General features: G+C 39.7%; 1 protein-coding gene and 1 non-coding gene across 3 annotated transcripts; one reads left to right on the top strand and one right to left on the bottom strand.

Annotated features, from left to right (window-relative positions):
- Positions 1-32,860: 32,860 nt before the first annotated feature.
- Positions 32,861-124,977, top strand: KPNA3 (karyopherin subunit alpha 3). Of its 2 annotated transcripts, none has more exons than XM_065902023.1 (17): positions 32,861-32,996; positions 74,263-74,307; positions 98,832-98,921; positions 99,111-99,140; positions 99,228-99,280; positions 99,403-99,498; positions 102,486-102,571; positions 103,429-103,515; positions 103,876-104,045; positions 105,139-105,183; positions 114,606-114,737; positions 115,675-115,803; positions 119,108-119,212; positions 119,311-119,382; positions 119,542-119,704; positions 121,612-121,706; positions 122,400-124,977. In XM_065902023.1, exons 1-17 carry the CDS (start codon positions 32,928-32,930, stop codon positions 122,496-122,498), a joined length of 1,566 nt encoding a protein of 521 aa, XP_065758095.1. In that variant the 5' UTR covers positions 32,861-32,927; the 3' UTR covers positions 122,499-124,977. The 2 variants fall into 2 exon arrangements, with proteins under 2 accessions (XP_065758095.1, XP_065758096.1); XM_065902024.1 differs by lacking the exon at positions 32,861-32,996 and adding an exon at positions 48,954-49,052.
- On the bottom strand, positions 82,341-82,485 carry LOC136144571 (U4 spliceosomal RNA). Its single transcript, XR_010658590.1, has one exon. It is a non-coding gene; the product is annotated as a U4 spliceosomal RNA (small nuclear RNA).
- Positions 124,978-133,353: the final 8,376 nt, after the last annotated feature.

Below are 133,353 nucleotides of genomic sequence, written 5' to 3'. Positions count from 1 at the left end.
GAATAAATAAATATGTCCTTTTTAAAAAAATAGACTTCCCTGGTGGCTCAGACGGTAAAATCATCTGCCTGCAATGCAGGAGACCCGGCTTCGATCCCTGGGTTGGGAAGATCCTCTGGAAAAGGAAATGGCAACCCATGCCAGTATTCTTGCCTGGAAAATCCCATGGATGGAGGAGCCTGGCAGGCTACAGTTCATGAGGTAGCAAAGAGTCGGACACGACTGAGTGACTTCACTCACTAATGGCCAAAATTGGAGCATTTGAGCAACAAAATAAAGTGGCAGTGGATTATAACCCAAAGTATAAAGTAAATATCCAGGAGTCTATACTGATGTAAATAAGTGATTGAGTAAATAAACACGGGAGTGAACAGACACATCTCCCATGCGGAAGAATTCCAAAAACATTAAGTGGATACACAGCCCTCCAGGAGGTGGAGCATAACTCCCACTCCTTCAAAGTGTGCTGCAACTCTGACTTTCTTCCGAAGGGTACAGTGTGAGAAGGGTGGGGGTTGGGGGGATGAGCATCTTTAGAATGGAGAAACCTAACAAACACTGCCTTCACCAGGTGGTCAAGGTCAACATCAGCGGGGATAAATCCCACTGAGAGTCTGTATGCTTGGTATGGTGTGATGAGAAGGGCACTTTATCTCTCAGTCTTCCCCCAAACCCTCAACTCCTGTCTAATCAGGAAAAAAAAAAAAAAAACATCAAATGAATCACAACTGAGGGACATCCTGCAAGAGCTGACCAGCACTCCTTAACATTCAAGGTCATTCAGTTCAAACAAAGTATGGGAAACTGTCACAGCCAAGAGAAGCCCAAAGAAATGTGGCAACTACATGTAATGTCAGATCTTGGAATAGACGAAAGGACATAAGGTAAAAACAAAGAAAAATTGGAATTCCATATGGACTTTAATTAATGATAATGAGTCAGTATTGGTTGATTAGTTGTGACAAAATACCATATTAATGTTGGACGTGAATAGTCAGGAACACTGAGCACAGGTCATGTGGGAGCACTTTGTACTATCTTTAGATGTTTCTGTAAATCAGAAACAGTTCCAAAATTTAAAAATTAAAAATAAAGCCTGACTAAGTGTAAAACTGTGTATCGGTTGGTTGTCCAGGCATTAACTGAATGCCTTGTCTCGGCAGACCTGAGCTATAGGATCTGATAACATAACAGATTCTTTCCCTCAATAAACACACAGTCTGGTATGATGCAGGTGGTTGTTGTTCAGCAGCTAAGTCCTGTCTTTGCAACCCCATGGACAGCAGCACACCAGGCTTCCCTGTCCTTCACCATCTCCCGGAGTTTGCTCAAGCTCATGTCCATTGAGTCAGTGATGCCATCCAACCATCTCATCTTCTGTTGCCCCCTTCTCCTCCTACCCTCAGTCTTTCTGAGCATTTCTCAATCTTCCCTTATGCATTTCAAAAATCCTATTTGGGTAATAACTTTTTCTTCTTCTGATTCAATCTCTCCTTCCTCTAAATTGTTTTATATTTCTATTATTGCATATTTCTATTATTTTATGCCTTCTATATATTTCTGTATTGTTTTATGCCTTCTATGCATTTCTATTATTATTCGATATATACCAAATTTCAGTTCAGTTCAGTTGCTCAGTCGTGTCTGACTCTTTGCAACTCCATGAATCGCAGCACGCCAGACCTCCCTGTCCATCACCAACTCCCGGAGTTCACCCAAACCCACGTCCATTGAGTCGGTGATGCCATCCAACCATCTCATCCTCTGTCGTCCACTTCTCCTCCTGCCCTCAGTATTTCCCAGCATCAGGGTCTTTCCCAAAGAGTCAGTTATTCGCATCAGGTGGCCAAAGTATTGGAGTTTCAGCTTCAGCATCAGTCCTTCCAATGAATATTCAGGATTGATTTCCTTTAGGATGGACTGGCTGGATCTCCTTGCAGTCCAAGGGACTCTCAAGAGTCTTCTCCAACACCACAGTTCAAAAGCATCAATTCTTCAGCACTCAGCTTTCTTTATAGTCCAACTCTCACATCCATACATGACCACTGGAAAAACCATAGCCTTGACTAGACGGACCTTTGTTGACAAAGTAATGTCTCTGATTTTTAATATGCTGTCTAGGTTGGTCATAACTTTCCTTCCAAAGAGTAAGTGTTTTTTAATTTCATGGCTGCAATCACCATCTGCAGTGATTTTGGAACCCAGAAAAATAAAGTCAGCCACTGTTTCCACTTTTCCCCATCTATTTGCCAGGAAGTGATGGGACCAGATGCCATGATCTTAGTTTTCTGAATGTTGAGCTTTAAGCCAACTTTTTCACTCTCCACTTTCACCTTCATCAAGAGGCTCTTTAGTTCTTCTTCACTTTCTGCCATAAGAGTGGTGTCATCTGCATATCTGAGGTTATTGGTATTTCTCCCGGCAATCTTGACTCCAGCCTGTGCTTCCTCCAGCCCAGCGTTTCTCATGATGTACTCTGCATATAAGTTAAATGAGCAGGGTGACAATATACAGCCTTGACGTACTCCTTTTCCTATTTGGAACCAGTCTGTTGTTCCATGTCCAGTTCTAACTGTTGCTTCCTGAGCTGCATACAGATCTCTCAGGAGGCAGGTCAGGTGGTCCGGTATTCCCATCTCTTTAAGAATTTTCCACAGTTTGTTGTGATCTACACAGTCAAAGACTTTGGTATAGTCAATAAAGCAGAAGCAGATGTTTTTCTGGAACTCTTTTGCTTTTTCAGTGGTCCAGCAGATGTTGGCAATTTGACCTCTGGTTCCTCTGCCTTTTCTAAATCCAGCTTGAACATCTGGAAGTTCATGGTTCATGTACTTTTGAAGCCTGGCTTGGGGAATTTTGAGCATTACTTTACTAGTGTGTGAGATGAGTGCAATTGTGCAGTAGTTTGAGCATTCTTTGGCATTGCCTTTCTTTGGGATTGGAATGAAAACTGACCTTTTCCAGTCCTGTGGCCACTGCTGAGTTTTCCAGATTTGCTACCATATTGAGTGCAGCACTTTAATAGCATCATCTTTCAGGATTTGAAATAGCTCAACTGGAATGCCATCACCTCCACCAGCCTTGTTCATAGTGATGCTTCCTAAGGCCCATTTCACTTCACATTCCAGGATGTCTGGCTCTAGATGAGTGATCACACCATCATGATTATCTGGGTCATGAAGATCTTTTTTGTACAGTACTTCTGTGTATTCTTGCCACCTCTTCTTAATATCTTCTGCTTCTGTTAGGTCCATACCATTTCTGTCCTTTATTGAACCCATCTTTGCATGAAATGTTCCCTTGGTATCTCTAATTTTCTTGAAGGGATCTCTAGTCTTTCCCATTCTATTGTTTTCCTCTATTTCTTTGCATTGATCGCTGAGAAAGGGTTTCTTATCTCTCCTTGCTATCCTTTGGAACTCTACATTCAAATGGGAATATATTTCCTTTTCTCTTTTGCTTTTCGCTTCCCTTCTTTTCACAGCTATTTGTAAGGCCTCCTCAGACAGTCATTTTGCTTTTTTGCATTTCTTTTTCTTGGGGATGGTCTTGATTCTTGTCTCCTGTACAGTGTCACAAACCTCCGTCCATAATTCATCGGGCACTCTATCAGATCTAGTCCCTTAAATCTATTTCTCACTTCCACTGTATAGTTATAAGGGATTTGATTTAGGTCATACCTGAATGGTCTAGTGGTTTTCTCCACTTTCTTAAATTTCAGTCTGAATTTGGCAATAAGGAGTTCATGATCTGAGCCATAGTCAGCTCCCAGATTTAATATATACAAAATTTGATTATATATATATATACACACATATATATATAGTTTGGTATATACCAAACAATATATCTATTATTTGGCATATTGTATATATTGGTATATATCCCAAACAGTATATCTATTATTTGGTGCACGTGTGCATGCTCAGTTGATTCAGTTGTGTCTGACTTTTTGTGACCCCACTGACTGTAACCTGTCAGCCTCCTCTGTCTATGGGATTCTCCAGGCAGGAATACTGGACTGGGTTGCCATGCCCTCCTTCAGGGGATCTTCCCCACCCAGGGATTGAATCCTAGTCTCCTGCATTGCAGGCAGATTCTTTACTGCTGAGGCATCAGGAAGTCCCTATTATTTGGTTTATATGTATTATTGGTATACACCAATGTTTACCTATTATTATTTGGTATATACCACATTTGATATATACACTCTAGATATGGACTTTCCAAGCATGAGGAAACTCCCCACAGCATAGGAAGGGAGCAGGAAGGGACGCAAAGAAGCAGTGGCAAACCAAAAACAGAAACAATACTCAGTTATGCCAGCTGCTGCCAAGGAGAAAAAATCAGTGATTAGTGGATATAATTTGGACAGATTGCAAAATAGCACAAGACTGGGAGGCAGAGGCTTTAAAGATTTGGGTGAGGACTTAGTCTCCTTAACACTAAATTCAAATAATGATGATGGTGAAGTTGATGATGTGAGACTTAGCTTTTGGGTTATAACTATTTGAATCGCCATCTTTATTTTTCTCCTCATTAGTTTTCAGTTTAGATTATTGGAAACTCACTTTCCATTGAAAAGTGTCCCTTTTGCCAGGGCGGTGGGTGGGTGGGGGGAGATACCCAAAAAGGGACAGAATATGAAGCCCCATGAGGCTTGGCATATCTGTGTATCTGCAGTACCTGGCATGATACTCAGCTCTCTTGGTTCAACCCTAATTGTTTTGACCCTTTTTCCTCAATCATATTTGTTTTGACCCTTTTTCCTCAATCATATTTTGCTGCCTGCTCTTCCATCCACTCAGTTAGGAGTCAGAATTGATATGGAAGAGATACACAGAACCTTAAGAAAATCTATACAACACTCCGGTGATATATTTGAAAATGTAGAGGAAATCCATGACTTCCTAGTAAAATATAACTTACCAAAAATGATCAAAAAAAAAAAAGAAAGAAAATCTAAACCAGTCAATACTCACAGAAGAGAGTAAAAGAGTGATTTCAATCTAACCTTTGAAAAAGCCGTGGGCTCAGGAGATCTGGGTCCTATCTACCCTTTAATACAGTGTTATTGCAGAGTAGCCAGTGATGTTACTGGCCTGCAGTTACTGGAACCAGTTACCGGAAGAGTCCTTTGAGGAAACCCAGGGATGACTGTATTTCAGGCCGCAGAGAAAAAAACTAAAAGTCTCAAACATTTTATGAACTTATCATAATCTTAAAATACAATCAAGATACCCACCCCTTCCTCCTCCAAAAAAAAAGAAGAAGAGGAAAGGGAAGGAAGAGGAGAATTCTAGGTGCAAGAGGCCTGGCAGGAAACAAGGCAGAGACTGTATAGTAGATTGTGTTCTAGAAGAGGGGGATGGACTGTAGCACAGAAACAAAACACTGGCAAACACTAAGAAGGTTAACTAGAGCAATGTGGTGGAGAGTTCCAGGGGTGAGGGCGAATCTGCTTCAACTGCTATTGATACCTTTTTTAAAATTCTTTGCAAATCTGCACCCTTTTTCCCTCAATCAACCCACAGGTTAGCACTTACCTCTCTGATTGTCTCTGAAGCCCTTTTGTTACCAGAAAGTTGGGTTTACCTCTTGATGGTTGCTGAGCCGATAGACACAACCAAGCCAAAGAGTGGGAGAAGGAAGGACTTATTGTTACCTGCAGCAAATAAAGCTTCCCAGGTGGTGCTAGTGGTAAACAGCCCGCCTGCTAATGCAGGAGACAGAAGAGATTCAGGTTTGATCCCTGGCTCTGGAAGATCCCCTGGAATTAGAAATGGCAACCTGCTCTAGTATTCTTGCCTGGAGAATCCCATGGACAGAGCCTGGCAGGCTACACCCCATAACGTTGCAAAGAGTCAGACACGACTGAAGTGACTTAGCAAATAAGAACCCTTTCCCAAAGCGATGTCTCCCCAACAGCAAAACTGAGGAGGTTTTAAACTAAGGGTATATGCATATTCATAAGTGGGCTTGAGCAGAGAACTTCACCTGGTGGCTTAGATGGTAAGGAATCCGTCTGCCAATGCAGGAGACCTGGGTTTGATCCCTGGGTTAGGAAGATCCCCTAGAGAAAAGAATGGAACCCCACTCCAGTATTCTTGCCTGGAGAATCCCATGGACAGAGGAGCCTTTGTGTCCATGGAACTGCAAAGAGTAGGACATGACTGAGTGACTAAGCAGGCAGGCAGACACATGCATATTCATCACAGGGCTTGAGCAAAGGAGAATTCAGCACAGAATTGGAGCAAAAAGGTTGACAGGGTCTACGCGTGAGTTGATTGAAGTCCAAAGGGTCAGCAGCATCATTCTGTCTTCCTTCTGGGTGGGGGGCCTTAAATCCTGCAGAATTTAAAGATGCATTGTTATGCATATTCCTTGAGGAAGAGGACACTGCCCCAAGGCTGCCCTGTTGTTTCTTGACTGCTTCTCCCTTATTTGTACAGCCCCTCTCAAGATTATTAGTTACTGAGACATGTTCAAGGACAAGCATTGTGGCCAGGCTTAGATCACAAAATGGCTTTATGTCAAGAAAGCCATTCCTGGTTGTCTTTCTTCAAGGATCCTCTAATCTATTTCTTACACTAGAGCACAAGGACTGCTTTAGCCCTCTTCGTATCACATGATAATTGCACAAAAATTGCTGACTAAGTTCCACAAAGGCTCTCATCTGATCCTAACTATAGCACTGAAGCAGCCGTTAGTGTTTCCTTTTACCAAGGAAGACACCAGTTCAATTTGCCGAGGGTCATTGAACTAAATAATGGTGGAGATGAGATGCTAACCTGGGTCTTTCCTACTCAGTAACTCCAGGTCAGTAGAAATGCTGTTGATAGGAGGGGTAAAGTGAAGAACAAGCCATGAGCCACCAGTGATTTGGCTTCAACTGGGGTCGCACAGAGTCAGACACGACTGACATGACTTAGCAGCAGCAGCAGCAGCAGTATCTTTCCCGCCTTTTCCCTTGATCTTTCACCATTCAAAGCTAATGGCCAGTTTGGTTTTAACATGATTAAAGCTGTTCTAGAATGAACTACCAGAAAGTAGCAATTGAGAGAGGTTGCTTTCCAGAGTAAGATTTTATTAGGATTAAATCCCAAATTCAGGCTGCCCTGACACTGTGATTTATTCATTTCCCAGAGAAGAGACCAAGCTCCTCTCTGTTTCCTGCTCCTCACCAAAAAGGCAAGATTTGGAAATGTATGTATTATTGGGGACCCACAACCTCTAGCTTCTCGCTTTGCTGGGCTCTGAGCCTCTGTGCTGTCCCCCCAGCCCCCTCCAGGGGAAGACAAGCAGCCTTTGTTGAAGATTTGCATGGTGATGACACAGCCCTTCAAGACTGCAGAGGAGACTCTTTGGACAGTCTCCAGAACTGGAGGTAAGTGCTCTGGGCGTTCTAAACCAGCACATTCTCACTTCCATAATGGTGTCACAGCTAGGATGTAATTCCCAAGTGTCAGGGAACTTAAGTACTTCACAAGTTCTTTCAAGCGTGATTGTCTCTTGGTGTCTATTGACACTTTTTCCAGTCTGCTTCTCCCAAGCCCGGCCCTGGCTTTAAAACATTCCCTAGACCAATGTATCCCTCTGAAAGCCTTCCTACCCTCAATTCTCATCTGTAAGTCCTCCTAGGAAGGCCAAGATCAGTCAATCAATTGGATAGCATTGATTTTCTAAGTGCTTTCTTTATTTTTTTTTTTTTAATTAATTTTTGAATAGATGATTCATGTACATTCCAATAACTGCAAAACAACAAGGTATGTAGGGAAATACATGTTTCTTTTCTCTCTCTGTACCAATCTGTTACAGATTCAGAAACGTTCTGTACCCTGCTTTTTCTTCCTTTTTTTTTCTGCTGTTGTTTAGTTGTTCAGACGTGTCCTTTACCACCCCATGGACTCAGCACGCCAGGCTTCCCTGTCCTTTACCACCTCCTGGAGCTTGCTCAAATTCCTGTCCATTGAGTCAGTGATGCCATCCAACCACCTAGTCCTCTGTTGTCCCTTTCTCCTCTTGCCCTCAATCCTTCCAGCATCAGGGTCTTTTCCAATGAGTAGGCTCTTCCCATCAAGTGGCCAAAGTATTGGAGCTTCAGCTTCAGCATCAGTCCTTCCAATGAATATTTAGGGTTGATTTCCTTTAGGATTGAAGTGGTAACATAATGAATACTCTGTTTTTCACCTAAAATGCCCAGGGGACAGGTCCAAATCCATTCAGGTAGATTTGTCTAAAGGAATTTGTGGCTGGAAAGCATTGTATTTTATGGATGTACTTGTTACCAAACAAAGTTCATGGGCCCAGGAGAACGAGTGGCTCATGCTCAAAAACCTTGAACTCCCTGATGGTTTGCGGGGAAAGGTTTTTATCAGCAGATTTTGGGGTGAGGGCTGCAGGGTGTGTGGCTTTGTTCTGATTGGCTAGTGGTGACATAAGAGGGTGGTGCACTTTTTTTGATGGTAAGAGGCTCAAGGAGATAGCTCTGGTGAAGGGATAGGTTCTCCTTTATTTGACATGAAGCTTCATTAGGCTTGAAAGCAGAGACATTACTTTGCCAACAAAGCTATGGTTTTTCAAGTAGTCATGTATGGATGTGAGAGTTGGACCATAAAGAAAACCGAGCAATGAAGAATTGATGCTTTTGAATTGTGGTGTTGGAAAAGACTCTTGAGAGTCCCTTGAACTGCAAGGAGATCCAACCAGTCCATCCTAAAGGAAATCAGTCCTGAATATTTATTGCAAGGACTGATGCTGAAGCTGAAACTCCAATACTTTGGCCACCTGATGTGAAGAACTGACTCATTGGTAAAGACCCTGATTCTGGGAAAGATTGAAGGTGGGAGGAGAAGAGGACAACAGAGAATGAGATGGTTGGATGGTGTCAGCGACTCAATGGACATGAGTTTAAGTAAACTCAGGGAGTTGGTGATGGACAGGGAGGCCTGTTGCAGTCCATGGGATCACAAAGAGTCAGACACACCTGAGTGACTGAACTGAACTGAACTGAATGATCCCCTTTCCCCTTGCCCACTTCTTTAGTTCTGGAGCCTATAGGCACTTAGGCCCAAGAGAACAGGCCAGGTGGGGATTTGGAGGTGTTCCACTAAAGGAGAGATTTGTCTCAATCTTTCCCTTATAGGTCAGTTAGTAAAGAATCTGCCTGCAATTCAGGAGATCCTGGTTTGACTCCTGGGCTGGGAAGATCCCCTGGAGAAGGGATAGGCTACCCACTCCAGTATTCTGGTCTAAAGAATTCCATGGACTGTATAGTCCATGGGGTTGCAAAGAGTCAGACACGACTGAGCAACTTTCATCCTCACCCTCACCTGTATCAAAGTGATCATTGTTTTCAATTATCATGAATTCGCTTTAATTGACCTTTTTGTGCCCTGAGGAGAAGCTGAGGCAGTCAAAGTTGGGGAAAAGTGAGATCGAATGAAGATGCGCATGGGAAGTCTCCTAGGTAGGAAGGCTGCCGGTTCTGATATGAAGGGCAATGAGAAAGTGGGAAGAAGTGGATATGAGGTAGATTCCACCTAGGATGACTAGGGCCCCACCACACCCCACCCCCGAAGTTACTGCCACACCCCCACTTTAAGGCAGCCCATTCCACTGCACCTGTCAGCTCTGAAGCCACCCTTCCTCCCCTTAACACCCAAGTGAGGGGGCTGCCCCGCAGTGATATTTCCTAGGAATAAAAAAACACTTCCCTAACCCTGCCTAAGGGAATGCTCTGGTTTCCACACTGAGATGGCCTGAGTGTTGCCCTGAAGATCAGAGACACAAAGCTGCATGCCCCCCATTCTGGCCCAAGGAACACTGGGGCCATATTGTTTGCCCCCCATCCAGTAAAATGCACCTGGGAAAACCTTTATTGTTTATGATTTACTTCAAGATAAATCTCCCTGGGGACTGGTGTGTGTGTGTGTGTGTGTGTGTGTGTGTGTGTGTGGTGGTTTTGATTTCTCCTCTAGGGATGGCTAGTTACTGGTCGTCCTCCTTGGAGCTTTCTCAGTGGCTCAGTGGTAAAGAATCCACCCGCAATGCAGGAGACACGGATTCGATCCCTGGGTCGGGAAGATACCCTGGAGTAGGAAATGGCAACCACTCCAGTATTCTTGCCTGGAGAATCCCATGGACAGAGGAGCCTGGTGGCTACAGCCCATGGAGTGGCAGAGTCAGCCATGACTGAAGTGACTGAGCACGCTCACGCACATCTTACTGGACCTGTCCTACTTCCTTTTAAGGCAGTTACTCACTCTGTCCTCCTTGAAACACTTTCTTTTCTGTTTTTAAGTTTATTGAAGGAAATCCAGGTTATGTTTGGAGCTCTTTTCTTCATAGTTTTATTTATCTAATTGTTTTTGGCTGTGTTGGGTCTTTGTTGCTGCTCTGGGCTTTTCTCTAGCTGCGGCAAGGCGGGGAGCTGCTCTCTAGTTGTGGTGCTCTCAGGCTTCTCCCTGTGCTGGCTTCTCTTGTTGCAGAGTACAGGCTCTAGGGTGCATGGGCTTCAGTAGTTGTGGCTTCCGGGCTCTAGAGCACTGGCTTCATAGATGTGGTGCACGAGCTTGGTTGCTCCACAGCTTGTGGGGTCTTCCCAGAGCAAGGATCGAACTCCTGTCTTCCTGCATTGGCAGGTGGATTCTTTACCACTGAGCCACTAGCGAAGCCCTGGAACACTTTCAGGACAACATGCTCTCCACGGTTTCTGGCCGTCTGCCAGGGCACTCCTGGACCTTAAAGCATCGAAGGATCAGTCCTCAATCTTCATCCCCATTCTGCCTCTTCTCTTTGTGTTGTCTCATGGCTTTAAGTACTGTCTCTGTACCGATGACCCCCACATTTATCTGCTCAAGCAGGACCTCTCCTCTGAACTTGAAACCCTTCTGTCTAATTGCCCACTTGGCAGCTCCAGTATCTTACTGGCTGTCAACACCAACAGGATTTGTTCCTCAACGCTTGCTTCTCTGGTTTTCTCCCCCATTTTAGTAAATGGCAATGCCGATCTAAAAGTTTTGGTTTGTACCAAAAAAAAAAAAAAAAACCACCCAAACAAACAAAAACAAAAATGATACAACCCTGGAGAGTCATCCTTGACTCCTGTCTTTCGTATAACCTGTCTTACTCAGCGTATAAACCACAGTCCTTGCAGTGGCCCATGAGTCTGACAAGTGTGTGACTAAATTATCCCTGTTTCCAGACTTGATGGAGAAATAATAGGGTAGGGTAAGCTTACATTCCCCACAAAAATCTAATTTTTGGAGTCTACAGATGTTTGCCAGAGGCTTCCAATAATTGAAAGACTGGATGGGCTTAGGTCAGTCACAATAGGCTTATTTCCTCTCAGTTCGTTTCTTCAACAACTATTTACTAAGCAGCTACTCTGTGGAAAACCCTGCTCTTGATGCCACGGATGCATCTCTGAACAAAATAGGACTCTGTAATCCAAAATAGACAAAACTCTCTAATCCATTTTGAGTTTATTTTTGTGTTTGGTGTTAAGGAGTGCTCTAGTTTCATTCTTTTCATGCAACTATCCAGTTTTCCCAGTACCTCTTTTTGAAGAAACTGTATACTCTTGTATAGTGTATATTCTTGCCTCCTGTGTCATAGATTAGGGTGATCATAGGTGTGTGGGTTTATCTCTGGGCCTTCTTTTCTGTTCCATTGGTCCATATTTCTGTTTTTGTGCTAGTACCATACTTCCAAAAGATACATGTACCCCAATATTCATTGCAGCACTATTGACCATAGCCAGGACATGGAAGTAACCTAAATGGGAATGGGTATGGATAAAGAAAAATGTGGATAAAGAAATGGATAAAGAAGATGTGGTACATATATACAATAGAATATTACTCAGCCATAAAAAGGAATGAAACTGTGCCATTTGCAGAGACATGGATGGACCTAGACGCTGTCATACAGAGTGAAGTATGTAAGTCAGAAAGTATGTAAGTCAGAAAGAAAAATGTCTTATTTTAACCCATATATGTGGAATCTAGAAAAATGGTGCAGATGAACCTATCTGTAAAGCAGAAACAGAGACACAGATGTAGAGAATAAGTGAACGGACACTGAGGTGGAGAAAGTGAGTGGGATGAACTGGACGATTGGGACTGACGTATATACACTACTATGTATAAAATAGGTAACAATTGCAAACCTACAAAAAATAGACAAAGGTCTCTGCCCTCTTGAAACATGCATTCTAGTGAGTAAACAGACAGCAGATAAAATACCAACTAAATTACATAGAATTAGCCAGCATGTCCTGGGAGAAAACTCAGGCAGGGAGAGGCATGGAGAATATTGGGGAGGGCAGGGGTTCCGGGTCCCATGTTGGATGAGGTGTTCAGAGATGGCCTCATTGAGCAGGTGGCATTTGAATAAAGGCCTGAAGGACATGAGGAGTGGGCAGCGGTGTTTGGAAGAGTGAGTGACAAGCATGGGAAACACCAAAGGGCAAGAAGTGGTCCTCCATAGGAGGTTCTCAGTTCTTTTTAGCGGCACCTTGAGTATGGAGGCAGGTGTGCCAGGAGTGAAGTGAACGAGGGCAGTAAGAGGAGATGAGAGCAGAAGTGGGGCCCGTCTGGCTCTGGCCATGAAAAGACCCGCTCACTCGGCAATCCCAGGAGCAGGGAGCACCCCATCACCCGGCATGTGGCCACTCACTAAAGGGAACCAGGGCTTCTGTGGGTCATCACTGATTCCGGAGCTGGGGCAAGCAATGAGCATTTGTCCTTCTAGAAAGCAAGCAGGCTTTCGGAGATTACAGTTTGCTGTTCTTCAGCCTCTCAGTCATGCCCGACTCTGGACCCCATGGCGCGGTGGACTCCTCTGTCTATGTGATTCTCTGGGCAAGAATACTGGAGTGGGTTGCCATTTCCTTTTCCAGGGGGTCTTCCTGACCCAGGGATTGAACCCTGAGTCTCCTGCATTGCAGACAGATGCTTTACTGCTGAGCCACTGGGGAAGCCCTTAGAGATGACTGGGGTTGTATCCAAAAGACTCAGGTCAGGAACCAGTGAGGTTAAAGAGACTCTCAGCATTCAAAGATTTAATAATTTGAGCATCTCCAATGAATTGAGGTTCATCAAATATATTAAAATTTGCGAGTTTATAATTATACCAGGAGAAACAAAAAAACTCCTCATGGGTCACCTTTACGGTTGCTAAGGAACCAACTCATCACTCTGAATACTGGTTTAAAAAGGGAAAGAGCTGAGCATTTGTCTTGTCTTTTCTATATCTCATAGAACCATATCTCAGGATAGCTGAATTGTTGTTGAGGAAAAGTTATTGTTTCAGAAGCTTTCCAGCTAGTAGATGAAGGAGGAATGCTGGGATTAGAATACCGTACGTTTCTAATCGCTAATGAAATAACAGATCTAAGCAATGATCATCAGTGCCTGTTAAAAACTCTCAGGGGAAAAGCTTATGGGGCACTTTTAAATGGACGGATCAAGCTGGCAGTGCCTGGATTCACTCGTCAATCCTAGCATCACAAAAGAGGAGACAGGCAGACACCATGTGACGCTGATGCGATGCAGTCGGAGGTTCACGGCACCGGCTATGAAGTATCCTTGTCAAAAAATGGACCCTGAGATAGTTTCGGACTTTGGGAAGGTCATGTACACACTGCCGTATTTAAAATATGTAACCAGCAAGGACTTACCGTATAGCACACGGACCTCTGCTCAGTGTTATGTGCCAGTGGGAATGGGACGGGGGGGTTAGGGGAGAAAGCATACATGTGTTTGCATGGCTGAGTCTCTTCACTGTTCACCTGAAACCATGGCAGGGTTATTAACCGGCTCTACCCCAGTACAAAATAAACAGTTTAAAGTTTGGGGGGAAAAATGGACCCTGAACTAATCACAATGTAACCAATACTCTCCGGGAAATGCAGGGCTTAGGGAAACACGTTGAATGTTGCCACAGGGATGCAGTCAGCAAAATGCAGAATGTAGGTAACTGCAAAGTATCCCTGTTTTTCCAACAAATGAAAGAAGAAAAGGAAGCAGCACAGTTTATTTAAGTGAACAGAGATGTAGAAGATATTTAAACTGACTGCAATGTATGGACCATAAAATACTAATTTTAAAAAGTTGTTAAAAAATAATGAGAAATTTGGAGTATCTGAATACTGATTGAATATTTGATGACATTAAGACTTTTTAAGGTATGATGATGACATTACTGCTATGATTTTTTTTTAACATTTATGTATTTACTTGGCTGCGCCAGGTCTGTTCTGTCTTCATTGTGGTATGCGGGATCTTTAACTGCAACATGTGGAGTCTATTCCCTGACCAGGGATCAAACCCCAGCCTCTTGCACTGAGACTGTGGAGTCTTAGCCATTGGACCACCAAGGAAATCCTAATGGTTATGATTTTTTTTTTGAGTCCTTATCTTTTAGAGACACACTACTAAAATATGTGTGAATAATATGATGTGAAATCTGGGACTAATTTAAAAATAATCCATTTAGATAGAGGAAAGCTGGATTTCCACATGTAAATAATTGTTGAGGCTTGGCAGTGATCCATTACATTATTTTCTCTGTTTTGTATTGTTTGAAAAAGTTCCATAATACAAAGTAGAAAAGGAAGAGGGGGGATCATGTACTGAGGAGTCATAAAGAAAGACTTTCCATGACACATGGGGATAATAATCCCTATTTTCTAACTGCAGTGCCAGCACATAAGTCATCCTTCAGTATTTGTTATTGTTTAGCCACTCAGTCGTGTCCGACTCTTTGCAACCCCATGGACTATTGCCCACCAGGCTCCTCTGTCCATGGGATTCTCCAGGCAAGAACACTGGAGTGGGTTGCCATTTCCTTCTCCAGGGGATCTTCCCGACCCAGGGATCGAACCCAGGTCTCTTATGTCTGCTGCATTGGCAGGCAGGTTCTTTACCACTAGCACCACCTGGGAAGCCCTCCTGAGTATGTCAATAATAGCATTTATGATCAGCTGCAGTATAGATCTTTAATGCTTTTATCTTACACCCCTGCTTCCAACCATTTGTCTTGAATAAATCCTGCAGCAAAATGAAGTGCCTCAAAATCACAGATGATTTTTCATTCCCTTGCAAGTCTCTACACTGTTGAAATGCTACTGGCTCAGGCAGGACCACTGGTTCAGGCTGGTGTCGTCAGGTTCTGTTTTATTTGACTCCACTCATGTTAAACCACTAGCTGTGCTGTTCTCTGCTTAGTTGCTCAGTCATGTCCAACTCTTTGCTAGCCCTGCAATTAAAAATAGCCCAGATTTATCTTTTAGGATTATCACCTAACTTTGACATGTCTACTGTGCTTCACAGAAGGAGCTTCACATAAAGAAAAGTGAGGCAAGTTTGGGACAAGAATCGTGTTATTTTTCAGCTATCTTTTAGCATAGGTAAAGCATGGTGGTTTAATGAAGATACTCTCTCCAATAGGGCTTCTCAGGTGGTGCAGTGGTAAGGAATCCGCCTGCCAATGCAGGAGATGCTAGACATGAGGGTTCAATCACTGGGTCGAGACAATCCCCTGGAGGAGGAAATGGCAACCCTCTCCAGTTTTCTTGCCTGGGGAATTCCATGGATATAGGAGCCTGGTGGCCTACAGTCCATGGGGTCCCAAAGAGTCACGGCTTACCGGCACGCAGCCGTGTCTTCTCTTCAATTCTAGCTTAAATTTCGTCTGAAAGAGCCAAGTAGGTTCTGTCTGCAGGAAAAGGGCTCTTTCTGCTTCTGCTTCTGCAGCAGCCCCTACTCATGCTCTAGTCCAGAGTGGCTGAGACTTCTGTTCCTTGCCCTGGGAAAGAAAGGATGTTCTGTTTTGTAAAGTACTGAGGGACCTAGATGGGATGCTCTAATAATATAAAATGAGATTATTCACCAGCTGTTGTTTCACTGCTTTCATCAGAGCCATTGAAACGTTTGCAAAATAGCAGAGGGTTTCTGATGGGAGGGATCGTTGTTCAAAAGCCAGACCACCCAGCGGGCACATCAGGTAATGGGCGTTGCATGCAACCTTTGCAGAAATTCAGTAATGTATTAAAGAGTTTTTTATGATGGGTCTGTGCCATAGGGAAACCACAGCTCCCTCCTTTTTCTTCCCATTGACTTCTTTTTCCCTGTTATTTCCCCCTTTTTTCTTGTATGACCATGTGTGTGCATGTGTGATAAGTCATTTTCAGTTCAGTTCAATTCAGTCGCTCAGTTGTGTCCAACTCTTTGCGACCCCATGAATCGCAGCACACCAGGGCTCCCTGTCCGTCACCAACTCCCGGAGTTTACTCAAACTCATGCCCATCGAGTTGGTGATACCATTCAGCCATCTCATCCTCTGCCGTCCCCTTCTCCTCCTGCCCTCAATCCCTCCCAGCATCAGGGTCTTTTCCAACTAGTCAACTTTCTCACATGAGGTGGCCAAAGTATTGGAGTTTCAGTTTCAGCATCAGTCCTTCCAATGAACACCCAGGACTCATCTCCTTCAGGATGGACTGGTTCGATCTCCTTGCAGTCCAAGGGACTCTCAAGAGTCTTCTCAAACACCCTCTCGAACATCAATTTTTCAGTGCTCAGCTTTCTTCACAGTCCAACTCTCACATCCACACATGATCATTGGAAAAACCATAGCCATGACCAGACGGACCTTTGTTGGCAAAGTAATGTCTCTGCTTTTTAATATGCTATTTAGGTTGGTCATAACTTTCCTTCCAAGGAGTAAGCGTCTTTTAATTTCATGGCTGCAGTCACCATCTGCAGTGATTTTGGAGCCCCAAAAAATAAAGTCTGACACTGTTTCCACTGTCTCCCCATCTATTTCCCATGAGGTGATGGGACCAGATGCCGTGATCTTAAGTCACTTCAGTCGTGTCCAACTCTGTGAGACCCCATGGACTGTAGCCTGCCAAGTTTCTCTGTCCATGGCACTCTCCAGGCAAGAATACTGGAGTGAGTTGCCATGCTCTCCTCCAGAGGATCTTCCCAATCCAGGGATTGAACCCATGTCTCTTGCAACTCCTGTATTGGCAGACATGTTCATTACCACTAGTACCACCTAGGAAGCCCTGTATCGCCATAGGTCTCCCTAAAAATCTATGGAAAAGGAGTTACTAGATAAAGTTATAGTAAAAACAAGTCCAGTTAAAGAGATAGTAAATGTTTGGATATAAACTTTGTCTTTTTGAGTTTGTCACATGACCTACTGTATTTTTGATTTTCATAGACTCACAGAATGTTATCCAGGATGGGAGGGAGGAGGCCAGAGAAAGAGATCCACGTGGAGAAGCATGCTCCTCAGGCTCCGTGTGCCCTCGAACCACGTGGGCATCCTGGCTTCCCTGGTGGCTCAGTTGGTAAAGAATCCACCTGTAATGTAGGAGACTGGGATTTGATCCTTGGGTTGGGAAGACCACCTAGAGAAGGAAATGGCAACCCACTCCAGTATTCCTGCCTGGAAAATCCCATGGACAGAGGAGCCTGGCAGGCTACAGTCCCTGGGGTCACAAAGTCGGACACGACTTAGCAACTAAACCACCAACCACCTACCAGGTCTGGAGAGGGGCTTGAGAACCTGCATTTCTGAAAAGCAGTCAAGGGGATGGACAACTCTGACTAGAAGGGTCTCAGTTCAGTAGTGTTCCCATTCACATTTTTCAGTGTGTCTGTAAATTTGCCCAAGATTTAGAAAATATAGCCCAAACAGATAATCAGAGTGGCAAAACTATTCTCCCTAAAACTGAATTCCTGAATAAATACTTTGTTATAAAAATACATGTGAGAATACAGCATCGTTCAGTATCCATTTTAAAAAATGGTTCTCCTCTCCTTTCTGCTGATGGATCATTCAACCTCAATGGCCGTTTTTGTTGCTTTTCTGCTGAAGTATAAATACAGGACGCCTATTCTCTACTTGGATCTAGTGTACTAACCTATAACTACCTTTCCCTTGAAATAATATTTTCCAAGAATGAGTTTCCTAGACGCATCTTGATCACGTGACAGGGAATGTCAGAATCTGGGTCTGTTAATTAGGAACTGAATGACCTCGGACAAATTGCTTAAACTGTCTGATCCTTAGTTCCTACGCCTAAAAGAAGAAAGGAGAGTGGAAGAATTAAACATTTCAAAAGAACATTTTTTTTTTAACTGGAAAAATAGGACTACCTATCTCACAGGATTATTGTAAGCTTTAAACAAGATTGTGTATGCAAATTACTTGGTATATTATTTGAAGTAAGTACATAAGCCACATGAAGTGTTCCATAAGCCGAACTTCAAGACAAATGAAGCCCTGAAACTTACATTTAGAATTGCTAAAATGTTTTCCTGTAAACCATTCTGGAAGGAAATCTTTCCAAATCATTTCTCACCCCCCTACCTTGTGCTATGGGCTTCCCCTGGGGCTCAGTGGTAAAGACTTCTTTGCCTGCAGTTCAGGAGCCGCAGGAGATTTGGGTCTGATCCCTGGGTTGGGAAGATCCCCTGGAGGAGGTCATGGCAACGCACTCCAATGTTCTTGCCTGGAGAATCCCCATGGACAGAGGAGCCTGGTGGGCTACAGTCAATAGGGTCGCAAAGAGTCGGAGATGACTGAAGTGACATAGCGTGCATGCACGCACCTTGTGTTACGGCGTATTCCGAATCCAATTTAGCTCTGCCCTCATGACTCAGGGTCCTTGTTTTGAAAGTGAGTGACTGTCCTGTCCCGGAACACAGGCATGACCTCAGTCAGGGCGATGACAATCTTGGCCTTTCTCACATCCACCCTCCTGCCTCTCTCCCTTACTGGCACTCCTGCGCCCTTCTGTTCATACTTCCACAATAGCTCTGACCACATGGAGACCAAAATATCTGTCTATTCAGGTTTTTGGCCTCAGACCGCCTTGCTCAGGTCAAGGGCCAGGCCTTCAGTAAGTGTTTGCTGTTGAACGAAGAGCTCCCTAGGCCCCACTTAAAGGGTTGGATGTCAGGAACTCAGAAGCATGGCTTGTGTTCATTTATTCAGACACTTTAAAACGCCTCCATGTTCTCAGCCAAGAGCTGAAAGTGCTGCTCTATTTTATCTTTTAAAGATAGCCAGGCAGAGACAGAAATTGTATTCCTCCTTAGAACCTTGTGATAGTTTTTAATTATTGCAGGGCCAAGAAGTTATTTATACTTCTGGTAAATTTTAAACCCATTCTGTATTTTTTGGTTCTTTGAAGATGCTTCCCCAGGCACTCAGCAGTGAAGAATTTGCCTGCCAAGCAAGAGACGTGGGTTTGATCCCTGAGTCAGGAATTTTCCCTGGAGAAGGAAACGGACGAGTTACTCCAGTATTCTTGCCTGAGAAATTCCATACTCAGAGGACCTGGCGGACTATAGTCCATGGGGTTTCAAAGAGTCGGACACCATTGGGTTACTGGCGTGATGCTGCTGCTGCTGCTTTCATTGGCAGCAAGACCATTGAAGCCAGGCAGCCTGGGATTCAGATGCTGATCTGCAGTTTGACTCCTGTTTGACTCCAGGTTCAGTTTCCAAATCTGTTCAAGGTTATAAAAGTTTGCTGAATGGCTACATGTATGGAGATGGCAGTAAAGATATATTTCCAGAAGTCCTGTTAGGGAGGAGTTTTAACATTTTCTGCCTTGGTAATCCCACTAGAGTTAGGGGCAGGAGTGGGACTCTAAAGAGCCTCCCTGAGTAATATTAGACAACTGTGAACTAGAGTTGCAGGGAGCTTCACCTTTTAAACATTCAGTCATTTTAAAGCATGGAAGTAAGCAGGATACCAAGCTGCTTCGTATGGACAAGACTGGTGGATTATTTCTCAACAACAACTCTCCCTACCCTTTGTCCTTGCTGCCAGAACCCTCTTTCCAACTCTAGAGGCTAAAAACACCAGTATTAGTTACTACAAGCCTGTGACTCAACCCTGGTGGATGAGTTTAAAGATAAATCTTCTGAGATATTTCTGGGAAACGTTTTCTCTTCTGATTTAGGGTGGGAGGCAGGGGATGTGGTGAGAAATGCCACCTTTTTCTACGTGTAAGTGTAGTTATATGCAGGTATAATTCCTCAAGCTGTGGCAGCCATCTTGTGATCATGGGGAACAACTCTGAGGATGAAAACTTATATTCTGTGAATGGCAAAGGAAAAAGGCAGAAAGCACCTGGGTTGGGTGCTTGATGACATTGTTGTGCTTCTGTATTAACCAAACCTAGAAATGATGTTTCCAGTAATAGTAAACTTTATTGTTTAACCTGTGTTGTGTGTGTATATATATATATATATATATACACACACACACATATATGCATATTCTGTTACCTGTTACTTTATTCAGTATAAAACTGAGGCGGCTAAGCCTTGGAGATGGGAGAAGAAAAAGGAGACTTAATGGTAGCACAGCAGAAGAGGACCTCAGAGAAAAGCCACTTCTGCTGAGAATGTTGACATCTATTGGATGTGCAGTGTAGAACTCCGTTTCATGTCTTTGGGGAGGCATCAGTAAATGTATATTGCTTGCGAATACTTTTGGTGCTAATGGATTGTTATGGGGAACTTGAAGAAAGGTTGAAATCTACATCAAGAATGGTGCTTGATGGTAAATTCCCTAGTGGTTCAGTGCTTAGAACTAGTTGCTTTGAGGGAACTAGGTCTGGGAACTAGGATCCCACAAGCCCAGTGATGTGGCAAAAAAAGAAAAAAAAAAAAAAAACAGTGGTGCTTAATGAAAACAAAGACCTGGGAGTAGCCTTCCTACCTTACATAACTTCTAGGTTATGTAGGGATTAGAGATCCATCTGTCAAGCATCTAGAATGATGCCTAGAACTTGGACATATATGATAAATTATAGATGCTATTATTACCTTGTATTTTTAGTTTTAATTTTATTTTTTGGCTGAGTCACGTAGTTTATGGGATTTTAGTTCCCCCACTAAGGACTGAACCTGGGGCCCTTGGCAGTGGTTAGGGAGGTCTAACCACTGATTTGTCATTGTTATTTAGTTGCTAAGTCATGTCTGACTCTTTTGAGACCCCATGGACTGTAGCCTGCTGGGCTCCTCTGTTCATGGGATTGCCTAGACAAGAATACTGACATGAGTTGCCATTTCCTTCTCCAAGGGATCTTCCCTATCCAAGGATCAAACCACGTCTCCTGCTTGGCAGGCAGATTCTTTACAACTGAATCACCTGGGAAGCCCCTTGTGTAACCACTGGACAGCCAGGGAATTCCCACTAGTGTTATTATCTCAGCTCCTATATATGTATCCAGGAAGGAGGCAGAAATTAGATACTCTTGGGTGGGGCTGTACTGGAGGGCAGACCACGTGGTAGGCTTTGAGAAGAAGGTCTGTGAAAACAACAAGGAGCCAAGCATCACTGGCAGGAGCCCTGGCAGGTGGGCAGGGAAGTCCCACAGCGGAGCTACTGTGACCCTACAGATGGGGCAAAAGGCTGAATGCAGAGGCTAGAGGTAGAGGCAAATGGGGCGTTATTACTCAATGGGTATAAAGTTTCAGTTATGAGAGATGAAGACGTTTGGGAGATCTGTACACAGCAAGTGCATCTCACACTATTGTGCTGCACGCTTGAAAATGGCTAAGATGGTAAATTTCATGTTATGTATTTCTTACTACAGTTTTTAAAAAAAGGAGGGGAGGATCGCAGTTACTAGAACTAAAGCCTACAATCAGAACAGGCTCAACAGAAGCCTGACAATTGTTTGGAGAGAGGCTTCCTGGATTTCCCCTGATTAGAAAAGGACGGGTTCCAGAGCTTACCCTCAAACTGCCATGTAGAAGTCAAGTTTCCTCAAGAGTGGTATAATACTTTAAGACTCTCTGCTTCCACTCCAGGGGATGTGGGTTCCATCCCTGGTCCAGGAACTAAGGTCCCACATGCTGCCTGGCGTGGCCAAAAAAATACAAATTAAAAATAAAGGGTGGTATAATACTATATGGGCTTCCCAGGTGGTGCTGGTGGTAAAGGACGTGCCTGGCAGCGCAGGAGACACAAGCGACACGAGTTCAATCCCTGGGTCGGGAAGACCCCCTGGAGGGGGGCACGGCAACCCACTCCAGTATTCTTGCCTGGAGAATCCCAGGGACAGAGGAGCCTGGCGGACTACAGTATCCAGGGTTGCAAAGAGTTGGTTACGACTGAAGTGACTTAGCAAGCAAGCAAGGATAATACTATGCATGTTTGTGTGTGTGTATCTATACATGTAATATCTCCTTCTCTCTGTGCTTTTGTGTGTGTGCATGTATGTATCTCCTTACCTTATGTAACCTCTCAAGAGGGCCTTGGGTGTCAACCTAATTTATCTGGATAGCTGTGGGGAGCCTTCAAAGCTAGGGACTTGCTTTGGTCAATGTGTTGTGAAAGGACATAGCATAAACACCACTCGAACTGAGGCTTTAAAGGTTTTTGTGGACCTTTGCACCTATCTTCTTGCTCTTCTGTTCCGGCGCAGGACTGGCATGTCTCACACAGGAGCTACTCCTGCAACCTTGGTCCCAGATTGTGAAAAGACACGGAGCAGAAGCAGAACGTTTACCGATGTGGCGGCAGACATGATAGCAGAGTGAGGATCACTGGTTGTTACAAGCCACTGCGAGTCAGGGAGTCCTTTGTTACTATGGTAAAGCTGACTGATACATCTAGACAATCACCCTTTGCCATCACACAGAATTGAGAATAATAATGAATCATTGCTTTCAGCTGCTACATTTCAGGGTCATTGTAAAGCGAAAATAGATAATTGGAGCATCCTAAATGGCAACCCACTCCAGTGTTCTTGCCTGGAGAATCCCAGGGATGGGGGAGGCTGGTGGGCTGCCATCTATGGGGTCGCATAGGGTCGGACACGACTGAAGCGACTTAGCAGCAGCAGCAGCAGCATAAGGAAGGAAAGGCTAGCTTGATCCTAAGCAGGGTAGAAAGAGAGAAGATAAATTTGAGGAATATTAAAAGAGTGTGTTTCAACTCTTGATCACTAGTGATATAACTTGAGCAAAAACTAGAATCTTATTGGCTAAAGTTACTGAAAAGGAGTGAGGACTCAAATGCGGTCACCGGGTCATTTCTTGACATCTCTTGACTACCTTCCCTCAGTTGGATGGGTACCCTGGACTCTGAACAGTGGATTCTAGCAACCCTGAGTAGGCTTCCGCAGCCTCATGTCTTTCAAGGTTCAAGTTCAGTTTTCTACCAACCTTCTTTTCTGGTCCTGCCCACAAAGGTCCTGAGATTCACTCTGAATAGACTGGCTGAGGTCAGAGTCCACCCCTGAGACAATCCCTATGACAGTGGCTGCAGAAAAGGATGTATTTGCTATGGGTCTTTCTGTTGAAACTCAAGCAGGTTCTTTTGAAAGGAGAATTTATTCAGTGATATAAGTAAAAAAAAGAGAGAGAGAGAAAATTTCACGAACTATTCCAATTTCAGGTGCAGTTTGATTTAGAGCCAAAAGAATGTGTCCAGGATTTTATTTCTTGACTTTTAAAAATTATGGCCAGCTGAGATACTCTTCCTACTGAGGATTTTGAAAACCAAGAAGTGGGTTTGATGACAATAAGAGGCTACCATCAGAGGTTTGGTTTTTCTTTTATTTTTTTGGTCTCACTGAGGGACGTTCAGGATCTTAGTTCACCAGGGATCAAACCCACACCCCCTGCAGTGGAAGCATGCAGTCCTAACCACTGGACCACCAGGGAAGGAAGTCCCTTGGAGTTCTTTCTAACTGATTTCTGCAAACAACCATAGCTGTATTAGTCTTGCTGTATGATCACAGGTTTGTGTATAGGAAGGAATTGTTCGTTAAGTTCATTAGTGTTCCAACTGCCCCCAGAGGCAAGATTGTAAAATGAATCTGGATTGCCTGAGTTTAGATCCTGGCTCTCACACTGATTTGCTGTGTGACCCAGGGAAAGTCTCTACTCTGTGCCTCAGTTGATCTGTCAGTAAAATGGGATCAACCAAAATTAACCCTGAATATTCATTGGAAGGGCTGATGCTGAAGCTGAAGCTCCGATAGTTTGGCCACCTGATGCAAAGAACTGACTCATTGAAAAAGACCTTGATGCTAGGAAACATTGAGGGCAGGAGGAGAAGTGGACAACAGAGAATGAGATGATTGGATGGGATAACTGACTCAATGGACTTGAGTTTGAGCAAACTCTAGGAGACGGTGAAGGACAGGGAAGCCTGGCATGCTGCAGTCCAAGGGGTCACAAAGAGTCAGACATGACTGAGCGACTGAACAATAAAAATGGGAAATGGTATTATCTGCTTACCTTGTAGGCTTGTTAATAATGTATGCAAATCACTTAGGACAGTGCTTAGAACGTGTTAAATGTAAATGTTAGTTGCTCAGTCGTGTCTGACTCTTCCAGACCCTACGGACTGTAGCCCACCAGTCTCCTCTGTCCATGGGATACTTCAGGCAAGAATACTGGAATGGGTAGCCATTTTCTTCTCCAGGGAATCTTCCCGACCAAGGGATTGAACCCAGGTATCCTGCACTGCAGGCAGATTCTTTACTTGTTCTCATTTCCACAGTAAACAAATAATTACTAATGAAGACAGGTTTTCAGAATTATGACTATTTCAAATGGCAGGGCTTGCTTGGCTTGGTTCAGATTTTCCTTTGGTAGTGACTAGAATTATATCTGCTTGTACTGTGGGTCAGAAGACATTCTTATGGTATTTCTTTATGTATTATTAATGTATTCATCTGTCCCAGCCCTTTCCGCATTATTTGGGTTGTCTAATGTTACAAGAGAGAAACAACTCATTAGACTTCCCCGGTAGTTCACCTGTCAATCCAGGGGGTACAGGTTTGACCCCTGCTCCAGGGAGATCTCATGTGCTGCAGGGCCACAGAGTCAGTATACCACAACTGCTGAAGTCACGCTTTAGAGTCCCTGCTCTGCAAGGAGAAGCCCATGCCCCACAGCGAAGAGTAGATCCTGCTCACTGCAACTAGAGAAAGCTTGCTTGCAGCAACGAAGACCCAGCACAGCTGTAAATGAATAAACACATTTTTTTTAAAAAGAGAGAAATAACTCATTTCATTGTGCTTCTTTAATTTGAAAGAAAACCTAAACAAAGCTCGACTGAAGTCTAAGGAGAAACAAACTAAAGATTTCTTTAATTAGAATATTTTTCAGTCTAGCTTTGAGCAATAAGGACCGGTTATTGTCCTCTATCTTTTTATCTTCTCATTGCATAATCTCGCTTCTCCTTTTTCTTTTTCACTTTGAGAAGCTTAGAAAAACCGGAATTTCCAAATGAGTGTGACGTTAGCAATTCATATCACGATGAGTTGTAAGTTACTCATAGCTTCTCCTGGTTATTTTTGTTTGGGTCGTTCTGTGTAGTTGTGGTTGATAGAACAATTGTTCTGTGATTCTGGAATTATCTTGGCTCTAGCGGCTCACATTCCTATCTGTAGTGTGTCCCTCTGTGAGAGTGGCAGGGATTAAGTTCTATGGGCACATTATCCACAGCTCTCGGTTTTGGAGGCTCCATATTGATCTGAAAGTAGGGCAAGTGGATGGGGCTAGAAAGACGCTTAGATAAGTTGAAGTACTTTCAAAAGTCCTGGAGTGCACAATTTGCATGGGTTTTATCCCCAAGCTAGAGGGTGGTGGGGAGGGGGAAGTGTGAATTTTGTCTCATCACCCTGGAAGGCAGACTTGGATCACCAAGAGGATCCTGTTCAAATGCGAACATCTGCTGAACCTGTTCCTGAATTAAATTTTAGGGATGGTTTGGGAATCAGAAATCTCCTGGGTCAACTTATGGGTTTAAATAGCTACCCACATCTTAGGTTTCTCCAGGACAATTCAACTTGTTTTCTCTTACAAAAGTTTGATGTCATAAATGAAGAAACAAAAATATGTGTGTCTGAGGACTTCCCTGGTGGTCCAGTGGTTATGACTGCACTTTTACTGTAGGAGACGTGAGTTTGACCCCTGGTCAGGGAGCTAAAATCCCGAATGCCTTATAGCACAGCCAAAAATTAAAGAGAAAGAAAGTGTGTACTGTGATGTTTTTAATTTTTAAAATCTTTTTTAAATTGCATTTTTAATTGGAGAATAATTGCTTTACAGTATTGTGTTAGTTTCTGCTGTAAGCATGAATCAGCTCTGAGTGAGTGAATAAAGTCGCTGAGTCGTGTCCGACTCTTTGCGACCCCGTGGACTGTAGCCTACCAGGCTCCTCCGTCCATTGGATTCTCCAGGCAAGAATACTGGAGTGAATTGCCACTCTAAGTATACATATATTCCTTCCCTCTTAATTTTTAAAATCTTTTTGAATAGCCAGCAAGATTTATTGAATATTCTTGGCATGAAGAAAATATTGGTTGGTGTCAAATTAGAGCCTCAAAAAACTTGTATTTTTGATCCCTATGCATTAATAGTTTTATTAAGGAATTAAAATGTGCTGGGCATTAACTATGGGTGTAGCTATTAATATTTCTAGCTCTACTTTATAATGTAAATAACTGAAGCTTTGGAGGTTTAAGAACTTTCTTGCGATCACAAGTCTAGTAAAAGATGGGAATTTAACATGTTTGATGTGTGGTGCTAAGCCAGTTCAGTCACGTCCATCTCTTTGGAACCCTACAGGCTCCTCTGACTATGAGATTCTTTAGGCAAGAATACTGGAGTAACCTACCAGGGTCCTCTGTTCATGGGATTTCCCAGGCAAGAATACTGGAGTGGGTTGCCATTTCCTTCTCCAGGGATCTTCAGGGATCGAACCAACGTTCTCTGTGGCAGCAAGTGGTTCTTTACCACTAGCGCCACCTGGGAATCGCAAACAAAAGTCTTGTCTTGCTAAGTCTGTGTCCTTTCTAAGGCAGGGTTGTCTCATGGAATTTTCTGTGGTAATGTTCTATGTCTCTGTGTTCCAGTCTGGTAGCCACAGTATTGGTGGCTTTTGAGCACTTGAAATGACATTTGTGTAACCGAGGAAATCAGTTGTTTTTTTTTAAAAAAATTTATTTATTCATGGTTGTGCTGGATCTTGTTGCTGCGCTTTCTCTAGTTGTGGCAAGCAGGGGCTATTCTCTAGTTGCGGGGTGTGGCTTCTCATTGCAGTGGCTTATCTTGTTACAGAGCATTGCCTCTAGGTTGTGTGGGGTCAGTAGTTGTGGTGCATGGTCTTAGTTGCCAAGCAACTTGTGGAATCATCCCAGACCAGGGATCAAACCCTTGTTCCCTGTTTTGGCAGGCAGAATCTTAACCACTGAATCACTAGGGAAGTCCAGAAATCATTTTTTAACTTTAGTTAATTTTAATCAAACAATTAAATTTAAATTTAATAGCCACATGTGTCTAGTGGCTACACATAGCTGTAGGACATCACACTGTTTGGTCTATAAACACAGGCTACTATGGTCTCATGCATAGTAAATCTGGATATCCAAGACAGCAAGTGTGAGCAAGTAGACGGAGAAAAAAATAACCTTTTATGCAAATCAAAGTCATTTAAATTGCAGATTTTAAAGGAAGGTAGACCTCAAAGTTAAAAGACTCACAAAATGTACATAGGGAAAACTTTTTTTTTTTTAACTTCTTTTGGAAAGCTTTGATTGTATATTTTACTTTGTTGTTGTTGTTTAGGTGTTAAGTTGTGTCTGACTCTTTGTGACCTCTAGGACTGTAGCCCTCCAGGCTCCTCTGTCTATGGGATTTCCCAGGCAAGACTACTGGAATGTGCTGTGGTTGCCTTCTCCAAGGATCTTCCTGACCCAGGAATGGAACCTGCATCTCCTGTATTGGCAGGCAGATTCTTTACTGCTGAACCAACAGTTATTAATATATTGGCAGTGTTGATTATAAAGGATATCAGTTCAGTTCAGTTCAGTCACTCAATGGTGTCCGACTCTTTGCAACCTCATGGACTGCAGCCTGCCAGGCCTCCCTGTTCATCACCAACTCCCAGAGTTTACTCAGACTCATGTCCATTGAGTCAGTGATGCCATCCAACCATCTCATCCTCTGTCATCCCCTTCGCCTCTTGCCTTCAATCTTTCCCAGCATCAGGGTCTTTTCAAATGAGTCAGTTCTTCCCATCAAATGGCCAGAGTATTGGAGTTTCAGCTTCAGCATCAGTCATTCCAATGAATATTCAGGACTGATTTCCTTCATGATGGACTGGTTGGATCTCCTTGCTGTCCAAGGTACTCTCAAGAGTCTTCTCCAACACCAACTTGAAAATAGGGAAGAAGTCGTGCCTAGAACTGTATTCTTACTGCAAGATTCAGTCCTTTAGGTGTTTTCATTTAGGGAATGATGAATAACCCAAGTATCATAGTAAGGACAGAGGAGTATGTTTACAGTCAAACAATTTAACCAAGATTTTTTGATTTTTACTTTCAGGCTTTTGCTGCCTCCAATTATCCTGTTTTCCATGAATGGTTTTAGAGCTGAATATTTACAAATTGGAGCCTTTGCTGCTAAATATTAACAAACAGACTAGGTCTCCTACAAAAAGTGATACACAAACAAAACATAGATGCCTACTTAGTAAAAGTCTACATGATAGCCCCTTTTCTATCTGACCTCTGGATTTATGGTTGTTACAAAAAGCTTGGCTTCTTTGTACACTAGTGCCAAGTCAAATCCTGGAGGCAGAGTTTTGGGTAAAGTAGAAAAGGATATCTTTATTGCTTTGCCAGGCAATAGTTTTTTTTAATTACTTAATTAATTTGGGTGCACCTGGTCTTAGTTGTGACAGTCGGATCTGGTTCCCCTTCCAGGGTTGGAACTCCAGGCCCCTGTCCCCTGCACTGGGAGTTCAGAGTCTTTGCCTCTGCACCACTGGGTAAGTCCCACATGAACTCCATCTTGGATCTGTTGTGTTTGTGTTGCCCTTTGCATATCATCACCTGACTGTTCAGTGGGAAGGTGGGCAGTGGGTCAGAGGAAGAAAGAAAGTTTGACTGACTCTCCAGGCAGAGAGCCTTTCCCTCCTGTCTCTGCTCTGCTCCCTGCTCCCCTGCCCGTTAGTGAAAGTGCCTGATGAAGACTGTGCATGGGAGGTGGTGGACACTCAAAGTGTGTTTGGAATAGAAATCCATTTAAAAGAAGAATTGTCAAAAAAAAAGTTGCCAGAAGTTTCAGGGCAAAGAGGAAGACTAGAATGAGGGAAAAGGGGAGACGGTGGCTGACAGTGAGACGCCCCAAATTTGAGACACTGGTGACAGTCATTTCCCAGAGAGTAAGGACTTCAATGAAAGGACCTCTTGATGAAAGTGAAAGAGGAGCGTGAAAAAGCTGGCTTAAAATTCAACATTAAAAAAACTAAGATTGATGCATCTGGTCTCATCATTTCATGGCAAACAGATGGGGAAACAATGGAAACAGTGGTAGACTTTATTTTCTTGGGCTGCAAAATCACCGCAGTTGGTGACTGCAGCCTTGAAATTAAAAATGCTTGCTCTTTGGAAGAAAGCTATGACCAACCTAGACAGCATATTATAAAACAGAGACTTTGCCAACAAAGGTCCTTCTAGTCAAAGCTATGGCTTTTCCAGTGATCATGTACGGATGTGAGAGTTGGACTATAAAGAAAGCTGAATGCTAAAGAATTGATGCTTTTGAACTATGGTGTTGAAGAAGACTCTTGAGAGTCCCTTGGACTGCAAGGAGATCCAACCAGTCTAGTCCATCATATAGGAAATCAGTCCTGAATATTCATTGGAATGACTGATGCTGAAGCTGAAACTTCAATACTTTGGCCACCTGATGCGAAGAACTGACTCATTTGAAAAGACCCTGATGCTGGGAAAGATTGAAGGCAGGAGGAGAAAGACAGAGGATGAGATGGTTGGGTGGCATCACCAACGCTATGGACATGAGTTTGAGCAAGCTTTGGGAGTTGGTGATGGACAGGGAAGCCTGGTGTGCTGCAGTCCATGGGGTCTCAAAGAGTTGGACATGACTGAGTGACTGAACTGAACTGAACCGAAGGACTTCAAGGCCTGGTGTGGGCTTCAAGTGGCAGAAACCTGGTCCAAGAAAGAATGCAGAGAGATTCTGGGGCTCAGGTACCAGATACGTGGATATTGAAATCACTAAGAATAATGGCAAAGCATACAATTGACTAAGTTAGATCTGGGCAAGAAGGGACCCTGCTCTGGAGCCTGCCTTTTAGAGGTCCTGACTGTGGCTCTCTTCTGCCACACCACTTCCCGTTGAAAGTCTGTGGGGCCAAGTGGTCATGCTGGTTGGAACCTGTGCCCCTCAACCCAGCTCTGAATACCAGGGACTGGTGCTTCTCTGTTTAAATGGCCAATCCTGCTTCCAGGATCTTCCTAGCCTTCTTTCCTGGGTCTGTTCTCCTGGGGGCATGTGATCCTGCAGCTTTGCACATTTAGGCCTGAGCAATGGCCAAGGGGCATCTCTTGAGGCAGGTAGGGAGATGTGAATAAAGCTTTGTAGGTGAGTGGCAGAACTTGAACATTGTGAATAGGGCTATGTATACTTGTTCTCAAGGTCTGTTCGTCTGGGGTGGAGCCAGGACAGGGAAGAGAAGGGAAACAAAAAGTGCGAGAGGGTCTGGCTACCATGCTTCTTTAAACAGCCACATTCTGAAGCTGAAGTCCAAAAAGACAGGAAATTTAAATTCAGATTTAGACTTCCAGGTTGTAATGGAAGCACATTTGTCAAAGTTTAGAATATATTTTAAGGTTGGAAGCTGGATTTTTATCTTAAAAATTTTAGACATGTGATATGTAGACTTCTGTTTGGGATCTTGTCTTTATGTATTAGGAATCAGCAGGTTATAAGGGTCTTCCTGCTGTGAGCCTTGACACCCATCACACATTTGGGGGATAACTTTTTTTATTGTCTGTCTACTCTTATAGATCTGAAGTTATATGAAGGCAGGATACCAGGCTGTCTTATTTACAAATATGTCCCAGTGTTAGTGCAATTACTGACACGTGGTAAGTGCTCGCTAAATATGCCTAAAATTCTGAAATGATGACCTAAGTGGTTGGTGATAGCAAGTATCTTAAAGAGAAGAGGTAGAAATGGATAAGGTAATTGGAAAAGAGAAGTTTTTGCTAAATGGTAATAGAGCTTGAACAACAGTGTGCAAGTTTCCCTTCAGTCAATCAAAGGAGTGGCAAACATGCAATATCTATTACCTTAAGAACTAGAGTTGAAGTAATCTATTTATTCATTTTAAGCTTTTGGTGTTTTTTTTTTCTCCCCAGCAAATGTGTGTTTGGACCATTTGGCCCACAATGTGAGGGCCTGGAATTTTTGAGTGACTTTTTCCCTAAAGTGCATTAAAAAACGTGAATCGACATTTTAAAATGAAGAAAAGAGAACCCAGCTTTTTTGTTTCCCTTGAAAAATTGGATCTTTGTCAAGCCTGACCCACAGTCCAATATGGCAACAATAGTCTGAAACCTTTAAATAAGCCTGTGTTTATCAACAGGCCAACTTACAAAAATGGCCCAGACATAGCCAGGCCAACAAAGGCCTCTGAATTCATAACCCCTGAACCTCAGGTTCTCTAAGTCTCCTTTATTTTGAAAGAGTATCTTCTTCAATCTTTGCATGGTTATATTTCTCCCAACCTTTGAATGACCTCAGTGTCAAGCGTCACTTATATCTGCCAGAGATTCTGAAACTAAATTAGTTCACATACATTCAAAGCGAACCTGCTCCAGAAAGCAACTATGAGTGTTATGGATTCAAATTTCCCTTAATCAATTCCTAAGATGACTCTAAAGGGAGATGCTAGACTAGAGAGTCTGCGGAACAGGGCTTGACTACTTCCTGAACGCTGATATTATGTATGGTGGTGAAACATAGATATTGGGGATACATAAATACAGGAACTGCCAGAGTGGAGGTTGCAGAACGGGGCCTGGGACGATGGTGAGAAAACAGACGCTAGAGCGCTAAGCAGTTCAAGTATTTATTGGTTATTCATGATGTGCCAGGAATTGTATTAACAGAGGGCTTCAGCAGTAGACCCACCACTGTCACTACTTTTATTGCGCTAATTCCGATGCGGCAAACCAGGTAACATACACACATATCACATACATATATACGTGTAATGTGAAGATAAATGCTAATTATAAAACCAAAGCAGAGCAAGGAAACAGCAAGTGAGGGTGGGTCCTGTCTTAGGTGACCCCGGCCAAACAAGCAAAGGAGCAAAGCATGAACCATGGATTCGTTTCTAATTTTCTAAGATGAGGGAGCGAGGTGCGCCTCTCTGGAAGCCCCGCCCCTTCCCTCCCAATAGGCGCAAAGAGCCGTCTCCCGGGGAAGCTCCTCCCACGCTCCCGCCCAGAGGCGGTCTTGGGGGCGGAGCCCCGCGCCCAGGCTCTCCGAGCGCCCCGCGCAGAAAGCCGCGCGCTTAGGGTTCCCGGCATTCTCTGGGTGCTTTGCAGGCCGAGAGAATTACCCGCGCCGAAGAATGGCATGCTGGGGACTGTAGTTTCCGGCCGCAGCCCCGCGTCTAGACGGGCAGTAAAAAGCCGCCAAGTCTGGCTCCATTCCTGGCACAGGACTGGCAGCTTCGAAGGGTTGTAGGAAGGACTCTCTGGAGGGTGAGAGAGTAAGGGCGGGGGGGGTCACTCCTAGAACTGTCAGGCACGTCCAGCCAGTTGAGCATCCAGGCCGGAGGCCGTCACGTGACTCCAGCCCCCTCCGGCGCCCGCGGCTCCCTTCAGCGCTGTTCCTGCCCCGCCCCGCCCCTCGCGTCCGTCGGCCCGAGCTTCCCCCGGCGCTGCTGCCACCTCGCGCTCGGAGGCGTCACGGAACGTGCTCGCCTCTCCCCCTCCCCCGCCCTTCCCCTCTCCCGCCCTCCCCCACCACCCCCTCCCTCGCCAAGACTCGCCGCCGCCGCCGCAGCCGCAGGAGTAGCCGCCGCCAGAGCCGCGCGCAGCCATGGCCGAGAACCCCGGCTTGGAGAACCACCGCATCAAGAGCTTCAAGAATAAGGGCCGAGATGTGGAGGTGAGTGTGCTTCCGCGGCGGGGGGGGCCCGCCCGGCTCGCCCGCCCGGTCGCGCCGGCCCTGAGGCGGCGGGGAGGGGCGGGGGGCCGGCGCGACCCGGCTGGTTTTCGCCGGCCCGCGGTGGGTCGGAGTTGGCCGCCGCCTCCCGTCCCCGCGGCTGGGGGGCCGGGCGGCGGTACGTGGGCCGGGCTGCAGCCGCCACTCGGCGGCTGCCCGGTGCGGAGACCGGGAAATGCCGGGGTTTTCGGCCCCGTCACGCGGGCGCGGCCTGCTGTCGGCGAGGAAGAGGTGTGGAGCTGAGGCGGGGTCCGCGGGCCGGGGCCTCGCGGGCCGGGGATGCTGCGGCCGCGGTCTCTCGCGCTGAGGGGGCGGCGCGGCTCTCGCCCGGCTCGCGGTGCAGCCTCCCGCCCGGCACGGCCCCCTCAGCGCCTCCCGCGCTGCCGCACATGGAGCCTCGGCTCCGCCGGTCCCCGCGCCTACCTTCGCGAGCCGGGCCCAGGCGGGCGGTGGCGGCCCGCAGAGGGGGGTGGGGACCAGCTGGGTAACCGACTTGTTTGAGGGTGGCGGATGGGGGAGGGTAGGATGCGCCAGGACCATTTTCTTATAACCCGGTGCGGTTCCCTGGAGCAGTCATGCTGAGCTTCTCCCAGCTTGTACTGTCGTTAACCGCTGGCATTTGGAGCAAGCCGAAGGTGGACAATAGTTTCCCGTCTATTGTGTGGAGGGCTTTGGAAGAGACGTTGTTCCGATCTCCACTCCCAGGACCTGTTTTTGTTAGCCTTTTCTTGTAGCGGAGGGGGTGTGCATAGAAGGATCATCCCTTTGACACGTTGTACTGAAATAAATTGGATACATAGGCTCGGAGGGCCTCTTGCTCAAAGCTGATAGAATGTCCAAGTGGTTGCAAAACTGTAAACATTCATCGCGGTCACTCAGTTCGTGCATGTTGCCATTGTCTCATTAAGGTGACATTAGCAGGTACTGTTTGCAAACTCGGCTTCTGCAGGCAGCGCTAGAGGTCTCTCTGCAGCTACTGAACGCTGTGTAGTGTGGTGCACAAACTTCACTGGGACTCTGACCTCTGGATTTGCTAGGGGGAAGGTGTTTCAGGTCCACAGCCTCCTTTTCTAATACCAGGTGACACAATGTGCAGTTTTGTCATTCTTACTCACAGGCCAGTGTGACTTAAGACAGTATGCATTTGAGAGAAGGTGGTGACGGGGGGAGGGATATGTCATTCAACGTTCTGTTTTGTAGAAAAACAGAAAACTCAGGCTGTTTTTCGGAGCTGCCAAATTAAATACTAATTAGGAAATACCGTAGAATTCCCATTTGACTGAGACGAATAAAGGTCATCTATGTCTGTCCTGGTCATGATTAAGCTTCTTTTAGGGGAAATACTTTTAAGCAAAAGTGAAACTTAGGAATAGCAACAAGAAATTTGGGGACTGCCTCTGATTTTTGGTCCACTTGATGATAGGAGTTAATTTTGAACTTTTCCCATCAGTGTTCTTGAAGCTTATGGCTTCATGTAGTTTGAAACATTCCGATATTGTTTGGTATTGTTTGTATCGAAGTAATTAATAATCTTTCCGCTTTGGGGTGTTGGTACAGGCTTTTGTCTTTTTTTTTCTTTTTTTGCCTCTGTTGTGTTCTGGGAAATGAGTGATAACCTAGAAAGGACTCCTGCACATAATAGGCACATGTAAATGCCTGCTGGTGATCAGACTGTAACCAGTAACTTCTAGATACATGAAAAAGATGCCTGGTTGCTAACTAAGCCTTCCAGCCTGAAAGTATTGATCACAGCATCACGATTCCCAGGATACAGGAAGGAAGCTAAGGCATGAAAAGTAGCAGACATTGAAATGGTGGTTCCACATGGCAGGCACTTTACTAAGAGCTTCATTGATAACTGCTTTTAGTTCTTAGGACAACTTTGTGAGCAAGGTGTAGCATTATCCCCACTTTACAGGAGGAGAGTACTTTAGATGACGAAGCTCAAGACTGCTTGTACAGGCTGCACAAGGTCATGGAGTGGGTATGAGCATTCGTTCATTGTCTGTTGGGTATATAAGGTTGTTCAGTCTGTACATCGAGGTGTTTACTTTTACAGTTCAGTAGGATTGTAGGAAAGTAACTGATCACTACAGTGCAGTAACATCAATAAGTGTATGCTGAGAATGCATGAGGAGATCCTGACTTGGAGCTGAGCAGTCAAGGGAGATGTTCTGTTTGATTCCTAGTGGATGAATGGGAGTGAGTATCCTGAAGGATGAAAGAAAGTTAGCCTGGGAGAGGGAGAGGGCATGGAAGGGGCACTTCAGAGGAGAGGGAGCAGTAACTGAAGAGTCCTGAGAATGTAGAGCTCTTCAGTTAGCACTGTAGTTGGACTGCTAAGAGAGGGGGATGCTAGAAATGTGACTAAAGGGTGAACTGGGGTCAGATCTGCTCAAGTGCCTTTATTGTGGAATTTGGTATAACTGACACTAGACACCTTGTCTAGTTTAGTCTTATCCTTTTTAGAAACTATTACACTAGAAACTTAGATTGCAACTTAGCTCTGTGACTAAATAGTAGTGATTATCAGTCTGTTTAAAAATCAGTGAAATATACTTTGATGAGCTATCAATCATTCCTACCTTTTCTCCTACAGAATAGATAAAAGATAAAACATTATAGATTATATAGCCAGCCAATACACAAGATGCTAGGTGCAAGAATAAAACACATATTTTCTAAAAAAAAAAAAAATGTGGAGTTATGCCAGGAAATTGTGACTAGGGAGAGGGTTGAAGAACGCAGTTTCATAGTTGGGAATGGCTTCATAGACAAAAGACTGGTGAATTTTATAGAACAGATGTACTGAACTTGCACTGGGCACACAAGAAATTAGTGAATAAAGATCTGGGTGAAAAAGAAGAGAAGTTAGATGAAGGAGAGGAGATGGGACTTTAAGGTTGTCTGTGCCTGTGGTGGTTTGAGAATATTTTTGTGGCAAAAGGTTGTTGATAAGGAACTTCTTGATAAGGAGATCTGAAGGAATTTATTTCAGAGTAGGGTTAGGAGGTATAATATGATAACAGCGATGGAAAAAGGTGACTGGGCAGAGATAACTAGAATAAATTTTGGAGGAAAGGTACTGTTACCCATATGTAAGGAGGAATTTGCCAAAAAATTAAGACCAGGGATGGTCCTAACATGGAATGAGGATTTGAACCTCCTCCCCTTCCTTTCTCTTCTTCTTTGTAAAGCTCACTGGAGAGAAAGGAGAGAAAGGTTATCCTGAGCTTTATAGATGGAAGTAGGGGAGGGAATAATTATCGTGGTCAGCAGTTTAAGGCTTAGGTAGGGGGAATGGATTTTGTATCTAAAACTAGGAAATACATAATGAATTCCATTTTGTGAATACTTATAAATCAGACTTGCAGGTAATTGCCACCTGGGTCAAATGTTCACTTCAAGGATGTGATATTTTAATCTGTGACAGAAACAAATGATTATTTAAAAATTCTTAACGTTTATTGAATGCTTACAGTGTACCTGTACCAAGTATCAATTCTTTATATGCGTTATTTAGTCTTATGAAGTATGTATGTATTATTATCCAGCGAAGCTTGAGGCTTAACAGTTCTTAAGTAGCTAGCCCCAAGGCCTCGGATGGTTTAAGTGACAGTGTGTGTGCAACTCTTTGTGATCCTATGGACTGTAGCCCACCAGGCTACTCTGTCCATGGGATTTTCCAGGCAAGAATACTGGAGTGGCTTGCCATTTTCTTCTCCAGGGGATCTTCCCAATCCAGGACCACTGTGCCACCTGGGAAGTCCCTTTAGGTGGCAGAACCTAAACTTAAAATGAAGCTGCCTGACACTAAAGCCAAAACTCTTGCTTACTGTGCTTTACTGTCTCTTCACTGAATAGAACCTAAGACTTGACTTGTATGATGCACATCTGAAGGTTAATAAATGGGGAAAATAATTAGGAGATCTTGACTATATCAGAGAAATCCCTATTCCTCCCAACCCAGGGATCAAACCCAGGGCTCCCACATTGCAAACGGAGTCTTTACCAGCTCCAACTTTACCAGAGCCACAAGGGAAGCTCGGGAATACTGGAGTGGGTAGCCTCTCCCTTCTCCAGGGGATCTTCCTGACCTGGGAATGAAACCGGTTTCTCCTGCATTGCAGGCAGATTCTTTACCAGCTGATCTATCTGGGAAGCCCTTTTCATTATTTTAAAACCTTGCTAATAAATTTTTTTGACATTCAATTTATCATTTTGATTTATCTTTTATTTTTTTTTAAACTCTTACAAAGTTTGCCTGTAGTAAGAAGCCAGTTTGTTGGTTTCACTGAAAAATAGTAACCCATATTCTTGGCCTTATCACTTAAACTTTAAGCTCCTGTTTCTTTTGTTTATTTATTTTAAAATTATTTTTTAATTGGAGGATAATCGCTCTAAAATGTTGTTTTGGTTTCTGCCATACATCACCATGAATCAGCCATAGGCATACATGTGTCCCTTCCCTCTTGAACCTCCCTCTCTCCTCACCCCATCCTTCTAAGTTGTCCAGAGCACCAGGTTTGAGCTCCCTGCATCATACAGCAAATTCCTACCTGCTGTCTATTTTACGTATTGGGAGGAGCTAAGATGGCAGAGGAATAGGACGGGGAGACCACTTTCTCCCCTACAAATTCATCGAAAGAACATTTGAACGCTGAGCAAACTCCGCAAAACAAGTTCTGATCGCTAGCAGGGGACATCAGGCGTCCAGAAAAGCAGCCCATTGTCTTCGAAAGGAGGTAGGACAAAATATAAAAGTTAAAAAGAGAGACAATAGAGTTAGTGATGGAGACCCATCCTGGGAAGGGAGTCCCAATAGAGAAGGTTTGCAAACACCAGGAAACCCTCTCACTGGCAGGTCTGGGGGAAGTTTTCGAATCTTGGAGGGCAACCTAACTGCGAGGAAAAATAAATAAAGCCCACAGATTACATGCCTGAATCAACTCCCAGCAGAAAAGTACCCCAGACGCTCACATCCACCACCAGCAAGTAGGGGCTGAACGGAGAGGAGCAGGTAGCATTGCTTAGGGTGAGGACCGGGCCTGATGCCCTGAGGTCAATCGGAGGGAGCTAACGTGAGATAGCAACTTACACTGTGGGAGAGAGAGAGAGAGAGAGAGAGAGAGAGAGAGAGAAGAGAAGAGAGAGAGAGAGAGAGAGAGAGAGAGAGAGAGAATTAACCTGCGAAAAGCGCTATTTTACGTATGGGAATGTATATATTTCAGTGCTGCTGTTTGTCCCACCCTCTCCTTCCCACTCTGGGTCCACAAGTCTGTTCTCTATGTCTTTGTCTCCATTGCTGCCCTGCAAATAGGTTCATCAGTACCATCTTTCTAGATTCCGTATATATGTATATATGATATTTGTTTTTCTCTTTCTGATTTCACTCTGTAGGTTCAACTGCCTCAATAGAACTGACTCAAATGTGTTCCTTTTTATGGCTGAGTAGTAGTCCATTGTATATATGTATCACAACTTCTTTATCCATTCATTTGTTGATGGACATGAATCTAGGCTGCTCCCATGTTCTAGCTACTGTAAAATAGTACTGTAGTGAACATTGAGGTACATGTGTCTTTTTCAGTTATGATTTCCTCAGGGAATATACCAGTAGTGGGATTGTTAGGTCTTATAGTAGTTTTATTCCTAGTTTGTTGTTTTTTTTTTCCAGAATTCCCATAGTGGCTGTATCAGTTTACATTCCCACCAGCAGAGCAAGAGGGTTCCCTTTTCTCCACACCCTCTCCAGCATTTATTGTTTGTAGATTTTTTGATGATGGCCATTCTGACTGGTATGAGGTGATACCACATTATAGTTTTGATTTATATTTCTGTAATAATGAGTGATGTTGAGCATCTTTTCATGTGTTTATTAGCCATCTGTATGTCTTCTTTGGAGAAATGTCTGTTTAGGTCTTCTACCCACTTTTTAATTGGGTTGTTTGTTTTTCTGGTATTGAGCTGCATAAGCTGCTTATACCTTTTAGAAATTAATCCTTTGTCAGTTTCATTTGCTGTTATTTTCTCCCATTCTGAGGGTTGTCTTTTCACCTTGTTTAGTTCCTTTGCTGTGTAAAAGCTTTTTAAGTTTAATTCGGTCCTATTTGTTTATTTTTGTTTTTATTTCTATTATTCTAGGAGGTGGGTTATACAGAATCTTGCTGTGATTTACATCAGGGAGTGTACTGCATATGTTTCCTGTAAGAGTTTGATAGTTTATTTATTTTTTAATCGGAGGATAATTGCTTTACAATGTTCTGTTGGTTTTTGTCACACAACAGTGTTAATCAGCTATAGATATACATATATCCTTTCCTTCTTGAACCTTCTTCCTTGGCTTCAGTTTTTAATACTAGGGCTAAATAAATATTTTCTTATCTTCAAATTTAACTAGCACTACTAAGCTTGTTTCTTTCTCTGAAACCTCTCTTGGCAAGAGATATACCTAACTGTTCAAGCTTAAAAACCTTATCCTCGGCTTTGATTCCCTTCTTCTTCGCCTTCTTTCTGTTAGTCGTCTGACGAGCCCTCGTATGTTCGTCTTTGTTACCAGTCTTAGCACTGTGCCCCGGCGTCGGCCCTTGTCGTGGTCCCTACGCAGCCTGACAGTGCCCGGGCTTCGCTGGGTCTTTCCTCCCAGTGTAGCTTATGGGTTGATCTTTCTGAAATCTTTCTGTAGTACTTTTCTGGCGGTCCATCCCATTGCATTCAGGATAAAATTAAAAGTCCTTAGTATGCTACACTTAATGTTACAAAAAATTCTGCCTTTTGTACCTTACCTACCACTTCTTATATTTCCTATACATTTTGTACATTTGTATACATTCCTGTATACTTGCTTTTCCTGTCTGTTTAGTGGGGCTCACTCTGACAAACTCTTTCTTCACTCAGACTCCTCCATAGATCTGTGAGACACCAAGATTGCAGTTCCTCCAAATATCGTTATAGTTCAAAAAAAACCCTTCAGCAATTCTCCACAGGGCCTTTCTTGACCAGTAACATACCTAGTACTATTATTCCCTATTTTTTTTCCTTCCCTCTAATGCTTTTCTCTGAGCTTCCCTTTCCCTCTTTGGTGTAGATTGCTGTGACATACAACAGATTCTCTGTGTGTATAACAGCGGTTGCAGTGGTATCTGTCAAAAAGCCCACTGAGGCTAGGGACCTTGGGTTTCGACTGGTCACTTATTGACCAGCATGGACAATTTATTTAATAAGCGCTCTTTAAGAGAGATTAGATAATATAGTTGGGAGTGAAGAGTACAGTCTAAGATATTAATAATTTCTTTTATTATTGACTTTATGGCATTAATACTGTTGTCTGACCCTCCATTGACAGTCTGTTCTACTATAATATATTTCTGTAACATAAACTAGTTCATATTTGAATGTTAAAGAGGAACAATGTTAGTTCATGCAAAATTCATGTAGGCTAATACTTGGTTTTTACCAGCACATGAACAGTTTAGCCCTCCCAAGTAACAGGAGTTGAACACAAGTAGTTGAAGTACAGAAACAGTTGAACATAGCAAGCCGAGGAGTATGCCTGTTGGCTCCCATGAAATGTGTGTTCTGTCTTAAAGGTGCTTATTGTTCTAGCTGTCTTGATGTATTTCCCTCTTTCTTCCTAATTTTGCAGAACATGAAGTTTTTCAGAACTCTATATGTCCTATAGCAGATACACTATAACTATCTTTTCTTGAATTCACTCTCTGGACATATAATCTCTCCTGGTCCTTCTGCTCATTGATGATTATTTTTGGGTCGTCTTTGCCAACTCTTCTTTCTACCCATTGAGTATATGCATGCCTTGAGGTTCTGTCCATAACTTGCTTCTCTATGGACTTTTTCTTGCCCACATCAGAAGTTGCCTTAGTTTTAACCACCATTTCATTGTGGGGAACTTAAGTCTGTTTTAATCATCTACTGGAAATTAATCATATGAGCATCACATCAGCTTCTTAAGCTCAAAGTGTTTAAAGCCTTTGTTTTTTTCTTTTTTTCTGTTTATGGCATCATCACTCTCACTGTGACCTGGACTTGAAATTTGAGAGCATCTTCCACGTTCGGTCAGATGCCAGTCATGTAGCTTGAATCTCTGCTGTCTCAGGATTTGGGTCCTTCCTCTCTATTCCCCTGCCTCCAGCCTACTTTCAGCCTTGTTCCTTAGCATCTAGCAGTTAGAAATTGCCTGCAAAGTGGGGTTCTTCCTTCAATTCATGAGGCTTTGCAGTGAGCCTGACACCTGATTATTTCCCCAGGTTCTGTGTCCATTCCTCACCCCCCAGCCTCATGCCTTTAAGCTCTGGCAACACTGAACTTCTTACACGCTTATACATAATCTGGAATCCTGCCCTCCCCTGCTTGCCAATGCTATTTCTATTCTCAGGGCTATCCTGCTGACTGGAATATCCTTCGCTGCCTCTTGTTGCCTGGCTAATTCCTACCCCTCCTAATACTCATCTCTTCTGAGAGATCTTTCTGAATCTCCCTTCATCCTCCCAGTTGTTAGCAGCCTTTCTTCCCTCACTGTGGTTGGATAATTTTTTTTGTTTGTTTTTATTTTTTTAATGTTTTTATTATGTTTTATTTGTTTTGCCTCTATGTACCTCCATTGCTGTGGTTGGAACAAAATAAACTTAAAATGTTTCCTGAATGAGGACATTCATTGTAATTTTCCTAAGGTATGTTTTATTTTTTTAACTGAAGTGTTCAATCTTTTAGTGCTTTTTTAAAAATTGCTTCCCCACAAAAGCCCAAACTATTAATTTGATAGGTTAACTCCAATACTGTGGCCACCTGATGCGAAGACCTGACTCACTGGAAAAGACCCTGATACTGGGGAAGACTGAAGGAGGGAGGAGAAGGGGACGACAGAGGATGAGATGGTTGGATGACATTACTGACGCAATGGAAATGAGTTTGAGTAGGCTCCGGGAGTTGGTGATGGACTGGGAGGCCTGTCGTGCTGCAGTTCATGGGGTCACAAAGAGTCAGATGTGACTGAGCGACTGATCTGATCTGAAAAAATATTGAGAGATTAAAACACATTCATAGTAGGATTTTCTTATACATCAGACATGATAATTTATTCCCAAAGACTTTGGCTACTTCTCTAAAAGATAATGCGTTCTTAAATAAATACCACATCACCCTGACACAGTTAATCATTTCCTGATAATGGCTAATATAATCCTCATTTAAATTTCCCCAGTTGTCCTTGAATTTTTTTAAAAAAACATTTGGTTGTTAAAACCATGATTACACAAGATCTGATCACATTTGGTTATGTCTCTTGAGTCTTCTTTAGTCTAGAACAGGCACCTCCCACTGTGCTTATCATACATAATATAAAATTTACCATCAATATACATACACATAAATATAAAATTTATTATTAATATATATACATACTATAAAATTAACCAATTTAGTGTATCCTTCTGTGGCATTAAGTACATGTGCATTGTTGTATAACCTTTCCCACTGTCCATCTCCAGGACTTTTTCATCTTCCCCAGCTGGAACTCTGTCTCCATTAAACAGTAACTAAAAGTTCCCCTCTCCTCAGTTCCTGGCAACATCTCTTTCTGTCTTTATGAATTTGACTGTTTTAGGAACCTCACATAAGTAGAATTGTATAACGTTTCTCCTTTTGTGACTAGCTTATTTCACTTAGCATAATGTCTTCAGGTTCATCCATGTTGCAGCATGTGTCAAAATATCCTTCCTTTTTATGATGGATTAGTATTCTGTTGAATGGACATACCACATTTTGCAACATCTATCCACTGATGGATTCTTGGATTGCTTCTACCTTTCCACTATTTTTCTCCACCATTTAAAAAAAATGGCGTTAATTGGTGAAGGAAGAAATCAGATCCGTTTTCTTATATTTAGTCAAACCATGTGAAATTGCCATTTTTGCAGTTCAGAGCTGCCAGGTATCATCAAATTCCTATGGTTCAGCTTATTAGGCTGTCCTAATTACTGAGTATGTCTTTCTTTGTGGTGTTGATTAACTTGTTTTTCCTATTTCTTACCACCCTCTGAGTTTTGAGGAAACTGGAGGTTAGTTTTAAAGGCTTAATTATCTTTAAGCATTGGGTAATATATCCCAATAGTGGTGTTAGACTGATCAGGTGGTTCGGATGATAACGAGTAGTTTCATGTTATTATGTCAGAGTTACCATATTTGGTGAGATGAATTTTAGTTGTTTGGGTGAGATATGATAAAGACTTGAATGACATTTGAAGTGAAAACATCTCCTGACTTTTGGGGTAGTAAAGGAGTTAGAAAACGTATCTAGAAAATCTCACTTCAAGGTCAGTGATGTTCTCTGTCCATGACTGACAGCACTCCTACGTTCACTTTTTTTTTTTCCTGCTTAATATAAAGTTTGGCTGTATTCTCATTTCCAAGTCTCTGTTCCTTTACTTTGAAAGTAAAGCAGTATTAAATAGGTAAGGACGATGTAGCTATCCTTTGTGGTAGTTTTGCCATTAAGAAAAAAATTGTCACAGCTTAGGTTACCAACATAAACAATTAAAACATGGTCGAATAAATCATGACTGTATTTACTTGGAATTAATCACTCCAAACTGGTGAGTTTTGGGGGTTATGAGTTTTTTTTTTTTCCCTTTAAAAAGTTTTTTTTGGCTGTACCTAGTGGTGTGTGGGATCTTAGTTCCCTGACCAGGAATTGAACCTGTGCCCCCTTCATTGGAAACTCTTGAGTCTTAACCACTGGACCGCCAGGAAAGTCCCAATTCTATTTCTTTACATGCCAGATTTTTTTTTTCTTTTGAAATACTGGTGTTTCTAAGAATGTTCTATGCATTAACTTCTAGGGAAGTTCAGTTTGGTAGGAGAGACTGACATCTAAGTACATATTTAGTGTGCAGTATGATAAGTTCTGTGATATAGATACATAATTTGCAAAGTACTATGAGAACATGGAGAAAGGGAATGACTCTATCTGGGGAAATTGAGTAAGGTTACACAGAAGATCACTCTTGAGCTAGGTCTTGGAGGAGGAATTTGCCGAAACAAAGAAAAATAACATGAATAACAGTGATGACATCATAAGGTGTTAAAAGCATGGCACGTTCAAGCACCAGTTGGTTTGGTGATCTTGCATCTATTCCCCCTTCTTCTGGAAACAGCATTCTGATTTCACCTTTGGAAGCTACTCTTCTTTCATTGGATACCTCTTGTTGGAATTTTTAATCAAAAGCTCCTCCTTCCTTTGGATAATTACAGTGTTTCACTCTTTCTGAATAACACAAAATGAGCCAATCACATGCTATCCCCTGGCATGTAAATCTGGTACTGGGACCTAAGTGATTCATCCTAGAGAAAGTATTGTGAAGAAATCTTCCATTAATTCCTGCCACCTAGATCTTTGGAGTTGCTTTCATCCTGATTTGTTCATAGATCTCATTCTTTAGCTTTTCCTTTGGTTCTTTGAATTTTTCTGTATTTTTCTAGTAACTTCTCTTGTGTCTTCTTGCTTCCCTTTTATATCTTAAGTTAACTGAAGTTGGTTTTTTTATTGTTTGCAACATATCTCTAATTTAAGGTGATGACTGTCCTGGTTTGGTTAGGACTGAGGGAGTTCTCAGGACACAGGACTTTCAGGGTTGAGACCAGGAAAGTCCTGGGCAAACCTTAACAGATTGGGTCCTCTAACTGAAACAGTTCAGGAGTAGGGATAACGAGTTTGGGGAGTCAAACATTGTTCAGATGGAAATACTCAGTATGTAGCTGAGAATCATCTGTGCAGAACTAGCTTGCTTCACTTATTTCAGTCAGCAGTTATCTGAATTCTGAACTAAGTGAGGGATGAAACAATCAAAATATCGATAATGAATTATTGTTGAGCATTTACTATGTACAGGGGACTCTGCTTATAAGAATAATCGTAAATAACCCTCACAAAATTGCCATTATACAGATGAAGAAAATGAGTCAAGTAATTCATTTAAGAAGATACAACTAGGATGAGGCAGAGCTTGCGTTCAGTTCTAGATTTCCTAATTGAAAATCCTGTGCCCCTTAATGACCATTCTCCTACTTTGCCTCAGGGTCCCTAGTCGAGGAAGACTAGTACGGAAAACAGTGTAAAAGCAAACAAATTATTATAATGAAATTATATAGAGAATACACTGGGCACGTAGGGAAACAGTGTAGGTGAGTCAGAAGAGGCTTCATGGAGATGACTGCCTAAGCCGAAGCTAGAAAAATGTGTAGTTATTTGGTAGTAAATCTTGGGTGGTCCTGAAAGCACCATCATATGCTCTGGGGAATGAAACTCATTTAGTATTTTTTACAGGGGGAGTGATTAGAAAGCTGGAAAAGATAGGCTGGGGCCAGATTGTGAAAAAGGCTTCCCTGGTGACTCAGTGGTACAATCCACCTGCCAGTGCTGAAGACCCAGGTTTGATCCCTGGGTCGGGAAGATGCCCTGGAGAAGCAACCCACTCCAGTATTCTTGTGTGGGGAATTCCATGGACAGAAGAGCTTGGTGGGCTACAGTCCATGGGGTCACAAAAGAGTTGGTCGTGACTTAGGGACTAAACAACGGCAAGATTGTGAAAAGGCTTTATTGTGGGGAAAATTTTACATGGGGAAGTGAGTTTGTGCATTGAGAAGAATTGCTTTGTTTGTTCCATAGGAGATGGATTGGTGAGAATGGGAACGGAGCTTGGAAGGAACAGGTAGAAAACTCTCAGGGGTCTCAGAGACGGATTGTCTGACTGATAGCACTGGCATTGGGTGGCAAAGGCAGGAAGTTGTCAGGACTATTTACCTTATAGAACAGAGGTTAGTGAACTTTTTCTGTGAAGGGCCACAATGTTTTTAAAAGCCTGAATACTTTGGGCTTTGAGTGCCATAATGTTTATGTCACAAGTGTTCAGCTCTGCTGTGAGCATGAAAGCAGCCATAGACAATGGGGAAACAAAGCTTATTTACCAAATTAAGTGGGGGGCTGATGTGGCTCACAGGCCCTAGTTTGCCTACCCCCTATTCTAGGACGATGTGGCAAAAATTTGGAAAATAATTGAAATGGTGATTAGAGTGTTTAAGATAATGTATTAATAGATAAGGGCTCATAGAGATAAGAAGAAAAGAGGACTTGAAGGAAAGAACCCCAGAACCACATCATTTTAGAGTACTAGTGAAAGTGCCACTGAAGAATGAGTCTGCAGGAGACTTCCAGCAAAGTGTGGCATCAGAACTTTGGGGACAGGAGTCTCCCGAAGGAGGGATAGATGCTGCAGAGGACAGGTATGATGAGGACCGGAAATAAGCTGTTCATTGTCATTGGAGACTAGTGATTAAGTGGAAAACTCCGAGAGTGGTGGAGGCTGGGAGCAAGATTATAATAGGGTGGGAAGTGAGTTAGAGTTGATATAGTAGATAGAATCAGTCAGTAGAAACTCAGTTTAAGAAACTTGGTGCTCATGGGAAGGAGGGACTACAGGTCATCTTGAGGAGGCAGTATGGGTAAAAGAATTATTTTTGTTGTTGATCAGTTGTTGAGAAGTGTGGGATTGGCTACCGTTTGTAGGCTAAATGGAGGACACCAGAGCAAAAGAGATTAAGGACCTAACTAGCTAGAAAAGGAATAAATGATTCAGTCTGGCATACTGGGGAGCCAGTAGGAGGTGAAGTAATAGATACATACTTTGGTTAGGTTTGGAAGGGCTTTCAGTTGGAAAGGACTTGGAGAACTAGAGAGAGAAGTGAGGATGGGCTGCAGTGGGGTGGAACAGATTATGCCTGATGGCCTGTGTTATCTTTGACCAAGTTATCTCCAGAGAATAGAGTCTAAGAGAGGTGACACTTGAGGTTAAAGATTTTGGGGGAGTGCAATGAAGGCCTAGCTAAGTACAGTCATCCCTTGGTATTGGCAGGGAATTGGTTCTAGGAGCTCCTGGAGATACCAAAATCCATGAATACTCAAGTCCCTTTGTAAAATGGCAAATGTAGTATAATGAGTACATTTGGCCCTTAGAATCCAGGCAGACCGATGGTACTATAGTGTATTTTGGTAACAGTTGTGAACAGTTTTCAGTTGATTGTGTCAGATTTAGCTACGAAAGCATCCTGAGTTATAGTTAGAATTGTTAGTTAAGCCAAATATAAAGTGTAGAAATCATACTCACTTGAATCATTAAAAAACTGAACTAACAAGATGCCGAAATTGAGTCTGAACCATTTTTCCCACAGATATGGAAGCTGGGGGTGTAGAGAAATAAGGAATGTGTTTTACTCACCTAGCCGATAACCAGGTTTTTTGATTCCAGTACTTGGGTAACACAACATGCTTAAAAACAAAATCTGTATTTTAGAAAACTTTAAAACATACAAAAGTAGACTAGTTTATGGAACTCCTGTATACTACCTTAAAACAGTTAATAATTTTTGGCCAGTCTTATTTCATTTGTATTCTTACCCACTTTTACCCTTCCCTGGAATATTTTGAAGCAAATTCCAGATATTCTGTTTTGTTTATCAGTATTTAACATGGTCATGAACTCCTTATTGCAAAATTCAGCTTAAATTGAAGAAAGTAGGGAAAATCACTAGGCCATTCAGCTATGACCTAAGTCACATCCCTTATGATTATACGTAGAGGTGATGAATAGATTGAAGGGATTAGATCTGTTAGAGTGCTTGAAGAACTATGAGTGGAGGTTCATAACATTGTACCGGAGGCAGTGACCAGAACCATCCCAAAGAAAAAGAAATGCAAGAAGCAAAGTGGTTGTCTGAGGAGGTCTTACAGTCAGCTAAGAAAAGAAGAGAAGCGAAAGGCTAAGGAGAAAGGGAAAGATATACCCATCTGAATGCAGAGTTCCAGAGAATAGCAAAGTGAGATAAGAAAGCCTTCTTTAGTGAACAATGCCAAGAAATAGAGGAAAACAATAGAATGGGAAAGACTAGAGATCTCTTCAAGAAAATTTGAGCTACTAAGGGAACATTTCATGCAGAGATGGGCTCAATAAAGGACAGAAATGACATGGACCTAACAGAAACAGAAGAGATTAAGAAGAGGTGGCAAGAATACACAGAAGAACTGTACAGAAAGATCTTAATGACCCAGATAACCACAATGGTGTGATCACTCACCTAGAGCCAGACATCCTGGAATGTGAAGTCAAGTGGGCCTTAGGAAGCATCACTACGAACAAGGCTAGTGGAGGTGACGGAATTCCCGTTGAGCTATTTCAAATCCTAAAAGATGATGCTGTCAAAGTGCTGCATTCAATATGCCAGCAAATCTGGAAAACTCAGCAGTGGCCACAGGACTGGAAAAGGTCAGTTTTCATTCCAATCCCAAAGAAAGGCAATGCCAAAGAATGCTCAAACTACCACACAATTGCACCCATCTCACACGCTAGCAAAGTAATGCTCAAAATTCTCTGAGGCAGGCTTCAACAGTACATGAACTATGAACTTTCAGATGTTCAAGCTGGGTTTAAAAAAGGCAGAGGAACCAGAGATCAGTTCTCCCCTACCAGCTGGGTGTCCTAGAGTTCAACAAAGCTCTGATGCCACCTACCTGGAGATAGCCTCAGATTCCATGGTCTTCCTTGGTGGCTCAGAGGGTAAAGAATCTGCCTGCAATGCAGGAGACCTGGGTTTGACCCCTGGGTTGGGAAGATCCTCTGGAGAATAGCTACCCATTCCAGTGTTCTTGTCTGAAGAATTCCATGGACAGGGGAGCCTGGTGGGCTACAGTCCATGAAGTTGCAAAATCTGGCACAACTGAGTAACTAACACTTTCACTTCACTTTCACTTCCAGTTTCCGTGGGTCATTGATTTAGTACAAGACTGCTCCCCATCCTCATCCCTGCCTGTTCTCTAATCACCTGGCCACAAAACTTGTGTTGGAATACTTTGGCATACAGAACCCAGAAAAACATTTTACTTACTAGATTATTGGTTTCATGTGAGAAGATATAACTCAGGAACAGCCAAAGGTAAGAGACGTGTTGGGAATGTCTGGGGGAAGGAGCAGAACTTCCGTGGTCTCTCAGAGCACACGGGTCTCCAGCTCCCCATGTGTTCACCAGCCTGGAAGCTCTCCAGACCCTGGCTTTTTTATGAGAACATGACTGATAAAATCATGGACCATTGATGATGGTACTGGATCTCCAGCCCCTCTACCCTCCCTGGAGTTTGGGGGGTGTGGCTAAAAGTTCCAACCCTCTAATCATCGGTCTGGCACCCAACCCTCAACCTTAGGTTACCTGTGCCTCATTAATATAACTAAAGACACCTTTACTGCTCTCTTCAGTCTTCAGTCGTGTCCATTCAGTTTGTGACTGTATGGGCTGTAGCCCTCCAGGCTCCTCTGTCCATGGGATTCTCCAGACAGGAACACTAGAGTGGGTTGCCTTGCCCTTCTCCAGGGAATCTTCTGACCCAGGGATCGAACCCCCATCTCTCTTGTCTCCTGCATTGCCAAGCAGGTTCTTTACCAGTAGCGCCACCTGGGAAGCCCACTTAATGCTCTTTACTTAGTAAATTCCAAGAGTTTTAGGAACTCTGTATACCAGGAACAGTAGGTATATACCAACTGTATATTTCATGTTGTAAAACCACCATATCATAGTCAGATATATTATTATACTTAAAGAGCCCAGAATAATGATTATATACTCAGTTAAAAACACACTTAAAAAAAAAACAAAAACAAAAAACCACACTTTTGATATGAAATTTCAAAGTTAAAATATCCAGTATTATACCACAGATTTATAGACCAGAAGGAACCTTCTTGGTCAGTTGTTTGGGGTTGGGATGTGACACAGGAAATTAGTCATATTTTTAATACTTTTTTTTCTTCTTTTCAAATAAAAAGAAAAGTAGAGGAATAATCCTGTCTGTCTTAAAATAGGTTGATAATAGCAGGTATTAACTTTTAACTTCCAAAGATGGTATATAGATTATTATGAAATGAGGAAACTTTATGGAAAGAAAGGCTTTTTCATATTTTCAGTATTTTAATAGTGAATTTTCTTTAAAATGAAAATGACTCTAATGCATCTATACATTATAAGAAAGATGTTGAAACACTTTGTGTCTCTGAAATAGCCTTTGATGTATTCTGATTTATTATTCCTTGACTACAAACACACACACACGCACAGAAGTTTTCTTATTAAATATAGAAGCATTAAATCACAGAGAGTCAAGTGGGACAGCAGTGAACTGGGGTTATGGCCCTTTTCTTTGTTGGAATAGTGTATGCTCACTCTTTGCATTCCCTATCTCAGAATTGCAGAGGTAAAAATCCAGTATTCCAAACATCTTTGCAGTGTTTCCAGAGGATAAGTCGGGTTGACACTGTTGTCATTTTTCTTTAGTTAGGATAGCAGTAGAGAGACCGAGATAGAAACCTGAACAGAGTATGGAGGAAGGTAGCTGGACAGGCATTGAAATAATTAGGTTGCACAGTACATCTATAAGTTCCTCTCAAAAATTCAGATGTGCAGGAAAAAGTAGGTAGCCTGAAAAGGATGATCATGTTGGCTAAGTGTTGGTCTGTATATAGACAGTACAGATGCATACACAGATGATAAACAGCCTAGATGCTAGATATTGCATGATATTAATCTGTGTAGCAGAGAGCCATGGACTGTACTATACTATACATGGACTGTGGTATCTTCTTATAAATTTGAACTAATTCTGTTAACTTGAATCTAGTTCTGTGAGTGTCATGTATATGTATATCTTAGTTTTGGAATAATGTATAGTTAGGAATATTTATTGAGACCTTTTTTCTTTTTAAACTTTGCAAAAATAAATTTTTAATAACTAGCAACTGGTGTTTTAGACAAAAACATAGGAAGTAGAATATTTTGGGAATGGTGCTGTGTGACATTAATTTGTGTACTAATTTGTATTAGTAGTTAATTATTCACTTGTTACTAAGTATATTCTACTTACTATTAAAAATTAAATACATTTTAAAGGAGAAAATGAAACATAAATCATGATTCTAAATATTAAGGCGCTCATACTGTTTAATAATAAAATGCACATTCATTCTTGTATGAGAATAAATTCTCATTGCCCAAAATCCTTTGGTATGAGTGACAATTTAAAGTGCTTCCTAATCTCCACGAACAATTTAAAGTTACTGTTGTGGTCTGTGGCTGGTAGCAGCAGTATTTTCAGTATTGTGTGAATTCTGGGAACATTGTTTTTGATTGGAATAAAAGAGTTGATACTTGGATGTTAAGAGTTCCATAATAAATGAACATTTTCTTTTGTTTTCTAAGTTTTATGAATATAGGGCTCACGCAAACTAACATTTTTGTGTATCCTTTGAAACTTTGGAAAAGTAGGATAATTGAGAGTGTTGAGCTAAATTAATCAAATTTTGGAATACAGAGGGAGAAAGTACCTGGACCATACACTGATTATGGTGAAGTGCAAACAGCATTGTCAGTGAATATGACTCAACACAAGTTGAAATTTAATGTTAGTTATTCAAAAGTGAAAGTCACTCAGTCCTTGGAATTCTCCAGGCCATAATACTGGAGTGGGTAGCCTTTCCCTTCTCCAGGGGATAGTTATTCAAACTACCTTCTAAAAGCAGTTCTAAAAAAGATTTATTTGTTTATGGCTGTACTCAGGCTTTCTCTAGTTTGGGCAAGCAGGGGCTACTCTCCAGTTGCTGCTCGAGGGCTTCTCGTCGCAGAGCATCGGCTTTAGGGCACCAGCTCAGTCGTTACAATGCACAGGCTTAGTTGCTCCTAGGCATGTGGGATCTTCCCAGACCAGAGATCTAACCCATGTCTCCTGCCTTGGCAGGTGGATTCTTAACCACTGGACCTCCATGGAAGCCATACTTTCTTTTTTTTTTTTTTTGGTATTGTTGGAGTAGAGGGAAGTAAAACTGAATGAAACAAGTTCTCTGCCTTCAAGGGGAATTTAATCTAAGAAATAAATGCAGCTGTTGGTAACTATAAGATTGTGATTGTTTAGTAAAAGTAAAGGTGGTTTGGGTACACAGGAGGAACAAGTGAATGCTGGCCTTAAAAGATTTGACAGAACTTCATGGTGGGGATGCGTAGGTTAGGTATATGTTTAGCAGAAAGAGGTTTTTAAATTAAGCTAATTTCTTGATGACAGTGCACGTATGACCTTCCCTCTGGTTTATTTCAGTGACCCAGAGTGTCAGTGTGGAGGCCTGTTCTATCCGTGTTTCTCATCTGTTGTGTTGTCCTAGGGGTGGCCAGCTAGGGGTCTGGGTGGCAGAGCCCATGTGGTCTTGTCCCTTTATCTCTGTGCTTTACAGGTGTGTGTGTGTGTGTGTGTCTGGGTGTGTGTGTGTGTGTGTGTGTGTGTGTGTCTGGGTGTGTGTGTGTGTCTGGGTGTGTGTGTGTGTGTGTGGGTGTGTGTCTGGGTGGCAGAGCCCTTGTGGTCTTGTCCCTTTATCTCTGTGCTTTACGGGTGTGTGTGTGTGTGTGTGTCTGGGTGGCAGAGCCCTTGTGGTCTTGTCCCTTTATCTCTGTGCTTTACGGGGTGTGTGTGTGTGTGTGTGTCTGGGTGGCAGAGCCCTTGTGGTCTTGTCCCTTTATCTCTGTGCTTTACGGGTGTGTGTGTGTGTGTGTGTGTGTCTGGGTGGCAGAGCCCTTGTGGTCTTGTCCCTTTATCTCTGTGCTTTATGGGTGTGTGTGTGTGTGTGTGTGTGTCTGGGTGGCGGAGCCTTTGTGGTCTTGTCCCTTTATCTCAGTGCTTTACAGATGTGTGTGTGTGTGTATGTGTGTGTGTGTGTGCGCGCGCGCTTGTATGGGGGTGTACGTGCCATAATGTGAAGGAGGCTGGGAAGCACTCTTTCAGATTACTTACTGCTCCTCTTCTGGTAAGAAGTTCTTTGGTATATAGTTTTGCTTTTGTAAAAACAGCTAGAATAGTTTCATAATAAGAACACATTCTGGATAAATGATATTAGGTACCAGTGCAGACAGAATCTTCTAGTAAACCAGCTACTAGTTCTATGCAGTGATTAGGGGGCCCTACCAGGCTTTTAATCCTCAGCTTTGTATTTATGAACATGATGGCATTAAGTGAAGATTTGATGTTTGTGGTCATGGCCACACTTTAAATAAATGTGACCAAAATCAGTATCCCTCCATATACTTTACTTTTCTTCTGGTAAACATACTAGGCATTGGACCTATTTCTGACAAAACTATACTCCTCTCAGCAGGACAAGTACTTGGAGGAAGGGAAGTTGGGCAGATTTGCTTATGGTAGGGACAGCCTTGAGAGGAAGTCCAGAGCGCCCTTCCAGTAAGAGGCAGACAAGGGAGAAGGAAGCAGAAGAGAAAATTCTGAACTTACAACCTGGAAGAAAGCAGGCATCTGGACACCCACTCCTAGGTGTTACGCCCTCGTTGTGACTGCCTGGAACTGTTGAATTCAGGATAGAACTGTAGATTTTGGGGGCTAGTTTGACTTGAAATACAACCTCCCATATTAAAGAGGAGAAATTGGGGTCCCAACTTTCTTATTAGTGAAAGGGACTAAGATATGGTAACAAAGGGATAGTTTTGGTGCTGCAGACTTTCAAGAGTACAGTTACTTGTTGCTTGTTTTGTTTTTTTGTTAGTGAAGTAGAAGATACCTGGTGTCTCAAGGGTATTTTAGGGATCTTAAGAAAGATTCACCACCTTCCTACTCTTCTTACTCAGTTCCTCTGCCTAGTAAACTTCAGTAATGTGTCTTTGGCTATATAACAGTATTGGTTAGCTATTTAAAGAATAAGAAAAGATTAAAGAACAGACCATACCAGCACTCTTCTAAGCTGGAGTATTGTCTTTTGGTGGGATAAAATATGTATCAGAATTTATGGTTTCTCTGCAGCTAGGGAGCCAACCTACATTCAGCCTGGAAGTTGTTCTTTTCCAGCATACATGCAAGGAGCTATTAATGGCATTTCACCATGAAGAAAATTTTATGTGCTGGTATTTAAATTCTAAGTAGTTTGTTTTTAATTACTATTAGAGAAAGATGAAATATTTCCAATTTTGAGCACTCCCTCTAGACAGGAAAGAAACAGGGAAGTCCTTTTATTCCAAAGTTATAAAGCACATGAGGGAATAAATCTATTACTGGTAATGTGCAGATACCAAAAATAGTCTTAAATCTCCTAAGAAATTCAGTAATAGAGGTATCAGAGAAAGACTGTAAAATAAATATTTTTAAATGAATGAATCATATCAGGAAGAATCAGAAGCATTAGGAAGAAAACCCAAGATACTACCAGAGTAGATCAGGCATACTTGAAAAGGACTTAATGTAACTAGAAATGAAAGAGGAAAAAAAAAATCAGTGAATTAGGTACTCAGTGGACAGAAGTGGCAGGATTTAAAATTGGAAATGCTTATTACAACCTATTGAAAAGGGAAAGAAGACAAAGATGACTGCTTACTTCTTGATACAAACTGTGCCAGATTCTTCTGTTAATGTTTATCTCATTTAATTCTCAGAACCACTTTTTGAAGTAGTTTTAATATCCCACTTTTAAAAGAGTACTGTTGTTTACAGATAAGGTAAAAACAGTAGATGAAGCAAGATCAGTGAGGAAAATGATGATCTCTGTTCTGAATATGCTAAGGAATTTGTGGGGTGTTTGCTGAAGTGATCCAGAAGACTCTCAGCTCAGGAGAGAGATCTGGAATTAAAGTTTTAAGCTGCTTCATTTCCCAGGGTTGTTGGACTTGCAGAATATACCAAAATCTGTTTATTTCCTAACACAGTGGTTTATTTAAAGGATGCTGGCTAAAGGGAACTATAGTTGAAGTGATGACTCAAGTCTGACATTGAAATTTACTGTCTTTGTTGGCCGCCTTTCCTTCTCTGAAAGTAAGCCTCCTTTCACATATTCCCTCCCTGCCCCCATCATACATTTTATTCATTTCTCATGGGTAGCAGCTTAAAAAAAATTTAGTTGTGCATATAAACTGTCTCAGCTGATGAGAATAGTTTTTAATGTTATTTTAAATTAATCTGATGTTTTCCTGGGGGATTATCCTTGAAATGAGGTCTTCACATATGATTAGTGAAAGTGAAAGTGAAGTCGTGTCCGACTCTTTGTGACCCCATGGACTATAGCCTACCAGGCTCCTCCGTCCATGGGATTTTCCAGACAAGAATACTGGAGTGGGTTGCCATTCTCTTCTCCAATGTTAGTAGTATTGTTTTAACAATTGATCAGTCAGAGTACTGGTTCATTAATTAAGACTGTGTGGTACTGGTATAAGGAAAAACATACAGATCAGTGGAATATAATTTAGAATCCAGCAATAAACTTACATTTACAGTAAACTGGTTTTCAGCAAGGGTGCCAGTGCTGTTCAACAGGTGGGAAAACGGTCTTTTCAACAAAAAATTTTGGGACAGCTGAGCTGGATATCCTCAAATCAAGGAATGAAGTTAGGCCTCTGCCTCACACTCTTAACTTAGGTGGATCAAAGACCTTTATGTAAGAACTAACATATTAAAAAAACTTTAGGAGAACAAAGGTAGGTGTAAACCTTTGTGACTTTAGATTGGGCATTAGTTTCTTGATGACAGCATCAAAAGAACAAGCAACCACATAAAAAATAAATAAACTGAACTTCATTAAAATTAAATATTTATGCTTCAAGGGAGATGATCAAGAATGAAAAGAAGCCCACAGAATGAAAGAAAGTATTTGCATGCAAATCCTCTCTGATAAGGGACTTAAATCAAGAACATATAAAGCACTCTTAAAACTCAATAATAAAACACCAGCCCAATTCAAAAGTAGACAATAGACTTGAATAGACATTTCTCCAAAGGAAATGTGGCCAGTAAGCAAAAACATGCTAAACATCATGGGTCACAGTGATATGCCACTTCATGAAACCCACTAGGATGGCTAAAATAATAAAAGCAGATTATAACAAATGTAGTTGAGAACATGCTGAAATGGAAACCCTCATCACTGTTGGGATTGCAAATTTGGCTTCCCTAATGGCTCAGATGGTAAAGAATCTGCCTGTAATGCAGAAGATGAGGATTCCAACCCTGGTTCAGGAAGATCCTCTGGTGAAGGGAATGGCTACGTACTCCAGTACTCTTGCTTGGAAAAGTCCATGGACAGAAGAGCCTAGCAGGCTACAGTCCATGCAGTCACAAAGAGTTGGACACGACTGAGCGACTGACACTCTCTCTTACAACTGCTGTAGAAAACAGTTTGGCAGCCTCTAAAGGTTATAAACATTGAGTTACAGTATGATCCAGCAGTTCCATACTTCAAAGAAATAAAAACATGTTTCTCCACAAAACTTACTCGTAATAGTAAAAAATTATATATATATATAAATATAATTTTAAAAAATAGTAAAATAGTAGTGAAAGTCGCTCAGTTGTGTCCAACTCTTGGCAATCCCATGGACTATACAGTTCATGGAATTCTCCAGGCCAGAATACTGGAGGGAGTAGAAATAATCCAAATGTCTTATCAGCTAATGAGTGGATAAATAAAATGTGGAGTATATCCTTACAATGAAATGTTATTCGGCAACAAAAGGAAAGAAGTATTGATAAAAGGAAACAACGTAAGTAAACCTTGAAAACATTATGGTAACTGGAGAAACCACTCACCAAAAAAAAAGCATATACTGTGTAATTCCATTTATATGACCATTTATATTCCAGAAGATTCTGTGTGTATTCCAGAAGAGACAAGTCTTTAGAGGCAAGAACAGGTTAATGTTGCAAAGGACTGAGGTGACAGTTGGGTAGAATCAGGAGGTGACTGCTAAGGGAAATAAGGTTTCTTTTTGTGGTGATGAAAATACTCTAGGGACTTCCCTGGTGGTCCATTAGTTAAAACTCTGTGCTTCCACTACAGAGGGCATGGGTTCAATCCCTGATCAGGTAACTAAGGTCCTGTGGGCCACATGGTGTGGCCAAAATTTTTTTTTAAAAAGAAAATTCTCTAAATTTGATTTTGGTGATGGTTGCACAACTCTGATTGTACTAAAAACTGTTGAATTTGTACACTTTAAGTGGCTCAGTTATGGGCGTGTGAATGATATCTCAATGTTGTTGTAACAACCACCACCAAAGGAACAATGGTTCCACTGTGGAAACTAGACTGCATGCAGGTAGGCAGAACAATATACTGTACTATTTTAAACACCAGACAAAAACATTTTCCTGTAAAGATTAACTGGATGTTTCCTAATACAAATGCTTATAACCTTGCTGAAAAGTTACATACCATGCGTGTCAGAATTCATCAGTAAACAAACCCAGATGATTCAGAGTTAATAATATAAAGTTGGTAATTGAAGCCATGGAAATATAGTATTCTAGAAGGGGTTTGTAGAGGAAGTAGATGAATGGCCTGCAAGGTTGTAGACAGAGCCTAAAGGGAGAACAACATAGATGGACAAAGGAAGAAGGCCACGGAGGAGGATGGCATGGAAGTCAAGGAAATAAGAATGATTGGATAGCAGTGTACTCCTGCAAAGATGCTACAGCGGATTTGTTTCATGAATAGAAGATTGCTGATGATGTTTGCAAAAGCAGGGTTAATGAAGTTTTTTGGAAGCTGGCTAAGTGAATGGAGTGAAGAAGTGGAAAACACTGTAGACTGTTCCTTCAAGAATTTTGGCTAAAGGAAGACAGTAGTCAAAAGAAAATGTAGATTGAGGAAGAGCTTTTGTCTTTTTTCAAATAAGATGAGAGAGACTTGAGCAAATTCATGATGATGAAAAATAGAGCTTGGAAAAATGGACAAGGGGGTAACTGATGAAGAAAGACCCTGTGGTTGTGATAGGATGAAAGGAAAGAAGAATGTTCGAGGATGCAGTTGATTGGGGATGGAATTGAGATTTGGAGGTGTAGTGCATGATAGGAAGTTGAGAGAATTGCTACCATCTCATGGTTCCTGTTTTCTTAATAAATAGAGGGCCTGGTTTTCTTCAGAGAGGAAGGAGAATATGGAAAAGGGGGCTTGTGAACAGTAGCTTTTTTGTGCAAAACCTACCTAAGGAAGGCTGGAAAACTAACCAAACAGCAAGCATTGAGAGTTTAACTGAGATTAGAGACCTGGAATTGGTAATACCCATATTGGAGGCTGAGGTTTGTTTTTGTTTTGTTTTTTTCTCTTGCAGCACTTACTAGCCTGGCTTTTGGAGTAAGACTTGAAGTGAGTCAAAGTTAGCTTTTTATCAGAGCAACAGGATAGAAATACAGGGGGCAGAAGTGTTGAAGTATGAGGACTATGTAAGAAGGAAGCAAAACAGGAAGGGGTTAATAAAGTGGGAGAAAATCAAGGGCTGAGGGTCTCAAGTAATCTTTGTGGATCTAGGTCAGTCTGTCCAGTGATTAATTAACGGTAAGTTGTCTAGTGCGTTAATTGAATCTTTGGAGTGTTTTGCTGCTAGGGTCAGAGATTCTTCAAATTAGAGGTCAGTGTACATAGTGTTTAAGGGAAAGTCTACCTATTTCATATTAAAATGTTGAATATTCCAGAGTTTATGAATGAAGTGTAGAGCATCCAAAATTTATCCTAATTGAACTGGCAGATCTGTGGCTGGTTCTTGATGAAAGGATTGCTGGAAACTTAGAAAAAAGAACTGGTGAGCATCAGGAACAGGCTGTTAGAAAGATTGTTGAAGATACCAGGGATATGGTCAGGACTTGGTTTGGAGAGGAAAACTAAACCAGCTTCTAGTCTTTGCTGATTATAAGGGCGCTGGTGATAGAAATGAAAATGGGCACAAAGTGATATGGTTAAATGGTTTAAGTTCTTTTCCACAGCTCCATGGAAGCAGTGGTCTTGAAGTGTGTGGAGATAGATGAGACATTGACTCTGATACATGTGGAACATGGGGACATCTTTAATAATGATGATAGCTAATGTTCTTTGTGGGCTCTCTGTTCCAGGCACTGTCCCCATTATGTAAACTTTTAACATGAACTTGACTCATTTGTCGATGTAATCCTATGAGGCATTGTTATCATTTTATAGATAAAGAAGCTAAGATGGAGAGGCCAGTAACATTTCAAAAATATCATCCAGTTTGCGTGGGGGAGCCTGAATTTAAACGTAGACCACTGACTCCAGAGCAGATGTTTCTGACCACTGTGCTGTGCCATTAGAGGATAGTGCTCTAATGTAATTTGTATAATATGTATTCAGTGTGTGTTGAATAATTTACATGAAACCTTAAGAGGAGAATTGTTTGGTATAATATGGATGCTTTCTAATTTAGTGATAATTTTGTTGGCTGTTTTATGAAAGAGTTAACCAAGAGCAGTGGTTAAGAGTGTGGTTCCAGCAGCATCAGTGTTATCTGGGATCTTGCTGGAAACAAATTCTTAACCCTTACCCCAGCCCTGCTGCTTGAGAAATCTGGGAGCAGAGCCCAGCAGTCTGTTGGGGGTTTTTTTGTTTTTTTCTGGCCTCGCTGAGTCTTCATTGTGGCACTCAGGTGCAGTGCACAGGGGCTACTGCATAGTTGCGGTGTGCAGGTTTCTGATTGTGGTGGCGTCTCTTGTTGCAGAGCACGGGCTCTAGGGCCTAAGGGCTTCAGTAATGGTGGTGCAGGGGCTTGGTTACCCCAAGGCTTGTGGAATCTTCCCAGACCAGGATCGAACCCCTGTCTCCTGCATAGGCAGGCAGATTCCCGACCACTGGGCCACCAAGGAAGTCCCAGTTTGTGTTTTAACAAAGCTAGTTTATTTTACTGAAGGCTAAAAATTTGAGAGCTACTAACCCAGAGCAGAGCATCGTATCAGAAGGTAAGTTAGAATTTGAATTAGCCTTAAAATGATACTGAGATTGTCACTGTTTTCTGGATCACATTCTGAGGATTGAAATCTGATGCGGATTTATTAGCATTACACAGTTCCTGGTGGTTCAGATGGTAAAGCATCTGCCTACAATGTGGGAGACCTGAGTTCAGTCCCTGGGTCAGAAAGATCCTCTGGAGAAGGAAATGGCAACCCACTCCAGTACTCTTGCCTGAAAAATCCCATGGACAGAGGAGCCTGGTAGCCTACAGTTCATGGGGTCACAAAGAGTCGGACATGACTTGAGCGACTTTACTTTCACTTTTCACTTTCATACTTTGTGTGACTGCAGTTTGATGTGTTGATTCTACTGGTAACAAGTGAAATGGGAAGCAAAATGTTGGGATCACAGCTGTTGACAGTTCACAATGCTTGGTTGTATATCAGTAGTGCTATTTTCCTTCCTTTAAACATTTAAAAAATTGTGTAGCGTTTGATATACAAAAATAGATAATGTAGATATGTTTTGAAGAAATAATAAAACAAATATCTGTGAATCCAGTACTAAGTTTCAGAACTAGAAACAGAAGCTAACTCTCTGATTACATCCCTAGCTTTCTATCAGAAGTAAATCCACACTCTAAGTAGTGACATTCTTGTTTAATTCTTCTGTCACTGTATTGCCCATGACTGGGCTGAGGGACTTGTACCCTGGACTTTGGGCCTCTGTGTTGTAATGAAAGTGCATGTGTGACTCCAGAGCCCGAGCATGTATTTCATTACATGCGTGCGTGCACGCGCGCGCACGCGCACACACACACACACACACACACACACACACAAAGTAATCCACTGTCATAAATGTGTGTAAATCATTACTTTACTTTTCCTGATTACCATGCATGTCTGTATCCTGAAATAACATAGTATTTAATTTTGCTTGCTTTCTTTATAATATGAAATATTCATACTGTATAATGTGGAAAATAAAAAATTTTAGTTGTTTTGTTCATGTAATGTTAACGGTTCTAGATTCATTTGTGTAGCTGTAGTTCATTCATCCTCACTGCTGAGTAATGATTGCCTCACAATTCATTTATTTTCCTTTTAATGAACATTTGAGTTGCTTTCAGTATTTTTGTTTCTTGCTATTATAAACCAGTGATGCCAGAAGCCACTTATATTTATCTCATGATGAGTATTTGCAAGAGCTTCTGTAGGGTTTATACCTTGGAATAGAATTGTTGTGTACTTGAGTAATTTTCATCTTTACCATATTTTTAAAATGCCAGATTTTCTCCCAAAAATGATTGTGCCAACTCACCAGTTGCTCTATATCTTCATGAACACTTGGTGATATAATACCTACTGACGTTTTGGCAGTCTTAAGTGCAGAAAGGTATCTCACTATACTCTTAGTTTGTATCTTCCTACGTGATGAGGTTGACCATCGTTTCATGTTGACTGTTGTTTTATCATCTGTGAAATGCCTTGTCTTTCTCCTGTTTTGTCTGTTGTCTTTCCTTAGTGATATATGAGTACTTTGTATATTCTGGATGTTTATTGTTTAGTATTCATACTTCAGGTTTCTTTCCAGTTTGGCTTCTCTTTTCACTTTCTGTGTGACATCTTTCAAAGACCAGAAATACTAAATTTTAATGGAGTTATTTTTTAGATTTTAGCATTTTTGTGTTCTACTTAAACTTTTCTCCTCCCAGGGATTGTAAAGCTATTTTTCTTTAAAAACTTAAAGTGTTGATTTTATAAATTTTCAAACCATCTGGAATTGATTTTTCTGTATGGTGATATAGTAGGCATCCAGTTTCTTTTTTTTCCCCCACATGGATAATTATTTGGCTCAGGACCATTTATTAAATGGCCTTTTTTATCAGTAGTCTGCAATACCATCTCTATCATATCAAGTCTCCATGTATGTTTGCGTTTATTTGAGGGATCTCTTCTTTTGGTGAATTTATTTTCTGCTTTAATCTGTATATACTTTTTTATCTTGAAAAGTTAAAAAAATGTAAAATTACAGCTAAACATAATTAATAGAAGTAACTTTATTTAAATATCCAGTGTTCAGATTTCCCAGCTGTGTTTTATATGTAACATACATGCACACGTTTTAATGTGTGTAGTGCTGTTGTTCAGTTACTAAGTCGTGTCTGACTCTGTGACCTCATGAACTGCAGCTCTCCAGGCTTCCCTGTTCTTCACTATGTCCCTGAGTTTGCTCAAACTGAAGTCCATTGAATCAGTAATGCCATCCAACCATCTCATCCTTTGTTGCCCGCTTCTGCTCCTATCCTCAGTCTTTCCCAGCATCAGCATCTTTTCCAGCGGGTTGGCTCTTTGCATCAGGTGTTCAAAGTATTGGAGCCTCAGCTTCAGCATCAGTCCTTTCAATGAATATTCGAGGTTGATTTCCTTTAGGATGGACTGGTTTGATCTACTTACTGTCCACGGAACTGTCAAGAGTCTTCTCCAGCACCACAGTTTGAAAGTATCAGTTCTTCAGCACTCAGCCTTCTTTATGGTCCAATTCTCTCACATCTGTACATGACTACATTATAGTTTGTTTGGATCAGTATTCTTGTAAGTTCTATGTTCTGTGATTGGTTGACATGTCTCTTAAATCTCCAATCTGTAGGTTCCTGCTCCATTTCTCAAGCCACTGCCCCCTCCCCCTTTGCCTTGTTGCTTGTTGTTTGAGAAATGGAGTTATTTATCCTGAATTTTGCTGGTTGCAACTTCTTGATGTTCAGTATGTCCTTCTGTTCTTTTCATTTCCTGTAAATTGGTTGTTAAATGTAAAGACTTGGTATGTTTTGTTTATTAATTTATTTGCAAAGATTGATTTGTATGTGGTATTATATACTGCAAAAGAAAGATCTTGAGATACAATTTACGTACATTTTCACATCTGCTCGGTGGTTTTTAGCATATTCATACTAAAACTAAAAGTTGTACAGCCATCTCCATACCCAATTTCAGAATATTTTCATTACCATGAAAAGAAATAATATGACCTTTAGGAGTCATTCTCCATTCTCCACCCCCCTTCAACTAATCTGCTTTCCATCTCCATAGATTTGCCTATTCAGGACATTTATATAAATGAAATCATATAGTATGTGGTCTTTTGTGACTGACTTAATTTCATTCAGCATGTTTTCAAGGTTCATTCATGTTTTTAGTATATGTTAGTAAGTAATTCCTTTTTATTGCTGAATGATTTTCCATTGTATGGGTATACCACATTATATGTATCCATTTGTGGGGCACTTAAGTTATTTCCACGTTTTGGCTATTGTGGATTGAGTTGCTGTGAACATTCTGGTGCAAGTTTTGTGCAGGCATATGCTTTCATATCTCTTGAGTATATAACTGTACTTGGAGTACAGTTGCTAAATCATGTGACTCAGTGTTTAAATTTTTGAGAAACTCCCAGACTGTTTCTCAGACTATTGTGCAATCCCACCAGCAGAATGTGAGAGTTTTAATTTCTCTACATTCTCACTAGTACTTATCTGTCTTCTTTGTTTTATCCATTTTAATGAGTATCTCGTGATTTTGTTTTCTATTTCTCTGATAGCTAATTATGTTGAGCATCTTTTCCTGTACTTATTGGCTGTTTGTTTATCTTCTTTGGAAAACTGTTTATTCAGATCCTTTGCTTACTTTAAAATTGTGTTGTCTTATTGAATTGTATGGGTCCATTCTGGGCTTCCCTCATGGCTCAGTTGGTAAAGAATTTGCCTGCAGTGCAGGAGACCCGGGTTTGATCCCTGGGTTGGGAAGATCCCCTAGAGAAGGAAATGGCAACCCACTCCAGTGTCCTTGCCTGGAAAATCATGGACAGAGGACCCTGGTGGGCTGCAGTCCATGGGGTCACAAAGAGTCGGGCATAACTGAGCGACTAACACTTATTTATTCTAGATACATGTCCCTTATCAGGTATATAATTTGCAAATCTTCTCTCTCATTTTATGGGTTGGCTTTTCACTTTCTTGGATAATACATAATTTTTATTGTTGCTGTTCTTTAGTTACTAAGTCATGTCTAACCCCATGGACTATAGCCTACCAGGCTCCTCTGTCCATGGGATTTCCCAGGCAAGAATACTGGAGTGGGTTGCTGTTTCCTCTCCAGGGGATCTTTCCGACCCAGGGATTAAACCTGCATCTCCTGCATTGGTAGGTGGATTCTTCACCGAGCCACCAGCTGGTGGTGGTGGTGGGTTTATTCACTTAGTCGTGTCGGACTCTTGCAACCCCATGGACTACAGCCCGCCAGGCTCCTCTGTCCATGAGATTTTCCAGGCAAGAATACCGGAGTGGGTTGCCATTTCCTTCTTCACGGGATCTTCCCAACCCAGGAATCGAACCTGGGTCTGGGTCTCTTGCACTGGAGGCAGATTCTTTACCGACTGAGCTACCTTTTTCCTGCAGGGAAGCTCATAATTTTTATTAGGTGATGTATAGTGAAGGGCAGGAAAGCCTGGTGTGCTGCATTTCATGGGGTCGCAAAGAGTTGAACCCGAGTTCACGACTGAGCAACAAACAACAGTGCTGGGTTATTTCATTTCCTAATATTAGCAACTGTTGATGATCACTGCCTAGATCCATTAACTTGTTAATTGTGAAGTGGTGTATTTGAATTCTACAATTCCTTCTTTGTAAGAATTCTGAGTTTGAAGTTAATGTTCCTTCAACTCATTGAAGATACCAATTTCACCGCTCGAGGCTTCCATTGCTTTTCAGAAGTCAACTTTGTCATGAATACCTTGAAACATTGATGACTCAGTTGGTGGCAAAATTAGCTATTATTGTCCCAGAGCTATTTTTTTCTAGTTTTATCACTACTTGACAGGTCAGTTTTATATCCTTATGTAGTCCCCTACCTCCTCCCCAAATAAAATTTATACATTTGCTTCAATTACTGTATTTAGAAGGAGGAAGTATATAAATAGCTGTATTGCAGAGGATTTTAAAAACAGGTTTATGTTAGTATGGTTTATATACAGTATAATTTACTTACTGTTAGTATAGAGTTTGATTTTTAGTAAATTTTTCAGTTGTGCAGCCATCACAAAAATTTAGTTTTAGTCTACTTCCATTAACCCCCAAGTTCCCTTCCTGTCCTTTTCTGAAATTACTTACTTTTATTATAGAGATCTGTAACCTGGAGTTGATAGAGGCTTTCTGATGGCTCTAAAACTGCATGGAATTATATGTAAACCATATGTCTTATAGGGCCTGTGTTTTTAAAAAGGCAAAATTTTAGTAAAGTGTTAATTATACGAGTACATTTTAGAGTTGACTGGGGATATACAAATTACTGTGTTGAAGGTTACAGGAGATAGTGTGACTATGCCACTAACTGGATGCACATTTAGCTTCATGATTTTTTTCTTATTACTTTTATTGAAGTTTTCATTTTGTCATTCACATATATAATTCATTTTCGTACATTCTGAAGTCAAATGTAGCCTGGTTGCCTTGAGCTATCTGCCTTATTTCTTCCCTGTTCCTGTATACTTACTTGTGAAATAGTCCTAGGTGATTCGTTCAGTATACTTTTTGATATTTTATAGAAGGTTTGTGTTTTTGTCATGGTGTCTACTTAGCTTTATTTGGTTCCTTCTCTTTTAGTTATTATCTGTTGATTCCCTGTTATGTGCAGTTTGGAAATTGATTATGATTTCTTCCCCTCCTCCTCAGCATCTGATGTAAAATATATCTTTTTATTTTTTAGTTGTCTTTGTCAATTGATCCTTTTTTTTTTGGTAGTTTGTGGCTGTACCGCATAGCTTATGCGATCTTAGTTCCTGGACCAGGAGTCTAACTCACTCCCTCAACAGTGTAAGCATGCAGTCCTAACCACTGTACCACCAGGGAATTCCCTTTAAAGGTTTAAAAAAATTGACTTTGATTTTGAGATAATTGTAATATCATATGCAAATGTAGAACATAATGCAGAGAGACTGTTTATTCAGTTTCCTCCAGTGGTAACATATTGTAAAATATTGATATATATACAGTCAAGAGCTTCTCCATCTTCAGCTGCAAAGATTATAATCAGTCTGATTTTGGTATTGACCATCTGGTGATGTCCATGTGTAGAGCTGAAGATGGAGAAGCTCTATACAGTCAGCAAAGACAAAACTGGGAGCCGACTGTGACTCAGATCATGATCTCCCTATTGCCAAATTCAGACTTAAATTGAGGAAAGTTGGGAAAACCACTAGGCCATACAGGTATGACCTAAAGGAAATCCCTTACAATTATACAATGGAAGTGACAGATAGATTCAAGGGATTAGATCTGATAGGTACCTGAAGAACTATGGATGGAGGTTCATAACATGGTACAAAAGGCTGTGATCAAAACCATCCCCACGAAAAAGAAATGCAAAAAGGCAAAATGGTTGTCTGAGGAGCCCTTACAAATAGCTGAGAAAAGAAGAGAAGTGAAAGGCAAAGAACAAAAGGAAAGATAGCCATCTGAATGCAGACTTCCAAAGAATAGCAAGGAGTGATAAGAAAACCTTCCTCAGTGATCCATGCAAAGAGGAAAACAATAGAATGGGAAAGACCAGAGATCTCTTCAAGACAATTAGGGATACCAAGGGAACATTTCATGCAAAGATGGGTTTGATAAAGGACAGAAATGGTATGGAGCTAATAGAAGAAGACAGTAAGAAGAGGTGCAAGAATACACAGAAGAGCTATACAAAAAAGATCTTAATGACCCAGATAACCACAATGGTGTGATCACTCACCTAGAGCCAGACATCCTGGAATGTGAAGTCAAGTGGGCTCTAGGAAGCATCACTACGAACAAAGCTAGTGGAGGTGATGGAATTCCAGTTGAGCTATTTCAAATCCTAAAAGATTATGCTGCTAAAGTTCTGCATTCAACCTGCCAGCAAATTTGGAATATTCAGTAGTGGCCACAGGATTGGAAAAGGTCAGTTTTCATTCCAATGCCAAAAAAATGTTCAAACTACCACATAATTGCACTCATTTCACGTGTTAGCAAAGTAATGCTCAAAGTTCTCCAAGCCAGGCTTCAACAGAAGGTGAAGCCTGGAGATTCATCCAGGCTGTTGCTTGTATCAATAGTTCATTCATTTTTTTAAAATGTTTCTATTTTGGCCACACCACATGGCCTGCAGAATCTTAGTTCCCTAACTAGGGATCAAACCCAACCCCCCTGCAGTGGTAACATGGAGTCTTAACTGCTGGACTGCCAGAAAAGTCCCTCCTTTCTTTTTATTGTTGGGTAGCATTTTGTGGTATGGATGTATCAAAATTTCTTTTAAACTACAAAGGATGTCTGGGTTCCAGGTTTGGGCTGTCATGAGTGAATAAAGCTGCTACCAACATTTGTGTATATTTATGAAATATAGGTTTTCATTTCTTTGGGATGAATGTTTAGTAGTTGCTAAGTCCAGTGTATTTGCATGTTTAGTTTTTTAAAAAATGATTTTCCAGATACTGCTTTACATTCCACCAACAGTGCATGAGTTTCTCTACATCTTCCTCAGCGTTTGGTATTGTCTCAGTTATTTAATTTAGCTGTTCTGGTAGGTGTGTAGTAATATCTCATTTGGTTTTAATTTGCATTTCCCTAATGGTTAATAATATTGAACATCTTTTCATGTATTTATTTGCCATCTGTATATCCTCTTTGATGTAATATCTCTTCATTTCTTTTGCCTATTTTCTAATTTAATTGTTCTAATATTATAAGAGTTCTCTATAATAGTGTCATTGCCAATATTTCATTTTCAGTTTCTAGCTTGTCTTTTCATCCTTTCCACATGGAAGCTTTCTAAGAGTAAAATTTTAAATTTTGATGAAGTTCCATTTATTGGTTTTTCCTTTTATGGATCATGATTTTAGGGAAAAGTCCTTGCCTAGTTCCAGATCCTAGTTTTAAATTTCAGCATGATCAGTTTGTATTATATTTTGTGTATGAGGTATGAGTCTTCAAGTTGAGGTTCATATACTTGTCTGTTAACGTCTGCCTGAATAGCATCATGTGTTGAAGAGTCTAACTTTCCTCTGTTGAATTATTTTAATACCTCTGTCAGAAGGCAATTTAGCATATTTGTGTAGGTCTGTGTGGGGTTCTCTCTTCTGTTCCTTTGATCAGTGTATATATTTCTCCACCTATATCACGCAGTGTTTATTACTGTAGCTATATAATAAATCTTGAAGTTAGATAGACTAATTCCTCCCACTTTTTTTCCTCACAAAATTGTTAGCTATTCTAATTACTTTGGGTTTCTACATAAGCTTAGAACAGTATTATGGGTATTTGAAAGGAATTGTGCTGAATCTGTATATCATTATGAGAAGAATTGACATCAGCTTGAGTCTACCAGTCCATGAACACAGTATGTCTTTACATTTTTTTAGATTCTTAAATTCCTTCATCAGTGTTGTGTCATTTTTGACATCTGTATCCTGTACGTGTATTGTTAGGATCATACCTAAGTTTTTTCTTTTTTTTTTTAGAAATTATTAATGATATTCTTTGTATTTTTCATTTTGATGCCCATGTGTGCATTGTTAGTTTATTGGTGGAGGAATGAGGCTCCCTGACTTCAGACTCTACTACAAAGCTGAAGTCATCAAAGCAGTATGATATTGGCACAAAAACAGAAATATAAATCAGGGGAATGGGATAGAAAGTCCAAAAGTAAACCCACACACCTATGGTCAGTTAATCTATGCAAAGGAGACAGGAATATACAATGGAGAAAAGACAGTCTCTTCAGTAAGTGGTGCTGGAAAAACTGGACAGCTGCACGTAAAAGAATGAAATTGGAACATTCTCTGTGATAGTTTTGATGCCCATGTGTTCGTTGCAAGTGTATAGACATACAAATTGACTTTTGTGTTTTTATCTTGTGTTCTCTGACCTTGTTGAGCTCATTTATTAGATCTACCCTACATATAGATGTCCAGAGGGATTTTTCTTTTCTTTTGTTTGAAATCCAGTGGTGCTTCTAACGTATCTTGGTATTGGCTTTTCTAGATTGATTTCCCAGTACTTTGTGTGCTTTTTCAGTATTTTATTTCAGGTCTTTTAGTTTTAGAATTTTTCTTTTTAAATTATTGTCTTTATTGTTATTTCAAATAATTTTCACCTTCATTTCTTTTTTATTAAAGTTTTATTTCTTTGCACATTATCTCTTAAGCATTATCTGTTGGGTGATTGTTCTTGGTTAGGCTTTCTTTCTGAAATTTTCAAAATTTTCAAATTCTTTCATTTCTATTACCTCATTTTTGAGTTTTTCTGAATAATAATGTTCTTTCATGTTTTCTGTCTTTCTCTAGGATATAATTTTTACCTGTTGTATTTTAATGGATCATTCTGTTCCTTATGTCTTATAAAATATAATTTGACCCCAATTCTTTTATGTTGTTCATTTTATCATACATTATCCTGAGCTTTTCAGAGTAAGGGGTGGGTCAGGATAGCTTTTCTAGCCACACCACTCTAGATCCCCTTCTTCTTTTAAAAATGATTTATATATATATATATATATATTTTTTTTTTTTTTTTCTTTTCCCTATTTTCTGAGATGCGGCTCTTTTTCACTCACCCACTTTCGTCTGGATCCTCTCTCTGTTTTGCCCTAGTTGTGCCTGTCTTAATCACTTGGACTTCTTCTCCCAGAAATCTTTCTTCAGCTACAGGGCTTTTCCCCGGAAGGAGGACTTCAGCCTCTTGTTTTTGAGCCTACTCTCGTCGTTTCTTACAGTGCTTTGTCCTTTTCATTTGCAGCTATCCTCAAATTGCCTTTCTAAATTCTAGAGATTCATGATTTGGGGTTCTCCTCCCCTCTCCTCCTTCAATTACCCAGTTACTTCTGCCCTTCTATTTCCTTCAGCAGATATGCTGAGAACTTGTCAATCCTGTAGTTGGTGATTTGACCAGATTTAACCTTCTTGTGTTTGAGAATTCGTGGGGTTGCCTTATCACCCATTGTTGTAGATTTTGTGCATGGGGTTTTGGTTTGACTGTCCTGGTAACTTTTTGGTGTGTGTGTGAAGTGAAAGATTCTAGATTTAAAGAATTAATTGAAATATTTTATTCAAGAGAATTGCAACACAGGTTTGCATTTAAAAAGAAGTGCTCTGGCTACATTATGGAAAACTGGTTCAGTGCATAGAGGAGACTAGTTAGGAGACTAGTAATGATCCAGGTGACATGATGGTGACTTTGTCTAGGATAGTGGCATTAAGGCTAGAAGATGTGAATCCTATTTTGTTAACCTTTTGGATGTCAGAGAATGAGAGAGTGAGCAGACATGGATGAGCTACCAGGATTGGGGTTCTTGAACTGTTTGGGTGGTTGCACTGTTTCCTGGTACTGGGAATATTCACGGAAGCGTAGGTGGTGTTTTTTTCTGTGGGGGAAGATCAGGGAGCAGGTGTGGTATTTATAAGCAGCTGAGTTTGAGGCCTTGCAGTGATCTGTCCCCTATCCCTAAATTTACACACAGGCACACATATTTTAATTCTTCATTGAGCCCTTTCCTGACCCTCTGATCATGTCTCCGTCTGATATAGAACTTTATTATTTATTTTCCTATCTTAACAGTTAACACATTTGTATTACTACGTGTTATTACCATCTTTTCCCCTAGACCAGCTCCTGGCAAACTTTTCTTAAAAGGACAGATAGTAAATATTATAGGCTTTGAGGGGCCAAGAGACAAAAATAAAGGTATCATATAGACATTTAATATCCTTTATACTGTAATCACTTAAAAATGTACAAACTATTCCTGTGGGGCCCTGCAAAAATAGACAGCTTGCCAGAATTGGCCCACAGGCTATGGTTTGCTGACCACTGTACTAGACTATAATTGCCATATTTGCCTCCTAGTTGCAGGCATATTGCGTGGAGCACTTTGGTTCGATTTAGTAAATTTTTGACGAAAGAGTGAATATTGTACTTACAGATTTGAAGCCCAGGCGAGAGAGCAAAATAGATACTTGGGAATGGTCTTCAAACTGTAAATGAAGACATAAGAGTGGATCAGATCACTTGGGAAGAATGTAAGGAAGAAGAGGCCCTAAGATGAAGCCTTTTTCTGTAACTGAAAGAGAGTGGAGAGTAAATGATGACTAATTCAAAGGTGTTTGTGCCCTAGATGAAGTTAGTACCTGTTGCTGATTGACCTAAACAATTTGGCCGTTTACACCCATAGGTTCTTTTGGATGAATAGAAGGCCTTTAACTGTATAGATAGGTGAGGGTAACAGGTGATTTTCCTTAGAAATTTTACTACCAATGAGTTATACTATTATTATTGTTGTTTTTGGCCATGCTGTATGACTTGTGAGCTCTTAGTTCCCCGATCAGGGGTTGAACCCAGGTCTTCAGCAGTGAAAGTGCTGAGTTCTAACCATCGAACTGCCAGGGAATTCCCAGTGAGTTATAATAAAATAAGCCTTAGACAGAATTTGCTGTTAATTCTTACACAAGTGTGTATTAGCGAGCAGTCACAAGAAGTCATGGAGCTTATTTTATGAGTGTAGTTCTTTTAGACCCTGAACTACCACCTAGCAATAAAACTTTAACCCTAAGTAGACACCAGGAAGATCTGACTACAATTAGGGAACAAAATCTTTCAAGATGAGGTTGACCACAGAATCACTTAGACTCAAAAACTTCTCTGAAGACCGACTGTAGGGCTTGTCAGATTCTTAAACCGCAAACAGGTAAGAATCAAGGCACTTGTACAGTATACCTAGTTAATCCATATGTCTTGAACAATTCCAGTTCAGCAATAAAAAATTATTTCCAATGTTTAACAAACATGTGTCTAAATTCAGAAGTGGATATTTGAAGCACTTACTAATTGGGCACTTTACATGCTAACTAACCTCCTCTGAAGTGTAGATTCCTCATTTATTTAGAGTACTTTATTTTTTTTTCCATTTAGTTTTATTAGTTGGAGGCTAATTACTTTACAATATTGTAGTGGTTTTTCCCATACATTAACATGAGTCAGCCATGGATTTACATGTATTCCCCATCCTGATCCCCGTTCCCACCTTCCTCCCCACCCCTATTTAGAGTACTTTAGAAGTTAACCCACCACTTGTAGACTTGCTGAAGTAGTATTTTAATGGAAATTACAGTGTAGCAGTAACTTAATCGTATTTTCTAAGAAATAGGCTGCCTGAGACTTTTTTGTTGTCTACTATCTTATTTTTTTTAATTGATTAATTAATCATTTAATTTTTGACTGTGGTGGATCTTCTTGCTACGTTCAGGCTTTCTCTGGTTGTAGAGAGCGGTGGCTACTCTCTAGCTGCCGTGAGTGGGCATCTCACTGCGGCGGCTTCTCTTGTCGCAGAGCATGGGCTCCAGGGCTTCAGTAGTTGCAGCACGTGGGCTTAACGTGCTGCAGTTGCTCCGCTCCATGTGGGATCTTCCTGGACCAGGGATTGAACGTGTCCCCTGCATTGGCAGGCGTATTTTTAACCACTGGACCACCAGGGAAGTCCGTGTGTACTCTCTTTAGTTTGTAAACAGTTGAGTGTAGTAGTTATTACAATCAGAATACCTTTCTCTTCTCAGTTTTAGTAATGGTTTGATTAGGCAAACAGTTTTTACAGGCAGATTTTGACAATTGGTACAGTTTTTCAGGTGAATAAAGATAGCTTTCTTTACAGAGTGATCAGATAACACGTCATTAATATTTGTATTCGCTCAACATTTATTATAATTTGTATGATTAATCAATACATAAAGCATTCTCTGTATTAATAGTGTTGAAGCCTAAACCCAGAAACATTAGCTATAGAATTATATTCAGGACTCTTTTTACTGTTGAACCCTATTAGTAGTTATAGTTTTAGCAGTGCCTCTTTCCATCACATCAAATAAATGTTAGTAATTTGAATTTTGTTTGGCAGTTTGCTTTACATTAAATGTATATCTGTCTTTAAGCATGAGTTTATATCTAGATTAATATTTCAGTGTATTTAGCAAAGTTTATAATTTGGGTTCCATGGGATTCTTTTTCCTACAAAGAGATTAATTTATCACTGTAGTTTAAGAAAACTTGACAGAGGCACAATAACAAAAGATCATTAAATAGAATAATATTTAATAGCACACTGCATCTAGCACTGTATTAAAATATTAATACACCATGACATGTGGCCTTTATTCTAAAAATGTAAGCATTTACTGTATTTATATGTGTAATGAAATAATCCCTTATATCACTGTGTTAAGGGGAGAAGGGATATATGTGCTGTCCTTAGTCACTCAGTCGTATCCGACTCTTTGCAAAACCATGGACTGCAACACGCCAGGCTCCCCTGTCCATGGGGATTCTGCAGGCAAGAATACTGGAGTGGATTGCCGTGCCCTCTTCCGGGGGCTCTTCCCAACCCAGGGGTTGAACCTAGGTTTCCTGCGTTGCAGGTGGATATTTTACCAGCTGAGCTACCAGAAATATCTAGTTATTTTAATAATTCCTATTAAGACATTCGTGAGAGAGCCTCTTAGTAAACTTAGAAGGATACTTCTTTATCTTTTGATACAAAATACCTGTCTCAAGTTTATTTTCATTTTTATGTGATTTTAAGGTCATAACAGTGAGTAATTTACTTTTTTGAAACATTAATTGCTTGAGATAGAATACATTAGTTGCAGGCATAAAAAATTGGTTCTGCTACAATATTGTAAAGTAATTAGCCTCCAACTAATAAAAATAAATGGAAAAAAAAAATTGGTTCTGGCTGACTTAAAAGCAAAACCATATTATAAGACTATGAGGTAGTTCATCGAATGAGTAGAGATACCAGATAACTAGGAATATAGCAAGTTCAGAAATAGGCATGGCTCATTGCCTTGTCCAGATACTACCTTTGGTAATTAATACACTTTGCTTTTAATTTCCCCCTTTCTATTTTGCTCTGGGTTCAGAGTTACAGGGGAGAGTTCTGATGGCAAAGTGTGAGCTCATGCTGTTTATGCTAGGAAGGAGAGAGTGAGATGATTTTCTTTTTTCTTTTTTTGGACATGCTTTAATAATTCCATCCAGACCACACAATGGAGAGTATATAACTCCCCGTAGACACCTGGGTGCAGTTAGGACAGGGGCGTGGGTCTTAGGCAGCGAAGCTCTGTCTCCACTCCCCACAGAACTAATCGACAGGTATCCAGTAAAATAAAAAGGAGTTTTGACTTTCTAGCCGCCTATAGTTCATCATTTAAAATTTAAAAGTGATGGATCCTTAATCTTTAACAATAAAATCTAAAAAAATATTAAATGCCAGAGACCTTAATTTATACTAGCAGTATCAATATTTAGATACTTAATGCAATTTTTGTTTTTCTTACAGACAATGCGAAGACACAGAAATGAAGTGACAGTTGAATTGCGAAAGGTAAGAGTGATTTGTGTTTAATAAAAAAATAGATTTTTTCTGATGTTAAAACTTTGTATAACTTGAATAATGAAAATGCTATGGCAGATTGGTGGGCATCCCTAAAACTATACAGCATAAAAACATACGGTTAAATAATTTATGATGGTATACATTTTTAGTACCTTCCATTTATTGAGATATTAGGTACTGTGTGAAGTACTGTGCCACTGTCATTGAAATTCTCTTAACATCTGGTGAAGTTAGATGCTATTTGTTAAAGACACCTTAGAAAAATAAAAATAGAATAACCTTATATTCTACCAGTTGGATGCAAACTGCTGGTAAAAATTTGTTTTGTTTTCTTCCATTACTTTTGAATTGCCCTTGATTAGATTGTGTTTTTATGCAAGCACATTTTATTTTTTTAAGCTCATTTTCTTTTAAGCAAATTTTAATTATCAATTAAGAAAGTACACATAATAAATTCTGTCTATATACACATGTACATTTAAAAAGTAGATTTGAAACTTACTTCTAAATCTTTGTGTTTGTCTTAGGTTAGATTTTCTTCATCTGATTCACTCCTAAAACTCACATATTATCTTAAATCTTTTCAGTTTCAGAAAGACTATCTTGATTCAGAGAGTACACACTCTTCTCAGTGAGTCACTAAAATTAAATGGACCTGTACATGTATTTACGCAATAAGTCTTTAATACCCACTTTGTGTCATGAGTTTTTACTAAGCATTGATATTATGCTACTTGGTATAGTATACAGTTCCTGAGATCCATTCTTCCATACCCCTTCTGACCCATTTTTTATTAAGTTTGAAAAATACTTGCTAATCTCAGTTCTTTTGACTCCTTAACTTCATGAATACTCAGAGATTAACCTCAGTGATATGTCAGTTTTCAGATCGTTGAGTCACTTGGACCAGAGAACTGAACTAAGCCTTAGCTTTTAATAAAGTGGGTGAGGTGAGCTCCTTGCCAATCTTAACACTTTGTACTTAGCTTCTTTTTCTTTTTAACTTTTTATTAGCACATACATACAAAATACCAGCACAGCCTAAGTGTACAGCTCGATGAATTTTCACAGAGTGAACACATCTGTGTAATCATCTCCTAGATCAGAAACAGAACAGTGCCTGTATCCCAAGGCCACTTCACAGTTAGCGCTGTGCCCCGAGGTGACCATTGCCCTGATTTCTAATGTTATAGATTGTTTTGCATATTTTGAACTTTATATAAATGGAATAGTATGTGTCCCTTTTGTATTTGGTTTTTCATTCATCTTGTGAAGATCATTCTCTGTAGGAGAGCCACTAGGAGTAAAATTGAAATTATATTATTATTCATTTTTTTGATATCTCTTCACATTACACCAACTCTCTCCCCAGATGTAAGCCTTCATTTTCCCTTAACTTTTCATGCTTGGAATATAATTCTGAGACTTTTGTATTGGTCTTGGTATTATTCAGAATTCTCTCCTGTGTTAAGCTTTTTAGCTCTTCTGATATGCTTATAAATCTAAGCTCTTCACTTATATTTATACTTGGTGATTTGTTTCTCTTATATTAATAGTTGTGCTCCCTCTGTATTTAATTTATAGAATTAAAGTTTTTTCCTTGCCAGAGTACATCTTTTCTTAATATCCACCTTGGTTTCTTTAGAGATCAATTTTTTTTAAACTTTTATTTTATATTGGAGTATAATTGATTAACAATGTTGTGTTAGTTCCAGCTGTACAGCAAAGTTATTCACTTAAACATATACTTGTATCTGTTCCTTATCACATTCTTTTCCCATTCAGGTTTTTAAGAATATTGAGCAGAGTTCCCTGTGATATACAGTAGGTCCTTGTTGGCTGTGTGCTCAGTGGCTTTAGTCCTGTCCAACTCTTCTCAAACTTGTGGACTGTAGCCCACCAGGCTTCTCTGTTCATAGGATTTTCCCAGCAAGAATACTGGAGTGGGTTGCCATGCCCTTCTTTCTGGGATCTTCCCGACCCAGGGATCAAATCTGTGTCGTGGTGGTGGTGGTGGTGGTGTCTAGAGACCTCTTTCTTATCTCCTCATTTTTCCCCTTCAGGATAACATTATTTCCTTTCTAATTACTCTGATTAATTCCTGAAAAAAAAATGCTTGTAGGATGATCAAAATAAAATTAACTGAAGAAATTTCAGGCAGTTTCTTATTTCATATTTTGGAATTCCTTGAGTAAGCAGCAGAAAGTGACCCCTTCCTGAAATAAAGCCTATACTTCAAAGTTTAATTGATTTTGATGTACTTCTTCAGAGGTGTGAAGAGCCGTTCAAAAGAAGATTCTTCCATTCTTTAAGGACAGAGTGTCTGTCTTTGATTTCAGCCTTGTTATCTCTATTGCTCCATTGAAGAGAAAATCACAGCATTGTTACTACTGACACTGAGATTGTTGAAAAAGGGAACTAGTTCCCAGAGTTTCTTAGATGAGCTCTACACATTTCTACTAGATGTTCAGCTTCTAAACCGAATGTGTTAACCACACTCCCCCCACCCAACCCCAGCTTCCTGCACCCCAGTACTCCTAGATCTCTTCCCCAGCCCATCTCAAAATGCTTAGTCAGATTCTGGGCATGTAGTTGAAAGTGTTAGTCACTCATTGTGTCCACCTCTTTGCGACCCCATGGACTGTAGTTCCTCTGTCCATAGAATTCTCCAGGCAAGAATACCTGAGTGGGTTGCCATTGCCTTCTCCAAAGGATCTTCCCAACCTAGGGATTTAAGCTGGGTCTCCTGCATTGCAGACAGTTTTTTTTTCTACGGTCTGAGACACCAAGGAATCGCAGATATGTAGTTGGTAAGTGAAAGTGAAAGTCACTCAGTCATGTCTGACTCTTTGCAACCCCACGGACTATGCAGTCCATGGGATTCTCTAGGCCAGGATACTGGAGTGGGTAGTCTTTCCCTTCTCCAGGGAATCTTCCCAAGCAAGGAATTGAACACAGATCTCCTGCATTGCAGGTGAATTCCTTACCAAGTGAGCCACAAGGGAAACCCAGGAATACTGGAGTGGGTAGCCCATCCCTTCTCCAGTGAATCTTCCTGACCCAGGAATCGAACCAGGGTCTGGAATTGTGATATCTTAAATTTTTACTTAAATTTACATCATTGAAGTTTTATGAAGAACACTAGTTATAGAGTAGTGCTATTCAGAAGACCTGATCTGTGACAAGTCAGGGAGCTTGTCTCAAAATAGTAAACAAATCTGAAGCAGAGGAATGAATCAGTGAGCTGGAAGATAAAATGGTGGAAATAACTTCTGAAGAGCAGAATAAAGTAAAAAGAATGGAAAGAACTGAGGATAGTTTCAGAGACCTCTGGGACAATATCAAACACACCAACATTTGAATTATAGGGATCCCAGAAGAAAAGAAAAAGAAAGGGTATGAGAAAATTTTTGAAGAGATTATAGTTGAAAATTTCCCCAACATGGAAAAGGAAATAGTGAATCAAGTTCAAGAGGCACAGAGAGTCCCATACTGGATAAACCCAAGGAGAAATATGCCAAGACACATATTAATCAAACTAGCAAAGACTAAACACAAAGAAAGAATATTAAAAGCAGCAAGGGAAAAGCAACAAGTAACGTACAAGGGAAACCCCATACATTTAACAGTTGATCTTTCAGCAGAAACTCTGCAGGCCAGAAGGGAATGGAAGGATGTATTTAAAGTACTAAAAGGGAAAAATCTACAACCAAGAATACTGTACCCAGCAAGGATCTCATTGAAAATTGATGAAGAAATAAAAAGCTTTTCAGACAAGCAAGAGTTAAGAGAATTCAGTACCACCAAACCAGCTTTACAGCAAATGTTAAAGGGACTTAACATAGTCAAGAAATACAAGAGAAGAAAAAAGATCTACAAAATCAACCTCAAGCAATTAAAAAATGGCAATAGGAACATATATATCAATAGTTACTTTAAATGTAAATGGATTAAATGCTCCAACCAAAAGACACAAACTAGCTGAATGGATCCAAAAACAAGATCCACATAACACTGTCTACAAGAAACCCACTTCAGACCTAAAGACACATATAGACTGAAAATGAGAGGATGAAAAAATATATTCCATGCCAATGGAAAGCAAAAGAAAGCTGGAGTAGCAATCCTCATATTAGACAAAATAGACCTTAAAATAAAGAATATTGCAAGAGATAAGGAAGGACACTACATAGTGATCAAGGGATCAACCCAGGAGGAAGACATGACAATTGTAAATATCTATGCTCCCAACATAGGAGCACCTCAATACATAAGACAAACACTAACAGACATAAAGAGAGAAATTGACGTAACACAATAATAGTAGGACACTTAACACCCCACTCACACCAAGGGACAGATCATCAAAACAAAATTAATAAGGAAACAAAAGTGATAAACGATACAGTAGATGAGATATCTCATTGATATCTTTAGGACATTCCATCCAAATGCAGAAGAATACAAGTGCACATGGAACATTCTCCAGGATAGACCACATCTTGGGTCACAAATCAAACCTCAGTAAATTTAAGAAAATTGAAATTGTATCAAGCATCTTCTCCGACCACAATGCTTGAGACTAGATATCAATTAGCAAGAAAAAACTATAAGAAACACAAACACATGGAGATTAAACAATGCGTTTCTAAATAACCAGCAAGTTACTGAAGAAGTCAAAAGGGAAATCAAAAAATTTCTAGAAACAAATGACAAAACCTATGGGATGCAGCAAAAGCAGTTTAAGAGGGAAGTTTATAGCAATACAGTCCTACCTCAAGAAACAAGAAAAACATCGAATAGACAATCCAACTTTACACCTAAAACAACTGAAAAAAGAATAAAAAACTGCCAAAGTTAGTAGATGGAAAGAAATCAGAAAGATCTGAGCAGAAATAAATGAAAAAGGTATGAAACAATAGTAAAGATTAATAAAACTAAAAGCTGGTTCTTTGAGAAGATAAACATAACTTACAAACCCTTAGCCAGACTCATCAAGAAAAACAGAAGAATCAAATCAACAAAATTAGAAATGAAAAAGGAGAGGTTACAACAAACAATGCAGAAATACAAAAGATTATAAGCGACTATTATGAACAACTTTCTGGCATAAAATGGATAACCTGGAGAAATGGACAGATTCTTAAAAAAGTTCAATCTTCCAGGACTGAACCAGGAAGAAATAGAAATTACGAACAACCCAATTACAAGCACTGAAATTGAAGCTGTGATCAGAAATCTCTCAAAGAACAAAAGCCCAGGACCAGATGGCTTCACAGGAAAATTCTCTCAAACATTTAGAGAAGAGCTAATGTCTATCCTTCTAAATCTTTCAAAAAGTTACAGAGGAAGGAATACCTCCAAACTCATTCACAAGGCCACCATCACCCTGATACCAAAACCAGACAAAGACAACACAAAAAAAGAAAGCTACAGGGCAGTATCACTGATGAACATAGATGCAAAAATTCTCAACAAAATTTTAGCAAACAGAATTCAGCAGCACATCAAAAAGCTCATACAACATGATCAAGTTGGATTTATTCCAGGAATGCAAGGATTCTTCAGTATACACAAATCAGTCAATGTGGTACACCATATTAGCAAATTGAAAGATAAAAACCATAATGTAATCTAAATAGATGCAGAAAAAGCCTTTGACAAAATTCAGCACCCATTTATGATTAAAACTCTTCAAAAAATGGACATAGAAGGTACCTACCTCAACAAAGTAAAGGCCATATATGATAAGCCTATAGCAAACAATATTCTCAATGGTGACAAATTGAAAGCATTCCCCTTAAGATCAGAAACAAGACAAGGGTGTCCACTTTCACCATTATTCAACATAGTTCTAGAAGTCCTAGCTACAGCAATCAGAGAAGAAAAAGGAATAAAAGGAATCCAGATCAGAAAAGAACTAAAGCTCTAACTGTTTACAGATGACATGATACTGTACATAGAAGACCCTAAAGATAGTATCAGAGCATTACTAGAGCTGATCAGTGAATTTAGCAAAGTTGCAGGATGCAAAGTCAATACACAGAAATCACTTGCATTTCTAACAATGAAAAATCAGAAAGAGAAATTAAGGAATCAATCCCATTCATCATTGCAACAGAAATAATTAAATATCTAGGAATAAACTTACCTAAGGAGACAAACAGGCAAATTTGGACTTGGAGTACTGAATGAAGCAGGGCAAAGGCTAATAGATTTCTGCCAAGAGAACATACTGGTCATAGCAAACACCCTCTTCCAACAACACAAGAGAAGACTCTACACATGGACATCACCAGACGGTCAACACTGAAATCAGATTGATTATATTCTTTGCAGCCAAAGATGGTGAAGCTCTATACAGTCAGCAAAAACAAGACTGGGAGCTGACTGTAGCTCAGATCATGAACTCCTTATTGCCATTTTCAGACTTAAATTGAAGAAAGTAGGGAAAACCACTAGACCATTCAGGTATGACCTAAATCAAATCCCTTATGACTACACAGTGGAAGTGAGAAATAGATTTAAGGGACTAGATCTGATAGAGATCCTGATGAACTATGGATGGAGGTTTGTGACATTGTATAGGAGACAGGGGTCAAGACCATCCCCATGGAAAAGATGTGAAAAAGTAAAATGGTTGTCTGAGGAGGCCTTACAAATAGCTGTGAAAAGAAGAGAAGCAAAAAGCAAAGATATTCCCATTTGAATGCAGAGTTCCAAAGAACAGACAGGAGAGATAAGAAAGCCTTCCTCAGCGATCAATGCAAAGAAATAGAGGAAAACAACAGAATGGGAAAGACTAGAGATCTTTTCAAGAAAATTAGAGCTACCAAGGGAACATTTCATGCAACAATGGGCTCAATAAAGGACAGAAATGGCATGGACCTAACAGAAGCTGAAGATATTAAAAAAAAGGTGGCAAGAATACACAGAAGAACTGTACGTAAAAGATCTTCACGACCCAGATAATCACAATGGTGTGATCACTCACCTAGAGCCAGACATCCTGGAATGTGAAGTCAAGTGGGCCTTAGAAAGCATCACTATGAACAAATCTAGTGGAAGTGATGGCATTCCAGTTGAGCTATTTCAGATCCTGAAAGATGATGCTGTGAAAGTGTTGCACTCAATATGCCAGCAAATTTGGAAAACTCATCAGTGGCCACAGGACTGGAAAAGGTCAGTTTTCATTCCAGTTACTAAGAAAGGCAATCCCAAACAATACTCAAACTACCGCATAATTGCACTCATCTCACACGCTAGTAAAGTAATGCTCAAAATTCTCCAACCCAGGCTTCAACAATACGTGAACCATGAACTTCCAGATGTTCAAGCTGGTTTTAGAAAAGGCAGAGGAACCAGAGATCAAATTGCCAACATCCGATGGATCATCAAAAAAGCAAGAGAGTTCCAGAAAAACATCTATTTCTGCTTTATTGACTACACCAAAGCCTTCGAGTGTGTGGATCACAATAAACTGTGGAAAATTCTGAAAGAGATGGGAATACCAGACCACCTGACCTGCCTCTTGAGAAACCTGTATGCAGGGCAGGAAGCAACAGTTAGAACTGGACATGGAACAATAGACTGGTTCCAAATAGGATAAGGAGTACATCAAGGCTGTATATTGTCACCCTGCTTATTTAACTACTATGCAGAGTACATCATGAGAAACACTGGGCTGGAAGAAGCACAAGCTGGAATCAAGGTTGTCGGGAGAAATATCAATAACCTCAAATATGCAGATGATACCACCCTTATGGCAGAAAGTGAAGAAGAACTAAAGAGCCTCTTGATGAAAGTGAAAGAGGAGAGTGAAAAAGTTGACTTAAAGCTTAACATTCAGAAAACTAAGATCATGACATCTGGTCCCATCACTTCCTGGCAAATAGATGGGGAGACAGTGGAAACAGTGTCAGACTTTATTTTTTTGGGCTCCAAAATCACTGCAGATGGTGACTGCAGCCATGAAATTAAAACACGCTTCCTCCTTGGAAGGAAAGTGATGACCAACCTAGATAGCATATTAAAAAGCAGAGACATTACTTTGCCAGCAAAGGTCTGTCTGGTCAAGGCTATGGTTTTTTGTTTTTTTTTTTCAATTAGCATTAATCACGCCTCGGGTAAACCTCATTGGCTATGATACTGCCACTGCGCAAAGCTAAGGCTATGGTTTTTCCCGTGGTCATGTATGGATGTGAGAGTTGGACTATAAAGAAAGCTGAGTGCCGAAAAATTGATGCTTTTGAACTGTGGTGTTCGAGAAGATTCTTGAAAGTCCCGTGGACTGCAAGGAGATCCAACCAGTCCATCCTAAAGGAGACCAGTCCTGGGTATTCATTGGAAAAACTGATGCTGAAGCTGAAACGCCAGTACTTCGGCCACCTCATGAGAAGAGTTGATTCATTCAAAAAAGCCCTGATGCTGGGAGGGATTGGGGGCAGGAGGAGAAGGGGACGACAGAAGATGAGATGGTTGGATGACATCACCAACTCGATGGACATGCATTTGAGTAGACTCCGGGAGTTGGTGATGGACAGGGAGGCCTGGCGTGCTGCAATTCATGGGGTCGCAAAGAGTCGGACATGACTGAGCGACTGAACTGAACTGACCTGAACTGAAGGAGACAAAAGAACTGTACACACAGACACAAAAAAAGAACTGTACACAGAAAATTGTAAGACACTAATGAAAGAAATCAAACACAACATAAACGGATGGAGAGATGCTCCATGTTCCTGAGTAAGAAGAATCAATATTTTGAAAATGACTATACTACCAAACGCAATCTACAGATTCAGTGCAATGTGTATCATTACCAATGACATTTTTCACAAAACTAGAACAAAAAATCTCACAATTCATATAAAAACACAAAAGACCCTGAATAACCAAAGCAGTCTTGAGAAAGAAGAATGAAGCTGGAGGAATCAACCTTCCTGACTTCAGATTATACTACAAAGCTACAGTCATCAAGCCAGTATGGTACTGGCACAAAAACAGAAATGCAGATCAATGAAACAAGATAAAAAGCCCAGAAATGCACCCATGCTCTTATGGGTGTACCTTATTTTTGATAGAGGAGGCAAGAATATACAATGGGGCAAAGACAGCCTCTTCAATAAATGGTTCTGGAGAAAGTGGACAGCTACATGTAAAAGAATGAAATTTGAATACTTTCTAACACCATACACAAAGATAAACTCAAATTGGATTAAAGACCTAAATCTAAGACCAGAAATTATAAAACTCTTAGAGGAAAACATAGGAAGAACTCTTGATGACATAAATCAAAGCAAGATCCACTATGACCCACCTCTTAGAGTAGTGGAAATAAAAGTAAACTAGTGGGACCTGATTAAACTTAAAAGCTTTTGCACAGCAAAGCAAAGTATAAGTAAAGTGAAAAGACAACCCTCAGAATGGGAGAAAATCATAGCAAATGAAGCATCTGACAAAGGATTGATTTCTAAAATATACAAGCAGCTCACACAACTCAATGCCAGAAAAGCAAACAACGCAATCAAAAAGTGGGTAAAGGGCCTAAACAGGCATTTCTCCAAAGACATACAGATGGCTACCAAACACATGAAAAGATGGTCAACATTGCTCATTATTAGATAAATGCAAATCAAAACTACAATGAGATATCAGATATCACCTCATACAGGTTAGAATGGCCATCATCAGAAAGTCTACAAACAATAAATGCTGGAGAGGGTGTGGAGAAGAGGGAATGCTCTTGCACTGTTGGTGGGAATGTAAATTGATAAAGCCACTATGGAAGAAGGTATGCAGATTCCTTAAAAAACTAGGAATAAAACCACCATATGACCCAGCAATCCCACTCCTATGGATATACCCTGAGGAAACCAAAGTTGAGAAAGACACGTGTATTCCGTTGTTCATTGCAGCCCTATTGACAGTAGCTGAAACCTGGAAGCAACCTAGATGTCCATCAACAGATGAATGGATAAAGAAGTTGTGGTACATATACACAATGGAATATTACTCAGCCATAAAAAACGAATGCATCTGAGTTAGTTCTAAGTGTGATGGATGAACCTAGAACCTACTATGGAAAGTGAAATAAGTCAGAAAGAGAAACATAAATATCATATTCTAATGCATCTGTACAGAATCTAGAAAAATGGTACTGAAAAATTTATTTACAGGGCAGCAGTGGAGAAACAGGCATAGACAATAGACTTATGGACTTGGGGAGGGGGAGGAAAGGGTGAGATGTATAGAAAGTAATATGGAAACTTACATTACCATATGTAAAACAGATAGCCAATGGGAATATGCTGAATGGCTCAGGAAACTCAAACAGGAGCTCTGTATCAACCTAGAGGAGTGGGATTGGGAGGGAGGTTTAAAAGGGAGGGGATGTTTGTATACCTATGGCTGATTCATGTTTAGGTTTGACAGAAAACAACAAAATTCTGTAAAGCAATTATCCTTCAGTAAGAAAATAAAATAATTTTTAAAAATTTAAAAAAAGAGTAAACAAGACATTGCTTCCTTTACCATGAAAGTTTTACTGCCTAGCTTAATAAGTAAAGGAACTAAATGGTGTGTTCAAAATTCTCCAAGCCGGGTTTCAACAGTATGTGAACTGTAAACTTCCACATGTTCAGACAGGATTCAGAAAAGGCAGAGGAACCAGAGATCAAATTGCCAACATCCACTAGATCATCAAAAAATAACAGAGAGTTCCAGAAAACTATCTACTTTTGCTTTATTGACTACACCAAAGCCTTTGACTGTGTGGATCACAACAAACTGTGGAAAATCCTGAAGGGATGGGAATACCAGACCACCTGACCTGCCTCCTGAGAAACCTGTTTGCAGGTCAAGAAGCAACAGTTAGAACTGGACATGGAACAACAGACTGGTGCCAAATAGGATAAGGAGTACGTCAAGGCTGTATATTGTCACCCTGCTTATTTAACTACTATGCAGAGTACATCATGAGAAACACTGGGCTGGATGAAGCACAAGCTGGAATCAAGGTGGCTGGGAAAAATATCAATAACCTCAGATATGCAGATGATACCACCCTTATGGCAGAAAGAGAAGAACTAAAGAGCCTCTTGATGAAAGTGAAAGAGGAGAGTGAACAAGTTGGCTTAAAACTCACCATTCAGAAAACTAAGATTGTTGCATCCAGTCCCATCACTTCATGGCAAATAGTTGGGGAAACAGTGAAAACACTGACAGACTTTATCTTTTGGTGCTCCAAAATCACTGCAGATGGTGGCTGCAGCCAGGAAATCCAGATGCTTGCTCCTTGGAAGAAAAGGTATGACCAACCTAGATAGCATATTAAAAAGCAGAGACATTACTTTGTCAACAAAAGTCCATCTAGTCAAAGCTACAGTTTTTCCCATGGTCATGTATGGATATGAGATTTGGACTATAAAGAAAGCTGAGCACCGAAGAGTTGAAGCTTTTGAACTGTGGTGTTCCGGAAGACTCTTGAGAGTCCCTTGGGCTGCAAGGAGATCCAAGCAGTCTATCCTAAAGGAAATCAGTCCTGAATATTCATTGGAAGGACTGATACTGAATCTGAAACTCCAATGCTTTGGCCACCTGATGTGAAGAACTGGCTCACTGGAAAAGACCCTGATGCTGGGAAAGATTTAAGGCGGGAGGAGAAGGGGTCGACAGAAGATGAGATGGTTGGATGGCATCACCGAGTCAATGGACATGAGTTTGAATAAACTTTGGGAGTTGATGATGGACAGGGAGGCCTGGCGTGCTGCAGTCCATGGGGTCACAAAGAGTCGGACATGAGTGAGTGACTGAACTGAACTGAACATCAAAAAGCTTAAACGTATACATTGAGGCATTATAGCATAATGGTTAAAAACTCGGTTCTGCCTTTTTTTAGCTGTGTGACTTTAGGCAAGTCTTTTCATTTCTTTTTGACTCTGTTTGCAACATGAAATAAAACCGAAATACAGACTTCTTATAAATGTTGAACCATAAAGTCTTAGTGAAATAAGAAAGCAAGAGGTCAAGGAGGTAAAAGAAAACAGAAGAGCTCAAACAAAAAGAGTTTGAGGCCAGTAAGGCACTGCATATTGACTTCCTTGGTGGCTTAGACAGTAAAGTGTGTGCCTAAATGCAGGAGACCCGGGTTCAATCCCTGGGTTGGGAAGATCTCCTAGAGAAGGAAATGGCAACCCACTCCAGTATTCTTGCCTGGAAAATCCCATGGATGGAGGAGCATGGTAAGCTACAATCCATGGGGTTGCAAATAGTCAGATACAACTGAGCGACTTCACTTTCACTTTCAAGGCACTGCATGTTAATAGCTAGGTCTGACCCTCAATTTTTATAGATCAGTATCAGTGTTATTCAAAGTATGGTCATTGACTAAAAGTCCTCAAACTGTTTGTTGCATGTCTGCTACAATCTAAGAAACTTGTGCTTGTAATAAACTGCAAAACTAAACACACCAATTCAGTTCAGTTCAGTCACTCAGTTGTGTCCGACTCTTTGCAGTCCCATGGACTGCAGCACGCCACACCTCCCTGTCCATCACCAACTCCCAGAGTTTATTCAAACTCATGTCCATTGAGTCGGTGATACCATCCAACCATTTCATCTTCTGTCGACCCCTTCTCTTCCTGCCTTCAATCTTTCCCAGCATCAGGGTCTTTTCCAGTGAGCCAGTTCTTCATATCAGGTGGCCAGAGTACTGGAGTTTCAGCTTGAGCATCAAGTCTTTCCAGTGAATATTCAGGACTGATTTCCTTTGTGACTGACTGGTCGGATCTCCTTGCAGTCCAAGGGACTCTCAAGAGTCTTCTCCAACACCACAGTTCAAAAGCATCAGTTCTTCAGCGCTCAGCTTTCTTTATAGTCCAAATCTCACATCCGTACATGACTACTGGTAGAAACCAGAGCTTTGACTAGACAGACCTTTGTTGGCAAAGTAATGTCTCTGCTTTTTAATATGCTATCTAGGTTGGTCATACCTTTTCTTCCAAGGAGCAAGTGTCTGGATTTCCTGGCTGCAGTCACCATCTGCAGTGATTTTGGAGTCAAAAAAGATAAAATATGTCACTGTTTCTATTGTTTCCCCATCTATTTGCCATGGAGTGATGGGACCGGATGCAATGATTTTAGTTTTCTGAATGGTGAGTTTTAAGCCAACTTGTTCACTCTCCTCTTTCACTTTCATCAAGAGGCTCTTTAGTTCTTCTCTTTCTGCCATAAGGGTGGTATCATCTGCATATCTGAGGTTATTGATATTTTTCCCAGCCACCTTGATTCCAGCTTGTGCTTCATCCAGCCCAGTGTTTCTCATGATGTACTCTGCATAGTAGTTAAATAAGCAGGGTGACAATATACAGCCTTGACGTACTCCTTATCCTATTTGGCACCAGTCTGTTGTTCCATGTCCAGTTCTAACTGTTGCTTCTTGACCTGCAAACAGGTTTCTCAGGAGGCAGGTCAGGTGGTCTGGTATTCCCATCCCTTCAGGATTTTCCACAGTTTGTTGTGATCCACACAGTCAAAGGCTTTGGTGTAGTCAATAAAGCAAAAGTAGATGTTTTTTTGGAACTCGATGTCTTTTTCGCTGATCCAGAGGATGTTGGCAATTTGATCTCTGGTTCCTCTGCCTTTTCTAAATCCAACTTGAACATCTGGAAGTTCATGGTTCACGTACTGTTGAAGTCTGGCTTAGAGAGTTTTGGGCATTAGTTTTTACTAGTGTGTGAGATGAGTGCAGTTTTGCAGTAGTTTGAGCATTCTTTGGCATTGCCTTTCTTTGGGATTGGAATGAAAACTCACCTTTTCCAGTCCTGTGGCCACTGCTGAGTTTTCAAATTTGCTGGTATATTGAGTGCAGCACTTTCACAGCATCATCTTTTAGGATTTGAAATAGCTCAAGTGGAGTTCCGTCACCTCCAGTAGCTTTGTTCGTAGTGATTCTTCCTAAGACCCTCTTGACTTCACATTCCAGGATGTCTGGCTCTATGTAAGTGATCACACCATTGTTGTCATCTGGGTCGTGAAGATCTTTTTTGTATAGTTCTTCTGTGTGTTCTTGCCTCCTCTTCTTACTGTCTTCTCCTTCTGTTAAGTCCATACCATTTCTGTCCTTTATTGTGCCTATCTTTGCATGAAATGGTCCCCTAATATCTCTAATTTTCTTGAAGAGATCTCTAGTCTTTCCCATTCTGCTGTTTTCCTCTATTTCTTTGTATTGGTCACTGAGGAAAGCTTTCTTTTCTCTACTTGCTATTCTTTGGAACACTGCATTCAAATTTGTGTTTTTTTTTTCCTTTTGTCCTTTGCCTTTCGCTTCTCTTCTTTTTTCAGCTAATTTCTAAGGCCTCCTCAGACAGCCATTTTGCCTTTTTGCATTTCTTTTTCTTGGGGATGGTCTTGATCACTGCCCCAAACCTCCATCCATAGTTCTTCAGTCACTCTATTATATCTAATCCCTTGAATCTATTTGTGACTTCCATATATTTGTATGGGATTTCATTTAGGTCATTCCTGAATGGTCTATTGGTTTTTCCCACCTTCATTTAAGTTTGACGTGGGGCTTCCCTCATAGCTGAGTCAGTAAAGAATCTGCCTGCAGTGCAGGAGCCCTGGGTTCGATCCTCTGTTGGGACGATCCCCTGGAGAAGGAAATGACAGCCCACTCCACTATTCTTACCTGGAGAATTCCATGGAGAGACGCAAAGAGTCGGACACGACTTAGGGACTAACACTTTCATTTTCATTTTGCAATAAGGAATTCATGATCTGAGCCACAGTCACCTCCCAGTCTTGTTTTTGCTGACTGTATAGAGCTTCTCTTATCTTTGACTGCAAAGAACATAATCAATCTGATTTTGGTATTGATTATCTGGTGATGTCCATGCGTAGGGTCTTCCCTTTTGTTGTTGGAAGAGGGTGTTTGCTGTGACCAGTGTGTTCTCTTAGCAAAACTCTGTTAGCCTTTGCCCTGCTTCATTTTGTACTCAAAGGCCAAATTTGCATGTTACTCCAGGTATCTGTTGACTTCCTACTTTTGCATTCCAGTCCCTTATAATGAAAAGAACAACTTTTTTGGGTGTTAGTTCTAGAAGGTCTTGTCGGTCTTCATCAAACCACTTAACTTCAGCTTCTTCAGCATTACTGGTTGGGACATAGATCTGGATTACTGTGATATTGGGCTTCCTTTATAGCTCAGTTGGTATATCTTCTGCCTGGAATGCAGGAGTCCCAGTTTGATTCATGGTTCGGGAAGATCCCCTGGAGAAGGAAATGGCAACCCACTCCAGTATTCTTGCCTGGAGAATCCCATGGACAGTGGATCCTGGTAGGATCGCAAGAGTTGGACACAACTTAGCGACTAAACCACCACCATAACCACCACTGTGATGTTGAATGGTTTGCCTTGGAAATGAACAGAGATCATTCTGTTATTTTTGAGATTGCATCCAAGTACTACATTTTGAACTCTTTTGTTGACTATGAGGGCTGTTCCATTTCTTCTAAGGGATTTTTGCCCACAGTAATAGATATAATGGTCTTCGGAGTTAAATCCACCCATTCCAGTCCATTTTAGTTCACTGATTCCTAAAATGTCGATGTTTACTCTTGCCATCTTCTGTTTGACCACTTCTAATTTACCTTGATTCATGGACCTAACATTCTAGGTTCCTATGCAGTATTGCTCTTTACAGCATCAGACTTTCCTTCCATCACCAGTCACATCCGCAACTGTGGGTGTTATTTTTGCTTTGTCTCCGTCTCTTCATTCTTTTTGGAGTTATTTCTCTGCTGATCTCCAGTAGCATATTGGGCACCTGCCAACCTGGGGAGTTCATCTTTCAGTGTCCTGTCTTTTTGCCTTTTCATATTGCTCATGGGCTTCTCAAGACAAGGCTACTGAAGTGATTTGCCATTCCCTTCTCCGATGGACCACATCTGTCCATTTTGGGTGGCCCTACACAGCATGGCTCATAGTTTCATTAAGTTAGACAAGGCTGTGGTCCATGTCATCAGATTGATTAGTTTTTTGTGATTGTGGTTTTGTTCTTTCTGCTCTCTGCTAGATAAGGATAAGAGGCTTATGGAAGCTTCCTGATAGGGGAAGCTGACTGAGGGGGAAACTGGGTCTTATTCAGATGGTGCCATGCTCAGTAAATCTTTAATCCAGTTTTTTGTTGATGGGTGGGGCTGTGTTCCCTCGCTGTTTTTTGACCTGAGGCCAAACTATGGTGGAGGTAATGGAGATAATGGTGACCTCCTTCCAAAGGTCTCCTGCACTCAGTGCTCTGGACCCTGCAGCAGGCCACCACTGTCCCATGCCTCCACTGGAGACTCCTGGACACGCTTGGGCAAGTCTGGGTCAGTCTCTAGCTGAAAAATGGCAGAGCTGAGTTTTTAACCATTATGCTATTATAATGCCTCTTAATGTAAATGTTTAAACTTTTTGATGTACTAAGTGGCAGTTCCGTGTGGTTCAACCAGTTGTCAGAAAATAGAAGATCTAAGAAGTATTAAATACATATATGAGGCAACAGATTAATAATGGATTTCTAAAAGAACTTTAAAATGTATCTAGTCTGTGTGTATGTGTTTGGAGATAAACTAGGCCAGTTTCCATATCCTCTGAGCTCCCCTCCCACTTGGTCAAAGAAAAAGATACCTTTGTAGATGCTGAACTTACTATAGCACAGTCTCAAAGAGGGTAAAGATCTCTAAGTGACAAGCAAAAGGACAGTTGAAGTTGCTGGTTTTGGTGATTAATCACATCACCAGCAGTCTGCCCGGGGATTGATCATCTTAACTTCGGTTGTACGTATTTTTTATTAAGAGTAAAGTATAACTTTTATGTCCTAGGATACCCAAAATGGACTTTGTTAGGATGATTTGAATTCAGCTATGAAGGTTGTTACTTTAATTCTTGATAAAAGAAGCAACATACTAAGAAGCTGTTGTTGTTCAGTCACTAAGTTGTGTCCGACTCTTTGTGACCCCATGGACTGCAGTACACCAGACTTCTAGAGTATCCCTTAGTTGTTATAACTGAGAAGCTATAACACTAAACTTTTGTATGCCCAGATATTAATATATGTAAGCCAGAATTGACACAATTACAAGGAGAAGTTTGTCCATTGTGGGAGAACTTTTAAATACACCAGTTAATGAGAGATAGGTAAATAACTTAATTTGCAAGTATTCGATATCTAATATACACATATAAAGCCGCATGCATATTTGAATATTGCTTTTGTGAACTAAGTGGAGCCTTGGTTGCTGCACTGTGCAGTGAAGTAACATGGAACTCTAGTGAATCAGAGGAATACCTTCGGATATTCTAAATTTTTATGAGAAGCACAGTGACACTTAACATTTCAGATACCACAGAATCATTCATTACCACAGAACTGAAATAGTTCATAATTTGACCATTAGATTGCACTGTGTTTTTTTCAATTACATATTTTGTCTAAGTGAAATAAAGATATTTTATTTAAACTTATGTTTGCCTTGGCACCACCCCACCCCCCGGCTCCCAAATTACTATTAACTAGTTTGGATCTAACTATTTGATAAAGAAAACTGTTGGATATTGCCTTTGGCTTATACTATGTACTGAAAAAGTTTGGGAAACTCTGTTTTAAAGCAAATGTCAGCTAATTTCAGTGTTGTACAGACTTTGTTCTTTGATTACAAAACAATTAAATGCGAAATCAGTGATTGAGAAAGTTACCAAAACCTCATAATTGTTGGGGAAAAGTAAGCACTTCTCAATACCTTGAGCATGAAGAAATCCTAATGGAAGTTAACTAACACCAATACATGACCAAGAGAAAGATATTACATGTCAGAACCTGTGGAATTGAAGAGTTACCTTTACAGGAGAAATTTATAGCAGGTAGAGGGAAATGAAAGGAATTTAAAAGGCATGTTAATTCATATATAGCATTATTTTTAAAAAATATTAGTACATTACTTCCCTGTGTAGTATAGATCCCCTGGAGAAGGTAATGGCTACCCACTCCAGTATTCTTGCCTGGAGAATTCTATGGATAGAGGAGACTGGCGGGCTACAGTCCATGGGGTCGCAAAGAGTTGGACACAACTGAGCAACTAACACTTTAACTTTGACATCACTTCGTTTTTACTGCATGAGAAGACTCTTGAGAGTCCTTTGTCTAGCAAGGAGATCAAACCAGTCAATCCTAAAGGAAATCAGCCCTGAATATTCATTGGAAAGATTAATGCTGAAGCTCCAGTACTTTCGCCACATGATGTGAAGAGCCAACTCATTAGAAAAGACCCTGATGCTGGGAAAGATTGAGGGCAGGAGAAGAAGGGGGAGACAGAGGTTGAGATGGTTGGATGGCATCACCAATTCAATGGACATTACTTTGACCAAACACTGGGACATAGTGAAGGACAGGGAAGCCTGACATGCTTCAATCCGTGGGGTTTCAGAGTCGGACACGACTTAGTGACTGAATAACAACAATGAACCACCCCAAAGCCTGGTGGCTTAGGAACAAAATAACCATTTTATTCCACTGACAATTCTGTGGGTTGGCAGAGTGGTTCTTCTGTTCTGGGCCAGTTCACCTGATCTCTGCTTGATCTAAAGAAGTTTCTTACTACTGACTGAGACCTTAGTTGTCTTCCACATACCCTCATCCTGCAACAGGCAAGCTCACAGTTGTTCACCTGGTGGCTCTAGAATTATATAAGTGGCAAGAGAGGACATGCTTGGATGTGGAGGAACTTTTCAAGTTCATTTACTAAACTCAAGTCCATTGCCAAAGCAAGTTACATGGCCATACCTGGAATAAACACAGGACCAGATTATCCAGAGGCCTGGATATCAGAAGGGGAATGGTAACCATTTTCTAAAACAACCACAATTTGAATATGAACAATTTTTTGCCAATAAATTTGAAAACTTAGGTGAAACAAACAATTTCCCAGTGGAAAAATTTAAAACAATTTAGCCAGCTTACTCAAGAAGAAATTTAAAAACCTGAATAGATTTTTAAACAATTAATTAGATCAGTAACTAAAAATTTAACCTCTCTTATTGCCCTGAAAAGAAAAAGTACTCACAGATAGAACTCCAGCAAACATTCAAGGGACTGACAATTTTAGCCTTACTTAGTGATTTCAGAGAAGGTAGAGGGAACATTTCTCAACTCATTTTATAAGATTAACAAGCCATAACACCAAGAATCAGGCCAAGACAGTGAGAAAAGATGTATATAAGCCAGTTTCACTTATGAACGTAGGTGGGAAAAAATCCCACATAAAATATTATTAAATTGAATCCAGTAATGAATATACATACATATTTTAATTCCAAGACAGGTTTATCCCAGCTTATAAGTTGAACATTAAAAAGTTCTGAGTTTAACATTAAAAACTCATAGTTTACCACATTTATAGATGAAAGGAGAGAATTATGTGGCCATTTGAATAGTTTTTTTTTTTAAAGCACAGTTTAGTAAAATTGAGCACCTATGTGTGTCTGAAAAAGAAAAAGAAAATTTAGCGAATTAGAAAGGAGCTTCCTTACAGCAGACATAATATATAATGGTAAAATGCTATCCCTGGATGGGGCATCTGTGTACAGAGGAGGATTTAGTTGTGCTTATGCTCTTGTATTACTTTTGTGCCTGAAATACCTGGGAGAGTAGGAGGAATAGGGGGAGTAAGATCCCTGAAAGACCTTAGAAAGTGTAATTATTCAGACTCTGGTAAAATTAGAGGAAACAGAGGATGAGAACAGAATCAGGGTTAGAATAATTTTTGTTTTGTTTATCTGTCAAATCAGTCAACTTTGTTGAAACTTTTTAGATGGCTTAAATTCCAAGAAGTGTTAAAAATTACCATATAATACATGTTGTTGTGAACCACACAGTCAAAGGCTTTCTCGTAGTCAGTGAAGCAGAAGTAGATGTTTTTCTGGAATTCCCTTGCTTTCTCTATGATCCAACGAATATTGGCGATTTGATGTCAATTTTTTGGGCTCCAAAATCACTGCAGATGGTGACTACAGCCATGAAAGTAGAAGACACTTGCATCTTGGAAAGAAAGCTATGACAAACCTAGACACTATATTAAAAACAGAGACATTGCTTTTCCAACAAAGGTCTGTATAGTCAAAGCTGTGGTTTTCCCAGTAGTCAGGTACGGATGTGAGAATTGAACTATAAAAAGACTTGAGTGCCAAAGAATTGATGGTTTAGAATTGTAGTGCTGGAGGAGACTCTTGGAGTCCCTTGGACAGCAGGGAGATCAAACCAATCAGTCTTAAATATCTGATGAATATTCATTGGAAGGACTGATGCTTGAAGCTGAAGCTCCAATACTTTGGCCACATGATTACTCATTGATAAAGATCCTAATGCTAGGGAAGATTGAAAGCAAAAGGAGAAGAAGGACAAAAGGATGAGATAGCTAGATGGCATCACTCACTCCATGGACATGAACTTAAACTCTAGAAGATGGTGGAAGACAAGGAAGGCTGGTGTGCTGCAGTCCATGGGGTCGCTAAGAGTCAGACACAGCTTAGCGACTGAATAACAAACAATAATGGATTTTAGGGTTAACTGTGTTGTAATTCACAAGGTGAAAAGCATACATTTTTTTTTTTAATTTGGAAAAAAATTCATACTTGCAGTTTGAAATTCAGGGTTTCAAGAATAGTACCCGAAAAGTACAGCACTCAGCACCCAACTTCCTTGATTCTTGGCATTTTCCCATATTTGCATTATTCTCACTTTCTCCCTGATAAATAAATAAATATATATATTTATATAGCCCCCCAACCAGTTAAGTTGTGGCATGGTGCCCCCTTCACCCTTAGTACATTATTTTCATACACCTTCCAGTGTAACCACAGTTCTTTTTTCAAGTCCACCTAAATTTCTTTCTAATCCATAGACCGTCACTCATACTTTGCTAGCTTTTTCCCATAATATTCTTTTATAAATCCAAGATCCAATCTAGGATTTGACATTGCAGTTAGTTGTATCATTTCTTAAGTCTCCTTTGATCCAGTAGTTCTTCAGTTTATATCTTTCATGACAGTGTATTTGAATATATAGACTGATTTTTTAATAGAATGGCCCGTTTATGTTTGTCTGACTTTTCTCAGATGGTCATTGTTATTACTACTATTATTTTGCTCAGGAGTACCACCAAGATGATACTGTTTTCTCAACACATCGATGAGAAGGCATACTGTGTTGATTTTCATTTACTGTTTTTTCTTTTTAAAATGTATTTGAAATTAAAAAAAAAAAATTATTGGCCTGCAAGGAGATCAAACCTGTCAATCCTAAAGGAAATCAGTCCTGAAAATTGATTGGAGGATTGATGCTGAATCTGATTGGCCACCTGATGTGAAGAACTGGCTCATTGGAAAAGACCCTGATGTTGGGAAAGATTGAAGGCAGGAGGAGAAGCAACTGATAGCTGATTTACTTTGCTGTATGCCTGAAATTAACACAACATTGTAAATCAACTATCAGTTCAGTTCAGTCTCTCAGTCATGTCAGACTCTGCGACCCCACTGACTGCAACACGCCTGGCTTCACTGTGCTCGCTCAAACTCATGTCCATTGAGTCGGTCATGCCATCCACGCGTCTCATGCTCTGTTGTCCCCTTCTTCTCCCGCCTTCAGTCTTTCCTGGCATCAGGGTCTTTTCCAGTGAGCCAGTTCTTCACATCAGGTGGCCAAAGCATTGGAGCTTCAGATTCAGCATCAGTCCTTCCAATGAATATTCAGGACTGATTTCCTTTAGGATGGGACTCTCAAGAGTCTTCTCCAACACCACAGTTCAAAAGCTTCAATTCTTTGGTGCTCAGCTTTCTTTATAGTCCAACTCTCACATCCATACATTACCACTGGAAAAACCATAGCTTTGACTAGACGGACCTTTGTTGGCAAAGTAATGTCTCTGCTTTTTAATATGCTGTCTAGGTTGGTCATAGCTTTTCTTCCAAGGAGCAAGTGTCTCTTGATTTCATGGCTGCAGTCACCATCTGCAGTGATTTTGGAGCCCCCAAAAATAAAGTCTGTCAGTGTTTCCGTTGTTTTCCCATCTATTTGCCATGAAGTGATGGGACCAGATGCCATGATCTTAGCTTTCTGAATGTTGAGTTTTAAGCCAACTTTTTCACTCTTCTCTTTCACTTTCATCAAGAGGCTCTTTAGTTCCTCCTCATTTTCTGCCATAACGGTCGTGTCATCTGTATATCTGAGGTTATTGATATTTTTCCCAGCAGTCTTGATTCCAGCTTGTACTCCATACAGCCCAGCATTTCACATGATATACTCTGCGTATGAGTTAAATAAACATGGGAACAATATACAACCTTGATGTACCCCTTTCCCGATTTGGAACCAGTCTATTGTTCCACGCCCAGTTCTAACTGTTGGTTCTTAACCTGCATATGGATTTCTCAGGAAGCAGGTCAGGTGGTCTGGTATTCCCATCTCTTTCAGAATTTTCCACAGTTTGTTGTGATCTACACAGTCAAAGATTTTGCATAGTCAATAAAGCAGAAGCAGATGTTTTTCTGGAACTCTTTGTCTTTTTCAGTGATCCAGCGGATGTTGTCAATTTGACCTCTGGTTCTTCTGCCTTTTCTAAATCCAGCTTGAACATCTGGAAGTTCATGGTTCACGTACTGTTGAAGCCTGGCTTTGGCAATTTTGAGCGTTATGTTACTAGTGTGTGAAATGAGTGCAATTGTGCAGTAGTTTGAGCATTCTTTGGCATTGCCTTTCTTTGGGATTGGAATGAAAACTGACCTTTTCCAGTCCTGTGGCCACTGCTGAGTTTTCCAAATCGGCTGGCATATTGAGTACAGCACTTTCATAGCGTCATGTTTTAGGATTTGAAATAGCTCAAGTGGAATTCCATCACTTCCACTAGTTTTGTTCGTAGTGATGCTTTCTGAGGACCTGCTTGACTTTGCATTCCAGGATGTCTGACTCTAGGTGAGTGATCACACGATTGTGGTTATCTGGGTCATGAAGATCTTTTTTGTATAGTTCTTCTGTGTATTCTTGCCACCTCGTCTTACTGTCTTCTCCTTCTGTTAAGTCCATACCGTTTCTGCCCTTTATTGTGCCCATCTTTGCATGAAATGGTCCTTTGGTATCACTAATTTCCTTGAAGAGATATATTTTCTGTTTAATATTTTATTTTCCCCCATATAGGCCATTACAGAATTTTGAGTAGAATTCCCTGAGTTATATGTATTTTTCCTTTACTCAATTATAACTTTTGCCATTTGATCAGGACACTTATCTGCCAAGTTTTTTCTCTGTAAATTAGTAAGTATTCTGTGGGGAGCCACTTGAGACTATAAAATATCAGTGCATGATTTTCATATTTGTGAGATGCATTAATTTGAAAATAATGTGGAATTAATTTTTTGAGTAGATACTAAATGTGCTGTGGTATAATTTGAAGTTGGTAATCTCTTAAGCATTAGCGTACATGTCAGCATCTAGTTTAAACATGATTCCTTATACAGAGCGCAAAAGTAAATGCCGCGCATGTAACCCAGTCTCTCTCTAGTTTTTCTATTTGATCTGAATTTTTAGCATCAGTATTAATACACCATCAGTACCTTTCTGTTGTAGTCAAACACTTCTGTAAATATTGAAGACCAGAAGGTAAAGTCTTGGAAGTTTTAAATTGAAAAGAATCTTAGATATCAGTCTTTTATCTTATTTTTAATTCTGTAGACAAACTAAAAAAAGAAAAATTGTCATTTACCCAGTTATATGTTATGTAAAATGGCACACGTTGCCATTACAAAAAGTTCAAGTCCCATAAAATGTAGAAATAAGAGTTTAAAACTGAGGTAATAGGAAGTAGAGGACATTTTTGCTAGTGAATTCCCATTCCTGCACTCCCAATAAGTGGGATACATAAAAATCTTAACATTTGAGCGATAAACCCTCATTAAGCTGGCTTCTTAATAAATGCATTGCTTCAGGCAACCATTAGCAGTAAGTTGATGAACACTAGTATACTAGTTGAAATGTATTTGCTGGACCTTTATAATAAGAGAAGGAAATGGCAACCCACTTCAGTGTGCTTGCCTGGAGAATCCCAGGGACACTGGAGCCTGGTGGGCTGCTGTCTGTGGGGTCGCACAGAGTCAGACACCACTGATGCGACTTAGCAACAGCAGCATAATAATTTAAAATTTGAATCGTCTTTTACAAACTAGAAAGCACAGTATTGGTGAAAACAGTTGCTGCCTAATAAACTGTGTGTGTATGAATGCTGGTCTTTAAACCAGTTAATTTTGTTACCAAATCCAGAATGTGTCTGTCATTGATTTGCAATATACATATTTAATTCATATTATCCTTATAAAGAGATTTAGTATTTATTTCACGGTTGGCCGATAAAGTTGAAATAATTTTAATGACATTTTCATTAGCAGCAGCATTTACAACTTAACTATTTTATTGGTTGTCTTTCAGAACAAAAGAGATGAACACTTACTGAAAAAAAGAAATGTTCCCCAAGAGGAAAGTTTAGAAGATTCAGATGTTGATGCTGATTTTAAAGCAGTAAGTTAACCTTGCTTATAAGGTGTTGTAAAAGTGATTCTTATAATAACCAGAGAACTTCATTCTCAATCTTAAGACTAATTTTACAATGATTTTTAGGGTATATTAACTCTTAACTTTAGTAAATATATTAATTAATGTAATTTTGCTATTAAACTCTTTGCTGAACTATCTTTTTTTCTTTTTAAGCAAAATGTAACACTAGAAGCTATATTGCAGGTATGTTATTAATTTAATATTCTCTTCTTGAAGTATTTTGAAATTGATTTTTTTTTTAATTTCTGAAATTTACATTTGGTGTTGCAGAATGCCACAAGTGATAACCCAGTGGTCCAGTTGAGTGCTGTCCAGGCTGCAAGGTAAGGATGAATTTGTCCAGAGAGAGAATTATGTCACACCTGGTCTAGAAGTAGTAATTGTTATTTCAGCAGTTAATTTCTTGAAACTTACAGCAGTTAATTTCTCAAACTTCTTTTTGTAGAAAGCTTTTATCCAGTGACAGAAATCCACCAATTGATGACCTAATAAAATCTGGGATTTTACCAATTCTAGTGAAATGTCTAGAAAGGGATGATAAGTAAGTATGGATTTGACTCCCTGTTCACTTTTTTCAGCCAACTGAAAATTTGGGGTTATTATTTAAGTAATGGGTTCCATTTGGTTTTGCCTTTATCACATTTTTCATTTGTCATGTATTTTAACACAATTTTCTTAATACTGTGATCATACTCTGCAGACCTAAGTGCTTTTCTTTTTAGTTTATAAAGTATGTGTGTGTATTTTCTAGGAAAATTTTAACATCTCTTTATTGTCTGTTCTAAATTATCTCAAACATTTGTAGTCTTTATTTGTTAGTTGGCTTATTCTTCAGTAATGTTTTAAAACAACCCAAATAGTGTTTGAGTCATTCCTTGCTTATGAGTCTATATATAGATTAACCTCATGACTTGAGTCAACATGAATGGTTTCCAGAACTGAGTAGCTCTTTCTTACCCTGGGAATATTCCAGCTGATCACTGATACTCTGTGAAGTCTTTAACAGAACTCCAGCCGTGATTAGTTGTCTATCATCATGGTTTTTATTTGTGGTAAATTAAAAATAAGAGGGCAGATTATAGTTCCCAAAATAGAAAGAGAAAAATACCACTTGGTATCTTTTGAGGTACTGGCCCCATTTCTACTAGTATTTGGAGAGATCTTGGTGTGCTAGATCTTAAACCTCATCAGTTTGAGTTAACTGGGTAGAATGTAAGTCTGAACCCCAAAATACATTTAAACAAAGGCTTATTTTTCTTTTAAGGATCATTTAAACTAAAACTTGGGGGTATTTTGCTAAATATTGTCTATGAGATTTTCAGGTGACTAGATTAAAATAGTAGCATTATAAATGTTTCCACTAAGGGTTTTTATTATTTTAAAATACTTCATTCTTTTTCCATTATGTGCCACAACCATCTCTCCAAAAGCCCTTAACACTTTTTAAATACTATCATATATGTTTTCTGTAAGATTTATTTAAGCAAAAATAAGTTTTATTTCAATTTTTTTTTTTTTAATTCTGTTTGCCTCTACCTTTAGGGCCCTCTTTTTTCTTTCTTTCTTTCTTTCTTTTTTTTTTTGGCTCTTGAGCTGCTTTTCTTTTTTCTTCTCTTCTTTTCCATTTATTTATTTATTTTGCCTTTTTGTCTTTGTCATGGTCTCATTTGTATGGGTGTGTCTGTGAAATGTAGCTTGTATATATAACAGAAGAGTATGCTGAAATATATACGGACATGTATAACTACCACTGAAGGTAAAAATAGAAAATTGTTAATAGTTTCAGTCTGACTTAATGTATTTGTTACGGTCAACTGTGTCATAATATAAAAGACCCAAGACTGGAGCTGAATAGACCTTGGTTTAAATCTAGGGTTTGCTACTGACCTAAACCCAAATATGATGCTTAGGTACCTAATCTATAAAATTTAGGTGGTTGCGAGGAATGAAAATAATATATACAAAATACCACATAATACCAAGCATATACTAAATGTTTCTTCATTGTTTACTTATTGCGCTCATTTTATTACTTATTTTCTCTATCTTATCTCTCTCTTTTTAAATGACATCTTAGAAGACTTTCCCTAGCTTTGTAATTGTATTTTTACATCTTTCTGTTTTCTCATTTCAGGCCCTCATTGTCAGTAGCTTGCCAAACCATATATCCTAGTTTAATAACTCTTTCTCCTTCTAGTCTGAGACAACATAAACTGTCTCATCATCTTTGATTTTATCATTCCTTTATTTCTCCTCAACTTCGATATCCTCTTATTTCTTGCCTTTGCCAAAGTTCATCGTACGTTAATGGTTCTTGTCTGCTACTTCATTGTCTGGTCTGTTCCATCTTTTTAACCTTACTGCTTGCTATTATCACAGACATTTTCTCTTCTTAAAACCTTTTCCTTCTCTGATCTCTCTAATCTTTTGATATTAACAACCTTACTCTCTTTCTTTGATATTTATAGAGTTTCTTCTAAGTTCCTAACCTTTGGCTTTCCTTGGTTTTTGCTCATTCCCACCTCCTCCCACCTTGGCATTCTTTTTGAAAAGAATTGATGTTTTTCAGCTATCTACCCTAACTTAACATAGATAATTTCTTCTTAACAGATTTTTCCTACATCAGCCTTTGACCATTTTTATCTCTTCTTCATGGACTTCAACACTGTTTTCTTTACTTCACTTTTCAGTAGCACTCTACACTTGGTATGTCTGTAGAATAAATTCTAAGTCCTGAAGCCTGAGATTTGAGTCCTGCTCCACACACACCACACACACACACACTGTAACTTTGAGTCCTGCTCCACACACACCACACATACACACACACGCACTGTAACTTACCCTTGCAGTTTTATCCCATGTTACAGTGTTGCATATCTTCTTGGCTTCAGCTCTCTTGGTCTCTGTGTTGTTGTCAGTTGCATACATCATGATCATCCCAGCCATGGTGGTTTTATTTGTATTTCCAGCTGTTAGTGCCTTTCTTTCTTTATCACTCCTGGAAAACCTAGTTCAGTTTTCACTTTCTTTGTGAAGTCTTCCATCACCAATTCCAAATTATAATGATCTTATCCTGTCAGCAAAATTATGTAGCCTTGTAATATTGCTGGTATGTGAAGCAGGTGATGTAGTGGAGTTAGCGCTTTAAGACCTGTCTAGAGGTTGTGGCAGTGATTCAGATGAGATGATGAGGGCTTCAGCTACCACAGTGATATTTTGGATGGCACTATAAATATAAGAAATATTTAAGAGGTAAAATTGATATGACCTATTGGTTAGATATCTGTGGGAGAGAAAGAGGTCAAGGAAAATAATGACTGGCTAAATGATGCAACTGCCGATGAACCTAAAGAAGTGAGTTTATATTGACTGACTTTGAGAGCAAATGAGACATTCAAGTGGAGATATTCAACAGGCACTTGGACGTAATGAGGCGAAATTCAAGGACAAGGTAAAGGATAACCATGTAATCTGTGGGTCTTAAATGGTAGTTATGTGTCTAAAGATTTTTTTTGTTTTTTACAGTCCTTCATTACAGTTTGAAGCTGCATGGGCATTAACTAATATAGCATCAGGAACCTCTGCACAGACTCAAGCTGTTGTACAGTCTAGTAAGTAGTAACTTATTTACTTGCTGGACCTTCTGTCATTTGTATGAAATGTGCTGAACAGGAAAATCGGTAGAGACAGAGAACAGAGTAAATGGTTGCCTAGGGCTGGGGGAGAAGATGGTAGGACTTTCTGGGTATGGGATTTCTTTTGGGGGCAGTAGAAATGTTGTCAAATTAAATTGTGGTGATGACTACACAACTCTGTATAAACTCTAAGAACCTTTGAATTGTACACTTAAACAGATATATCTCAGTAAAACTGTTAAAAGTTTGAGTCAATTTTAATGTAAACATTCAATAATACAGGTAGATACAGCTAAAAATCCTAGAGGTAGTATACAACTGACTGAAATTTTAAGAAAGTGATCTGCTTTATATTTAGTTCTCACCTGAAATGAATATGATACCAGTCTTTTGGAATTTGAGTTAGTTCATAAGTTATGTGTAGAGTAAGGAGTATAATGATAAATTATCTTGAAATATAAGGTAGGCTTGATATGGGTGTAATCAGTTCTTTAATCCCATATCAACAATTGGAATCATATTGCCTAAAGTATTCTAAGGTAGAAACCTTTTTTTAATGAATTACAGGAAACACTTCACGCTGTTGTTTTCATTTAATTAATATTCCTGCAGTTCTAGATATTGTCAATAAGTCTGTTGCTTGAGACTAGGGGAAACACTAAAACGTAGCATATTTAGGGTACAGGTATTTGCTACATTTATTCATTCACTGAAATATAATTGAGCAACTCTAGTGTACCAAACTCTATATATATTTCATCAACTTATTTAGGCTGAAACCTGTGAACTCTTCAACATTTTGCAGTATAAATATTAGTTTTTCTTCATTATAGATGCCGTACCTCTTTTTCTAAGACTTCTCCATTCACCACATCAGAATGTTTGTGAACAAGCAGTATGGGCTTTGGGAAACATTATAGGTAAGTTGAAATTAGGTTTGAAAACACTCCAGTTAAGTATCTTAATTTAACTTTCTTCCTACATTGGCCATTACACACTATGTTTCCTCTAATTTTAATGCGGGTTGACTATCTTCTTGCTTCATAAATATTAACTTAAGATTGTACCTCTTTAGATGGATATGCAATTTGTTACCCAGGACTGGTAGGTTAAATTTGTGTTCCCCAAATCAAAATCTGGAGAAATAGCAACACTTGATGCCCTTGACTGATGGTGAGGAAACATAGAACATCAGTGTCCCAACATGAGCCATTGCATACATTTCAGACTTTCTCATCCTGAATGTAATTTTTTTTTAAATACAATTTTCATTTCTGTAGGTGATGGTCCTCAATGTAGAGATTATGTCATATCACTGGGAGTTGTCAAACCTCTTCTGTCCTTCATCAATCCCTCCATTCCCATCACCTTCCTTCGGAACGTCACATGGGTCATTGTCAATCTCTGCAGGAATAAGGACCCCCCACCGCCTATGGAGACAGTTCAGGAGGTAAATGAAGAATTGCAAAGGCCAGATGGTATATTTTCCCTATGTTTATGCTTTAGGTTTTCATGCACAGGGAATGAAATAACGCATATACTGATTTCATTGCAGGTATGAGATATTTAAATAATGTATCATAACTTAATTTTTTACTTCTGTGAAATAAAAGTTGAGACTTGTGGGACCTGGCCAAATACAGTCCACCTTAATTCAAGAAACCATAAATTCAAGCAGAAAAATACAAAAGAAGAAAATAAAATCTCAGTTTTATTACTACATTGAGTTGTTGATTTAACACTAAAAAATAAGGGATTGCTGCAGATAAATCTAGTGTACTTATATGCAAATGTTCTAGAGTTAAATTGCTGTGTTAAATCTGCTAATTAAAGCAAAGTAAAATCTTTGCTGTTTACATCTGATTTGTAAATGGATCTGAGTATTTTAAGTTTTATAAAATCCTGTGTAACCTTTAATCACTTGACTAAATTGAGAAATGTTGACTGTGAATCTTTAATCTTTATAATTGGCATCATTCACCATCTTCTGCCACCTCTTGCCCGTATGGGAAGGGTACTTAGTGATTCCCCCCACTCCCTCACGAATTTAAAGAAAAGATCTGAAATGTCTGCATGCAACAGACTTTATACTAGTCATATTTCTCTTGACTAAATCTGAGGTCAAAAACTTTGACTCAAGTAGTTCTTAAATAAAATCTTAGTTTTACTTTAAACAGGTAAGTGGGACAATGAGATCGGTTTTAAGAATGGCTTTTTAAAAATAACTATATACTCGCATCTCCACTGTTTCCGGTAGACATGTCATAAAGAAGGTTATTGAAAGCAAATGTTTTTCCTTTAAGGTGCATTAATCTGTGTCAGACTTACTTGAGTATTTTAGTTAAACATCTGAAATATTTTTTGGTGTTTCAGATTGAATTTATTGTATTTTAATTTTCCTATAGAGATTCAAAAAACTTAATGTTGTTTTTCTTGCACTCAAATAGTATTTACTGCTTTTTAAAAAAAATCACAGTTACTTGTTTTTGCGAAGACATTTTCATCAACTCTAGAGTTATTTATCATTTGTTTTCTTCCCTCAGATTTTGCCAGCATTATGTGTCCTCATATATCATACAGATATAAACGTAAGTAAAACAGAACCTTAGATTTGAAATTTGGCTCTTAATGAGACTGAAGGGGTTATTTATTCTTATGCTTTTAGTAAGTGTCACAATATATCTTAATAATTTGTCAAGCTTCCACAGTGTATGTGGAAGAAATGTATGTTCTGATTTCAGAAATAGGATTAAGGTTAAACTGAGTTTATATCTTAAATCATTCAGAGAACAAAAATGCTAACATTGGAGAAATTATCACATATGTAGTTAACTCAGTTATTTATATCATAATAGTATTTTTAAGTATCATATTTATAAAGTGGTAAAAGCTTTATAAAGCTCCTTATACTTTAAAATTTTTTTAAATTTGATTTTTGTAATTGGTAGTCTAGATATTATTATCCCCATTTTAAAAAAAGAAAGCCTCAGGGAAAGGTTAAGTGACTTATTCAAAGTTGAGGAGCTTGTAAGGGTCAGTGTCCATATTTAAAACTGAGATCTTCTGATGACAGATCTTATTTACTTTCTATGAAACCCTACTAATTCCCAGGCTATAACCTTTTGAGGTACAGTATTGAAGAATATCAAGTATAGCTTTAAATGCAAAGGTATCTTTAGATGATTTGTTCATTATATGAGGTTTGGTTAAGCACTTAGTGTATATATTCTGGCACATTTTTGTTTCAGGCAGTCTGAGAATTCTCCTGATTATAGCAAGACTGAATGTCAGTTCTTCCACAAGTAAAACAGTCGATAATTTTCAGAGAATTCAGAATTGACTCGAATGTTCATCTAGCATGAATTTGGCTTCTGATATTCCAATTAAGATCTCTTCTGATTTGTATGTTTGTGTTTTTGTGTATCTTTGTTTACACATAATATTTATGTGTGGGTGTCAGAATTATGTGTGATTTATCATTGAGATGAAGAAAATAACATCTTTGTTAACATTTCTCAAGAAGCAATATATAGTTCCTATGTAAGTATTGAACCACACATTTCCCTAGTTAATTTTAGGACTTTCTTAGGAAGGAATCTTTTAAGGGTAACTGAAGTAACTTTTTATTTGTGAAGTGTTAGTCTGAACTGTCATAACAGTTAAGTGAATCCTGTTTAGTTGTATACTGTCCTGTTTTCAAAATGGATATAAAAGTGACTTAGCAGTAGACATAAGATAATAAATACCTTAGAAGAAAGGAGGAGGAGGTAAAATTGTTTTTAAAAGTGTATTTGTTGTTACTGAATGCTAAACTTAGTCCTAAGCTTTCTGAAAGCCAAAATTAAAAGGGAAATAAGCAAGATATCTGATATTTCCACCAAGACTTCCCCCCTAGGACTTTAGGGAATTGATTGTAGGGGAATAAAAGCTTCCACCACCTATTGGTCTTGTTTATTTGAAAGCTAGAGGTATTAAAGTAATGAAGTACTGTAGTTGTAAGTATATTTATCAAGTTTAAAAAAACAGATTGTCCCACTTAGACAGAATTGTGCAAAGAATTGTAGGCACAAAAATGAAGAAGACATGGAGACTCTGCCCTCTAAGATGTCAGCATCAGTAGCAGGTAAAAAGAGTGAACGAAATGAGCTTTTGTCAGTTGCTTGCTGTACTAAATCTGTTTCTGTAATCTCCTTTGATCTTATCAGCACCCTTATGAGATAAATTTTGTTCTCTTATTTTACAAGTAAGGAAATTGAAACTCAGTAAAGTAAAATAACCTAACTAAGGGTCATACGATGAATAAAAGCTGTGGCTGAGAATTAAAGCCAAGTCAAGGCCTATGCTGTTTTGTACCATGATCACATAAGGATACAGTATGTGTGCAAACTAACAAGAAAAGAAAACAGAAATCACCAAAATGCTAGAATTATCAAAGCATATGTTCTCTCTGGCAACCAGAAAGCTTCAATGAGAAAGTAACATTTGAAATAAGCATTATAAGGAGAAGGATGGTGGTGGAAGTGTTGTTAGAGGTGAAAAAAGATGATTATGTTAACAGCATTTATTACGGGTTTTAAGTGTGCCAGGCAGTGTTTTTTAGTACTTTTTCAATTGTTAACTCATTTATTCTTTAGAAAAATCATATGCAGTTGGTTATTAAAATTGTCTTCATGTTACAAATATGGTAAAAAAAAAAAAAGACAGCTAACTAATTTGTGTGTAGTCATACAACTAGGATGAGAAGGGTTTTGTCAAGTTGAAAAAGTTGTTTCAGGTACCAGAGGAACTAAATTAAGGATTCAAGAGAATACATGAGGATGTGGAGAATCCAGGTGATTAATAAGCTGAAACATTTGCTGGGGAGTTAAATTACACAGTTTTGTATCCTGTGTCAAGGAGTTTGGGCTTCTCTTGTAATCAGTGCAGTCACTAAGATTTTCAAATAGAGGAGTGCTATGTTCATGTCCGTTATAGTCAGATGATTTGAAAGAGGTAAGGAGGATCTGGAATAGGGCAAATTTGAGCATAACCTGTCCTATTTTGCTATCATAGTAGGTTTGAGGAAGCTGATGAAGGTATGAACCCAAAGTGGTAATGGGTAGGAAAGATAAAGTGAATAGGACTTCAAGAGGAAAGAATCAAAGAGGAGAAGTGAAAAAGTAAAAGAATAATATTAAAATAAAGACTTCATTTATGAGACAGTCATCTGTGAGACTGCTGGAGAAGCTGTGTAGGGGTGTAGAGAGAACTAGGTGGCTTATGGACATTCATATGCTTATATGACATTAGAAGAACTACATACTGACTCAGAGAACTAAAAAATCTGGACTGATTCAGGTCAGTCTGTGTTCATTTTCTTTCTAGTTATTGTTCTTAAAGTCAACGTGCAGTTGCAGTGATTCTGTAGCATTTGGTTTTCCTGTCCTTTTTGAAGTTACTCATCCATGGTTTGATATGCCCAGACAGTTTTGACTGTTACCTAACATTTGATACAAATCTACCTTGCTTTGCTGCTGGCACAAATGAAATCAGTCAGTTGTGGCAGATTGGTTATATGCTGAGACTTGGGTAGTGACACTGATGATATGTCAGGGGTCCCTGAGACCAACTTCAAGTTCAGTGATTTTCTAGAAGGAATCATTGAAAAGCTTTTACACTCATGCTTATAATTTATAGCAAAAGAATACAGATTTGTTTAGGGAAAATCTCTTTTCCCTTCTGTGTAGGGAAAAAACCCAGCTCTTCCTGTGGGTCTCTCTCCTATGTGTCTCCTTTACTGCACACACAGAACACTTCACTTCTCATACTTCTGGTCGCCAGATGTGTTGCAGTAGGGATTTGGGGAGAGGTTCCCCACAACACCAAGTGAGTATCTGCAATCCACTGGCTATCCTACAATTTAATTCAGTTCCAACACTAACCAGAGATAGTGTCAGATCTCACAGGTCAAGGACTCAGTCCCACGTGGTGGCCACCTCTTCCCCTAACCCACAGGCACACTTCAGTTGCCAGTCACAAAGTCAGATTGGCACTTCTGACCAACCAGCTTTAAACTGGAGGTTTAATGCAGAGAACCAAGATCCCCTCCTTGGGTTCTACTAATTTGCTAGAGCAGTTCAAAGAACTTAGGCAAACAGTTAATATTTACTAGTTTATTAAAGGATGAAGCTCTATACAGTCATCAAAGACTGTGGCTTAGATCATTAGCTCCTTATTGCAAATTTCAGATTTAATTTGAAGAAAGTAGGCAAAGCCACTGTACCATTCAGGTATGGCCTAAATCAGACCCCTAATGATTATACAGTGGAAGTGACAAATAGATTTAAGGGATTAGATCTGATAAGAGTGCCTGAAGAACTGTGGACAGAGGTTCATAACCTTGTACAAGAGATGGTGATCAAAACCATTCTGAAGAAGCAAATGCAACAAAGTAAAATGATCATCTGAAGAGGCCTTAAAAATAGCTGAGAAAGAAGAGGAGCAAAAGGCAAAGAAGAAGGGGCAAGATATACCCAGCTGGATGCAGAGTTCCAAAGACTATCAAGGAAAGAAAGCTTTCTTAAGTGAACAAAGCAAAGAAATAGAGGAAAACAATAGAATGGGAAAGACTAGAGATCTCTTCAAGAAAATTGGAGATACCAAGGGAACCTTTCGTGCGAAGATGGGAATGATAAAGGACAGAAACAACAAGGACCTAATAGAAACAGAAGAGATTAAAAAGAGGTGGCAAGAATACACAGAACTGTACAAAAAAGGTCTTTAAAAATAATTAAAATACCTCAGGATTGCTGAGGACTTCATTGGCACATGATTAATCTGATTATTAGCTGGAAGGAAAAGAGTATAGTCATTGACTGTTAGTGACTGTAAAAGCCAGGCATTTAACCATAGAAATCCAGAAAATTGGGGGTGTGTGTAGAATATTAGATGGAGGAGTTGTAGAATAGCAGAAGCAGTTCAGATGGGAAAAGGCAATGAAAGGTACAGTTATAAATATTAAAGCAACTGTTAGCCTGATTGTAGGTGAGGAAAGCAAACTGCTGAAAACAGAAGAAACTTGAATAGTCTGAGAATCTTGTACTGTGAATTCAAATTTCTAAAGCATTTTAAAAATGAGATTTTTCATTGAAGGTCCAATATATTATCAAAAAGAAAAATTAAAGGGGGACTAGAAGAGTCTGCGGTTTCAGGGGACCTGAGATCTAGCTGTAGCTTACTTTCTCCCACTAGCCTTTGAATGTTGTCATGAGATCCCACCAAAAACCATGAATTGATTTCAGCTTAGAAACTTTAAATATTTCATTTCTCTAGGCTACTGTGTATTAGGGGAAAAAACGATTTTCTGCTAATAGAAGAAGGAGGCAAATGGAGGGGGCAAAGTTAGATTTCATGTAGCAACCTCCTAAAACATCACAGGCCAAGGCAACCAGTATTGTTATGCACAGTATTCCATTTTGTGGCTAAGGTTTATTCAAACATCCTACTTGGGGTAGGCAATTAGTCCGTTTTTTGAATTTTGCAAATATGAATAATGTAGCAGGGATTAATCTTGTGTATTTTCATATTGCTGGAGGTGTATTTCAGGGTAAATTCCTAGAAGCAGGATAACTAGATCAGAGAATGAATGCACTGTAATTTTTGTTATGCACTACCAAACACCCTGCATAAAGGCAGTGCCGTCTGCATTCTCAGCAGAAATACATAAAAGTGACTTTCTCTTTAGCCTTGCCCATAGAATGTACTGTCACATTGAAAGCTTTTGTCGATCTATGAGAAACTGTATTTCATTTTTAGTATGTGTTTCACTTTTTTTTTTTTTTATTAGTTGGAGGGTGTTTCACTTTTTGTAAGTGAAGTTGAACCTGATTTTGTTGAAGAGCCATTTTTGCATCTTTTCAAATAGCCTGTTCATCTTTTATTGCTCATTTTTTATCAAATTTTTGGTCTCTTTTTCTTAGCTTAGAAGAGCTCTTTATGTTTTAAGGACATTAGCTCTTTACTTTTGATATATATTTCAAATATTTTCCTAATTTGTCCTTTGTCTTTGATATATTTTGCCATGCAGATTTTTTCTTTTTATGTAGTCAAATTTATCAGCCATTCCTTTTGTTGATTTAGATTTTTATTCCTCAGTTACAGATGTTTTATCATGTTAAGGAAATGTCCATAAAATCCCATTTTGAGTGTAGACCTCAGAATGAGTGTTGGAATTTTTCAGTGTCTATGAAGATGATTATATGATTTTCTCTTTAAATCTATTAATATGACATAGGTAGATGTTCCTAAAATTGAATCATCTTTGCATTCCTTGAGTAATTCCACTTGATTATCATATATTGTTTTCTTAAGGTAGTATGGGCTCCTGTTCACTAATATTTTATTCAGAATTTTTATATCACTATTTACCTAAATGATATTGGTCCACAGCTGCTTTAATGGTGTCTTCATTAGGTATTAATATTATATTTTTACTGAATTTTAAAAATATCATTCTTCATTTATTTTCTGTGCTCGGCCTCGGGTCTGTCTGTCTGATCTTTGCAGATTTGGTAGCTTTTCCCGTTGAAGCCTTTTGGGTCTGGATACTTTGTGGGATTAGTTCCTTGATAATTTTCTCTGGCTATTGAAATTGGCTTAAGTTCTCTGTCTCTGCTGTGGTCAGTTTTTTGTAAGCTGTTGTCCTAGGAAATTACTCATTTCTTCTCAGTTTTCAACTCTGCTTGCATGTAAGTATGCAGAATAATTGTAAGATTTTTTTGAGGGATTTAATTTACTGTTTCAAGGGTTATTTTCTTCATCAAAAAGGGTTATTTTGTATGTTTGTGCTCCCTCCACCACTTTCTCTAATTAAGTTAACAAGGACTTTTAAAAGTTTTTTCAAAGAATCAGGATTCCAGTTTTTTAATTAGATCTATGGTTTTTTCTGTTCTTTACTTCATTTCTTTCTACTTTTGTATTTGTTGTTTCTTTTTGCTTTATTTTGGTTTACTCTGTTCTTTTTCTAGCTTTTTGTTAGGAATCGATTTTCATTCTTTTTAAGTTCTGTTGTATACATTTTTAAGGCTGTGAACTTGCCTTTGAACACTGCTTTACATAAATCCCATAGCTTCTGATATTTGGTATTTTCATTATAATAGTCTGGAAATTTTTTTGTATTTTTTAATCCAAGAGTAAGACTCCTAAATTTCCATACAGTATTTTGTATTTTTTAATATCTAATTTTATTGCCTTGTAATAATTTTATAGTATTTCTGCTTTATGTAATTGATGTTTACTTTGGATCTAATTTTTTTGTGCCCTGTCTGCATGTTATATTATCTATTATCAAGGTTTGAATTTCAGTATATATTTATAAAATCTGTATCCTCATTTTTTTGTCTACTTGACATACTGACAATAGTGTGTGAAAAGTCTTTCATCAGTATATTTTTATTTTTTTCTTGCATCTTTTTAGTTTCTCCTTTATACTGGTATTTATAGGGTTATTTGGTAAATAGATGTCCTTAACAGTTATATCTTCATTGTAAATTGTGGGGTTTTTAGCTTTGTAAAGTAGCCTTTATTCTTTGTAATGATTTGTAGAATGAGTCACACTGGTCAGCTCATAGGCTTGTAGTCTCAGCTTCCTTCTGACTTACCTGATGTGCCTCTACTTGTCCCTTTATTTTTAGCCTCTCTGAGTGACTTAGGCATGTCTCTTGTATACAGTATAGAATTGGGTTTTGTTTTAAGATCCAGTTTGAAAATCTTTTTCTTGTTACAGGTGAGTTAAGCCTGTTCATGATTGGTTTCAACTCTGTCCTGTTACTTTCAGTTATAATTTCTGTGTTTTATTTTCTACTTAGTGTTCTCTCTTTTAAAAATTTCTTTTGGTATTTAGGAATGTTTGTTTTTCTTGTAATATTACCTTTATACTTAAACATTTTATAATGCTTTTTTTTTTTTTTCAAACTGTCTGGTTTGACAGGTTTCAGTGGTATTTTTTTTGACTCCTGTCTTTACCCATAGAGTAAGTGACTGTCTTATTCTATTTCCACTTTTCTCTCACTTATTCTCCCATGGTTTGTGTCTTTTGCCCAATTTGGGAAGTTTTCTGTCATTATTTCTTCAGTTACTTTTTCAGCTTCACCTCTTTCTGAAACTCTACTGACATAAATGTTATGTCTTTGTTAATCATTCTACAAGTTCCTAAAGCTCTCTTCATTCTTTGCCATCTTGCCCTCCCCCACCATGGATGATTTATATTGATCTGTCTTTGAGTTAGTTGGTTTTTTTTCTCTTTCCCTCCTACTTCCAGTGAGTTAAATTTTGATTATTGAGTCTGTTAATTTTAAAATCCATTTGGTTCTTCCTTATGTCTCCTTTTTATTTGCTGAGATTTTCTATATTTTGTTTCAGGTGTGTTCACAATTGCTTGGTGAAGAATTTTTATGACAGTTACTTTGAAACTCTTGTCAGATAGTTCCAACATCTGTGTCATCTCAGTATTGGCATCTGTTGACCACCCTTTCTTTCCCCTTTCAGTTTAGATGATCCTGGTTCTTGATATGATGAGTTTTTTTCTGTAGCCCACATTTTGGGTGTTGTTATGAGACTCTGGTTTCTATTTAAATCTTGCTACCTTTTAATGCCAGACTGAGGAGCAGACAAGCTCTGCCCCACACATCTGTTCACACCCTCCCGTACGGAGACCCTCCTTGTGGGGCTAGGATAGTAGATGGATGCAACTCCCGGGCATACCTTCTGTCCTCTGATTTTTGAAGTTGCAATATTTCTATTTTTCTGGAACATATATCATCTAAAAAGTATTATTCCACTCTTACCCTCCTATTTGTGTTAATCTTTCATCTACATTGAAATATGTATTCACTTATCTCAGGTGAAAGAAGGTCATCCTCTGGTAAGGGTGTCAGCAGATTTTTCTGATAGTAAGAACTGATAGTAAGAACTGATAGTAAATAATGTAGGCTTTTTTGAGCAACATGGTCTCTGTCCCACTAATGTGGAGTAGCTTTAGTAGGATATGTGACTGGAAGCTCTTCACTCACCTTTTCTCTTCTCTGAAGTCTCGCATAAGCTTAAGGCAGGAGGTCCAGACAAAGGATAGAATTCAGTTTTTTCTCTTCTTACGGGTAATTTGAAATTTGTAGCATTCTCAGACTCCTAGTAATGTTGAAGATATGGGCTATGTGTGGTTTTACATGCCCTTATTAAATAGGTATTAATAACTTTTTTTGAAGGATACATGGAGAGATTTGAATTGAGATGGCGGCATTTATTTTAGAGCAACAAATGTCTTATAATAGGAAACATCTCTGGATTTCACATGAGATCAGACCTGTGCTTACATTCCTCTGTCAAGACACCGAGGAAAACTCCTTATAAGCTCTCTGACTTTGAATGAGTCAACACACCTGAGCCTGGCTTTTGTTTCGTATCATTTGCAAAGTTAGATGGGTGTTGTGTGTGGTTATAGTGTGTGCTCTTCTGCTGGAGCATTTTTCAAGAGATTTGCGAATAATTACCTTTATTTTCCTAAAGTTAAAATGCCAAGTCATTTATCTGTTTCATAGTCTGAAAAATTACATTGTTAAACGTGTTTGAAAACTACTAACATGGATAAATGATCTTTGGGGGCTCTTCTAGACTTGAAGCAGCATGGCATACTGGTTTCATTCTGTATATAAAGTATTTCCTTATGATTATCAGGTATTCAGTTTGTAGGAGCAGGAAGAATTCCTTTTCTGCCTATTTTTAAATTTATCTACTTAATATATAGATGTGGAAGTTGGAATAGAAGTTGACCCAGACTTCTGTGTCTCATTTTTGTAAAGAGTGACCTGAGGTAGCCATTGAGAGAGTTTTACGTTGTATCAGCTTAGCAGATATTTTTGCTACCTAGCTAAAACAAAATTTAATTACTTTTTATGTCACCATCTCCTAAATGTGTTATGTATCTTAAGCATTCAAACAAATATATTAAGTGGCCATTCTTTTTTATTTCCTGCAGATTCTCGTGGACACTGTTTGGGCACTGTCGTACCTGACAGATGGAGGTAATGAGCAGATACAGATGGTTATTGATTCAGGGGTTGTGCCGTTTCTTGTGCCCCTTCTGAGCCACCAGGAAGTGAAAGTTCAAGTAAGTATTGAGCATTTTTCTTACTTGTATTAAATTTGTACTTGCTATAACCAGTTAACTTACGCAACCACGCTTCAGTTCTGTCTGTATGCACATTTCTTCAGTATTTCTTCTGCTATTTTACTGAATCTAATTTTGTTGATTTCTAAATCTTTTATCTAATCCAGATTCTTTGCTGAGTTTCAGACTCATATATAGCCAATTGCCTTTGAGTCCTCAGACATAATGCCAAAAACCTCCTTCAATAATATTCTATTATTATTTCAAGTAGGCAAAAATGAACATACAGTCTTCTCCCACAAACCTACTCCTCTTCATATATCCCCTATTAATGGACAGCATAGTCCAAGCTAGGAACCTTGGTATTCCTCCTCTTATCTCCTCACCATTTCAAAATCCTGTCAGTCCTTACTATATAGCTTTCACATCTGTCTTTCTCCTTGTATCAAGAGCCACTCATTTAGTTCAAGGTTTATTTTCTTTTCTCTGGATAACTGCATTTCTTTCTCTTTCTGTCTCTCTCTCGCTCGCTCTCTCATTTCTCATCATATCACTGATAGATCTGTTCATCCCACTTCTGCCAAAATGACTTTAGATAGAAATCTGTACCCGTTCTAAGCCTTTATTAAAATCTTTCTGTGGTGCCAGTTTACTAATAGGTAAAAATAGCTATGAAAAAAACAGACCTTTACATTTTTTTATTTTAATCTTTTCTCCAACAGTTTTTCATATAATTTTTCCTGTATAATTCCAGTTTTCACAAGACTGTTGTTTAGAATTCAGAATTGCTTCTCAGTTCTATAAAATGCTTTGTATAAGATTGCAGTAAGTTTTAATCATTCACCACTTGCATTTTTACATTTTCTCAGGATTATAAAAAACATAAAATCAGTTTCATCGTAAACAAGTTTATAGAACGTTTTTTATCCCCACTCAGACAGCAGCACTCAGAGCAGTTGGCAACATAGTGACAGGTACAGACGAACAGACCCAGGTTGTTCTCAACTGCGATGTCCTGTCACACTTCCCAAACCTCCTGTCACACCCAAAAGAGAAGATAAATAAGGTAAGGCATATAATAGCCCCATCGATGCATTTCTTTCTCTTTGTATATCTCATTTTTAACTCCTTCTTGTTTCGATTGCTTTTCATTTGTGATTCTCTTCAGACCACTCTGGTTAATTTCAGATCACCTCTGCAGTTATTTTCTTTCAGTTCTTAATTGCCTTCTGTAAGTGCTGCCATGATCATCACAGAATAAAATTATTTTCATTTTAACCAGTGTTTTTATTTCAATATATTGAGCAGTAGCAGTGATCAACAAATTAGTAGCCACTAGGTTGGAGAAGGAAATGGCAACCTACTCCAGTACTCTTGCCTAGAAAATTCCATGGATAGAGGAACCTGGTGGGCCACAGTCCATGGGGTTGCAAAGAGTCGGACATGACTGAGCGACTTCACTTTCACTTTGAGGTGGAAAGACCATATGAAATTTTCCGTTGGGTGGCTATTATCTTTTTTTTTTTTTTTTTTGCTGGTGTTTTTTATAAACAAATAGATCATAATTTAATCTCCCTACAAAATTAGATTGAATGTAAAAAACTACAGTGCCTAAAGTAATGGATCATTAAAATTGTTTTCTGTTTGGTTTTTGTTTTTTTAAGATTTTAAATTTACGGTATAAACTTACTGTTAAACATGTGCTGAAGTACTTTAGTCTTGTCTAGTTTATTTCACATTGCATGTTTTCAACATTCATCCATGTTGGAGCTTATATCAAAATTTCATTCCTTTTTATTGCTGAATAGATACTGCATTGTACCTACATACTGTATTTTGTTTATACATTCATCTGTGGATGTACACTTTTGGATTGTTTCTACCTTTTGGCTCTTGTGAATAATAATACTGCTGTGAAACTTGGTTTTTGAGTTCTTGCTTTCAGTTCCTTTGGGTGTATATCTTTATGAGTAGAATTGTCCAGTCATATGGTAATTGCATGTTTAGCTTGTTGAAGAACCGTCAAGCTTCTTTCCATAGCAGTTGCACCATTTTACATTCCGATAAGCAGTGTTATGAAGGTTCTAGTCTTCTTTTATGTATATATAATTTATTTATTTATTTGACTATGCCAGATCTTAGTTGTAGCAGGTAGGATCTTCAGTCTTCATTAGAGCATGCAGGATTGTTCATTGTGGCATGTGAAATCTAGTTCCCTGACCAGGTATCAAATCCAGGCCCCCTGCATTGGGAGGGCAAGGAGTCTTAGCCCCTGGACCACAAGGAAAGTCCCTCCAATTCCTTTTTTTAATTATTGTAGCCATCCTAGTACTGTGAAGGTAGTGTCTGCTTATTTTGATTTGCATGTAGTGTAATACAGTTTTACCTGCCTGAAATGCCACCATCCCTCAGACTAACAGAACTGCTTATTTCTTCTCTGTCATAACTATATTTATATAGTTCCTTGACTAAAATTTGATAGTTGGATTTTTACAGAAAAGTATGTTATCAGAAATCACATTTTGTAGGTGCCTTTGTTCCAATGAGCTTCCCTGGTGGCTAAGGTGATAAAGAGTCTGCCTGTGATACAGAAGACCTGGGTTTGATCCCTGGGTCAGGAAGATCCCCCGAAGAAGGGAATGACTACCCACTCCAGGATTCTTGCCTGGAGAATCCCATGGACAGAGGAGCCTGGTGGGCTACAGTCCACGGGATCGCAGAGTGGGATATGGCTGACCAACTAACACTTTGACTTTCAGTTTGTTCCAATGAAGGGAAAGAAGCCAGAGTCTTTTAGATTCTAGGCAAATATATGTGATTTTTACAGCCGACTATATTAGTATTCTGTAATTGGAAGCAAGGCTGAGAAGTGAGGAAACTGGATAGGAGTAGGTAAAGAAGTTCTGGCCTGGGATCTGGTATACTCTGAGTGAAGGTATCATAGGGGAAAGGATAAGTGTTTCTGTAGATACATATCTCCTCAGCTTCAGCAAGGAGGTAGTTGTTGCAGAAGTTTTCACCTTGAGTGTGTTATTTGCATATTGGTTATATCATAGTTCTTTGGAGTGTAAATTACCAACTTGGTTTTTTTTCCCCCTCAACCTTTTAGCTTGAAAATTTTCAAATGTACAAGAGATTTGCAAAAATAGTGTAGTGAAACACCCTTGTACTCTAAAGCCCCAGTTAACCAGTTATTAATATCCCACCAAAATTGGATGGCAAAAAATTGTACAATCTTTTTATTTTTTTACTTAGGCCATGTGACAGGGCTTGTGGGATCTGAGTTCCTTGACCAGGTATTGAACCAGGCTATGGTGAGGAAAGTGCTGAATTGTGATCACTAGGCCAGTGGGGGCTCTCCTATAATCTTTCAGTTGTAGAGGAGGAAGAAGATAGTACTTTATAACAGTAAACTTAGAAAGAAACCTGTTTGTTCATGACATAAATCCTCTAAGGTTACAATAAAATTTGTCATATAGATAGATCATTCTTAGACTAGAGACTTAAGTTCTAATATATTTTGCAAGTAAGTATTTTTACAATAAAGGAATTCATCTTTCTTAGTAGTAGTTTTAACACAGTATTAAGAAGTTCTATCTTCTATTTATTTCTGTCATTTGTCTTTTAGAGCAGGGGTCCCCAACCTCTGGGCCAAGGACTAGTACCAGTCCCTGGCCTGTTAGGAATTGGGGCTGCACAACAGGAGGTGAGCAGTGGGCAAGCGAACAAAGCTTCATCTGTATTTAGAACTGCTCCCCATTGCTTTCCTTACCATCTGAGCTCCACCTCCTATCAGAACAGTAGCAGCATTAGATTCTTGGAGCTTGTACCCAGGTGTGAACTGTGCATGCGAGAGCTCTAGATATGAGCTCCTTATGAGAATTTATTGCCTGTTGATCTGAGGTGGTGGTGCTCAATAAATATAATGCCCTTGAATCATCCCAGTTGCCACCCCTGTCTGTGGGAAAGTTGTCTTCTGCAAAACTGGTCCCTGGTGCCAAAAAAGTTGGGGACCACTGTTGAGAGGGACTCATGCAGCAAAAATGTAAGGTCCTTGCATAAAGATTTTTTTGTCTGTTTTGTTCACTGCCATGTCACCAGTGTCTAAAATAGTGCTTAGGGTGTAGTCCTAAGCATCTGTATTATTGAGGGTTATGCTAGGTTAATGGGTCAAGATATTATGCTTTAAAGTTTCCTAATACGTTTAAAATGGAAGATACTGTATTGCCTAATCACTTTTAGATGCATTTGCCTTATTGCAACTGAGATGATTTTGTTATTGTATATGTAAACCACGTTAAATAAGAGCATAAGCACATTAAAGATACAATTTTTCAAATAAAGGTGCCCTGTATTTTATTTAATTATAGGAAGCAGTGTGGTTCCTTTCCAACATTACAGCAGGCAACCAGCAACAAGTTCAAGCTGTAATAGATGCTGGATTAATTCCTATGATTATCCATCAGCTTGCCAAGGTCAGTCATTGTTATGAGTTCATCATGTCTGTTAATATGTTATAACCAAGACTTTTTGAGCAAAAAATTCATTTCAGCATTTCTCTTTTAATCTTCAGGGGGACTTTGGAACACAAAAAGAAGCTGCTTGGGCTATTAGCAACTTGACAATAAGTGGCAGAAAAGATCAAGTGAGTCTGGAAAAAAAAATGTTACGATTCTTAATACTAGGAAGTATACTACTCTCTTGTGTTTAGGAGTTTTTGATTGTTTATAAGCCCTGTACTGTATTCCTTTGGAGGAAGAGGTAATTATATAAATAAGAGTATCTCTTCTCTTTTATTGTCTAGGTTGAATATCTTGTACAGCAGAACGTAATACCACCATTCTGTAATTTATTGTCAGTAAAAGATTCTCAAGTTGTTCAGGTGGTTCTAGATGGTCTGAAAAACATTCTGATAATGGCTGGTGATGAAGCAAGCACAATAGCTGAAATAATAGAAGAATGTGGAGGTAAGAGGGTTGATGAAAAACAGTTGAGCTGTGGAACTCTGAAACATTAGTTCCTTTAAAGACAGTTAATTTGAAAGAAAAGTGCTAGGATACATTGCTATTAATGTCATCTGAGGATATTGCTATTCTTTATTTGCTATGTTAGTAATCCAGGAAGATTTTCCAGAAAACAGCTGATTGTGAAAGTCACTCCATAACCTTCTTAGAGTTTTACAATGCTTTTTAGGAAACACAATTACTCCTCTTGAAGTCATGTTGCATAAGATTAAGTGAAAACAAAGGTGATAGCATTCAGAAAGTGTTTTCTTAATAACAAGAAGAAAATATCCTAGAGATGTTAAGGAATCTTGTCCGTGGTCAGAGAAGTAGTTTGTGGTAGAAGCATAGTTAAAAGCCAGATCTTCATACTGTACTACTATTAATTCACTATTCATTTTGTTTTTAAGATGTTTTATTAATGCATATATATGGAATTTAGAAAGCTGGTAACCACAATGCTATATGCAAGGCAGCAAAAGAGACACAGATGTAAAGAACAGACTTGGACTATGTGAGAGAAGGCGAGGGTGGGATGATTTGAGAGAATAGCATTGAAACATGTATATTACCATATGTGAAAGAGATGACCAGTGCAAGTTAGATGCATGAAACAGGGCACTCAAAGCCGGTGCCCTGGGAGAACCCAGAGGGATGGAGTGGGGAGAGAGGTGGGAGGTGGGGTTCAGGATGGGGGGCACATGTACCCATGGCTGATTCATGTCAATGTATGGCAAAAACCACCACCGTATTGCAAAGTAATTATCCTCCAGTTAAATAAATTAATTTTTTTTTAATTAAATAGGAATAAATAAAATTAATGAAACTAATTTTTTTTAAAGATGTTTTACTTTTTAAATAATTTGAAATGAGCATTGTAGTCTGATTCAAAACAATTTAACCCAGAAAGTTTGAGCTATAAAATTGTTACTCCAGATTTTTATCAGTATAGTTGCTTCTGTCTGTGAGATAAATACTTATAATTAGGATACATATTTACTTAGCATTTTATAATTTTATAAAGCACTCTACATCCATTATCTTTGATACCCATTTTCCCATTTTTCTGGTTTGGATGTTACTATAGAAAAAACTTAAATTTTTTTATACAGTAACTTAAATTTGTTACTATATAAAAATTTTTAAAAAGCAGTTATTTTGAAACTACTTCAAAATAACTTCACTAAAAAGACATTCAAGGACGAATATTTAATATCGAGGATTTAATGGAGTTGCATCTGATATATGGAGTAAATATTTTGGGAATATAAATAAAGGCATTCTACAGTTAACTATTCTGAGAAAGTATTTCCCAGATTGATGTGGCTATAAAGGAGATAAGCACCCTATTTCTTTTGTCCTTTTTCTTTTTTTAAGAAATCACTTCTGAATTTAAAGTTTTATCTTCTATTTATGTCAATCTTTGAGTAATATTTGGAAAACAAAAAGATTAAAAAAATTATTGTTTGCAACAATATTTCTTTTAAATAATATTTCTTTAGTATGATTATACTAAAGAAATCTTAGGCTGGGGAGATCTTGGTTCTAGTCCTGTCATTCACTTGCCATATAACCTGAAACAAACCCCCTTTATATCTGTGCCACACTCCCTCATCTGTCAAATGGAGTGTTTAGGTGATTTTTAAACTGCCTGCCTCAGGGAACAGGGTACCTCAAGGGCTTCTAAAGAGGAAGAAATTAGTGAGATGCTAGTTCTCTAGCCAGAACAGCTGAGGGTTTTATCTGTTTTTTAGATGAACTCATCTTTGGAGGGTGGTAGGGAGGGTGTTTTTAGTTCTTTAGGATGTTTCATGGTTAAATGAGCACAGTTTCTTTATTAGTATGTACTTAATTATTTTAATTATTATCAGGTTTGGAGAAAATTGAAGTTTTACAGCAACATGAAAATGAAGACATATATAAATTAGCATTTGAAATCATAGATCAGTATTTCTCTGGTGATGATGTAAGTATATATTATAGTGTGTCTGCATGTACATTAAAATCTATACATAAAAAAAGTTTACTAAGAATTAATTTTTCATGACTAAATTTATACTGTATTTCTGTCACCTTTGCTGTTGTAATTTGTTAAATGGGAAGAAATAGTAATTATAGAAATGATGTATGTTCAAATAGATAAAACAAATCTACAGATACAGGAACTTAAGAATGGGGCAGTTTTTAAATGTTCAGCTTTAAATTGCTGACTTTCTTTATTTCTGTCTGTGCTGGGTCTTGGTTGCGGTGCCAGCTACGCCCCAGCAGCGTGCGCGGGCGCTCATGGCGGTGGCCTCTCTCGTTGCAGAGCGCAGGGCTGGAGGGCATACGGGCTGCAGTGGTTGTGGCTCCTTGTCTCCACAGCACAGGCTCGGTAGTTGAGGCACACGACTTGGTTGCTGCACAGAGGGGATCTTCCCACATCAGGGATAGAACGCATGTCCCCTGCATTAGCGGGCAGTTGGTGTCTTTACCTTTGAGCCAACAGGGAGGCCCTAAGTTGTTAAATTCCTTAATAGCATTGTTGATTTACTTAAAATATTTTTCGGTAATAAAAACATACACACAGAATTCTTTCCTAAGAAGTAAATCAACTCTGCTTACACTGTAATGTATAGTATCTTAACATAATGAAAATTCTTTTTCTTGCTTTTTGTAGATTGATGAAGATCCTAGCCTCATTCCCGAAGCAACACAAGGAGGTACTTACAACTTTGACCCAACGGCCAACCTTCAAACAAAAGAATTCAATTTTTAAAGTCAGTTGAGTGCAGCATCTATCCCACATTGAATACGAAGCACCACCAGATGGCTACCAAAATGACAAGAGCAACAGCAACTACCGAAGGCTCCAAGACATACATGCCTCTTTGTTTTGATGCTTCTGAAGCAAGCCATGTCTCAGTCACTTTGCAGTTGCCAAAAGTCACTATCCACATGGACTGTAAATGCATATGCATGATTTCCTAAACTGTTTTAGAATTCTCCTTAACAATCTCAACTACCCTACTTTCCCCTGTTCCCTGGTGCCACACGCTGACATCTGCAGTCTCCAGTTTAGAATATTCCGTAGTGGTGGCATGTCAGCTGCCCACTTGATACTCCTTTGGAAAATGGTGCGCTGTGGATCAAGACACTTTGGTATGATACATACACGCGTTGGAAGACTTTAAAGAGGTGCAGTCTGATCTGAGCCTCCATCATTGTCCTCCACAAACATATTTTCATACTCTTTATGTGGAAGAATAGATTTTAAAAGTACAAGCCAAATGATTTTCATTGGTGGAACTGACACAAACAAAAAGTAACTTAAAAAAAAAAGAAACTTGGTTATTGATTAAACAGATAAGTTTTAAAAAACTGTGCTTCATCTACCAGTAATTGATGTGTTTATTATCTGCCTCAGAAGCCAGGGTTGGAGGAAGGACTTTAGCTATGGATGGTAACGCTTTCGCCATTATACCTAATTTTTGAGAACAGCAAGCCCTATTTGACCACTCACTTCAGCCTGTGTGTTCCTGCTGTTTTGAAGTAATCAAATGCTGTGCATGGTATTTTACCTGAGCTGCAACCTGTTACGGACTTGAACTTCTGTTTAAGTTGAAAGCAAGAATCCCTGACAATAAAGAAAAATAAACGAATAAATAAAACCAAAAAAAACACAAAGGTCTAAAGTACCCATTGGTGATATTAAAAAAGAAAATCTTGCTTTCAGCTTTCAGGAGTTAATATTTTTCATTTTAAATTGATAATTGGATATGGTTGGTTTATATTGGGTTTAAACTGTGGAGCTTTCATGTTTACTGTAATTTAGTCTTAAAATATTTTTTACTTAGTAACCAGTGCTTTTGATAATGTGGTTGGCAACAAACCAGCAACTATCTAGAAGTGTCATAAAAGTTCATTCTTTGAGTATTGGGAAGTTCATTCAGATCCTACTCTAAAAGCATATTCACATATAAAAAGATTCAGACAAGGATCTGCCTAGAGGAATAATCTGCAGTTATTTAACATAAATCTGATTTGCAGTAATCTTCAAGTAATTCTGAAAAATCTGGTATTACTGTGTAAAGTCATTGCTTTTGGTAAATTGTCCAACCCAGTTATTAATGAAAGAATATGGATTTGAAATTTTTTAAACTGAACAGTTTGTGCTGTCACAGGAATGGTTTTGTTGCTATTGTTTACTGGGTATAATTTCCCAACGCGTTGATGTGAAGGGATAGGAAATCGAAACTAATTTAGTTATCCGATGGGAGGGGGGTGTATTTACTGTGATGAAGATGAGACACATGCCATCAGAGCTTTGTGAATCAGCGGGGGTGTTTTCACTGGTAAACAACACATAGCAGGTGTGCGTTCATTACAAATACATGTCTCTGCCAAGGTGGAGCCACTTTAAAGAGTGAGTTTTGTCTTGTATCTAAAGTGGATACAAGCGTATGTTTAAAATGCAAGATTTTTACTTGCTAGAGAATCTGTTTTAATATAGTGGTTTGGCCTCTGATTATTTATAGGTTTTATAAATTTTAGAATCAATTTCTCTTTAAGGTGGCTCAGACTTTTCAACTCTTGTGCACATAAAATTGAGTTGAAGTTCATTGTGCCTTTTTTTCTTTATCCAAATTTTGAGTTAAAGCTTCATATGGTAACTGCATCCTGTTCAGACACCATGGTCTAAATTTTTGAAACTGTGTGGTGTTCACTAAAAGTAGGAGTAATAAAGTCAAAGCTAATTAAGGTCACAAACTTCGGTGAAACCCTTAAAGTCCAAATCTTCTTGATATTGTGAATTATACCCCTTCCAGTTTACTTCCTTCTGGACTCCCCATAGTTACTGACAGTTACCTTTTAAATTTTGCACACATTGAGACTGAATTGGGCCTCTACTGTGCCGACTCCTATTTCCTCTTGTGTTTTAAGTGCAAACTAACATAAGTGAACATTAGCATCAAGTAGTGCAGACGTCCGTGTGCATTGGCTTGATCCAGTTTGTTGTGACCTATCGGTTTGGAATTGGAATTGCATCATTTCGTAGACAAAGGAAACTAAGTATATTGCTGCACTTTTACGTTTTCAAAACAGTGTTGAAAATTTGCATTGTTTTTATTTTTTTTAAACTCAGTTAAAAAAGACTAAAACGTTCTTTCAAAAGAGGCATCTAAATGTGTTCCTAATTTTGTATATGGGCTTAGGTTTTGTAACCAATAAAAAAGCTGCTATCAAATATGATAAAACATCGAAGAACTTATTTTTGAAAGTATCTGAATTTCCTAGTTTTGTTTTCTATGTGGTTAAATTTTAAATTTGGAATTATTTTCAAAATATTAGCCCCAATGGAGGTGAATCATGAATTACTCTTTCACTGTATTTTAATTTCTCCTTTCCACTAGAGCAAACTAGGATGACCAATAACAATGTTAGATTTAAGAATATCGTGTAACATAAAAGTACCAAAATCTACACTGATTTCCTAAGCTGCTGCAGACAGTGACAGAAACAATAGAAACTTCTTGTTGCACAGGCTTGAGGCTAGAAGTTAGAAGTCAGGGTGATGGCTGGGGCTTGCTCTCTCGAGGGAAGGATCTTCATCTCTTCCTGCTTCTGGTGGTCCTCAGCTGGTAGCTGCATCTCTCCAGTCTCTGCCTTCATCAGCACAGGCTGTTCTCTGTGTGTCTCTGGTTTCAATACCGTAACTCATAGAAAGCCATTTCAGATGATAGTGTAATTGTGACTTTCATGAAACAAAAGCTGAAACTTTACTTAAGGCTTGTCTAATCCTTGAAAACCAGAACTTTGCAAGATAGTAACTGAAGTAAACCTAAGAGTTTTAACCTGTTAGTTAGAGGTTGTGGCTCTAAATGAAATCTTGGATTATTTAAAAGAACAAAGGATCAGCCAAACTTTACTTTTGTATAATGACAATTCTGATTATTTTTGAACAAACTGAATGTATGAGAAAGTAAATTACACTACTCCTATTTAATCTTGCCATCATGTACTTCTCAAGGGTTGTCCTTTTGAGAAGATAAACTATTGCTGGTAAAAATTTATGGATGTCAATTGTTTTAACAGTGATGGTTATGAATTTTCTTAAACCCTAGTTGAACTGGGGGTTTAAATCTATTTGGAGAAAGGGAGTATAATTTCTGTACATTAAGCTGTAAGTTTTATGGCATATATAGGCCAAGGAGTGCTCTCTTTAACATACCACTCATTTGTCCATAGTGTAAAAGGAGCTCTTCACATAAATGATGTACTTTGTTAAATAAATGAAAAACACTGGTAGAATGATTCTCAAAAGCACAGCATATAGATGAGGCTCTATCTATACATACTTGTTTACGGCTGACCCTGGAACAACGTGGATTTGAACTGTGTGGGTCCACATATATGTGGGTTTTTTCAATAGTAAATACTATAGTACTGCACGATCTGCTGTTGGTTGAATCCTCGGATGTGAAACCACTTACACAAAGGAACTGCTATATGGAGAAACTCTATATGGAGGGCTGACAATAAATTATAGGCAGATTTTCTAATATTCAGAGGGTCAGCACCCCTAACCCCTGTGTTGCCCACGGGTCAGTTATATAGATGGACTCAGTACTCAATCAAGACAAAGTGTTTAGGAATAGTGATGTGAGAATGCAGCATATTCAGATCCTTCATCTTGTTCAGTCCCTAAGTTGTGTCCAACTCTTTGCAACCCCATGGACTGTAGTGTGCTAGGCTCTTCTGTCCTTGACTATCTCCCAGAGTTTGCTCAAATTCCTGTTTACTGAGTTGGTGATACTAGCTAACCATCTCTTCCTCCATTGTCCCTTTCTCTTCCTGCCCTCAGTCTTTCCAGCATCAGCACTGTGCTGTGCTTAGCCGCTTCTGTCGTGTCCAGCTCTTTGCAACCCCATGGACTGTAGTCCGCCAGGCTGCTCTGTCCATTGGGTTTCTCCAGGCAAGAATACTGGAATGGGTTGCCATGCCCTCCTCCAGGAGATCTTCCCAGCCCACGTCTCCCGCATTGCAGTCAGATTCTTTACCATCTGAGCCACCAGGGAAGCCCAAGAATACTGGAGTGGGTCGTCTATTCCTTCTCCAGGGGATCTTCCCGACCCAGGAATCCAGCCAGGTCTCCTGCATTGCAGGCGAATTCTTTACCATCTGAGCCATCAGGGAAGCTTCCCTGGTGGCTCAGGTGGTAAAGAATCCCTCTGTTACTCCCCAATAAACTCAATTTTGCTGGCTGCTGGCATAACCTTTAACTCTGTTCATTAATGGGTTGACTCGGGATCTTTTTCAGTCTTTCCCAACATCAGTCTTTTCCAATGAGTCAGCTCTTCTCATCAGAGTGGCCAGAGTATTGGAGTTTCAGCTTCAGCATCTTCCTTCCGATGAATATTCAGGATTGATTTCCTTTATTGATTGACTGGTTTGATATCCTTACAGGCCAAGGGACTCTCAAGAGTCTTCTCCAGAACCACAGTTCAAAAGCATCAGTTCTTCAGTGCTCAGACTCAGCCTTCTTTACGGTCTTAACTCTCACATCCATAATATGACTACTAGAAAAACCATAACTTTGACTATATGGGCCTTTGTAGGCAAAGTAGTGTCTCTGCTTTTTAATACACTGCCTAGATTTGTCATGGCTTTTCTTCTAAGGAACTAGCATCTTTAATTTCATGGCTGCAGTCACCATCTGCAGTGATTTTGGAGCCCAGGAAAATAAAGTCTGTCACTGCTTCCACTTTTCCCCCATCTATTTGCCATGAAGTGATAGGAATGGATGCCATGATCTTAGTCTTTTGAATGTTGAGTTTCAAGCCAGCTTTTTCACTGTCCTCTCTGACTCTTATCAAGGGGCTCTTTAGCTCCTCTTCACTTAATGCCATAGAGGGATATCATCTGCATATCTGAGGTGGTTGATATTTCTCCCAGCAATTGTGATTCCAGCTTGTGAGTACTCTATTTACCCGTGAAACCCCTCAGCTAACTTTAATATATATCAGTATACTTTAATGTATACTCAAACCCTTCAGTACTGACATGTTAGGGAATTCCCTGGTGGTCCAGTGGTTAGGGCTCTACACTTACACTGCCGAGGGGCCAGGTGCAATCCCTGGTCAGGGAACTAAGATCCTGCAGGCCTTGAGGTGTGGCCCAAAAAGAGAGAAAAGTGGACATTTTAGGCTGGATAGTTTTTTATTGTCCTGTGTATTGTAGGGTGTTTAGTTGCATCGTTGGGTTCTGCCCACTAGACATAGCACCTCTGCACTTCCCGGTCAGGACAGCCAAAACTGTCTCAAGACACAGCCACGTGTTTCCTGGGGGCCACAACCACCCCGTGTGTGAACGATTGGCCTAAATCAATTCAGCTAGGAAACTTCTCCACTCAAATGAGACAGTCTAAATCATGCCTTTGTTCTATGAACAGTGCCGGGTCTTTTTTTCCCCACCCAGAAACAGAAGATAAAAAGAGGAGACCCCCTCCCCGCCCCTGCCAAAAAAAGAAAGAAAAAGAAAAAAACAACAAATGTGCCTTTTCTTCATTCTCAGTTTTGGAGAAATCAGCTTAGCACATTTCCCAGATCCCATATGAGGACTCCTGGCAGTCCTGAGCCTATCTACTGCAAAGGGCTTAGGAGGAATGGGAATGTGGAGTAGCCAGTTACTCTCTTACATGCATTCTGTGGCTAAGAGTTTGTGTGTGCGTGCACCACTAGGGAAGCCCAGTTCACCCAGTTGCATTCAATTCTTTGCCACACTATGGACTGCAGGCCACCAGGCTCCTTTGTCCATGGAATTTCCCAGGCAAGAAGACTGGAGTGGGTTGCCATTTTTTCCTCCAGGGGATCTTCCCAAGCCAGGGATCGAAAGAGCATGCCCTGTGTCTCCTGCATTGACAGGGGGATTCTTTACCACTGAGCTACCAGGGGAGCCCTAAAAGAAGTTGTGTGAAACAACAAATGTGTTGATTGCCCTTTGTTTTCTCCACACTTCCCTGTAGCAATGTGTTTGAAACATTTTTAGTTACAGAGCTTGAAGTTTTCTGGGAAAGCTGGGGTTGGAGCAGAGAAATCCCTAGCATAGTTTGTAAAACACTTCTTTGAAGCATTATGAGAGATTGGCCTCACCAGGATACTTCACAGGTTTATTAAAACATGATTAAAAGCAGGGGATCTATGGCTGTTCTATAAAATATATGTTCCCTGCAGGGTCTTTTTTCTGCAACATCCGTTTTTCCAGCCCTGAAGAACTGCCTGCCATCTGCCATCTTGAGTAATTCTTTAAAACTGTGGTTCCCAGAGATAAATGGGGCCTTGTGCCAAGTGACGTGTGAAGCCTCAAGAGAAACCAGGCATCTTCACAGGGCAGTGGTTTTACTTGATGTAGGAAAGACAGTTTTATGGTACTACAAACCTAGGTGTTAGAGAGTAAAGGACACATTTTGCATAATGTTTTAAAGACAAAATCAGGTTTTGTTTTTGAGGCAGACCATTTTGTGGACACATTTCTGCAGGCTGTAAGTCAGAAGAGTTGGAGAAGCAAATGCACTCCCAAGTAGATCTACTTATGGACTAGCTTTCATTGTGACTGAGTCTTAATATTGAATAGAAGTCACCACTCGTAAAGAACCATCATTACAAATGAACTGTTCTTGATTTCGCATACAGACTTTTAATTATTCCCGAAGAGCGGAAGAGACAGATCTGTTTTTATTAACTTCCTTTCTCAATCTGAACACTCCATGCATTTCAGCCATCCTGCTTTAAAGTCCGTCCTGGACCTGGTGGCTAGTTTCTGGGTAAAATGGAATGGGAACATTCCATTATCTGGCCATTTAATTGTTAACGTGGAGGAGACTGTTTCAGTTACTTTACCAGCTTCATCATCATTAGATTTGTGATCAGGTAACAGCCTTAGTTCCCTTTGTTTTCAGCTCTTTTCAGTCCAGTAGTTTGGCGTTTACAGGTTTTTTTTAACCTTTTTATTAAGGTTTTTCAAACCTTAATAGAATTTATAAATTTCAGTTTATTTGATTTCAGCTCAGTTTTCTTCATAAGAACAGATTCCATATCTGTATGTATCCTTCCCATGACTTCATTTTTTTATAAATAAGAATTTTGAAACTAAGCCTTTAAGAACATTCAAATACTTCTTGAGCATCCTATCCCCTGCCAGGTACTGTGCTAGGGTTCAAGGTCCACACACACACACACAAATAAAATAAAAGTTAGGACAAATGTTAGAGATATACAGTGATATGTAATAGAGGGAGTTGGCCTGGTTAGGAAGGTGATAATCAGGCTGGCAGTGAGTTCTCAGTAAATGCCAGCCACTGGCATGAGCGCTTAAGAAGTACCAACTTGGCCCTCAACATCTCTGTGATGAAGATTCTTATTATCAGGCAGACAGAAGTTAAGGTCTCCAAAAAGTACACAGCTGACAGTGGTGAAGGAAAAGGAGTTAATTGGGCAGATTCACTGGAAAAGCTTTTCTGGCAGAAGAAACAGTACAAAGTAGGAAGAAGCATGGGAGTCCAGGTAGTGAAAGGAAGTACAGCTGGAGCCAAAATGATAGTGAAGGGGAGGGCTGCCAGGGGCAGGGGAGGGCTGAAGAGATAGGCAGGTGCCAGACCCCCGCCTGTAAGGCATACAAAGAAGTTTTTATATTCTACAAGCAACGGTAAATCATCTTCATTAAACAAGAGTGATGATAGAAGTATTGTGTTTGATAACAATCATTGGCTGGTATGGCAAGCACAGGAAATGTACTTTGAGTTTAGTAATGTGTACAGGTTGAAATAGTGTGAAGCCCTGAAGCAAGAGATGGTGAACAGCTTGGTCCATGAAGTAGATGAAAGAAAGTATCCAACTCTTCCCGACCCCATGGACTGTAGCCAGGCTCCTCTGTTCATGGGATTTCCCAGACAAGAATATTGGAGTGGGTTGCTATGCCCTTCTGCTGGGGATCTTTCCAACCCAGGGATTGAACCAGGGTCTCTAGCATTGTGGGCAGATTCTTTACCATCTGAGCCACCAGATGGAATCCAGAGATACTGGCAACTAAAACAGAAGCAAGCGAAGCTTAGATCAAGAATTGGAGGAGAGGAAAGTATCAAGGATGATTTCTGTGCTTCTGGGTTGCTATAACTGATGAATATTAAGTAGCATAAAAGATAAGCAACACAGAGGGAGTTCCCTGGTTCATTGGTTAGGACTTGGCGCTTTCACTGCCGTGGTTGAGGATCAGTCTCTGGTTGAGGAACAAAAACCACAAAAGCCTCACAGTGCAGACAGAAGAAAAAGAAAAACGCAACAGTAGAGAGTCAGACGCAGGGAGTAGAGGGTGATGAGTTCAGTTCCGGTTGAGTTGAGTGGACACATGCAAATGATGGTCAACGCTGTAAATACTGGTTTGGGGCTCAGAGGAGAGTGCCAGCGCTAGAGATCTGAATCCTCTGTTTTGGAGATTATTAAGACAGGAAGTGCAGGTGATCCCTGGGTATCCATGGGGCATTGGTTCCAGAAGCCCCTGTGTGTACCAAAATCCATGGATGTTCAAGTCCCATTAGTTTGATCTTCCTATCCGTGGATTCAAGGGCTGACTGATCAGTTCAGTTCAGACGCTCAGTCGTGTCCAGCTCTTTTCGACTCCATGGACTGCATGCCAGGCCTCCCTGTCCATCACCAACTCCCAGAGCCTACTCAAACTCATGTCATCACATCAGTGATGCCATCCAATCATCTCATCCTCTGTCGTCCTCTTCTCCTCCTGCCTTCAGTCTTTCCCAGCATTAGGGTCTTTCCAACGAGTCAGTTCTTCACATCAGGTGGCTAAAGTATCGGAGTTTCAGCTTCACCATCAGTCCTTCTAATGTATATTCAGGATTGATTTCCTTTAGAATGGACTGATTGGCTCTCCTTGCAGTCCAAGGGACTCTCAAGAGTCTTCTCCAACACCACAATTCAAAAACATCATTTTTTCAGCGCTCAGCTTTCTTCATAGTCCAACTCTCACATCCATACATTACCACTGGAAAAACCATAGCCTTGACTAGATGGACATTTGTTGGCAAAATAATGTCTCTGCTTTTTAATATGCTGTCTAGGTTGGCCATAGTCTTTCTTCCAAGGAGCAAGCATCTTCCAATTTCATGGCTGCGGTCACCATCTGCAGTGACTTTGGAGCCCAAAAAGATAAAGTCTGTCACTGTTTCCATTGTTTTCCATTTCTATTTGCCATGAAGTGATGGGACCAGATGCCATGATGTTAGTTTTCTGAATGTTGAGTTTTAAGCCAAATTTTTCACTCTCCTCTTTCACTTTCAAGAGGCTCTTTAGTTCTTCTTCGCTTTCTGCCATAAGGGTGGTGTCATCTGCATATCTGAGGTTATTGATATTTCTCCCAGCAATCTTGATTCCAGCTTGTGGCTTCATCCAACCTGGCTGACTGTAGTTGTCTGTTAAGCATCTACTCAAGGGTCAAAAAGCAAAGGCCTTGGGGATACTCATTTGTGGGTTCTGGCCTCAGTGCAGTCACTGAGAGTCCTTAGACAAGTTATTTAAATCTGTTATGTGAGCCTATTTCCACATTTGTAAAATAGGAGTTCCCAGGGTTGTAAAGAAAGATAAAATACCACATGAGCTGGCTCAGCTGTAAAGAATCTGCCTGCCAATGCAGGAGATAGATTCCATCCCTGGGTCGGGAAGATTACCCTGGAGAAAGAAAAGGCAACCCACACCAGTAGAACAGAGAAGCTTGGTGGGCTACAGTCCATGGAGTGGCAAAGACTCGGACACGACTGAGCAACGAAACAGCAACACAGTAAGTACAACATAAAATACCGCAGGTAAATTATCTGGTACCAAACTGCTGTGAGCTACTGCTCCTCTCGCCCATATTTATGCTGCTTTTTGGATCTTTAAGGATAGTGTTAATCCATAATGCCTACTGATGGCTGCTTGCAAGGGCCTAATTAGAACATTTTGTCCCTAAAATTCAACCCCCCCCCACCAACCCGCTACCTCCTCCCTTCCTCCACTGCAGGCTATTGGCAAAATTTCCAACAGGTAGACTTCACTTCGTGGCTTAAGGCTTTGAACCCTGTTAACAATCACACTGCATCAAAAGGTGTGGCCCTATCGCCAGCCTTTTGGGCATGATCTGGGGATGGGTGGCTTGCGCTTACTCCTTGGAAGGAAAATTATGACCAACCTAGACAGCATATTAAAGAGCTGAGACATTACTTTGCCAGCAAAGGTCCGTCTAGTCAAGGCTATGGTTTTTCCAGTGGTCATGTATGGATGTGAGAGTTGGACTATAAAGAAAGCTGAGTGCTGAAGAATTGATGCTTTTGAACTGTGGTGTTGGAGAAGACTCTTGACTGCAAGGAGATCCAACCAGTCCATCCTAAAGGAAATCAGTCCTGAATATTCACTGGAAGGACTCATGTTGAAGCTGAAACACCAATACTTTGGCCACCTGATGCGAAGAGTTGACTCATTTGAAAAGACCCTAATGCTGGGAAAGATTGAAGGCTGAGAAGGAGACAACAGAGGATGAGATGGCTGGATGGTATTACTGGCTCGATGGACATGAGTTTGAATAAACTC

This window comes from Muntiacus reevesi, chromosome 11 (assembly GCF_963930625.1).
Source record: "Muntiacus reevesi chromosome 11, mMunRee1.1, whole genome shotgun sequence".
NCBI lineage: Eukaryota > Metazoa > Chordata > Mammalia > Artiodactyla > Cervidae > Muntiacus > Muntiacus reevesi.
Note: the sequence above shows the minus strand (reverse complement) of the source record. Positions and strands in the feature narration are given on the sequence as shown.

Bases quoted from the DNA above. Each gene is read 5' to 3' on its own strand.
- KPNA3 (XM_065902023.1), top strand. From the start codon at position 32,928: ATGGCCGAGAACCCCGGCTTGGAGAACCACCGCATCAAGAGCTTCAAG. The intron at 114,738-115,674 runs GTAAGTATTGAG...ATCCCCACTCAG, and splicing joins ACCAGGAAGTGAAAGTTCAA to ACAGCAGCACTCAGAGCAGT. The intron at 119,705-121,611 runs GTAAGAGGGTTG...AATTATTATCAG, and splicing joins AATAATAGAAGAATGTGGAG to GTTTGGAGAAAATTGAAGTT.